At 43.3% G+C, this 141,708-nt stretch overlaps 1 protein-coding gene across 1 annotated transcript; it reads right to left on the bottom strand.

Moving 5' to 3' along the window:
• Positions 1-7,317: 7,317 nt before the first annotated feature.
• On the bottom strand, positions 7,318-77,675 carry ADGRF5 (adhesion G protein-coupled receptor F5). The gene is made up of 22 exons (XM_087817437.1): positions 77,511-77,675; positions 61,481-61,606; positions 55,475-55,529; positions 46,163-46,333; positions 42,612-42,788; positions 42,374-42,480; positions 40,723-40,781; positions 39,782-39,924; positions 35,896-36,117; positions 34,389-34,592; positions 26,013-26,183; positions 24,088-24,207; positions 23,727-23,936; positions 21,266-21,478; positions 19,436-19,594; positions 17,154-17,362; positions 15,033-15,212; positions 11,888-13,279; positions 10,553-10,594; positions 10,393-10,452; positions 9,696-9,780; positions 7,318-7,829 (listed from the first exon to the last, which is right to left on the bottom strand). The coding sequence occupies exons 2-22, from the start codon at positions 61,580-61,582 to the stop codon at positions 7,750-7,752; spliced, it is 4,161 nt and encodes a 1,386-aa protein (XP_087673563.1). The 5' UTR covers positions 61,583-61,606; positions 77,511-77,675; the 3' UTR covers positions 7,318-7,749.
• Between the last annotated feature and the right edge of the window lie 64,033 nt (positions 77,676-141,708).

Below are 141,708 nucleotides of genomic sequence, written 5' to 3' on the forward strand. Positions count from 1 at the left end.
TTGCAGGCCGGGCCCAGGGGGCCAGTTCCAGCCTCAGACTTTGGCCCACAGCCTGACACCTGCAGGGGTGAAGGATAAAGTGATATCAGCCTTCTAAGGGCAGGGTGGGATTTGAACGATGCTGCTGCTGGCTGCCACAGGAAGAAGGGGCGCCTGGAAGTCTGCCACGTGGACCCATTTGGTGCTAGTGGGGCACTGCTCAGAGCAGGCCTCCTCTGGGCACCCATTAATCACAATTGTGGGGTTTTCCTGCTTACCCCACACTTCCATCTCTGGGGCCATCTGGTCTCCAGGCCTGAGCTTGAAGGGCACTGAAGTAGCTGTAGCCAGAAGTTGATCAGCAGGGGCTCCCCACCCTCAAAAAGGTGCTGAAGGCACCTGGGGTGTGGGACAGGCCTGGGCCTCTGATAGTCCTCCCTATACCACTGAGCAACAGAGAGATCTGATAATTCCCTCTGGGCAGGGTTGCTAGAAGCTGAGTCATGGCCCGATGACTCAGCATTCTGAGGCAAAGAAGCGGGGCTGGACTCTTCTGGGAAGCAGGGAAGGTCAGTGTGGAGGCAAGTCTTTGGGTAACATTGTTAAAACTCTGCCAATTTACATATGTGCTTTGGGGCCTTGTAAGAAAAGTCATCTCGCCATATACAGAATTAGCTTGAAGGAAATCTTCAAAGTCAACAGTTTTTCCAGCCCTGTCTCACTCCCTCATGGGTGCCTGCTGAGCTGTGTCCTACCCCACCTAATCCAGTGCCCTTCTGAAGACTCCAAGGCGTCCAGCTTAAAGTGCCCTGGAATCGAGTTAGAGTTAATGCCCCCTCCGCATCACTCCCCTGGGGTCAGTCTCTCTGCTTTCACAGAGCTGTGGAAATAATCTGTTATTTGCACAATACTTGATAGTTTATAAAACATGTTTGTATAAACTATGCTTTTTGAGCCAGACAACAGCCCTGAGGGGTAATTAAAATGATGCTTATTTTTCAGATGAGCAAACCAAGGGCCAGAGGAATTTAGTGAAGGGCCCCAATGAGTGAGGAAAGGCATCCCCCCAGGCCAGGCGCCTAGTCCTTTCTGCCTCACCTTGGGAATGACACAGCCAGCTCCCCTTCAGGACAGAAAGCCGATGGGGACCCCCAGGCACTTCTTCCTTCCTGGAAGATGTGAAGTTGTGATTTTCTGGGGCCAAGGCTCTGTGAGTACCAGCGATCTCCCAGGAGCCTTTCTGTCAGGGTGGCTCTCAGGCCAGCTCAGGGACAGGGGTTCCATGCACAGAGCCTCTGCATATCCGAGCCTGAATCACGTCGTACAGGCCTTGTTTTAATTTTATTTTTCTGCCCTGCTGTCAGGAGTGAGTAGCAGGAAGCCTTTGTCCCTGGTTTGTACTCTAAGGCTGCGTTGCCCAGTGCAGTAGCCTCTGGATACGCATGGCTGCTAAGCAATAGAAACGAGGCTGTTACCACTGATGGGTGCCGTAAGTGTGAGGTACACTCTGGATGTAGGACAAAAAAATGTAAAATATCTCAATCAGTGTACATTAATTACATCTTGGAATAATGATTCGGATATGTTGGGTTGAATAAAATGCATTATTGAAATTAATTTTACCTACTTTTTAAAATGGGGCTACTCAAAAGATTAAAATACACGTGACTCACATAATAATTCTCCCAGATAGTGCAGCTCTCAAGGCCTTAGCGAGTAGTTCAGAGAAAACTGCGTTCACTTTCATGTACAGTGTTTATAGGAGGCATTCTTTTCTCCCTGTTTATATGAGCAAACTACAAACTTCATAAAGCCAGGGAAGTCTTCCAAATACAAAAATACACACCTTCCTTCTAAATAATGTAACGTTAACGTATTAAGAAAAAAAATCAGTTCAGATGAGCTGAAAACTCACGACAAACTGCTGTGACCATCACGCACATGACGGCAGAGGTTGAACCCCGTGAGAGATCCATGGCCTAGTGAGGTATGAACACTTCCCCAGTTGTGGGCATAAGATGCAGGCTGCAGGTGGCAGAATTTCATGGGCAGGTCTGAAGGGTGAGAAGTGCCCAGCGTGAGAGCGGCATTTTGACTTTATTTCTAGGGACTGGGAGGTCAGATGCATAAAAGCTCAGAGGTGTGGTTGGCACCTGTGTGCTTAGGTCTCTGATCTGTTGGCCTAAATGTCAAGGGCACATTAGCTCCTGCTCACTCTATCTGGCCCACCAGACACGCACCACACCAGGAAAGGTTGTCAGCTCCCGAGTGGGTGTGCCTCTCTCATCTGGCTAAATCGAGCTTTTCCAAGTCATACCCTTTCCCTGAATTCCCACACAGCTGGATGCCACCTCCTTAAGAAAGGTGACTCCCTTCACATTTGTGTCTTCTGCAGACAGAATATTTGCAGCATGAGTGCTTCATTACTGGTAATCCCCCAGAGACCCTTTAAAATGTGATGACTGTCATGGATAAAGAAATGTTTACAGGTCACATGTCCACAGCTAATGCCTCATACGGATTCTGCAGAGCAGTGGTGGGTCCTTAACTTTGTTGGCTTGTTTAAACTATCTGATGGCCCGGCTGGGCGTGGCTCAGCGGCTGAGTGTCGGTCGACCTAGGATCCAGGCGATCGGGGTTCAATTCCCGGTCAGGGCACATGCCTGGGTTGTGGGCTCAGTCAATGACTCTCTCATCATTGATGTTTCTATCTCTCTCTCTCCTCCTTTCCTCTCTCTGAAATCAATAAAGATATATTTAAAAAATTAAAAAATTAAAAAAAATAAACTGATGAAATATCCTGTATAATCTTCTCCCCTTGACTGTGAGTAGCACCTGTGAATATATCACTCTCCCTAGTAGATTACATTACATGGAAAAGGTGAAGGGATTTTGCAGATGTTACGGTCCCTAATCACCGGACTTGAGTTCATCACAAAGGAGGTTATCCTGGGTGGGCCTGACCTAATCAGGTGAGTCCTATAAAGGAGAGTCTAGAGATCAGAAACTGAAGAAGTCAGGGAGATTTAAATCAGCACAGAAGCTGTCCTACTGACTTTAAAGAAGCAAACTATCGCCCAGCCGGCGTGGCTCAGTGTTTGAGCATCGACCTAGGATCCAGGGATCAGGGTTCGATTCCCGGTCAGGGCACATGCCTGGGTTGCCGGATGCAGCCGATCAATGACTCTCTCATCATTGATGTTTCTCTCTCTTTCTCTCCCTCTCCTTTCCTCTTTCTGAAATCAATAAAGAGATATTTTAAAAAAAAAAAAAAAGAAGCAAACTGTCATTTTGTGGATCTGTGGATCTGTGGCAGGAGACAGCAGGACACCTCTAGTAGCTGAGGACCTCAGTCCTATAACCACAAGGAATGGAATTCTGCCAAAAAGCAGTGAGCTTGTGGGAGGACCCCTGCAGAGACCCTGAACAGAGGACCCAGTTAAGTGGTACCCAGACTTCTGACCTACAGACACTGCAATAACAAATGAGTGTTGTTTTAAGCCTGTAAGTTTGTGGTAACATGCTACAATAGAAAACTAATAGAAGAAATATGAAGTCGTGTTGCAGAAATATCTGTTGCTAACAAATCCTGGGCCTCAGTTTCAGCTGTCCATGAGGATTCCAACCAAGCTACACACAGGTGTTAGAACAAACATTTGTTTGTTTGTTTCCCAGAAAGTTAGGTCCTAAAAAGCTTTCCTTCGGGGACCTCTGTTTAAACCCTCTGTAAGCTTCTGGGCTCCACATGCTGAGTGGGAAGGAGTGTGGATGGTGTGAGGAAAGGTATCAGCGCTGAGAGTCAACTGAGCTCAGCTGTGAGCTTCTGGCACCTCCCCATCCCCACCCTCTCATGCCTGGAAAACGCAAAGGATCATTCACTGTTTAGACAATGGAGTTAAATTGTGGTTGACACTGGGGAAGCCTGAAATAGCAACAGTAACAGATTGCAAAAGAGAAGACAATTTATATATTTTACCAGCTCTTGTAAAATATTTTATTGTTATAAGCATGGAAAGAAAACATAGTTGTGTACTGGCATCCTAAGACATGATTTTAAATCCTAAATTCTAATTTTAGAAACCTATAGCACCTCATTTCAAAGCTAACATCTTTGAGATGATGAAATACTATTTTCATTGACTTTTAAAAATACATAAGAAAAAAATATCCACTATAAACCCCTTCTCTATTTTGCACACTCAGGGAATCCAGCTCCCGCTGGCCTGAGTCACTGACTTCCTCTTTGGGATGGAGCAGCCCCGTGAGACACCGTGAGATCATCACATGCCACCAATAACACACGTTCCACCACGCATTCCACCTACGTGGCATTTCCACAACCACCCTCATTTCCTCTTCTCCAATGGTTGTGACGTCCTGTTCCAGTCCCCTCAGAATAACTCTGCCCCTGCGTCTGCAAATACTGGTTGCTATAATCTTTCTTAATTCTTTGTAACTTTTTCTTTAACCTTCCAACACAGACCCCTCTGGAATTCTCTACACAAACCGCAAAAGGTTCGGACTTCCCACTGTGTTTCTTCATTTCTGGCCTGAGCAACCTACACTGGAAAATCCATGCGTCTTCATTCACCTTGTCCTCTGGACAAACAAGGAGAAATATAGAAGAGCATGGCAGACACATGACTCACTCAACAGAGGAGATAATGGGGTGGGGGGAGGGGGAGGGGGTTATATGGTGATGGACGGAGGCTTGACTTGGGGAGGTGAACACACAATACAGTGTACAGCTGCTGTGCTGTAGAGTTGTGCACCTGAAACCTGTATAATTTTGTTAACCTGTGTCATCCCAATAAATTTAATGAAAAAAAAAAAAAAAGATGACATGTGCCACTGGACTTACAGTCTTCCCAGAGAATATTTCTATAGTTTATATTAATTTATCGATTGTGGACGCTGCAACCTCACGACCTCTGAAGCATTAGCCCAGATCCCTTTGCAAGAAACTGACACAATGGATGGTCCCTTCGCGCAAGACAGTTTTGGCTGGTGGAACTGACTTTGTGCACTGAGAGATGTCAGGGGCATGGGGGAGCAGGGGGCAGCTGACAAGCCAAGTGAATCACACATCTCACTTTGCACCAACATCAGAGCCAAGGTCCCTCCTTGCCTCAGAAATCTGCTGCTAAAGCTGTGTAACCTTTGCTGATTGAGAACGGGTGACCTCAGGCTCAAGAGGGGCTCCTGCTTTCATAAAAGTGACAGATTCATGGGTGCACTCCCTTACAGTTTTGAATTCTACTGCTCAGTTTAGATATTCTTGGCAAAGAGCAGGGGTTGAACTATGTATCTTGCAGTGGGCAGAAAACCAACAAGTATTTCTCCAATTTTTTAGTTTTCATAGCTTTTCTGGAATTTGCATCCAGTGCTTCAGCTTGTAAGGTGGGAGAGGCACATGCACACCTTGTGTGTGTGTGTGTGTGTGTGTGTGTGTGTGCGCGCACGTGTGTAGTAAGGGGACGTGCCTCTGTTAACGAATGTGGGCAGAGGGCCAGATGCACATTCTGTGGAACTTTGCCAAAGGCTCCTGTCATTACAGAGGTTCCTTTCACAACATCAAACTCAGTGATTCCCAAAGGAGTCCTACAGGAGTGGCTGGAATTCAGTGTTTCTGGTCCCATTGTGTTTTTGAGCATGAGAACCACAGCCTCCTCCCGAGCACCGTGCTTTCCTTGGCTGATCATGTCAATGGCCTGGCTAACACGGTGCTGAAACCCTGCCTCTGTTTTCCCTGATATAACCCAGGAACCAGGTCAGTCAGAGCCAATCTTTCCCTAAGGTCTGATTCTACTCCAATGGGTCCTCCAACTTCTCAGTGTTTAGCTTTGCCCAAAGTGGATCATGTCCTGGAGAATGTTATAGGCTAACAATCATTTTCTTTAAGGACTTTAATGAACTGTTCCGTTGGAATAGTGAAGTGACAATTTTCAAGAAACGTGGGAATCGGTGTCTGTGTCATTCGTGAATATGTAGAAATAAAGAGTTCATTTACTTTAAACATTATTAATATCTTCATCTGTTCTACCTACCCCCCGCCCCCACCCCCATGAAGAAAAGAAAGCCAGGGTAGAATTTAGAATTAAAAATAAAAGGAAGAGACTTTTAAAGAGTTAAAATATTAAAAAAAAGCTCTTTTGAACCTTGATAGATTAATGGTTATTGAATTTCAGCCTCTTTTGCCCTATGTCCCCGGTGGGCAGCTATCTGTCCTATGAGTAGCACCGAGCCCACATTTCCCAGGTAGTCCCACATTGTTATTGTCTAATTATGACTTTGGTTGGAATGTTTGGTTGCTATAGCTGCAGCACATGGTTAACTTTAATATGGATGCAATTTTAATAAATATTCGTATTTGTATGAAAGGCGCACACACACATAAATCACAAAGAATCAAATTCTTGGGAAAATCTCGGCCATCTGTTCATCAGGGGAAAGCATCAGTGAGAGTGTAGACTAGCCAGGTGTAGAACTCCTTTCTGGGAGATCTCCAAGTGGTGGGATAAACACAAATTAGATGGTACAAAACTCTAAACGCATGTTGGTCTGGGAACCTAAAGCCTGAGCACTAATACACAGAGAGCTGTACACCACGCCAAGGCCCACTAGATCCACAGTAACGATGATAGTAATATACAGTGCTGTAGATTATTAAACTCTATTCTATAATGCACAGAAAAGTACCTGGAAGCTATTACACATATTAGATGACAGTTGGGGTCTGTTTTCAGTGCAATATCTCACATTTGGCAATTAATGGATATAAAAATATGTATTTTTTGCTTTCAAAACCTGGAACAAAACAAAACATAAGGCTTTTCTGATAAACTATAAACATGTAATCAGCAGTTGAATTTGCTTAGATTGTATAAAGGATGGTTATCACATTTCCTCTGCATGTTCATTCCGCTTTGCTCAAACCTTAAACGCAAAAATATATGTGTGTGTGTTTAACATCAGTAGAATCATGCCTCCTTCCACGCATTTCTGGTCAACATTATTATCCACTTGAAAGCATCCTGATAATGTAATTTTCTCCCTATTTCCTCCCCCCTACTGCTTCCCCTCCCTGCCCTCTTTGTTAAGAAAATGCCAGGAAGGTAGTGAATTTTCCCCTGGCTTTCTTTCAGTTTTCATTTTTGAGCCACTTTTTAATTCTCAGTGTTGCATTGCCTGAATAATCGTATTGGATCATGAACACGGAAATCTTAAAATGTGGCCCTTAATGTTATTTCTCTCCCCTTCCTTCCTTCCTTCCTTCCTTCCTTCCTTCCTTCCTTCCTTCCTTCCTTCCTTCCTTCCTTCCTTCCTTCCTTCCTTCCTCCCTTCCCTCCCTCCTTCCTTCCTTCCTTCCGTCCTTGAATTCACTGGAGTATTTCCTAGGTACTAGCCTTTTACTTATTATTTTAATCAAAGCTTATCTTGTGCCCAACATGTGAAAAGTGAAAATGTCTCTTTGAAATTCTATTTTACAATATAGACAGAGAAGTTGGGCTTTGGGAAACTTGAGTTTCACTTAAATACTATACACATTTGGTATCACACAAAGGGTGGGGGTGGGCAGCAGACTAAATGGAACAATTACTTTTAGTCTGTCGTTACAAAAGAAAGGCTCTTCCTTAATGAGAAAGTCTCTTTGGCATCTGCTCCCAGAAGCCTGTGGAGGAAATATTTTACCCAGGGCTTTGAAAGGATCTCTTTTACAGAGCACATCCACTGTTCCCCGAGAGTCACATGGGTTGGACTTTCCTGTTCTTAGTTGAGCAATGAATAAGCACTGGATGTGTTTTCCATGGATGAGCTGGTTGTTTCCGGGGTGGAAACATTGTAGGTTCCTGAAAAACAGAACAGCAGCTTAGCCTAAAAGACTAGCCTGTGTGATCACTGGGGTGTGAACCTCTAGTCCAAGAGCCAGCTAGCTCGGCATGCTTGGAATCAAACCCACGCCCACCCTCCTCCCGAGACCCAGAAGTGCCAGACGTGCACGGCAGCCGATAACACAAGCACTAACTACTTCCCGTCCCATCAGCAGCCAGATTTCTACAAAGGACAGAGAGATCTCAACACGGGCAGCCCTCCACATGCCACCACATGCAAGGGCCTGGGGACATCCATACGAGGGAAACTCCCTGGTCCCCTTGGGCTGGGGTGACTACGGGAAGCTCTTGAGAACGGCCTAGAAACTGCTGAAGGTGAACGGGGGAAAGAGAGAGAGGGGAAAACGAGAGAAAACTACAGGGGAAGAAAAGGTAGGGCCAGAAAAGAGGAGAAGTCAGGGGATGCCGACAAAAGTGCTGAGAGCTGGTGCAGCAGGGAGGGCACCCGGAGCTACCACACAGGCTGTGTGAGCAGGAAGCCACGGACTGAGCGCGGGGGGGTAGGGAACACGAATGGAGTAAGGGAAGGGACACAGTGGCCACCCTACCATCAGATTGGTGAACTGCCACTGCTAACAAGGTTTCCATCATTGCCTGGGGGGCCCTTTGGGGCTGCTGACAACATAAACCAAAGGTACAGTGATTATGGACCCCTCAATGAGGCCAACATGGAGCTGTCAACACGGAGCTGCATTAATGACCCCAAAAGCTATCAAGTGGCAATGACTGGGCATCCCAATCCCTGGGACCTGGGGAACAGAGCCCCCAACTTCAACTTTTATCTGAGTGATTCAGAAACAATGAACACCTCTTCTTGACCTCACATAATGGGTAGAATCATTTCATAGAGTTTTCGCTTTAACGCAAATGGTAAACCCATTCCAGTGACAATGATGGTGAATTGCAATAATTCTAACACAACCCGAAGATCTCATTATTTCTCATCAGGTACAATCCATGACTTTCAAGTTCAAAAGTCAACATCCTCCAGTTCCCTGTGTAATGCCTCAAACCGGAACCCAAAACACCAAGCCCTCTGGAGTCCTAACAGCAAAGAGGCATTTTTAAAAGCCTTGGCCCGGAATATGGACACATTTCTAGATTCCACATTTGTGAGATCTGCTTGGTTTCAAGAAACTGAAAGGAACTGGGTTGCTTATTTTTGTGGAGACCACAGTGGCATGGGACAGGGTTTCAACTTGCCAGAACAGCTGAGACTCATTGCCCAAAGCCATTAATATTATCTATTTTGTACCTATTTTGTACAGTTAAAAGTCGACATTTTAACTGCATGTTTCTGGTTCAATAGCTGGTGTGGGTGGTCCTTCATATATGTATATGTAATATTATAAACGTCACCGTGTAAAACAAGCACACTCCAAACAGAGAAAAGAAACCCGGAGCATGGGCTCCTATAATATGCTTTTCTAAACATATTCTTTGCTGCACCACAACCCAGAAACATGGCCTACCTGGTCATATTTCACGTGGAGAAGAGAGCTCTGTGTTTGACTTTGCCAGCACTCTACAGTTCCCATTTTTAAGGCTGATACCGTTTTGACAGACAGCTCTCTGCAGACTTTTCTAGATTCTCCAAATCTTATTTTTCATAAGTTATTAGTTGCCCACTGAAGATAGCTGCCCTCTGTACCAGCCTCCCATTGGTTTGGGAAAATATAAGCAAGTTCCTGTATTTAACCTCTGCCCCCAGTGAGACCACTGGAAATGCCATGAAGTGGGGACTGGGAAAGTAAGGGTTCGAGACTCCCCATTAGGGCAATTTGTTTGGGTTAACCCAGGGAATATCTAGGGGTCATTACATACCTGTTTTACCAAACAAATTGTTAAATCTTCTTGATATCGGAGAACTCATAGAAAATACAGGTGTCGATGAAGCTAAGGATGTTGACTGGGAAAGAGAAAAAAAAAAGACAAAATTAAGTGCAAATGAGTTAGACCAAGGCCGTGCTTTCTCTCTAGTAGGGTTCATTTGCTGCCCTCTAGTGGTCCCTGCCTGAGCATCTCTCAACCCACTTGGTGAGAGCCTGGAGAAGCATGAATTTCCACTTCAAACAAGTCAAGCGGGAGCACCTTGGAACACCGGCATCTCATCATCAGTATTAGGAAAGTTACTTTCAAATACATTTTTTTACTGTTATAGAGTTTAGTATCTTCTGACATGTGAAAACAGTGAAATATATTTGAATGCAATTGTTCTTTTCCAAAACGAACTACAGAAAATTCTATTCGTTATTTCTCAAACTGTGTTCTTTACTGCCTTGAGTTTCATCAGACTCTCCTGGTTTATTTCTCGTTGAAATTTGATTTTAATCTCCCGTTGACATTATCTGTGCTATTTGACCCCTGTTTAAAGATGTGGAAACAGCAGCTTAATGATAGTTCCGAAGCTGTGTTTAATAGGTCAAATCAGGTGAGAAGCAAAAACATTGGGATAATCTATTCCAAAACTGGCCGTGGAGAGAGAGCATTTTTCAAGAGTCTCTGCAAAGGAAAGAGTTACCTTTGAGTGCTGTGAAGACCATCTTGACAGTGAAAATTTTTTCAGCAAAGCTTCCTGTACCTGCATTGTTACCAAAAAAAAAAAAAAAAAGCCATCATAAATGCAACATGCCATGAGCATTTCAGAATTTTCCAGGAGCAGGTGACTGTCACATTCTTACCTTCTGATCCCAGAGGCACCCAAAGAGTAAAATGAATAATCCCTGAAAAAAAGAATTGGGACAAAGTGCATTTTAATCATATTCTATTGTCCAGCAAAATGAAAAGTATTGTGAACCTGGCATTGAATTTGTACTACCTCTTCCCACACCTGTGTTTATGGAGTGAGTCCAGTAGATGATATTGTTAAAGGGATGCAGCAGGTCCACACCAAGGAACTTGAAGCATTTTATTTTATCAAGATATTTTCTATTTCTCTGTCCCACCCCACCCCCACCCCCAGTTGTGAAGGGGAGGTCCTGCCAGTTATGCTATGAGACATCCCTCTTATGCCTGCAGTGGCCTCACATAGTTGTGATGAGGGCCTGCCTGGGCCACGGGGTGGAACAATCAGTTCCTTCTAGTCAAGGCATATTATAAATGTCATTAGACATGAGTCCTATAATTTGGAGCCATGGGTCCAGTAGCAGAAATTAGAATTTTCATGGTCTTGTGAGCATCCAGGTGGCGACGTCTCCACTTCACTCCTAGACCCCCAGTCTCCTTACCAGCTCACAAGGGCCCGTGTTTACTACCCACCCATTGGTTAAACCAGAATTAAGCATTCCCTTCCTTGTGCTCCGAAGGCTTGTTGTCGGTACCTCAGCCGAAGCTTTTCTAATAAATCGGCTTGTATTATAATGAGTTATACGCTACAGGAGAGCAAAGAGGGTGTCTTTCCTATTTTCGTATAATAGAGCAGAATGGCCACCTTACACAGGACATTCATTTTTTCATTCTTTAGAAAATGCTTCCAGAAAGCATACTACGTACATGGTAAATAGCATTCATGTCATTCATCAAATGGTTATTGAGTACCTACTTTGTGCCAAGGTCATTTTTAGGCACTAGGGAGACAGTGATAAGACAGATGCTGTCCCTGATCTCTCAAAAGCAGAGCTAATTTAATGCCTGTGGAAATGAACTGGAGACATTACTTGGTTTAACAGAGGATTTTTTCATTTAGGAGCTAATAGGTGGCCTCAGGATAATGTTGGGTAAATAGCAAAATCCAGTGTAGGGAAGGGACTTTCCTCCTACTTGTATTACCAGGGCAATTAGAAGGGAGTCGCATGTGCAACTAAATTCTAATGCAAGTGATAAGAGGTATGAGGTTCCCTGGGAACAGAGGAATGTGTCCTTTCTACCTCACTGAGTTCTCGTGATGACTGCTCTTTAGGGCTAAGTCCTCCTCTGAACTAAAATCCTTCCCCATTCCCATTCCTGTTTGTGTTTCTGTCATTAATTTGTTCCACCTGCATAGATACTTCCTGCAAGACTGGCACTATAGAACTTACCTGGAAGGCATTCAGGAGGGTAAATACAATATGGAACACGGCATTGCTCCCCTGGAACACAGTGGCAAGACCAAAACCCCAGGTGAGCCCCAAGAGTGGCGTGAGGACCCCGATGCTCTTGGTGATCTGAAACAGGCTGTTCTTCTCTTGCTTGTTGGGCTTGTCTCCAATGGAAGGTCTCAGGATCTTGGTGATGACCACAACTGTGATGGTCACGTTCACCACCACGATGATCAGTGCTGGGATGACGAAGGCCAGCAGGGCCTTGGTATCCTCCCAGTTGAGCCAACAGGCATTCTTCCTCGTGTAGACTTCCTGGGGCTGGGTCGCCCCCACCGTGATGACTGAGATGACAAGAGGGCAGCCGTAGCCAAGAGAAAATGCAATAGCCTTCTGAATGGACTTGCTTGCATCATGCAGGATGAAAACCAGGCGGTAGAAGAGCATGAGGCCCAGAGTCAGCATCCAGAAAAAGACACTGAGGTAGAAGAAGTGGATGAAGAAGGTAGCGGCCACACAGGCTGTCTCATTGAGCACATAGTGATGGTCCCGGATGGTGGAGGCCACAATGAACCAGATGTCAGCAACCAGAAGGGAGGCCGCAATGTTCACGATGCAGATGTGACGCATATAGGAAGTCCGATTCTTGGTCACTGACTTCCACACCACAGCTTCCACAACTAGACAGGCTGCTAAGCTCAGGATGGAAAAGCACAACCCGATGTAGGAAATGATATCCAGCAGTATTTTCAGGAGAGAATCAGGGTCTGGGGAGTCAGGGGACATGAGGATGGAGAATGATGTTAGGTGGTCACAGCTGCAGATGACACGGTCCCCATCGACTTTCGTATAGCACCCGCTGCTATCCCAGCCCCCAGTGTGGTTGGCGAGGCTGAAGTTCCAGAAGACACATTGTGGTTTCCCACCTAAGGAGTTGTTGTTCTTAAAAGTCACTGAAATCCTGAATGGCATGGTTATTTTGTGGCTGACAGTGATTGTCATCACCAAGCTGTCTGCAAAATTCTTCCCCTGGGCATCTTGGGCCAGGACGGTTTTGAGAGTTGGGAAAGCCACGGTGACAATGGATGAATCTGGCTGCAGGTTCTCCAGATGGCACTCGTCAATAGCCACATTGCCCCAGAGGTCAGAGTCTGAGAAAACAAACGTCTGATTGTAGGATTTTGGGGAACCCGATTTTATTACCATGCTCCTCATCTGCACATTAGTGTTGGAGATGGACAAAATGGGGCCGTCTTGTGATCGTAATGCTCTGGAAAATCTTTCCACTGAATCCAGTAGCTGAGAGCTGTGATTGGTCTGTTGCTGTTGTAACACCTTCCACGTACTCAGGATGGGCTTGTTGAGGATGACGTTGACAGTAGAGAGTATGTTCTGTAATTGACATGACATGGGATCAAACCAACCGAATTCTTTCAATCATAAAAGAGAAAAAATAAATCACCCTGGAAACTGGTTGGGTGGGTACAGGTAAGAGGAGAAGTGAAGAGTAAAAGGAGGCATCACAGGCTGTAGGGATCTGGGACCTACCTTGTTATGGCAGCGAGTTAGCAGAGGATGGGTTGGTCCCCAACACAGGGAGATTTCATTGAATATTTAGCAATCGTCAGAGTGAGAACTACCCTCAACCACTCACTAAGGCCAATCCAGCAGGCTGGCAGGAATCTTCATTAATACTTTTATTTTATCTTTAATCTCAAGCTTATAAAGGCTTTCCGGTGGCTGGTATTTCCCCCACAAGGCAGTCATGGAAGACCCTCTCAAATGCTGAACATCAAATGAGCAATGCTGTTGTTGTTAAAAGCATCTTTCTTTTTTGCTAAACATTTTTATTCTCTCATAAACTTGGGCTAGTCATTTTTCCATTTGTGCCATCTCTCGATATAATTTCTCTACCCTTTTTTGCCTTATTTTATTCTCTGAAACTATGAGCCCTGTAGTTAGGTGAATGATGGCCCCCAAAATGACATGTTCTATACACAGACTCTGTGAATGTGACCTTATTTGGAGAAAGGGTCTTTGTAGATGTAATTCAGACAAGGATCTTGAGAGGAAATCATCCTGGGTTACCTAGCTGAGCCTTAAATCCAAGAACAAGTATCCTTATAAGAGATGGGAAAGGCGAAGATAAATGGCTCAGAGAAGGCCTTGAGAAGACAATGTGGGACATTGGAATGAGACAGCCACAGGCCAAAGAATGCCTAGGGATACTAGAATCTAGAAGAGGCAAGGAAAGATTCTCCCCTGGAGCCTTTGGGGGGAACGTGGCCCTGCGGACACCTTGAGTTTGGATTTTTAGCCTTGAGAACTGTGGAAGAATAAATTTCTGTCATTGTAAGCCACCCAGTTTGTGGCCATTTGTTATAGTTGTCACCTGGTTGGGTTTGGCCAATGGGAACATTGGCAGGGGATGGGATGATGGGGGAAGAAAAAAGTCAGAACATATTTTCCTAAGACCCACCATACCCCACTCCCACATCCACATTCTCTAAGCACATCTTTGGCAATAGCTATGTCCCTTCAAGACTATAGTTCCTATTGAGTGATCCCTCTTCCACGGGTTCAGCTCTCACTCAGCTGTGGGTACACTGTTTCTTCTCCTTTCACCTTTAGTCCCAAGGGTAGTAATGGCTCCTAAATGCTGCTGGTCTCTGAATGCCTTACCACTCTTTTTTTTTTTTTTTAAATCCTGGCTTTATGTCTTTAAACATCCTTTCATTAAAGTCTCTTCATCAGCATTCTTGTGGGTGAATTCTCTTTCCTCCCAGAGCCTTGACTGCTTCAAAGTCCATGTTTAGTGCTAGACCACTGAGAACCCTACTCTGAAAACCTTTAATTCCTACTTTTCCTGGAAAGAAGATAAGAATTCATTCTACATTAATGAAGAAACTAAAGCAGAGATTCATGAAAGAAACCTTAAGTTCCCAAAATGAGTATTAGAAACACTCCCTGATATCCTAAAAGCTGTAGGTGGCAAAGCATGTTATGTGACTCTCCCATCTAGGGCATTGCTCTGGATATGAGAGAGAAAAAGCTACAATGGGGAAGTGTTATCTTTCTTGACCACAAGTCCTGAGAGGTGAAAAGATAAGACCCCCAAACTCCTGCAAGTCTTAAACAAACTCACCTTCATCATTTCTGAAGTCACTTGGATTGGAACTGTTGAGAGCAGATCAAGGATGCTAATAATGGCCCCCAGGTTCCCAGGAGATGAACTGACTTCATGGGCCACCTTGTCTGTACTGATAGAAAGATCCTTCAGGTATGCAGGCAGCTTCTTGTCCTGAGAGGGGCTCCTGCTCAAAGCCTAGTAACAGAAAAGCCAACACAAACAAAAAACTTGTCAATCAGTTTCATCCTCAAATCCTGCTGATCCATCCATAGCAAAATCTCTCCTTTCTGTAGTTTCCTTTTTAATCCTTTCCTGTACGTATATCCCATAAAATGACTTACTTTTCTCTTAAACTGCATGGGCCCTTCAGAATGGAATGTTACATAAGATCTTACACATGGAAGAACAGAAAAACGTATACCAATCTGATGACTAATTGGAAAAATAAAGTAGGTGTGATTACTAGAGAGCTAGATTAAAGTTGAGCAAAACTGATACTTGGATGACCTGCAAGGAAACACATTGGCTACTCTTTCCTTTTTATTATCATTTACTGTTGGTCATTAGGGTTACTGTCTATCCCAATTTTCCTGGGACAGTTCTGGCATGTATCTGCTGTCCCATGTAATTATTAGCAGTGCCCTCTTTTATTTTCAAAAAGTGTCCTGGTTTCGATGATAAATGATATTGTCATCTTATCTATAATGATCACATTTGTGTTTTCTAACTATCTAATTCATACTTAAAATTAAAGAATGAACTCAAGTTCCATCTTCTCTATGAAGAACTTTGATGAGTGTTCCAACCCAAGGGAATTTATTCCTCTGAATGCATAGTATTCATCTTATTTAGTATACTTCACATCTGTGATATATCTACCAACGTCATCTTGTGTTCTAATTTCAATGTCTCCAATTAAAGTATAAGCTTCTTAACATGTGAACAATGTGTTATATTTCTTTCTATTCTTCTTATATCCCATAATACCTAATATAGTACAAGTCATCTAACTTGGCACATAGGTTTTCAACAGTATATGTTGAATGGATAAATCAGGTGAAGTCTGATAGGCCAGCATGCCTCTTTTCCATTGAAAATACATCTAGGTATGTAGAATTAGGACTATGGCCCAACATTGAGTTCAAATTATAATTTCTATCTTTCTCAATTAGGATAATTTATATCCCCAATGTTTTATCCATCATGGTCCAACTCAGATGCCAAGTTTTTCAAGCAGAACTTCCTGACTATCCTAGCCAAAATTAATGTGTATTTAATATCTATATTCCCTATCAAATCAGATTTGGCTTCTTTATCCTAATAGCATCTATAATAATGTTTTGCACATAGTAGGGATTTTTAATGAATTTGGTATAAGATAAGAGGAGAGACAGAAGATAAACAGATAAAACATAAATCAATATCACCTCTTTTCCTCAATTCTTCCTCCAAGGGTAAGAGGATTTGGAACCACGTCCAAAGATGTCACCATCTGCTATAACCCCTCTAGTCGCCTCACCAGTATTTATTTATTGTAACTCATGGACTTTTAGGAGTCTCTAACTTTCAATGACTTAAGTATGAGGTGACATTTATCTATTTTGATGGAAAGAAAGGTATTTTCCTTACCACATGGCAGTAACCTCTACTCTAGGTAAGAGAGGTAGGCTAGTCCCTTCTTCTGTAACTATCAGTTACCTCTAAAGATGGAGGAAATCCTTAGAGGTAAAAAAGTCCAACTTTTTTTTTCCACTGACGAACCTTATTTTTTTTTATGTTGCTCCTCTTTCTGAAAAGATTAGAGCTATTTGCTTAATATAAAAATTATTCAAAGGAGAGCAGGTAGAGAGGATAATACTACCTGCCCCTTGCAGGTAACGGATACAAGGTGCTGAGAAGACAGGATAAAGGTTTATAGCTGATTTTAGAGCAAAACGCATATTTTGTCACCTCCAAATTTGTATTTAAGCAAATTTTTAAGCACTTCTAGGGTTGTACCTTTTGGAAATCAAGAAATAAAAGTAGTTTTGAGAGCAACACAAACCAGCCCAAGGCCCACTTTCCTAAGTGCTGGGACACATGATAAGCTAGACAGATGACCCCCCAAGAGCTCAGAGTCAAAGATTTAGGGATCACCTTGGCCAGCTGGAGCAGACTGTTTATTGGGGCGGAGATGCAGTCTCTTCTCGTCACCTCCCATTGGGAGCCCACACATTTGTAAGTCATGATTCCGCCGACGGGACTTGCAGGGCTGCCGGGCAGGTGCAAGAACCGGCAGAGCTTCGGGATCACTTTCCCGGGCTCCCCAACACCTATTATGGGATCTTGACATGTGATGTTCTCTCCTGCATTGGAAACATGGAAATAAAAGGGACAAGTGAAAGGAGGAGACAAGATAGTGGAAATGGTGTCTGGCCCAGGTAGAATTTTGGTGTTTGAATTCATCTTACCCTTTACTTTCAGTGACCTTTTGGAGGTAGCCAATTTCTCTATTTTGCTGTGGTTTTCCAGAGCCTCTTAGTGCTGTCCACACACAGCTGACTTTAATCTGCACTTGCTTTTCCTAACATAATTTATTTCCCACCTCCAATCCCCAGAATCTTCTCTCTGCTGCCTGGAATATCTAAGCCATGGAAAGTAATGAGAACTTAATATGTGCTCACCCAAATAAGAGATATCCAGGTTTCCAGGAGTCTTGGGGACATAATGCCTTCATTCAAGGGATTCTCAACTCTGGCATATTAGAATCACCTGGGGAGCTTGGAAAAATGCCAAAGTCCAGGCTCACTCCAACCCAAGTAAATCAGGACCTCTCAGGCCCGAATTCAGGCATCGGCAGTTTTTTAAAGCTTCCCCAGTGATTCCACTGTGCAACCAAGGTTGGGAAGCACACCCTTAATCCAAAGATATAGTTAGTAATAGGAAATATTCCAGGAACCATGGCTTGAATACTCTAGGCCAGGGGTGGGGAACATCCGAACTGCGGGCCATATATGGCTCTCAAAATCATTTGGTCTGGCCCTGCCAAGGCAACCGCAGGCAGTACTCAAAATGCAATAAATCTGGGAGCTTTTATCATAGCTAATTTTTAAGTTGATAATTTTGTATGGCCCGCAAATGATGGTATAAATATCCAAATGACCCTTGGCAGAAAAAATGTTCCCCGCCCTTGCTCTAGGCAATATTTGTAAGAATTTGTTCCTTCTGGTTTCCCTTAAGAGTGGCTCTGCTTCACTTCTCCTCAAGGCCATACTTGAATGGGAAAATGACATTCATTGCAGAAGCATTCATCTCCAGGGGACCCTGATTCTCTAATGAGCAGATCCCTCTCTCAACAATTTTTAAATTTATCATTAATGGAGTTCTCAGCCATTGTATAAAACCCTGAAATACGTAATGTAAGTAATGTCCTACCAGAGAAAGGAAGGAATATCAGACTGGGTAGGAAGAAAGAGAAAAAGAACCAAGATAGGTGAAATAAAGCATGATGATGCTTGGGCTAAGATGGGGGATAGTGAAGGGACTTTGGCTGCCCCTGGAGGAGGTGCACTTAGAAGGGCCAGGGGACCGGTGACTCACTCTGCATTGCTTCCTGCTTTGGTTCCAGGGCTCAGTTACCAACACGTGTGAGAATAACCACAAATCACTCATTGAACTCAAATAAGCTTGGTCCTAGAGCCATGGATCCTTCTCATGCCAGGGGTCCGATTACAGAGATTTCTGGGGAAGGGGACTGCTTGTGACGGAAGCCCAGGACCATCATTCATCCACTTGTTCTTCTGTTACCACTGAGGAGAGCTCTACCATGAAATGGTTCCACAAATCATGGCCTTTTACATTGAAAATATTAAGCGGGGGGATATTGGCTCAGTGATGACAGAAGATGGGAAAGACAGTTAGCTATTCTTAGCTATTTTCCAGATTGATTCTTTTCATTAGCCCTGTCTCAGGGAGACAGTACTAGTGGGGACACCTCTCCTTTGCTAAAACCTCAAAGGGGTCTTAGCTCCACACAGACTCGGCCCACCCTTATCTGCCCAGTGCAGTGCGTGGCCTCCCAGACTCAGCAGAAATATGACTTCATCTGCAAGACTTTCTTGATCACTTCCTCCCCTCCCCACCTATCTAGCACCAGCAGAGTTAAACCAGGCAGCCTCTTCTGGCTACCCACAAAGCTTCTAGTGTAGCACTTACCCCATGACATGTGATAACATTCGTGGTCACATCTATCTCTCCCCTAGTTCGGGGCCAGGGGAGAAACATGGCTTATTTCTTTTCAAATCCCCCACGCTTAGCCTAAAGCATGCTGCATGAAGGTGCTTAATGTATATTATAGAATGGGTGAATGAGGGAATGAAAGAATAAATAAACTCCTGACCATGGTTACAGCATTTTAAAATAATTGAAAATGCTCTCACCAGGCACCAGGTTCAGCTTCATAGACGGACTCCGAACTGAGCTGTTGGCGGCATTGGTGAAATGGCAGAACACGTCAACATGTTTTGGGCACCAGGAGGTTATTGAGCTCGCCATGAAATTGAATTTGTAGCACACTTGCTTTCCATTAACTTCTTTTTCTAAGGCAGGATGATTGAAAGAATTAAGTCACAACATGAGTATCCGAAGCACACATTTTGTTAAAATGATCCTCTATGGATACACTGGTCCAAACTTTTCCCAGGGATGTGACACATTCACTTTTAATGTGGTTTTAAAAATGCCTCCAGCCTAGAAGTAAGCCCACATTTGCATGCATGCTAACCCAAACCTCACCACTCATGACTCCTAATTTGTGCCCACAGTTATGGAATTTCCAAACGCCTTTCAGAATGCCCTCTGCCTCTCTAAACCCCATCACGTCCTGTGCATTTACCCTGTCCTGCCTTCACCATGTTGGTTGAAGGTCACCCTTTTATGTGTCTGCCTCCTCCACTAGACCATGAGGTCTTGGAGAGAAGGTACCTGGTCTTATTTGTCTTTCTGTCTCCTAGTATCTAACATATCAAAAGCACTGATGTATGCATGCAGAACACAGAACATTGATATGTTTGAATGTTTCAATGTCCAGATTGATTCTAGATTGATATCCTGCAACCTTCTCTAAACTTTCCAGACTTTCTGGGCCCCTACTATTCTGAACTTCTGGCGCTCTTTGGATCTGTATTGCTCATTTGGGTATTTAATGTTATATGCATTGTCTTTTATGATATGAGCCCTTCTACATATTAATATTTGTGCCCTAGTTCCCTTTTCTCCTTTACATTGCCTACTTTGGTGTTTTGCATTGAATAGGTCTTCAAGAATGGTTCTTGAAAGGATGAATGAGCATGTAAATTGCTCATAATTGTGTCTGTGTTTTGACATTTGAGGGCATGAGCTCATATTTGGTTGACCTTCACCTGTTGGGATCCTGGGGGATCTGTAGTGACAGCGCATTCTACAGAGAGGATTTGAATTTTTTTTTCTACCAACTGCCATAGGGTGCTATCAATGGGCCACGTTACTCCTCAGTTTTGAGTTCCTGGACCACATAGGTGGTATAAATTCAAACCCCAAACCTGAGTGAGGGCAGGACAGTTATAATTCTCAGGGAAAATTTTTGCACACCCAGAGACAAAGACAAGCTCTTAACCCTGGCAGGTGAATTTTGCTTTTCTAGTCTTTTTGTTAATGAGCATCTCACCTTAATGAGGGTCCTGACATTGTGCTGGTGTGTGGAGCCTTAGTTACTGCATAGGGAGCAAGACCTTTTCTTCCATGGCCTTCAGAGCCTTAAAACCCAAGGTTCTGGGTCTCTTATATTGGCAGATACCCTCCAAGAAGCCCCAGCATTAGCTAGAACATTATCTTTAGTATTCTTCTCCTCTATGTTTAGTTATTTCTCTTACTTTTTTGCATGCTCAGCTGTGCATTTAAGAGGGTTTTTGTGGTACTTTTATACTATGTTGATTCATAGCTTGGAGGGAGGGCCTATCAGAATCTCTATTCAGCTATGCTGAGAAAGTGGAAGACCTGTGAGGGTATCTTAATACTGTCTTCAACAGCTCCCACCAAAAACGGACTCACCACCCCTAGATTCTCAAGATTTTGCCACAAGCCAAATAAAGCAAAATAGAAGGTAAGGGTGGCTTTGGGGATTCACTATGATTCTGTCTCTAAAGCAATCCCTATGTCTACTTTAAGAGTAAATTTTAGACTCCACATGTAGGAAATACTCTGTCCTAATGACTCAGCAGTTGGCATCTTACCAGCAGGAAAGGATCGGGAATCCACTTGGAAAGTTACTCGGTAGTCTTCGCCCTCCTCGATGCAGCACTTGAAGTGATGGGAACCTGTGCACGGAACTGAAGCCTCCAAGGGATCAACCATGATGTTCTGCTCTAAAGGCAGCGGGTGAATAATGACATCTTTGGTGGCAATGCTGTACGAATTCCTATATCTAAATACACAGTGATAGGTTCCTGGGTGGAAGGAAGCAAAAATGAGATGGGATTAAATCATCACTCCAAAAAGGCATTTGCTGGGAAGGTTAAGAAGAGGCTTAGTTGTCCCTGTCAGGCTTGGACGGTGGCTAATAAAATGCTTGAAAGACTCCCCACCCAGGTGCTCTGTGTATTTGAAGGACTAACCAAGGGCCACCTAAAATATTCACCTACTTTCAAATAAAATTAAGTGGCTTATCCGAAGCCTTACAGTTGTTAGGGTGGACTCAGGTTTCAAAACAGGTTTCCAATACCTGCTCTAAGGCTCTTTCATTAAGCAGGGAATGAATGGGAATTTCGGTGTGTGCTGGGATGGGTTGTTCTTTGAAGGGAGTTGTCACCCAGGTGGAACACTGTGATGTTGTGACACCCCCTCTTTCCATCTCTAAGTGAGTAGGCTCCTCAGTTTCCAGGACCTTATGGCACTTCCAAGGAGTAAGGAGAGAGGGAGGGGTTGAGAGAGGGAAAGAGGGAGAAAGGGAGAGAGAGAATTCTTGGGAGAACTGGACCTGTAGACTCTGGAATTAAATGTCCGATGTCTCACTCTTATCTAGGACAGTCTAAAGAGGCTGGCTGACCTTGCTGGAGTAAGGGAAAGGCAGCAAGAATAGTCTGCATGCCCAGTGCTTGGTGAGGAGAGTGGATTGTGGACAGTACTTGGGTTGAGTTTTTTGAAAGGACCTTTTCCTAGTGAATATTATGTCAGGGCCTATCAGAGGATGAGCCACCACTGGAGCACCTGCCTTGGGGACAGTACAGGAGGGTGAGAAGTGTTCCTACAATTTAGTAAGACCCTGTGATTGTTTTTACATTTCTTCCCTCTGCCCCAACCCTGGAGGAGCCAGATTAGCAACTAGTCGGAGAGACATCAAGTAGAACAAAAACAGAGAAGAGACTCCTTTCAATTCTGTTGAGGGGGAAGGGAAATTTAAATTCAATATAAAATGAAACTGTAGTTGATTTAGATGAGACTAAGTTTTTTTAATACTGGAGTATGAGAATGTTTAATAGATGTAGTGACTGGAAAAGCTATGGCTCCTCCTCCCAGTAGAAGGAAAGAGCAGTTTGGACAGAGTTAGGTGTGAGTTTGGGATGGGAGAAAAATACTCTCATTTTCTGATTTTATACAACCAAGTCCAGCCAAGCAATAACCAGTTATTTCCATAATGTTGCCTAGTCCTCACAGGAAAAAATGAAGAAGACTTGGGACTCACAGAAATTGGACTGATTAACCTAACAGTTAACGAAAGACATCAGAGTGAGGTGGTTCAAAGTTGGCCACTAGAGCCAGACAGTCTCAGTTTCAACCTGGTGTTGCCATTTACAAGATGCATAATCTCGGGCAACTTACTTAACCTCACTGAGATTCAGCTTCCCCATCTGCAAAATGGGAATAATAATAGTATTAGCCTCTCAGTGAACTATTTTAAATGAATTAACACACTTTTAAAACTCAGCAATGTCTATCATATAGTATGGGCTCCATAAATGTCAACTATTATTACAGCAGTTCTATCAATTTCTCTCTTTCCCCCCCCAAAGATTTGCATTTCTTTCCAACATGAATAATGTATAGAAATAGCCCAGCCGGGCGTGGCTCAGCAGTTGAGCGTCGACCTAGGATCCAGGAGATTGGGGTTCGATTCCCAGTCAGGGCACATGCCCGGGTTGTGGGCTGCAGCCGATCAATGACTCTCTCATCATTGATGTTTCTAGCTCTCTCCCTCTCTTTTCCTCTCTCTGAAATCAATAAAGATACATTTTTTTTAAAAAAAGAAAGAAATAGGAAATAACAATGCTTCTTCCTTTGAAACCACCCCTAAGTTTGCAACTAAAGGCATATAAATCCTTTACCTAGATATTTTGATACTGTGATTGGGTGGAACACTCCTAAGAGCCTGATAAAAAGTACCTTTAATAAAAATCCTCTTAACTTCATAGCAAGAGCACAAGCTCTGGAATGAGAGACTAGTTCCAGTCCTACTCTACAACTTAAGATGTAGAAGCTTAGGTGTATTTATTATCTTCTCTGAGCCTCAGTTTCCACATCTGTAAAATGGGTACAATGACATCTTCCCCGAAAGAGCTGTTTCATGAAATGTGATGACATATTTAATATAAAGTGGCTGTCACAGACATGGCCCAGGACAGGCCCTCCGTGGATGGGAACTACTGTAGGTGTTTCCAGGGCTCCGGGCAGGGGAGCGGGTACTGGCCTTTCACTCACCGTTCCACTCCCTTGTCGAGGTCTTCACCGTCAGCACTGACTCCGCTCCATCAGGATACCTCCTCGTGGTGTAAAACCTTTCATATATTTTAATTCCAGCAGAAGTTTTCCAATACACCTCATCATAGTTACTCACATCACTGATGCACTTTATAGAAAAGTTTTGTCCCTCAGAAACAGAAATTGGGTCCGAGGTTATTGTTAGGTTGGCTAAAAGAATGCAAACAAAACAGACAAAAGAAAACCGACAACAAGGTACAATGTTTAGTCTTTCTGGTGCCATCGACACATGAGTGAAATTTAAGACAGAGACAGAAAGTGTGGACAGTCCTGACTACGTGTGTCAACGCGGGACTGGTACCTTGCTGCTCCTGGGCTTTACTTGTGTTTAGGCTGATCCTGGTGGTGCTCTGAACTGTACTCATTTCCATCACATGCCTGAGGAGCTCGTGCACTTCCCCTTTGTGGCTGGATTTATCTCCTGATGGTCGGCAGGGCGAAAGGTTGCAAACTTAGGGATGTCGAATTGACCCAAGCACCCCTCCAACCTCTTCAGCGACACCTCAAGGGACACTAAACAGCTCAGTTCTTAGAACAACCTCATTCTCTAGTCTTTTAAAATACTTTTAAAAATTAAACCACATTGTATTTTAATTTCTTTCTTTCTCTGTGTCTTCTCCATTAAAATGTGAGCCCTGCAAGAGCAGGACTGTCTCCTCTGTGTCTTTGCATCCCCAGCACTTAGCCCCTGGGTCTAGCTCCCAGTCAGTGCTTGCTAAGCTGGAGTGATTTCTGGAGCTACATTTTAAGGAGGGAAATCAGAGCATTTATTGCCTAAAGAATTACACCCGGATTGTCTCAGGTGAACGGGGCCATGTAGGCACCCTAACTATAAGTCTCTCTACATTTACTTCTTTTGAGAATGTCCTCATAGGATCATGAGGATTTATTCACTGAGAATGTTAACAAGAACCTTTACAGCTATTAAAACTTATATGAATGTCCCACTAGTTTTGCCTCTGGCTCTTGGGGCATGTCCTTTACACAGGTGACATTTCCAAATGCCATTCACTCTGTCTTCCATAAGTGACCAAGTTCTTGCCTGGAGTCCACTGAGGCTGCCTGCTCTTCCAGTCAGTGTAAAATCTTTAGTCACAATCAGAAAAAAGTCAAGGGTTTCCATAGTGCCTTTTAGGAGCTGGGATTCAAGTGTGCAGATACAGCCCCAAAGTCACACAAGCATGGGTTAAAGTGGCCCTCGCATTGCCCTTGCTAGCTGTAGGCACCTTGGGATGGCTGTCCGAGGTTCAGTGGGTTCAGTGAGAAAAAAAGGAAATGGCTTCCTGGACGCATGAATCCTCTCCTCTGGGTTCTCAGATGACCTCCAAACTACCAGTGGTTTTCAGCAAAAGCTGAACACATCCCTAAGACAACCAAAGCCCCCTAAGGACACAAGTCCCATTGTGAAAACTTGCTGTGTACAGCTGGGCTCACTACAGACAACGGCAAATTGCTCAAAAGACCCATGAACCTAATTTTGCTCCTTATAAAAATGTCAGGTCATGATCATAGAAAATGTGAACGAGATCAACAAGTACATTATATTAGTCCTTTCTCCAAATTGTTCAGAATTTATCTAAATAGTTCCTTTTTGTAAAATGGATAGAAAAACAAATTTGACTGCCCTATTTTTGCAGCTAAGGCTGAAGCTATAATGCTTTATGGTATGAGGAGAGGAAATGCTATTTTTAAGGGGCCTAAGTAAGCTGAATTAATTGAAAGGTTAAAAAACATTTGTCACAACTGTAAAATAACCACAAAGTATCAGGTTGTTCAGCTTTCTGCAGCTTTCTGCAGCTTTCTTCCTAGAATAGGTGAGATGGGAGAGGAGGGATGACAGGGGGAAGGGGACAGCGGCGGGAATGAGCCAGGCTACTGTAATTCAAGGGAAGGAGATTGAAATTATGGGAGGGAAAGTTAGGGACATTATTCTCATTACAAACTCAAGACTAAATGGACTAATCTCAGTGTGAAACTACTTCCAGCCCATATTCTGCACCTTCCCTGCAGCCAGGTGCCTGCCCCTACCCTTCCCTATTTTAAAGATTTCTCAGGAATTGAAATGACAGAGAGGGAAATCCTCTCCTGTTTCCCATTTTGTGACTCACCCCCAACCCCACTCCCATCACCAGGGGAGGCCCTGCTTTATGGCTCATGGATATTCCCAGTTGATTGGCAGCCCTGGGTTTGAGGTGCAAGGTTGAAAATTCTAGGAAGAGTCCTTACCCATAGACGTGAATGTCACTTCTATGTTCTTACTACCTCGAGCTCCGTGGGCGCTGATGAACTCACACGTGTAGACGACTGTCCTTCCAGCCGACCCACTGGGACACTGACTTCCGTCGGCCTTGAGGGTGTACCGGCTGCAGCTGGAATCTGAGTCTGTGTCAGAGTTTCCTGCAATGACATAAGCAGTTCTTTGGCTGCCACAGTTGACTGACTCTCTGAGTTAGTAGCAGAGAGGCCAAGTCGGTGAGAAAGAGTTATTAATTAAATTCGATTTCTTTTCTTTGAATGGAGAGGTGGTGGGAGAGTCTAGTGGTTAGGTCTGCAGACCCAGGACCTGGGTGGCCTGGCTACAGATCCCAAACTCAGCCAATGACTGGCAGGGCATTGTGGAGAAAGTCACTAAACTGCTCTGTGCCTCGGTTTTTCCAGGTGTAAAATGAGGAGAAATAATAATAGCCACAGCCCAGGATTGTCATCAGGTAAAAGGAGTTAATATATTAAAAAACATTTAGACCAGTGCCTGGCTGGGGTCTGCGCCATGAGTGGTGGTCATTAAAATGTGAAAAATAAACAGAAGCGTGGTCTTCGGACATGATTTCCACCTGATAGAAAAAATTGTCAGACTATTTAGACTATTATTGTTATTGAAAGAAAGAAACAAGACTGAACATCTTCCATTCATCTCATTTGAGGAATGTTTCCATAACTTTCTCCCTCTTACTAGTCTCTATGTTTTGTTGGAAGAGTCAACTTCATGCTTTCTCGGGTTACCAGCTGTTTCCCCTTCAAAATAGCTGCTCTTCAAAACCTTGCTTTTCATTCCCAGATGCCGTGCCCTCCAAGCCATCTTCACTTCTTGCCCATGGCTCTATAACACCCTCCTGGTGAATGTTTTCTGCTCCAGTTCCTCCCTCCTCTAACATTGCCTACTGCCATGAACTAAAGCATCCTTCAAACACTGTTAATCTCCCCAAAATTATAGAAGAATAATAAACCTTTTGATTAGCTCCAACATAAATGCATCCTTTTCAGCCTTGGCTGGATATGCAGTGATATTTGAAGTATTTTGATTGATCTGTAACCAGCTTTTCTCCCCAATCCCCAACATGGTTGTTCAAAACACAAAATTGATTTCCATCTTCACCCGCCTGCTTAAATTACCTCCTACCTCATAGGCACACGTGTCCCTACCTACCTGTATGGCTCACCCCTCCACTTATTTTTTGCAAACTCACTATTTCCAATTCCCCAGGCCCTCGTCCATCCATTATCTTTCCCCTCCTTTGTGTCTTTAATCTTTTGTTGGGCTTCTCCATGCTAACCACCAGGTATACTTGTCTTCCTTTCCTAAAATAATCATCCTAATCTGGAACCTTCTCTGGCCATCAGTGCATTTTCTTCCTCTCTTCGTACCACAGTGCTTTAGTCTTTGACTCCAACTTTTTATCAAACCACTGTAATTTACCTTCTTTCCCCTATATGCCACTTAAAGTGTTGCTTTAAGGCCAATTGTGATTTCCTCCTTCCCAGATCCAGTGGTTTCTTCCCACGCTAGCTGGACTGCAGCATCTCATTCTGCTGACCACCCTGTCTGTGACATGGCTATTCAATTCCACAGGGCTCTTCTGTTTCTCTTCTGTCTTCATCCCTTCTTCTGGGTCTCTTTCCCAGGCTCCTTTGCCCTCCATTCCCTTCCTAAATATTGGCGTTCCCCGGGACATTGGCCTTACCCCAAACACTCTGATGTTGACCCGTATCTTTTTCTCTCCTCTCACTGGGCAATGTCATCTATACCATGGCTCCTATTATATCTTGTATTCGGACAACTCTCCACTCTAGCTCTAAAAGAAACGCTCTTGCTCTGGCCAGTGTGGCTCAGTTGGTTGGGTGTCATCCTGTGCACCGAAGGGTTGTTGGTTTGATTCCTGGTCAGGGCACATGTCTGGGTTGTAGGTTTGATCCCCAGTTGGGGGTGGGCAAGAGGCAGCCAATAGATGTTTCTGCTCTCACATTGATGTTTCTCTCTCTCTCTTACCCTCTCCCTTCCTTTTTCTCTAAAAATCAATTTTTTAAAAAATCTTTAAAAAAAAGAGAAAGACATACTCTTGTTGGAAGCTCTAGAAGCAAATTCCCAAGTGCCAATTTGATATTTGAGGCACTTACAACTCAACAGGTCCAACTGGAACTCATCTTCCTTCTCCCCAGACAAAGCTTGTACATCTTCTCATATTTCTTTCTTTTGCCAGTGGCAGTTCACAAAATTAAAAATCTTAAGGTCATTTTTAGTTATTTGCATTTCCTCACATTCCACTTCCAATCAGTTGTAAAAAATTTTTAGGTTATGCTTCTAAAACATCTCGCACCTAACTTTCTTATTCACTTCAACCCATGGGCACTAGCCTGGGCCCCATTATCTGTTATCTGCTAATTACATACTGTTGTAATAGGGTCTCTATTTTTGGTTATTTGGTCCTTCAATCAATTGGCTACACTACCTCAAAATTTATTTTTAGTTTTTCAAATTTATTTTTCTAAAGTTCAGCCCCAATCATCTGACTTCTCTCCTTTTACCTTTAAATCTTACCATTGCCTATAAAACAAACTAAAATATCCTGAATGTGGTACATGTATTTATTCACAGTATGCTTTCAGTCTCCCTCTACACTTTTTATCTCACTCTATATCACTCTCTTAAAAATTAGGTCAAGTCTTTCAACGTGCCTTGTAGCTTCATACCCTATGCCTGTGTTCACACCTGGAATATTCTCCTTCCCTCCTCCTGTGGACTCATCCTTCAAGCCCAGCTTTCTCACCAAACTAATGTGGAAGAAAATGAGCTAAACACGATGGGGGCATATAAAGACAGGTACAGAAATAATTATAATACACACAGTAGATAGGTTTCATAAGAGAGAGATAAATACAGCATGGAGATTAAAGGAAGGAAGTTTTCGTTGGAAGATTTCAGAGGAGAGGGAAGATTTGCTCTAGGCCTGTGGCTGTGGGAGTGTGGTGTGTGTGTGAATTGGTGCTCCTTGGAGAACGTGGTGTCTGTGAACCTGCTTCAGGAGCTGGGGCTCGGTTGGGGGGTGGGAAAGTCCTGTGGGCTCTAAGCCCCCCTACCTTTTCTCTAATTCAGGCAACTCCACTCTGGTCTGCTTTACACAACAGATATATGTCTCAACCAGGGGCAATTTTGCCCCTTTGGGGAACGTTTGGCAATATTTGGGACATTTTTGGCTGTCACAACTGGGGGTGCTCCTGGCATCTAGTGAGTAAAGACCAGGGATGCTGATAAACACCCTGCAATGCACAGCACAGCCACCCTCGGCTGAGAATGATTTGACCCAAAATGTTCACTAATACCAAGGTGGGGAAGCCCTGCATTAGACAAATACATTTATTTTGCTTGAAGAAAAGATTCTACAGTTAAATCAGAAACCACTGGTAGAAGCCAAAGCACAGAAACAGCAGGGTGCTGGTTATGATCAGTTTGCTGCTCAAGAATGGATCATATCCAATGAAAATTCCCCAGTAACCACACTGAGGAAAAGCGAAGGGCTCGCTTTTAAAGCTACAGCCATTATAGAGAATAGTTATTGTGGCTGATTCAATAGTTATTGTGGCATTCAGGTCTGTTTTAAATATTTACACTTGTCATCTCAGTATTTCCCCCTGCAAAAGTCTTGTCAAGTAGGTACCATTCTCACTATGTAATAGATGAAATCCTGGGAATCAATGAGGGGACCCAACTTGCCCTGCGTCAGGACAGGGGCCCATGGTTGGGCTGGGATCACAGCTTCCCGGGACTAGATACTGTCCTACAGGGTGTAAGGCTAATTTTTCCAGGACTGAAGACTTGGCTCAAGTTCTTTTCTTTTTCTTTTTTTAAAAAAATCCAATTTGGTGGGCATTCCTTGAAATAGAGGAATCACAATTTGAAATTGGATTTGTCTGTGGCATCACCAGAAACGCAGAGAGAGACACAGAGGAGAAAGAAGAAGAGCCGTGGGTGAGGAGGGTGCCCGATGTCGCTGCCGTGAAGGCCTGTCCTCGTGTGTAAATGAGGGGTTGGACCCAATCCATGGCTCTCACTCCCCTCTGCCCAATAAAATCTCCTGTGACATTTAAGAACATAAGCCACTGCCTGGGGCCCAAACCCAGCTTCTGATTTAGCTGCTTTGGAGTGAAGCCCTGACACCCTGTTTTTTCTTAAAAACAATAATAACAAAGAGGGTGGCACTCCCGGGCACCCAGGATGAGAATGCAGCCTCCACCCACGCTGCTCGATGCTGCTCGTTGCTTCTCTACTGGGTCTCGCCTCGGTCCCTGAGGCCGGCCGACTCCCAGTGGCACTTTATAAAGGGCGGCTGAATGGGTAAGAGAGCAAGACCCACGTATGTGCTGCCTACAACAGACCCGCCTCAGGACAAAAGATACACACAGACTAAAAGTACATGAATGGAAGAAGATATTTCATGCAAATGGACAGGAAACAAAAGCTGGGGTAGCAATACTTCTATCTGACAAATAAGACTTTAAAACAAAAGCTATGATAATAGACAAAGGCGGACACTACATAGTGATAAAGGGAGCAGCCCATCAACAGGATATAATCCTTGCAAGCATTTATGGGCCCAACATAGGAGCACCTAAATATGCAAAGCAAATCTAGAGGGACATAAAGGGAGAGACTGACAGTAATACAGTCATAATAGGGGATTTTAACACCCCATTGACATCAGTGGATAGATCTTCCAGACAGAACATCAACAAGGAAACAGCAACCTTAAATGACACACTAGATCAGATGGATTGAATTGATATTTTCAGAGCATTTCGCCCAAAGCAGCAGGATATACATTCTTTTCAAGTGCACATGAAACATTTTCTAGGATAGACCACATGTTAGGACACAAAACAAGTCTCAATAAATTTAAGAAGACTGAAAGCATGTCAAGCATCTTCTCTGACCAAAACGGTATGAAGCTAGAGCTCAATCGCAAGGAAAAACCAGAAAAATGCACAAGAACACGGAGGCTACATAAAGTGACCTGAAAGCCACAGGACTGATTTCTACTCATAAGGGAAAAAACGCAGACTGACTTCTTTATCGCTTCCCTGTGCTCTGTGTGGCTGCAAAAATAACACTTCAGACAGAGCACAAACATACACAATGACCCAAGCTTAAAAACTTAGGGGGGGCAATTGAGAAGAAGAGACGCGGAGAAGGGAACCGTGGAGTCTGGGGCTGTCCTCCCTCACCACTCAGTGTGCGGCTCCTCGCTGTCACACGCCTTGTCACTCAGCCAAGGAGAGGCTGCCACCCCCCTGCAAAGATTCAATTGCTTTATGAATCATCTGCATGACGACGGGCCGAGGAAATAGGGGAGGTGGGGCCGAGAAGGCCTTTATGAACTCATTTGGGAACCATTCTAGATTGTGGGCAAAAAGGAATTAGACTTCATTATGTTTTACTGTCATGCCACATAAGAAGCGCTTAGGTGACACGATCAACTCTGTTGCCCTTAAATTTCCCCAACTTTCAATATGTTCCTATACAGTCAAAGCTAGAGTTAGATACAGAAAAACAAGAAGCTGCACCACTAATAACTACTGGTACCTCTTCTATTACTACTACTAGTAGTGGTAGCATTACTACTCCAATAGTCCCCCTTTATCCGCAGCTTTGTTTTCTGCTATTTCAGTTTCCTGCGGCCAACCGCGGTCTGAAAATATTAAATGGAAAATTCCGGAAATAAACAATTCACAAGTTTTACTGCATGCCATTCTCAACAGTGCGATGAAATCTCGTGCATGCCGTGCGTACAGTACAATTAGATATTCTGAGAGAAAGAACACGTTCACATAACTTTTATTACAATATACAGGGTGTTCCAAAAAAATGCACACACAATTTAACAGTTGATAGCTCAATTTTGAAAATGAAATGTATTTTAATAAACACTGCCTTTATAATTAGTCAAAGTGTATGTATTCGTTTTTTAGGATACCTTATATTACAATTATTCTATTTTATTATTAGCTATTATTGCTAATTTCTTACTGTGTTTAATTTATAAATCAAACTTTATCATAAGTATGTATATATAAGAAAAAATAATATATCTAGGGATCAGTACTATCCACGGTCTCAGGCATCCACAGGGGGTCTTGGAAAGCATACCCCGCGGATAAGGGGGGACTTCCTTATTACTTCTGCTACCATTATCATTAATATCATAGTTGGTACCTGTTGATCTGAAAAACTGCAGAAAGCCCTTCCTATTCAAGAGACACCCCCCCCCCCCACCAAAGCTAGACATCTTACCATTGCTGACAACTTCTTTCTGTCTTATCCCCTGCCAGAGTGTTTTGAACATAAAACGTATCTGTTTCTGAGAGGAGGTAACGCATTCAGTTCCAAATGTTTGGGGTGAGTTATTTAGCTGCTTTGTTTCTCACTGACCTGGGAAAATGAGTGCTGAAGCACCTGTGGAATTTGGACCAAGATCACGGCAGAGAGGGGGCAGTGAGGGAGGGGGAGGAAGGGCAGGGTCCCCCGAGCAGAGGCGAAGTTAATCAGGGCAGTGATTTCTCGGCCCAGGGACAGGAAGCCCATTGTTCTGAGGCTGGTTCAGCCCGCACCGGGCACCGGGACTGTCTGAAGGAGCGGTGGCCGCCGAGAGGTCTCTGAGCATCTGCGCCGCAGGCTTCCTGGTCCCCCTGCCAGAGGGCGGCGTTGTCACCTCTCACAGTGGAAAGCTTGGGAGCTTTCCCAAGAGCTTTGCGAGCTCTTTCCCCCATCTGGCAGTTCCTTCAGGATGCCCACACCTCCTTTTCCTTAAAAACCAAGGAAGTGACTAAACGGACCATGTGTCGACATTTTCAGCAGTTACCAGATGCCTTTCCCATTCTTCTGGGGGCTTTAAAGTTGAATACAAATGCTGCAGCTGAAATGTGCTTTGCAAAGGAGATGTGCTCTGATAAAGGTGCATGCGAGTTATTATTATTTTATTTTTTATAATTTAATGTAGTCTGACAGCAAAGACTTTGTAAAATAAAGTCTCCATCATCGCTAATGTATTTCATAGGTAAAGCCACATTTTACTGTAATATTTTTTTTAGTGTATAGATGGACACTTAATACTGTCAGTTCTAAAGGGGAGGATTGGATCTTGTTATGTGAGGGTTCCAGGCAGAAAAGAGTCTCTGCTTCCATACAAACTCTGCCCGATCAGCTTGCCCCATGGCCGGCTCACCACGTATGGTGATATAGTTTGGCCAAGATAAACACTGGCCTTATGACCCAAGGCTTGAGGTGAGTCTTAAATCTTTTTCTTTTCCTACTGTGACAACCTTCAGTGAGTCATTTAATTTAGACCTCAGTTTCTTTTTGAAAATTGCACTGAAAAAAAACCCACAAAAAACACCAGCTTCAAATTTGTGGTCAAGTTTAAAATGCAATTAGCCCTGCCGGTTGAGCATCGACCTAGGATCCAGGCAATCAGGGTTCGATTCCCAGTTAGGGCACATGCCCCAGTTGTGGGCTTGATCAATCACTCTCTCATCATTGATGATTCTGTTTCTCTCTCTCCCTCTCCTTTCCTCTCTCTGAAATCAATAAAGATATATGTAAAATAAATAAATAAATAAATAAATAAATAAATAAATAAAAATAAAATGATGAAAAGTAATAACATGTTTTTAAAAAATTGATTTATCACAATCTGTTATACCAAACCGAGTTAGCATTGCTATTTTAATTTATCATTATTATCATTCATCAGCATAAACTAGGGGGTGGGGTAATTTCAAGAAAGATCTCAGAACTAAAATGAAAGCAAATGGATCAGAAATGGACATGAGACAACTGAGAAGCAAACAGGTCTACACAGGGAGATAAAACCAAAACAAAACAGATAACATAGAAGAAAGGGTGGATACAAAGGCAGAGAAGTGAGAACGACAGACAGGAAGGGAAGAGACACAGAAATGAGAAGTTCCAAGTCAGACTCGGAAGCAAAGGCAACGATCCTTCGCTCTTTGCTGAAGATGGAAAGGATAGGAAGGTGGGGACCAGCTTTTCTGTAGGCAGGAGACTCAATGGACATAAGTCATCAGGTCACCACCTCTTGGGTCTTCTCTGCCAGGATCTTTACAATCCAAGCATGACACGCATATGCATATATTTTTGGAATTTTGTTCTAGAATGGCTAAGCTGGAGCTGGCATCAACCCTAGTGCTTTTTCACAGTCTGAAGTTGAGAAAAAACCAGCAATCTCACATTTCCTCCTCCCCCAACAGCATCTCCCATATTTACTTGGCCAAGAGGCAAAAACCTGTTTGCAAAAGGGCATCTAACATTCTTACCTGGAATGGTTATCTCCCCCTCCTGTTTCCATTCCACTTTACTCCAGTTAACATCAATCTCACTGCAGCAGTTCAAAGACACAGGACTGTTGTCACATGTCACCTTCATTTCTTGGTTTGCCAAAATTCGGATGGGTATCACTTTAATTTTTTTTCTGGACTCATATTCAAAAATATCTACTGTCAGCTTGCAGATATATTCACCTGTATAGAATACACAAAAGCATATATATGTATCACCTTAGAAGAATGACAACCTCATCTCACATATCATGACAGTGCTTCAAGAAATTTCATTTTCTTTTTTTTCTCCTTTTTTTAAAAATATATCTTTATTGATTTCAGAGAAAGGAAAGGAGAGGGAGAGAGAGAGAGAGAAACGTCAATGATGAGAGAGTCATTGATCGAGCCCACAACCCGGGCATGTGCCCTGACCAGGAATTGAACCCCGATCGCCTGGATCCTAGGTCGAAGCTCAACCGCTGAGCCACACTTGGCCAGGCAAGAAATTTCATTTTCAAAAGCATCTGAGACTTGGTCTAAACAGCCCTAAAGGGACATTCAGAAAGTGTGAAGCTCAATGCAGATATTTCTGTTTTTGTTTTTTTATTTGATTTTAGAGAGAGAGGAAGGGAGAGGAAGAGAGAGATAGAAACATCATGAGAGAGAAACATCAACTGGCTGCCTCCTGCATGATCAACCACTGAGCCACACCGGCTGGCAATGCAGATATTTCTGGCACCACAAAGTAAAGAGCAAACAGATGTTCTAGGAAATAACAGAAATCTCAGAGCCTTTGCTGGTAAGTGACAAGTGTGGAGCTGAGAGGGGCAGAAAGGAAAAATTGAAAGCCTTAGAGAATTAGAAGATTGTGGGTAATTTAGGCAATCCCCTTAACTCTGTGGCAAAATCAGAATCAACAAAGATGATAGAACCCATGTGTCTGCAACCCAACTTCATTCAGAGAAATCCCTGTTGACCTCTGGATTCTAATGGGGTTATTAAATCCTAGAATGTCAGGGTTAAGACTTGTGTTTCTGTGGTTGCTGGGCAGAGGGGCAAGGAGGGACAGGCAGAAGAGATTACAATGGAGTACAAGAAAATTTTAAGGGGAGGTGATGGAAATGTTTACTATCTTGATTAGGGCCATAGTTTCAGACGTATGCATATATCAAAGCTTATTAAATTGTACATTTTAAATACACATAGTTTATTACATGTCTATTCTACCTCAACTAAGCTGTTTTAAGTATTTTAAAAATTAAGAGCATAAGTCTGCTTTTTGTCTCAGGCTCCAACTCATAAGCTTCAGTAAATGCGGAAAACTGTATTTGTCCCCCAAGACTAATTGGCTTGGCTGATATGCCATGGGATTAATTTTCAGTTTGGACAAGTCAAGCCTAGTGACTTCTTTTTGAAGATGAAAACACCACATACACATTCTAGGGTCAGCTTCTCTCTGGGCCCTTCATTCCTTCCTCCCACCAGCTCCGGGGCGGACACCCACCTGCGTCACCCTGAGTGATGTTGTGCACAATGAGGCGGGACACCGAGGTCATGTTGTTGAGCACGGTGGTGTACACCCAGAATCGGCTGCTGTTCTGGATGTCGGAGTGCCTCCCGACGTGGTGCCAGGACACGTTGGAGAACAGGACATCGTTTTCACACACCAGAGTTACCGTATCCCCTTCAAAGATGATTTCAGGTTCGACAGAGAACTTCGTTTCATCTGGAAACCCAGAGAAGAGAATTAGTGGGATTCCCGAGCAAATAAATGCAACCGATGCTACTCACCAGACGCCACCTCACAAGTTTTCTCACGAGGTCTCTGCACACTTAAGAGCCCTCGATGGTAGTAATGGGGATCCCAAAGCTTTTCTTAATATTTCAAATAGTCTGGCAGAAAGGTGAACATTTGTTTGTGAAGAAGCCACGCCAACTAACTCAAACAGCAAGTTTCTGTGCTGTTCACTCAAATCACATCAACCGACTCCTTCTTACTGATACCCAATATCTCATGCTGACTGAAAGCCCCTTTCCATGTCTTTGATGACTTAGAAATGGGAAAACAATTGTTTTAAGTATTAAAGGCAGCTGGGAAATAATTTTTTTAACACTAAATAAGCCCTTAAGTGTGGGAGCTTTTTACACACAGGTCTGGGTTTGAATCCTGGTTCTGTGCTCCATGTAGCTGTGTGGCCCTGGAGAACTTGCTTGGCTGCTCTGAGCCTCAGCTCCCTTGTCTGGAAAGCAGTACAAGCTGCCTTGGGAGGTGACTTAGAGGAATAGTAGCTATTATTATTGTGTTCACAGTGAAACCCTGGAGAACCACTGCATTAAGAAATCTCATGGATAGAAATAAAAACACAATATTTGTTATTTTCGCATGTCCTTTTAAGGAAACTCCCTTGCTTACATAACAGGTAGACACCCACCCCCACCCCCCACCCCCCGCAGCCCCGAGGCTGTATCTTGTGCTATGTCTTTCATGAGGTCCATGTGGTGAGGAAATAGGAGGAGCTGGGTAGGGAGGCTCTATGAGCCTCTTTTGCATGGGGCTTCACGCCCGGCCCAGACCTCTCCATATCGTAAACATGGAACTAAAACCCTATGAAATTAATTGGGGGTGGTATGGCTTTCTGTCAAAATATCAAGGTATCTAAATATTTCTTACCACTGTTTTTAGGTTCCTGATAAACTAAGATTTTAAAAAATCACGTTCAACCATTAGGAAGCAAGGCCACCTGCTAATATTTAATGTAGTGAACTGGCTTTGAAGTCACACAAACTTGTGTTACTATGTGTCCTCGAGCAAATTACTTACCCTCTCTAAGCCTCCATTTCCTCATCTGTAAAATGAGGATAATAATACCGACCTCCAAATATCTGAAGATGAAATATGTGGAACACACTGGGCTTAACACAGAAAAGATGCAATAATAGTGCCCTCTTTTCATCACTATTGTTGCTAATAACTACGACTAGTAAAACTGCCAGTAACGTTGGGTTGTCCAGAACTGATCAATAATTTATTGGCAGAGATTAAAGAAAGGGGTGTCTAGTTACGGGACCCTGCCAATTAGTCAAGCATCACCAGAGGATTAACATATGACAAAACCAATGGACCTGTTCTGAAGGTTGCCGCTTGCTTTTTGTGTTTCAAAAAGACGGATTTAAAAATAAGTTCCTGCTGCCAACTCATTCACTCAGCATTTTCCTTCTGGTTCTCTTCCACTCCCCTGCCATTCAAAGATAATTTTTTTAAAAGCACTCAGCACTTGAACTTTTTGAATATTGGGATTCTGGGTAAACACCAGCGCTATGGAGAGCAGGGCGGTGCCTGAGCTCCCCGGGGAACCGCACAAGACCTAAGTTCACGTTCAGTGGTCTAAGGCGGGGTTCATCGCAGACCCACACTCTGGCCTTTGAAGGCCGGAGATGGATGTAGATCCTCTGCAGAGAGGGGGGTCGAGCACCAGGCCCAGTGGCTTCATTGCTCTTTGGAAGAATAAGCCAGGGACACTAAAGCACTTTCGTGAACTATACCGTCAGCGCCATTATTTTTTAAAATTAATTAATTTTTAAAAATATATCTTTATTGATTTCAGGGAGAAGAAGGGAGAGGGAGAGAGATAGAAACATCAATGATGAGAGAATTGTCATTGATCTGCTGCCTCCTACATGCCCCCTGACCTGGGATGGAGCCTGCAACCCGGGCATGTGCCCTGACCTGGAATCGAACCCCGATCTCCTGGATCCTAGGTCAATGCTCATCCGCTGAGCCACACCTGGCAGGGCTGTCAGCACCATTATTAATGGACTGACGGTCAGCCACCGGTCAGCAAAACTGCTGGGTACTCATTCACTTAAATGTCTGACTGTCCTCAGAGCAACTGAAATTTGGGGGAAAGAGTAACCACAATTGAAGCTTACTTATGCTAGAAACTACTACTCCCCTAATCCCTCAGAATGATAAATAAAAATAATTTTCAGGGCAAAGCGCCCATAGGCTGGTGGGTGGCATTAGGGGTGAAGGTGTGGCATTGCTAAAAGTGCTTCTATGTGAGTCCACACTTTCAGGCCACCTGTTCCCCTTTCTTTCATTTTCCAGTTTTCACCAGTTTGTTATTGTCTTATTTATTCTGAATTTTTATTTTGCTATTTTATCTTGCTTATGGTGTAGCACTTTCTTACCATTGTGTACATCCCTTTCAGTATTTTATTTTTTTAAAAGATCTGCTGTCTAAAAATACCAGCAGAGAATGTAAAGAGGAAGAGCATAAACCCACTGTGAGCACGGCCTAACTGCTGTCTCCCAGTTGTGCGGGAGACAGTCCTCACACTGTCCTCCCCCGTTGTGGACCACGCTGCTCCAAAGAGGAACCGCCTTGCCCTGGCCCATGTGGCTCAGTGGTTAGAGCATCTGCCTGCACACCAAAGGGTCTCAGGTTTGATTCCAGTCAAGGGCACGCACCTCGGCTGCAGGTTCCCGGCGCTGGTTGGGGTGTGTGCAGGAGGCAACAGATTGATGTGTCTCACATTGATGTTTCTCTCTCTCTCTCCTCCTCCTCCCTCCCTTCCACGCTCTTTAAAATCAATGGAAAAAATATCCTCCTGTAAGGATTAACAAATAATAATAATAAAACAAAAACAAAGAGGAATCATCTTTACTTTGGAACCACAGGCCTGAGTTACCCAGGACATCTGCTGACCAAACTCCAGCCCACCAAATCTCTGTCCACCTGGCTCCCCTTCCTACCCCTCAAGCAACAGTAAAGGTCCACCCACCTACTTACACAACAGATCCCAACCCTGTACCCCATTTGTAAAATGTGGGAGAACATCTAAAATCCCAGGATTCTTACCACTGTTAGATGTGATCCAAAGCAGGGGTTCTCAGAGTTTCCCATGCATCAAACCACCTGGAGGGCTTGTTGAAACACAGACTGGGCCTTTTGGTCTGGGTGGCCCCAAGAATTTGCATTTCTAACAAGTTCCCCAGAGGTGCTGATGCTGTTGGTCTGGGGGCCACACTTTGAGAACTACTGCTCTAAAATAACAGTGTCCCTCTAGCTAATATCAGTGCATTTCATGAATGTTCCAACATCTGCCACAATGTTGGTTCTACTTTTGCGAATGTTTTGGGCCTGTTAATTTAAAAAAATTCATAAATCCAGATGGCTCTGCGGTCCCTTCGTAAAATCTCTCCTCTTGCAACTCTTCCCGCAACTGCAGTGATATTAGCCCTGCTGGGAGGCTGTGCACTAGCCTAAGACAGAGAGATGGCATCTAAACCTCTATGCTGGGGACTCGCAGGTTTCGGCATAAATCATCATCATTGTCATATCCAAATGGAATCTATGCACAGGAAAATGCAGCAATGCTCTACTTACTACTAGTAGCTGCTTGGAAGGAAGTATAGTCCATTTTGTAGGTCTGATTGACGTTCTGTGTTACCAGCTCATTCGCTCTGTGCAGTAATCCAGGTGATGGTGTTGTAGTCCTGATCTCATACTTCACAACAACGCTTCCAGGCCTGGACAGAGACCACGCATTCACTAAAGCAGTAACTGACCTAGAAGAGTCTAGATCCTCATGGGTTATTTGGATGGGGGGCAGGGAAAACCAATAGGAAGGGTTCACTGAACTCAACATGTTTTCAAGCTCCAGCTGAAAGCCTGAGGCGGGGTGTGCACACTCAAATGTGTGCAGACCGGTAACATACATGAACAAACTAGCCAGACAGATGAGTGAAAGAATCACAGAAGCTGGCCATAAGGTGGCAGCCACAATGCAGAGACTTGTCACACAGCCATGCTGGCCCAGGGATACCAAAGAAGTTTAAGGTCAAGTGAAGCCAAAATCCTGACTGTTTCTGTGAGCAATCTTAATTTTTAACATTGGCAACTAACTTTACAAAAAACTGGGCAAACCCTCTCAGGTCGGCAGGGGTGCTCAACTCTAGGGGGTGCCATCCACATTGCAGGAGCCTAATTGTGGTCCTGGCTGGCCAACTTTGCTTGAATAAAGGCACCATTGTGCAATGTTACTTCACTTTTATATTTCTGAACTCCCTAAACTACAAACTTATCTCATATCTTTGCAAAATTGTGTCATGTGCATAGAATGAACATGAGTCTTTTTCCACCTTCCTTCTAAATAGGTACCTCTGTAAGGAGTGAGCTATAATTCTCAGTATTTCAGCTAGTTTAGGCCCTGGCAATCTGCCCCTGTTGAGTGTCCCAGATGATGCCTCTTTAATGGAACTTTCCTCCTTCACCGATGTGTTGGTCTGTGCCTTTGCATAGAAAGGACCCAATTACAGTATTCTTACCTGAACCCTGTCACAGTCACCAATTTGAAGCCTGGTAGAATACTGTAACCTTTCCAGAACTGGAAAATAAAGCAAGACATGTATCAAGGTCCAGTGAGATCGATGTTGAAGATTAGAAATAGGGTAAAAAGCACACGTTCCTTGATCACCTTGCATAAAATTTTCTCCTGTATGTTTTGTTAGCACCAGCATCAGCAGAAATTTGAAGAAGTCATACCTATGATCTGCCTATGAAAGTCTGGGTTCTCCAAAAACAAAACACCAGATTAAATGTACAAAAATTTACTCAGGGAAATAACTAGGGAAGACTATTGGGGGAGGCAGCAGAAAGGCAGAGAGAGCCATCTGACCCTAAGTGGAAGACAGGAGGAATGACATCATCCTAGACTGAGCCTGAGAAGGTTCAAGAAGGTCTTCAAGGGAATCCCTCCTATGTCTGCAAGATGCAGACCTGCCGAGCTCATCCATTAGCAGCGAGCAGCAGGCATTGCAGTGGCTGTCGGAGGCAGCAGCTAGGGCCCTCGGTCAGTTACATCCTGGGCAGCTGGAGATCTGCGAGGTGCACTCTTACGGAGGCTGCCATGCCGCCTCCTGCCTCACTTAACACATTGCGGCACTGGTTGAGCCAATGTGGTTTTTGATGATGTTTTTACTCCAGTTCATTTCTCTGAATACCAACCCTACAGGAAATTCAATTTGATTCAAGTCACATTTACAGGCAGATGTGATGTGCAAAGCACTGTGTACCAGGTACCTGAATGAGTGGGATCCAAGGATTAATAGGTAACTCTCTTTCCTCAAAAGCACGTGATTTTGCAGGTCATTGTGTATTATGGGGAGGGTTCTCATGCTGTGCTGAACTACATGCCAGATATGTAAATCAGACATCCAAGAGCTCTACTGTATCAGCACTCTACCACTGCACCAATGGAAAATGGTAATGCTTGTGTGGCACACTCAGGTCAGCTCCTGACCTGCTCCTGGCCTGAGGCAGGAGCTCAGCTGCCCAGGGAGTCAGAAGTCATTATCTCAGTCTACCTGTAATCATTTGTGCCTTACCAATTGGGAAGGTCTATTCCAAATAAGTTAATTCAAGTAAAGCATTTAGGTTTAGATGAATCCATCCAATGTAAAGCATTGACAAAGTGTCTGGCACAGTTAACACTCAGGGAATATTCTCTATTTTCACATGAGTAAATTTAAATTTGTCTTAAGTGTTAATGCCCAGGGATTGCTAGCGAGCACAGAGTGATTTGGAGCCCTCCATGCCAGTCTTGGGTTGGTCTGCCCAAAAGATGGGTTTCATCCATGTGCTGTGCAAAGACAAATAGAAATGTACCATCTGGTGCTTCTAGATCAAGTTCCTGGGCCTCTAAATAGGTTTCAGTGAGTTTATGGCACCAAATCTTACTGGAATCGATTCTGTCCTGGGAAGGAGTCCCACCTATAGGTCAAGATGTTGTCTAATCATCCCCTGAATACTGTTTGATCTGAGCTCTTTTGAATTCATCATCCCATAAGTATAGGAATAATTTTGACATCCACATTCTTAAATTCTGACAGATCCAAGCAACCTATTCACAGTCAATGCATTAGATTTAGTTCAGCCCAAAGAGTGTTTGGTTAAGAGACTCTTGAGGCCAAAACCTACCGCTCTTTCCAAGTCAGTCTTGTAGGACCTGTAGAGGGCAGAGGAAGTGTTCCTGAGGTCTTCTTGAAAGCCCACATTGAGCCTGACTGACATTCTCAGGGTTATGTCTGAAAAAAACGGGGGTGATATTTAAAAATCTCACGTGAGCCTTTAAGTACACATGGGACAGAGAAACATTTGCTTGATTTGATATCAAATACCCACTCAGCTAATGAACATTTAATGAGCAGTTACTTACCTTTCTGGAGCTGGCAAAAAGGTCCCTTGGGAGGCAGTCCTTTAAGGCAATTGCAACGATGCCCTGCAGGGGAGTTGTCATGCTCCTGACAAGTGAGATTGTGAAGGCACTGTTCCTGAGGCCACCTGTAGCCTGTCTCACAGGAGCACCAGATTTCATTTCCAGTAGGTCTGCAGACTGTCGTCAGCCAGAACAGTGAGAAGAGAGAAGGTAGTCACCACTTTTGCATTTATAGACTACAAGTATTATTTATAGACTAACTCGACTCCATGTGGCCCTTTTCTGGGAAGTTCAATAGTACTTCATGACTCCCATATGCGTCACCTTGCTATTAGGCATGGACATCTAAAAGATGACTACTCTGGCTAGCCCAGGGGATACCTCCAATGATAAGGTGATAAACAGATGTCTGCACGTACAGTGTGGGGTAGCCAGCCTCCAAGATGCGCCCTGACCACCCCTGCCTCTGGATATTCACACCCTTATGCGGTTCCCTCTCATATCGTATTCGGGTTGGTCTGTGTGACCAACAGACTGTAACAGCAAGGATGATAACATCATTTCTGAAATTAGATTGTAAAAGACACTGTGGCTTTCATTTTGGTGGCTCTCTCTTTTGTCCTCTTGTTTCCCCTTGCTCTGGGGGAAGCCAGCTGTCATTAGATGAGAACATGTCACAGTGAGGCCCACAGAGTGAGGAACTGAGGTCTCCAGCCAACAGCTAGTGAGGAGCTGAGTCCTGCCACGAATCACATGAGTGAGCTTGGAAGTAAATTGTCCACCTCCAGTTGAGCTTTCAGATGACTGCCCCTCTGGCTGGCGACTTGATGGCAACCTCAGAAGGGCCCCTGAGCCAGAGCCTCCTAAACGTCTCCCATACTTCTGGTCTTCAGAAACTACGTGACATAATAAATGCTTGTTGTTTGAATGCTAAGTTTTGGGGTAATTTGTTATGCAGCAATAGATAACAAATAAAGATTATATGTAAAATTGTGCCTTTTACATTCCATGTCAAATGTGAGCATCCCGAACAGAGTCTGATCCCATGGGGAAGTTGAAAATGCTCTGAAAACAGAGAGCTTTGAATTTGTTTCTAAAACTGGGCCAAAGTCATATCACTGGGAGGTGTTTTTTCTGCAGATGGGCGCCTGGGCAAAGGCTCAACAGAGTGACTACCCAAGGGAAAGCCATCAAATGATCGTTCCTGAAGTAGGAGAAACAACTGAGTTCCAGTGAGTCCTTGGACACTGATGCAGACCTGTGCTCCAGAAGTTGGTGAGAGCTGAGCAGAAGTATAAGGAACAGAGAAATCCAGGCTGCTGGTGAGGGTGGTGCACACTGGTGAGGGAATTTGAAGGGAGCCAACAAGACCTCCTTTGTCAAAATATCTCCTACTGACCTGAAATCCCTCTGCTAAAGCATTTTTTGGTTTTATTTTTGTTTGTTCACTTTTTGAGAGGGACGTGGCTATAGTATTTGAAGAACTTTTGACTCCCATGTAAAATACAAACGTGCTTTAAGAGGGTGACAAAGGCTACCATCACCAGACCACCTATCTCATTCCAGGTATTATTTGGTCCTTTACATACACTGTCTGGCCCTTAGGTTTTTTTGCTATTATTAAAAATGCCTTTCTTAACAACAAGAATGTCTTTCTTGAAAGGATCATATGGTAAGCTGTTGGAAGAATGCGCAGGGGGAGGAATGGGAAGACGTGAATGGAGAAGATTTGGGGGTGCTTAAGTATTAGTATCATGGTCGGTAAATCTAATTTTCATTATTCACCCACCCACTCCTCTCTGATGTCACCTCTCCCCAGCCTTTCCCACTGGTCCTGGGGTCCCTGAGCCTGAGGCTCTCTCAGTTAGCTATTAGGAAGGTTTCAGCCTTTCAACATGTGTGAATAACCAGTCTTGCTGGCAGGACAAATTAAACTTTCCAGGGCATTTGCATCTTAAAAGAGAAACTTGTTCATTGAAGTTGTAAACTTGTTAACCCAATTTGTAAACTTGGGTTAACAAGTTTCTAAAATGGCATAAATAGTGGAGCGCCTGAAATCACACCTCCTCCAATAGAACAAAATAAACCAGGGAGACTGTTAACATGTCTCTATTGAGTGTATATAACATTAGCTCACAACAAAACTCAAGTATTAACAAGCACAACCCGTTCAACATAAACGAATGACTTTTTTGATACTTAGTGGGCTATTTGGATGACTAGATTACCTTTCTAGTACCCACATAGATATCAAAGGTTTCCATATAAAAATGTTGGGGCCGTGGGTGTTGTGGCTCAGTTGACTGAGCGTTGTCCCATGCACTGAAAGTTTGCTGGTTCAGTTTCCGGCAAGGGCACATGCCCAGGCCGCAGGTTCATTCCTCAGTCAGGGTGTGTATGGGAGGCAACCGATCAATGTTTCTCTCTCACATCGATGTTTCCCTCTCTCTCTTTCCCTTCCTCTCTCTCTAAAGTCAATAAAACGTATTTTAAAAAATTTTGGAAAGCAAAACAAAACTGACTAAAAATCTATCAAATTATTAATTTTCCCCCCATAAATAGGGAAAACAGTTTTAGACACAGACCTGTGCTGAGTGGAGACATAGAAAGGTGTTTCCTATGTTGCTCCAGAGTAACTGGTTTTGTGAAATGTTCTACAGAAGAGCATTTCATGTTCGAAAATACATTTGAGAAACATTGTGGATGACTCACCACGCACACTGGCATTTGGTCAGAGAACCTTGTGGCAACTCACGGAAATTAATGCTAATGTAGGATTTGGTGGGAAATGGAATCCAAAGGGAGCTATAAGGCAGCTATTTCAGGTTCAAGCAGCATATATTTTAAGAACTAAAAATTAAGATGCATGAACTGGCATTGTGATAGAATATTTAAAATATGAGAATTCAAAAAGATTTTGAAAAATAAGAATTTTATTCTTGCCACCATTTTAGAACAATAAGGCCCAACATCTCAGTGCTTTGCAATTTACACAGCAGTGACCTTTTATAGGACAAGGAGCAGTCCCATCTCACAGCTGCTATGGCATAGAGGTGATGGTTCCCTGAGACACAGGAGAGCTAGCACAGCCTTGAAAGGGAGTCAGTGACCAGAAAGGCCAATTCCATAGCCTTAGAGGTCCTGCTGAATGCCTTACATGTGTTCCTATTTCCTGACCTATGATGCCAAAAAGAAGGGAACTTGCTATTTATCAAGCTCCTGAACCAGCACTTTCCATATCCACTGACTGCCCAGGGTAAAAGGATCCAGTAGTTTTCATGGCCATCTCTTGGGACCATTTTTGTGACAACCAACGAACAAACAAGTAAACATTTGATCACCATTTAAAATAAGCAAACTGGCAGCAAGTTTACTAACAGGGACATCATCTGGAAGGGACATCATTATGAAGTCATAAAATCACGTATCGGGCCCATTGAGCCATTTCACTTGCCTACTAAGTATAATTTGCTCTAATTGTAAGGAGCTCAGAAAGCCTTCCCCCTGATATGCCCAGTCCTCCATTCTAAAGCAATGGGTCTTTTACTCACCTGTTGTCACCTCTATGCTCAAAATGTTGGCAGCCTGGTCAGTGTCATTGCCCTGAATTGGAAAACTGAGGCTGTTCAAGTAAGCTCTGATCGGCTCCAGGAAGGAGGCATTTTCAAAACTGATCTCAATATCAACAGTGTACTCTTTAGCTGCAGGATGACTCGTGGCAACTGAAATGAAAGCATAGGAAGGCTGTGAGCACCTACCATCGGTGGTGGAGGGAGAACACCGTAGATATTTTCGCCCTTAAAGGTAGTGACAGGAACATGTGGGCGCTGCATACACCCACTTTTAAGAATTCCTAACAGAACTTTTTAGAGGAAAAGATGAGTTTGCATACTAACCACCACCAAGTCGCCCTCATGGGGCTTCTTCTCTACAACTCTACTATTTAAAGGCGTAAGGTAATTGATCTGTCTGGTCTTGGCGCAGTGGTCTCTGGCCATTTGAGAAATTCACAGGCTAAGCCCAGGACTTGTCTTTCCTCTCCATTCCCACACTCTTCTTGATGTCCAAGGCCAAGGACCTCCCTGTGGGGAATGGACTATAATGGACAAGAAAAGAAGCAGAAGGACCTAGCACGAAGGCTTTGGCAACAGTCTAGACAGTAAACGCCAAAAAACATCCTGACTCACCAGGATGACTCAGTATGTTTCAAACACCATTCAATTGACATGCGTGCATTTTGAGAGCTGGACTATGCAACCTTGAGACCTCTGAGAAAAGTCATCCAGTTAATTCCTTTTGCTCCTAGCCCATGCACATGACGTGGCTCTTTGTTTTCAGTCTGTATCTCCAGTGTCCAGAACACGACAGGTACTCAACAAAAGCGAAGTTGGCAAATTGGAAAGTAAAATAAAGGAGATCTTCAGCTCTTCATTGCTTTTCCAAATTGTCTCTAGCCTGATTGACTAACTATCATTTTAGATGCATCTGCCCCCCAACACATGCCCACTGTAGGCGGGGCAGACAGTATATATATATATTTGAATGTTCTTTCACAGTTTCCTGTATTACATCATGTCTGGCCCACTAGCTGTAAGCCTCTCAAGTGCAGGAACTGTTTCATTTCTCATGGCCTTACTCACTCCATCTGGCCTGGAGCTCACCGCATAATAAATGGGTGTCCAATCAAGTCTTGTTTAACCTGTAACTCTCTCATTTGAGTCACAGATCCACCTCTCTGTCACTGCCGGAATCTTTGGCTCATTCTTGGCCAAAATATATACCTGGAACAGAAGCCATGGACTTGGTCAGTAGCTAATGAACAACCTTCAAAAATTAGGAAAAATTTTTACAGATACATTGAGAAGGCAAGTTGTGGCCTATTTTATTTTGTCAGTTAAGTAAAGAAAAGATAAGTGGATACTTATAAAACTATTACCTTAAAATTCAATTACAATATGGACCTAAGATGCATATTTTACCATAGAGTTAAAATTCTATGTCTTTTTTCTGAAAGGGCAAAGAATGCCTCTCATAATAGTGCAAAATTTGTTTTCAATGTTCCAAGGATTATTTATGTGAAACACTAGAACTTACTCCTAAAATAGAGTAAGTTTACTATGGGAAATTCCAAATGATAAATGTTTATGGTAGAAAACTGTAATGTTAGTTCACTTAGAGTTGCAAACTATGTATGTCTTAGAGTGTTGGTTTAACTCATCAACCTTGTTAAGAATTATTTCATTTTTTGGCATTATTCAACTTAATATAATTAACCCAAACTGTAAAAATGTCTGTGTAGATTTTCTTAAAATTAAGCATGCATCTTAAGGTGTATTTTATCCTTATAAAAGTATATTTTCTACAGAACAAGTGACTTTAAAACCCAATGCAGAATTTCAATCTGTCATGATACTATGTTGTCTCAAATTTCCTGGGTGTTCTGTTTTTGGTGTTGTTTTTTTTTTTCTGATTCTCAAATGGTTTTGTGATGAAAGCAAGCTTCCTGGGGGCGGGGGAGGAAGGTGGAAAGCACTTATCTTAATTTATGTGAACCAAACTCTGGACACAGTATGCTGCCCACGGGGAACATTTGCAAGGAGGGTGTGGCAGCTGCCTGATATTTACAAAGCCAGCCTCAGAGCACATCTTTTTCCTGAAAAGCAATGCAGCGATGTTTACACCCTCCAGAGGACTCCTAGCTCCGGGATCCTCTTTGCTGTGGCCAGTCTGCTCTCCTCCCATGAATGTAAACAGGATTTCCTGGACCGGAGCTGCCTTTGAGATGAATGAGGCTCTATAACAATCCCATATCCCCCACTTCATCATCCGCCTGCTGCATCCCAGCGTCTGATCGCAACATAACATTAATGTCTGCCTGAGGGCCACGTCTCTCACCCGCCCCTGGGCCCACCGCTCTGTCCTCTTTGCAGATGTAATTGTAGAACGAGCGTGTGCCTGGAAAGCACACGGTGATTCATGGATGTCATCACTCCCTACTAAAACCAAGGCGGTTAGTTCTTCCGCTGAGATCTTCCAAGGAGTTGAGCCAAAAGCTTAAAATACTAAGAGGAAAGTTCCTGTGACTTTAACGAGTTCCAGTCGATGGTATTTGTGCAACTATTAATAAAACCACCAGCCTCTAAGGCCCTCTTTCCTTTATCCACCTTTTATGTTCTTCAATAACTTCTAAAGGAGTTTCAGAGTAACACTCAGCTGGAGTTCAGTTCTCAGAGACTGATAAGGATGGGAATCTTGAATAGAGACAGAAACGTCATCTCCTTAAAAATGGTCAATTCTTCCAAACAGGCTCAAAAACACACCATAGTCACTCAGAAGGCTATAAGCTTGCCATTGAGAATGCTCTATTCCAGTGGTGTCCTCGCCCGACTGATGATTATACACATCTAAGGAATTCTACACACAGATATTTTGGAGCTTTAGCCCACATGAGCCAAAGTAGAATCTTGATGGGTTAGGCCCAGAAATCTGTATTTTTTTTTCTCTTCAGTTCCCATTGGTGTTTCTGGTGATCAGGCACGTTTGGGATCTAACATTCTAATTCAAATGAGAAAACTGAGAAGGTGATCTTGGAGAACCAATATGAGCATGTAAGCTTGTTTTCAGCTTTTGCTTGGATTTTTGTTTTCAGCACTGTCTGCTGGTGCTCCTATAGGGGCAAAAATTGTGCGGTGCAGTCTCCAAGCATACTCACTTACTCTTATTTTTCCTCTTTTGCCTTGAGGGAGCCGAAACTTGCTCATCTCTTTCTTCAGCAACATCGAATAGATCCCAGGTGGTCATAATGAAAGTAACAATAATAATAGCACTTGCCATTTGAAATTGCACGGTGTGCAATTCCATTACCTGTGAAGTCCCAGGGCCGTGAGGACAGTATGCAGAACCCCATTTTGCAGATGACAAAACTGAGGTCTAAATGGTTGAAACCATGTGGACAATAAACCTTAGAGCTGGGATTTGAAGCCACGTGTCTCAGACTCCAAAGTCCATTTTATTTTAATCATACCCTGCCATGACTCAAACAGATGGGGACAATGAAAGTGACCGTTTTGTAAATCCTAAAGTACCATAAAAATATGAGGCATTATTGTTAAATGTGTTTTTGGAACACGGTGTGCAATTCCCAAAGCACGTTTTGAAATAAAACTCAAAAGCAAAATTATTAATGATAAATGGAAGAATGCTCTAAAATTTTGTTCAGTTTGATTCAACTAATAAATGTCTTAGAAATCCACAGTGAGGAAAAACACAGTGACCCACTGCCATTGACACTCATGGATTTTGACACTAACCCTTGCTCCATTGGTTTGTTCTTTGATTTACTGATTTATAAGTAACTTCACTATTTATTGAGTGCCTACCTCCCAGGCACTGTGCTCAGTGCTAGGGACACAAGGCATACTGTGCTCACAGTCTCAGACAGGCCTATGGTTTGCTATAGAAATGCCAACCCCTGCCCCTTCCCATCCCCCAAACCTGAGGACTTCAGAGTTTGGGAAAGTGATACTCTTATCCTGCCTCAGGTTACAAGGGACCAGGCAGGACAGAGGACTGTTCCCCCACCTCTCTGTGGGTGGCTATTTTATAGGCCCTTCCACACTCCTCTGCTGCCTCTGGACCATCTGACTCCAGACAGTTTAATGTGTTTTCTTTCTCTCGGGCTCCTTTACCCTGGTGCTGTTTGTTTGAATTTTTCTAACTCACTGATGCCCCAGTGGAAGGTAGCACATTCCAGGAATGACCCATGTCACAGATGGAGGCCTATCAGCAGGCCCAGGAGACACAGACCAATCAGGATTTCCCCTCTCCTTCCCCAGAAATCACTGCCCACCACACAGCACTTATCTTAAAGAGACATTTCTGGAAAGTTGGCCACAAACTGCAACAAGCAGTTCTGTTTCAATCACAGCTGCTAAAGCAAACAATGCTTCTTTTGCCTGGCAACTCTAATAGGAATTATGGCTTCTCAAAAGTTGGAGCCTAAGTAGATCCATAAATTAATCTCGCACTTGCAAAAGAACAAAGGTTGCTAACTTCACCCAGGAAAAATGAGGTTGAGTGTGGCTTTATCTGACCAAAGAGGCCAGTGCTTCTTTATCACTGGATTTGGCTCTCCTGTTTCTCCCCCATAGTTCCATAGCAAGTAAATATTAGGAGATAGCTGTGTTTCTGCTTGTTTTTCTGTTTTCTTGGCATGTTCTAGTAGGTAGCAATTTGGCAGCATCATAGTCAGAGGATCCTATTCTCCCTTTAGGTTTTAGAAAGGTTTGTTCACACAGGGCTAAATCACCAGCACCCCGGCTGTGGCTTCCCTGGCAGGAATGGATGGAACAGAGGGGGAAGCACTGTGTCTTAACACTGGGCTGTGAAGTCTGGGGAAATGAATCAGTTCTACTGACTCCTCATATACCCAAAGCATCAAAGTCAGCCCCATATAAAGTTCTTTCCCAAGTACGATGAAGACAGTGGTGCCACTGCTCCTTGCTCTACAAAGCAGTTCCAAGAATCATGGAATGGAATCTCACAGGCCAGAAACATATGTTGAGAGCTATGACTCTTAACGGTGAGAGTGGACTTAGAACCAGCGAGAGCCTTCTTATCTGGGCAGACATTAACTTCTGTGAGCCACACTTTGCTCATCTGTAAATCAGGGGTATATTTCCTCTGCAGAGTTGTTGTTAAGGAATTGGGATACTGTATGCAGACTCCTAGAAAACTTTCTGGCTTATAGCATCCATTTTAAAATAGCAGGTAGAAATAATACTGATCATAAAAAAATGTAATGAGCCCTGGCCAGTATGAATCACTAGGTTGGAGCATGCTGGTAGGTCAAGAAAAATTTGCTCTTTCTATCAGGTCTCACCTTTGAGAGGGTTAAACAAACAAACAAACAACAATAACCAGAAATTAAATGAAAAAAGCACTCCCAATATTAAAGGTCAGCCCTGAAACCAAACTCAAACACCACACCAAGAGCATCCAGCCCTCTCATCTTGCTCTGCCACCACCATGGCCTGCTTGGAGCACTAAATGTCACATGTTATTACAAGAGAGATTAAAGCCATGAAAACCCTCAAATCTGTTTCTCAGCCTGGAAAATGTATAGCATCTCCTGGACCCAGATCAAAAAGGGCCAGCCCACTCTAGCCGCAAGGGCGGCCAAACAGCCAGCAACCCAACTTGGTAGGAGCCTCGCTCTAAGTAGGTGTGGAAACGTAAGCACCTCCAGCACAGGGTTAGGACATCCTGGATCTTCTTTGTTGAAATGGTGTCTCCTATCCATCCTTCCTTTGGAAGCTGAATTAAAACCAATGGGGACTCTTCAGCCCAGGGCCGAAGACACATTCCCAGTCAAGCTTAGAAACCTGGTGGGGACAACTTCACAAGGAGACATATTTGTGTGACTTCTCACCAGTAACTTTGACTTTCAGTTCCCTATGAAGATTACCCTTAAGACTAAATTTCAAGCTTATTGGCAAACCTCCAAAATACGATTTTCATCCCAACTCCGGTTTCTACCTATGGCCTCCACATCCCCCAGCCACCCAGGTTCGTGCTCTCCTGGAATGTCACGTGGACCATCACTGCCCCTCACCCCCACATCAGGTCTGGGTCCAGGTCCCTTTGACGCACTTCTCAAAATGCCATTCGTGTTTCCTTTGTTCCTTTCCTGAGCCTCCTCGCTGGTCTCCAGGCCCTAACCTCCTCACATAATGCACTCAGCCAAACCATCTGGCTAACTTTCACTTCAGATGGCTTCTATCAGTCCCTTCTCTGTGCCGGCCTCTCAGCCAGTCTAGAATCTACTTTCTGGTGTCATCACGACCTAATTCTGGATGCTTCCACTGGCTCTTATTTCCCTCTGCTCCCTACATAGGCAGATCCACACTTATTCCTGCCCCGACCTCTGGGCTTCTGGGCAGGCTTCTCTTCCCCAGCAGAGTTTTGAAACTTTTCTTAAAATGCTCCTTCCTAAATGATGGCACCCACCCTCCTGCCATCAGTGGTTACGTGGAACCTTCTCTGTACTACGGATATTTCAGGCTCTTTTTAATACAGTATTATTTTTACAAATAAATCAATTGACTTTGTTTTTAATTTAAAAATTATTAAAACAAACAGAAACAAATAACCCCCAGACAACCCCATTAACATTTTAAAAACTAATATGTACACAATATTATTTAATTCTCTCTACAACCCTGTAATGTGATAACATGTGTGTGTGAGTGTGATATATATGTGATACATATATGTACTGTATATGTAAACATTATTTGATATATATCTATATGTATATATGTGATTTTGTGTGATAGATATGATATATGTGTGTGTGTGTATCTATATGTACATATATGTAGTATATACACAGATGTAAATATATATCAAGGGCCTAAGAAGCTATATAACTGAGCCAAGTGACTTAGGAAGAAATCCATAGTGGGTTCTGAGAATAAATATGAGCATTGGTCCTACCTTTAAAGACAATTCTACCCCAAACCCTACAGACTTGGTCCAGTGTCTCAAAAGAAAACTCCTTTGAGAATTCTCTTTCTCTCAGAACCACTGCTTGAAATTTTGTCGTTAAGGCTCCAGAAGGGGAGCTGCGGGTATATGTGAAAGAGAAGACCACTCTGCAAATCGGAGCCCAGGGCTATCACCCCCCTTACTTAACACACCAAGCAGAACAGACACCTTCGTGGAGCATGTGCTGCGTGTCACCCTCTGTTGCCGCCTCTCATAGTCTTCCTGGGGACTGACGCTCTTAATTGCAATTCCCGTTCCGAGTACCTGCGGCCTAAGCGCCCGGGCCTCTCCATGGCCATTTCTTACTTCAGTGATTTAGTAAAAGTGCCGGGGCCAATCCATCTTCTGCAGATGGCAGGTTGAGTGATTAACACATCCCAAATGACTGTGGAGGTGCAAGAGCACAGAGGCCCACACACAATAACTGGAAAAGAGGCTTTCACGGCGGTTCACCATCATGATGATTGCTTGCAATGAAAGCGCGCCTGGGAAAATTCTGGAATGCCGAGCCCTTAGCTGTGGAAGTGTTGCCTCCCCGAGGGCTCCCCTCCCACCTGTTGCCCTGGGTCATGAACAGCCTGCCTCGGAAGCTCAGGAAGGCGTTGCCACCTGCCCTGAGGAAGCGGGCAGCCTGAGCCCCAGAAGGAGCTGGCAGAAACCTGGGGCTGCGACTCACCCTCCAAGGCCTTGATTTTAAAAAGAAAAGCCTTTCGAAATGCTGCACAGGGACACCCCTGTCCCTGTTCCTGACACAGGGTGCAGGAAGGGGGGGGGTAGACGTAACGATGCTCTTTTTAAAGAGCAGAAAGGGCCTGATACAGACCACTTTAAGCAAGGAGGGAAGAAAAGGGGCGTGAGGGGCCCTCAGGGACAGAGAACAAGGCTAAGACAGAAGCAGAAAGAGAAGAGAAAGGCAAAGAAAAAGGATAAGAAAAGGAAGGGAAGGAAAAGAAAATAATCAGTGGGATGACCCTCCAATGAGGCTTTTGAGAGCTTAATAAAATGTGGTCAAGTTCTCGTTTCACAGCAGTGGGGTCTGGTTGCTGCCCTGGGAGGGGCTCTACCAGGCCCGTCTCCCCTCACCTCGGGGCAAGCTGCTCCCTTTGGCAGCCCAGCATGTCTTTCAGACCACGGGAGCGAGTAGACCAAGTCACAACACGCCTGGGAAACGATCCAATCACAATGCTGCAGTTAAGTTTTACCTTCTACACAGTTGTTACAGCCACGAGGCCAGCAGACTCTCAATAATAGGAATGCACCCTCTGAACTCACAGAGGGACAGCTATGACAGAGACATGTCCTCTCTTCATTTGTTCACTCATCTATTGAGAGACCGGGCCAGCAGCCAGGCTACAGAGAGGAAGAGTTAAGGGAGCTCATGTCTACTGGGGATGACAAACAGGAAGCAAAAGAATTACAATGCACTGGGACGCTGTCTCGCTATGGAATGCATCAAGGGCAATGGGAACCCAGAAAAGCAGCCCCACCCTGTCTGGGGAGTCTATGGAAGGCCTTACATGGCAGGAGCCCGTGTGAAGTGAGACTTAAGTCAGAGTCCCCTAGACAGGCAAAGGGGGATGGTGGGCAGGGCACCGGCTGTGCGAAAGGGAACAGAAATAGAACATGTGGGAAAAGCATGCAGGGTCCCGTAGGACTCAAGCAGGTGATTGGGTTTTACCCTCAAGGCAATTGGGACCCCATGAAGAATTTTACGCAAGGAAATAAAACCACTGAAAGGTTCCTATGAGAGAAGTAGGAGAATCTGGTCCTGGGAAAAACCAGCCTGCAGACATATGCTGACACCTGCCCGGGTCCTGCATGTGGAACGGGACCCCAAGGATCATTGTCCACATGCGTGTTCACAGCTCTCACCTGCCTTCAACCTTGCAAAGGGCAGAGCCCTCTGTTTTCTGGATCACTTTTTAAAATATAGTGGGGAAATCAGAGTGGGAGACAGGGGAAGGACTTGAGTCTAGTGGCTGAGTTGATACACAAAATAAAGTGATAAGTGAGAACAGAAGAGGTTAAAAAAAAAAAAGGCAAGAGGAAAGGTGCTGATGGAGAATAGAGACACGGGATTTTTGGTGGTGGAAGGCAGCTGAGGAGACCTGTACACATGAAGGGAGAGGAAAGGGGGATTGTAATGTTGCTAAGAGTCATTCAATGCCATCTGATAGAGTAGAGAATGGAGTTCCTTTGTAATTACTTCCAGATATTGAGACTGAATTACGTGGATCACAGTGTTTTGAGCAGTTTGAGCAAATGTCATTTGATCAACTCACTAGAAGTGCCTGACAAGCAAAGAGTTTACATACCCGCTCGTTTCTGCCTTAGTGGCTCCTCCCCTTCTAGTTCATGTTCACGGAGATTCTGAAAGAACAGTTTAGAAAATCGTCAGTTAGTGGTAGAGATGTCTTTCCACTATGGCCTTCTGCTCACATGCCCCAAAATGTTAGAGCTGAGTCTCACGCCCAGTGGGTGCAGGGGAAACAGCAACTCAGTGGTGGGGAAAGTGACTTGATGTCAACTCTGTGACCTGGGAATTCACTTTTTATAAACCAGTCTCTAGATCCTGGAGCGGAAGAAATCACGGTATCTGAGTTTCTCAGAGTTCCTGCAGTTTGAGTCCTGTCAAGAAGTATAAATTATGATGTTCTCAATTCGTGCTCTCTGCCCACAACTGGAACCCTGACTCACTCCAGTGACCTTTTCGACAAGTCTCACGACCTCTTCTTGGCACTCATTTGTCCCCACACCAGTAGTTCTGCAGCATTAAAACCATTTAGATTGTTCACACTTAGAAATTATTTTCTCCTTCCTGGGTCCTTTTTCTTCCAATGGTTGCTTTCTGTGGCAGGGGGCCTGAGAGCCAGTTCTAGAGACAGATGCTTGGGTACAAGACCGTGCCACTTATTAGCTATGTGACCTTGAGGAATTTACTTATCCTCTCTGAGCCTCAGTTTTCTTTTCTGTAAAATGGAATAATAATGGCATTGACCTTATGAAAATGTTATGAGAATTAAGCAAACTGCAATGTGGCACATAATAAGCTTTTAATAAACATTAGTTATATCATATAGTACAATAGTTAATAACAAGGACTCTGCAGACATTGAATTCAAATCTGAGCCCTGTCATAAAATGGCTGCGTGACCTTGGGCAAGTTACTTAACCTCTCTGTGCCTCAGTACTCGCCTATAATATAGGGATAAAAATGGCTTGCCTCAGGAGGTTGTCAAATGCTTAATAAATGTAAAGCACTGAAACTAGTCTTGGTGACATAGTAAATGCTATTCTGAGACAGGGCTTCACATTGTTCTAGGGGCACCATTCATTCACATGGAACCATCTTTCTGCACACTGCCTCTTGCTGCATCTTTATAAAGCTCACCCCCTGTCATCATGTGGCTTCTTGTTTAAGAACTGACATTGATTGGCTTTGCTGTTGGGATCACTGCCAGCTCCATAGCTGGTAACCACACTGTGATCTGAAACAGGCCTCCCAGCTCATGCCTGCCTCCAGGGGAGTTTTTCTGTGATCTACTTCCTAATCCAAACTCCCTTCAGGGTTCAATAGAAAAGCCCTACCTTTATGAAGTCTCCCCAGATAACTCCTGCTCACAGAGTTGGGTCCTTTACCATGAACTCTACACACCTATGAACCTCACCTGAGGCAGAGCTCATCCTGCTATCTGTTGTGTTTACTATTATTTTCTAGTTATCTCACATCACAACAATAACAAAAGTAATAATTCCTAAAATGTATTCAACACCCTGTGCCTGATACTGCTAAGTACTTGATGTGTGCCAACTAATTTAAATCTCAAGACAACCTAAAATACCTGTGTACCTGACAGTTCATAAATGTTCTTGAAGAATGAATAGAGCAGTGATGGGTGAAGACTGGAATTTCAAAAGCTCAGTTGCTATTTGTTTGCAGTGAGGTTATTTCAGCTGTACCGAAATATGCAGGAACCAACCCAGAAGGAGCAAAGTCAACACCCAGGGCTGGTTCCTGCCCAGCTTCCCCCGGAGCCTGCTTTGGCTCTGCGCCCAGGCGGAGGGGAAGGGTCTTCCGCTACATTCCTGCCTCATCCTCGCTGGGGCCTGAGGTGGGGAGCGGGGAGCCATCGGAAGCTTTCTCTGTCTACTCTTCACGGGCTGCGGTTGGGGGACTCAGCCTGGGAGTAGGTGACCACTCACTTTGGTCAGCTCTCCCAGGTCGAGATTTTATTTTCTCCATTTTTCAGTGGGGCTAACGAATTGAGGACTTGCTGCTGGCAGTTGCATGCTAAAATTAAGATACATTTCCATTTTCTCGAGCCAAGTATTTGAAATCTTTGTGAGCATGAGGGTAACTCGCCTGTCCTCCCTGCAATCTGACTTGGCAGGTCTGGGAGGGCGTGAGGAGAAACCTGCCTTTTTAACCAGCACATCCCTTAATGGGAGGCCATCCTTTGAGACACGCTGCTTCTTAACTATTCCCTGAATCTCTATGGTGATTATCTGGAACTTTCAGAGGACATCTTTACAAAGTGCTGCTTCCACAACTCTGTCACCTACTGTCTCTCAACTGTCCAATGAGGACTCACAACTTCTTGTGAGAATAACCTACGTTTAATTTGAGCCCTGCAATCATTGGGGAAAACGGAGGGAAAACAGTAGAAAGCAATAAAACCTCTGAGGAATTCCCCAGTTGTGGTGGTGACTACCCTTGGCCCTCCCAGATCTGAGAAGGAACAGAGAGCTGGCTGCCAAGTCACGGGGCCTGGACTTCAATAAGGCAAATGCTGGAGTCACACCAAGAACTGAATGCCACCGCCTCCGCTCTTCCTTTTTGGAAAAGCCGTGCACCCCCTCTAAGCCTCAGCCTCTCCACTGTGGGAAACGATGCGCTGGGGCACACCGATTGCCTGCGCAGTCCCTGAGTGTGCCCGTGTCCAGCACGCCTGGGGCTTGTGGGGGGCGGGGGGCAGCTTCACCCTCCTGAGTCCTCATGTCACCCTAGTTCTGGGACCTCTGAGACTCCAGAACTCGCCTTTTTTCTTAAACTTTGGGTGCTGAGGAGATCTCATGAGGGAACACAGATCCTGCGAGGGGCTCCCGGTGCTCAGCTAAATATTAACTTCAGACAAGATCACAGAGCCTCCAGCCGGGCCTCCCTCGCTTGCCCATGAAGAAGTACCCAGATGGGTGTCTGAGTGACAATGGCCAGCTCCCCAGAGGGGATTTCCTGATGGCCAAGCTTCAGCCAAAAGACACAAGGTCACTGATTCCAGGAAACACCCCACCTATTGGACATGATGACTTCACAAATAACCATGGTGGTGGGGGCAGTGGCCTGAAGAGGGCATGGACAGTCAGTCAGGAATGAGACATGGTATTTTATGGGTAGAAAAGAAAATTCCCATGGAACCTGATGACAAGGTGGTCCTCAAAGGTCCCAGTTGTCGCCAGATCTCACCCCTCCTCATAAAGGCCCTGTCACTCACTCCTCTTTGCCTTGATCTGGAATCCGAGATTTAAGATCTTTGCCTCCATGTTAAATATTGTCTCAGCCAGAGTCCTGTTGGACCGTCTCCTCACGGAGGCCTATTAACACAGACTTATTTGTGCTAGAATAGTCAAAATGACTACTAGATCTTAAATACTTGCTCTGTGTGAGAACATGTAATCCTCCCGACCAACTGATGGGGAGATACTATTTATTTTCATACATTTTTTAGAGGGAAAGGTTAAGGGAGATATAGAAATGTGAATGTTTCCAAAGCTAGTGAGGGTCAGACTCAGGGCTGAAGCCACAGTTGAGAATCTACAGCTGTACTGCTGAAAGTATGGTCTTTGGAACAGGAATGAGGGCAACTTGTTAGAAATACAACATCCAGGACCCCAGCCCAGACTTCCTGAGTTGAAATCTGCAGTTTAAGAAGCCCCAGGTGGATTCATGCACACATCGAAGTTTGAGAAGATATGTGATCACACTTCAACAGCCCATCACCCCGTATGTGCACACCCATGTTCACAGCAGCTTTATTCACAATAACCAAGAGGTGAGAGCACCCCAAGTGCCCATTGATGGATACATGAGGAAAGAAAACGTAGGATATATATATACAATGGATCATTATTCAGTCCCAAGAAAGGAAGGAAATTCTGACGAATACTACCTCACAGATACATTCTTAGGACAATATGCTAAGTGAAATAAGCCAGTCACCAAAAGACAAATACTGTGCAATTCCACTTACATGAAGTATTTAGAATAGTCAAAATTATACAGACAGGAAGTAGAACAGTGGCTGCCAGGTGCTGGGAGGAGGGGGAAATGGGGAGTTGCTGTTTAATAGGTGTAGATTTTCAGTTTGGCAAGATAAAAAAATTCTGCAGATCGGTTGCATGACAATGTGAATATACTTACAGTACTGAAATACACATTTAAAAATAGTCAAAATGTAAATTTTATTTAAAAAGCTACAATTTAAAAAAAAAAAGGTCATCACCATGTGTTGCATCTAACATGATAGAAAGTCAGCCGTGGAGGCTGGGTGGCAGCTTAGGGCAGTGTAAGCTCATATGCAGGGCTCAAGTGCACCTCTCCAATGGGCGTCTTTGGCCTTTGGGCTGTATGAAGATATTATATCTCGAATGCAGATCAGGGGAGAAAAAGTGGGACTCTTTGGGGTGGGTGACCTTCCAGGAAGATCAAGTTCAAATTCTCCTAACAGCTCTGGGAGGTCTGGGGCTGCTCTCCTGACAGCCTGTGCCACCAGGCAGATGGAGAGGCTTAGTTAGGGCCACTGCGATGAGGGCCAACCTGGCACAGTGGGAGGGCACTGCTGCAGCAGTGAACACTAGGACACGGAGCAGAGGTAAACTAACCCCATTGCTGCGATCCCCTCGCTCTCTGGCTTTCCCCTCTCATGGCTGGGGTAACTAGAGCTCTGCAATGGCCCTGTGAATCCACGGGAAACGTAAGCATCTCCCTCCTCTCTATATGAGCACACTGCTGCACATGATTGCCCAGGTTACACAATGCACACCGGAGTTTGGAAGAAGAGACACACAAAGTTTACTGCCCAAGTCATGAGAGATATAAAGAAAAAGACAAAGAAAACCTAGGTGAAACCATGAAAGACACGAAAACAGAAAATAAGAAGTGCATAAAGTGAAAAAACAAAACCTGAAAGCATTTTAAATATGCCATTAATGTGAATAAATTATACTCCACAAAGTCAAATTTACTCAGATTTGACTTAAAAGAAAAAAAAGTCTTAAACACATGCTGTTTATAATAGGACTATTAAAGCAAAGTGATATATTAAAGACTAAACAAAAAATAAGGGACAAAGATTAGGCAAACAAAAATATGAAAACAGGTTTGACAATTGGAAAGAAGACAATGAATTAGAATTAAAACTAAAAAGTGCAAAACACAGCAAAAAGAGACATTCCTATGCTAAACCAACCAATGAAGCCAGAACAATGGTGACAGACTAAATAAAATATGTACTTAAATAATCAGCGGAACAAAACATTACGGCAGGAGAAATAGCAGTAGCAAACCGTGCTATAGCATTTAATGTGTGCCAGGCCCAGTTCTGGGGCAGCTTAGAACTAATTTAATTCTCACAGAAATCATAGGAAATCAGAACAATTCTTATCATTGTTTTACAGAGGAAGAAACCGAGACACAGAGAGAATTACATCAGTTTCTCAAGATTTCATAACCCCTAATGCTGTCTCTGGCACATGGAGTAGGCTAAGGAAGGAATAATCCAATAATATCCAAAAAATAATAATAATAAGGGAGTACTTATCACCCCTTTAGTTAAGGAGTTAAGGTAAACTCCCATTAACTTCCCAAAGACAAAACGACCTGGATAATTTGTCAACAAAAAGATTAGATGATATTTAAGGCCCCTTCTGCTATATCAATCTGTGATTATCACACACAATTAACACCTTTTGAAATGTGTTCTAGTCTGATGCTTAAGTTAAAATGAATCCTTTGAGAACACCTGTCATTCTCAATCCTCAAAACCAACCTTACTGCCATTGCTGTCAGTTTCACGGAGTAGAGCTTCAGGCCTAGAGGTGGCAGTTTAGTTAAGGAGGGAAGCCTGGGGGTGTTCCTTTGATTTCAGAGCAAGACAAGTTGTAACCCAGTAGACACACTACTACGGGTTTATCACTCCCTACCCCCATTTACAACATTTTCTCAAAGGCCTTTAAAAATTTTTAAAGCAATTTCCGTCTGTGATCTTCCCAGGAAATCGGAAAAATGGGACAAGGTAAAATACAGCAGCCGTGGATTTACTCACCAGAGGATGAACAATAGACTCTAAATCCAAGGTCATTGTAACTCGGGAAGAATACATCACAAGGATCACGAAGCACAACGTGGCTCTCCTTGGATATTTCATTTCTTCAACTTTGAGTTGCTTTGCCTGAAATGGAAATGTGATGGTTTAGAGATAGAGCAAATCATTTATAAAACACAGAGAGCTCGGCTGGCGTGGCTCAGCGGTTGAGCATCGACCTATGAACCAGGAGGTCACAGTTCGATTCCCCATCAGGGCACATGCCCGGGCTGCAGGCTCGACCCCCAGTGGGGGGCATGCAGGAGGCAGCCAGTCCATGACTCTCTCATCATTGATGTTTCTCTCCCTCTCCCTTCCTCTCTCTGAAATCAATAAAAACATATTAAAAAAAGGGACAGAACTCGCAAACCCTATCTCGAAGATAAGACCACAAAAGGACCTTTCGACAGAGAAAGAAGAAGCATAAAGGTATCCACTCTGGAGCACAGTCTCTGCTCCAGACTTTGGGTGAGGAAACGTCAGGAAAGATGAGTGTTGAGAAGTATGGAGGATGGCACCTGTAAATAGGACAAAGGTGGCAGACTTCGGGGTGCATTTCCTATATACAAGAGGAAGGAGAGAGAGAAGGAATGAGAAAAGAGAGAGGGAAGAGAGGGAAAGTAAGAAAAAGGGAAAGACTATTCAGTAAGAAATACTTTAAACATTGGGATCCAGTACACATAATACATGAACAAAAGGATTCCGAGATTAATACTTAACCTTTGCTACATGCAACACTGATATTTTCAATTCTAGTCTATCCTAACTTATTTTTTCTTTTAATTCTGGTAGCAACTCATTAAGTTGATGTCATGACCCATAAGTATGGAAAATCCTAGACATGAGTCATAAAATTATAAGTTGTATTTCCCTGCACTATTGTTTGTCCAGGGGCTATGCCTAAGTATTGATTTTTGATAGCTATCTTTTTATAATGCTGGTAATAAAAACAAAGTTTTTTGGTGAGCAGATTACTCACTGTGGCATTTAAAAAGTATCAGATGGAAGAATCCCAACCTTGTGGGTCTGAGGACCAGAAGAAACTACCTTGTTGAAGCTCCTTTCCTTACTGACTTTTCTATGTCCATGTTTTCGGAAAAGAGCACTAGACTAAGAGACAGGTATGGATTAGGATCCAGGATCGCTATAAGCTAACTGTGTTTCCTTGAAGAAGTCACTTATCTGAGTTCAAATCCCCCCATTTGTGAAATGGGGATAGTTATAACTCCTCTAACTCTCTCGCAGATAACAAAAAGCCGTGAAGAGCTCCAGGGATGCAGTCTGCTGCGGTTTTCACCCTGATGGCTGGAGGAACCCACAGGGCAACCATCAGGAAGGGCAGGCCTTGGCCCAGGCTCTGCAGGGAGCGCTAGGCGACCGCGGCCAGGATAACCCAGAAATGACCACCAAGGCTTCCAAGCTGGGGAGAATTGTGTTTCAATCACCAGCTGCTGGCTGCCTCCTTTTCCTGTACCCCCATTGCCAAGAGGGACATATAAGGCCCTGAAAAACTGACCAAATTGGCAATCCTGGCAGTCAAATGTATTTTTTAAATTCTGCAACTCGATGTTTTCGGGAAAATGCTTTGCAATTTGGGTAAAGGAACAGATATTTGAAACCAGATGCGTCTACTGTGGGGAAATCATAGCAACACATTGCTCAGCTCCCTACTGGAGGCTGTTTCTCCCTGGTTGAAAGGAAGTGGGCTTTTGTGGATATCGGGCAGGCTGATTCAGCCTGGTGACAGCAACTGTGCCTGCCATGAATTGAGCGAGCGTTTAGGAGGCAACTTAATTTTTTTCAGGCCCCAACTTAGTGCACTGTACTGGCTGGTTCCCTACTGAGGCAGTTAATAAGGGGATTTAGTAACTGAATGGTTACTTAGTTTGTGACACCAAGGGAGGGACTCAGGTATAAGACAGACTCAAGCCGGCTCCATATCTCCCACCCTTTCTCAATGGTGGCCTTTCGTCCAGTTGGTAAGAATTATAATGTCCCTAAATGGTTACATTTGGTCCTTTCGTATCAGCCACCAGCCACTACTGTCCATTGTCTTCATCTTCGCCCAGCCTCCCCAGGACAGTTCTTGATTAAGTCAACATTCTTTTCTCAACGAATGTATTTGGTGAAAACAAAATCGCAAGTCAATAGAAATAGAGGTGTAGGAAGAGTTTCACCGTGGGGAGGTGTTCTGGATGCAGGAGACTGATAAGAGCTGCATACGGTCATCAGGTACACAGCAAGGGTGAGGGGTTCCCACCAGAAAGGAGAAGGCCACCACTTTAAGAGAGAGGTCATTTCAAAATATGTAACAATCAGTATGTCATGGGCCTGACTAATCGGAACAGTAGTGCCAGCTGAAGATCAGTTCAGCTTTTGAGGTTGCTACTACATTTTGGGGGGAGACCTAAAGGCACACTTTTCTTACCTAACCCTCCAGCTCATAGCTGTTCTTGTCTGTGAGGAAGCCAGTAAAAGCTGTTTGATTTGGTTAATGGAGGCAAAAATCCAAATTTATCCAATTTAAAGCAGAGCATTATTACACATTCAAGGCGATGTGTCTTCAGTAGGGCTCCCTTAATCATAAATCCCCTAGAAGTTCATGTTTACTACAAATTCCTGGAGTAAAGGACAGATAATTGCTAAGAGATCCAGAGATAAACAGGCAAAGAGAGGGAGAGAGAAAATGATGTGATATCTGTCCCAATTTCGTTCTCTTTTAAAATGATAAGTTCTGAACATTCTGTACCAAAACTCACCAACCTGTGTGAGCCGACTATTTCTTAGAAAAAGCTGGGAAAGATGATCTCACACCCAGTCCTAACCCTGTGGTGATGAACAATTTCCTGGTCTCCTCTGACTCTATTTTCCTGTCCGTGAACTTAGAAGGAAGGGAGAGGGCAGTCAAGCACCCTGACGTCATATGCCAGGAATAGGTCATCGGGATTCTCAGCAGCGTGGCATTTGGAGGACGGGGCCTGGTTTCCTTGGAGCAGTCTACAAGGACATTCTCCTGCAGAGTGATTATGCACCAGGAGCTGTTATTGTGAAACAGTCCTGAAACACGTCAAGAAACCGGTCTCCCAAATCCGAGAAACAGCTAGTGCTGAAGATCAACTGCTCTTTTGAAACCCTTCATCAGCCTTCACCTTCATCAGACTTGCAGTAGGAAGATGCAGAGTAAATGGGCTTGTGTACCTTGCAAGTCCAAAGCATGTTCACAAAATGATCTCATCTACAAGGTCATCATCAAATTGTGATTCCAAGCTCTTTCTAAATAGGATAATAGTGGGATTCTTTCTGGAAATAATTTCTTTTCTACACCCTACACAGCTCTGCCTTCCCATGCTCTCCTGGGATCCTCGGCCCCTCTCCCTGGGGGTGCCCAGCCTTGGTGCTCTCCTTGGCTCTTCTTGGGGAGCCGGTAGGTAAGAGGTGAAAATGAGCCCATGTTGGATCAGCCCCTGCCCGGGGCCCTGCTCCTGGCTCCAGCCCAGCACAGGGCCCCTCCCCAAACATTGAAAGGTACTCCCACCCTGGAAGAAAGTTCCCTGGAGCATTTGTATGTCATCTGCTTCAGTGGTTTTTATCCCTGGCTGTGCATCAGAACCATCACCTGGGGAGTTTCTTTTGTTTGTTGTTTCAATACTATCCCAGGGCAATTAAATCAGAATTTCTAGGGCATGGGAGCTGAGATGATGTATCCATCCCAGCTGCTTCTGTTGCATAGGGAGGTTTCAGGTCTCCAGATCCACAGCTTCAGCATTCCATTGCTCTTTCCATATTCCCCTGTATGCTCCTGGTCCTCCCCATCACCAGCCTGTAGCTCTCTCTCTGCTAAAGAAACTATGTAGAAACAAAATCTCCAGGGGGACGCAGTTAGGAGGCAGTCAATCAATGGTGGATGAATGAATGGATTAATGGGAGTATCACTCAGAGGCGATCTACCCAATAGTTATGAGGCAATTCAATAGCCTATATGAGATATATAACAGAAGCCACTAGTGGCTCATGGGACTGTGAAACACACCCTTTGGGCTGCTTGGATCCCTCTGAAACAGAGACAGCTGCCTCTGCTTATGCTTCGCTTTACCTGAAATCCTTGTGTTTTAATCTCAGATAGTATCCAATGTGTTTTACACTTCTGAACCAACAACAAATGCAGTCTACTCTTTTTGGCCCCAAACTGTGCTATGTGCCCGGCCGGCGTCGCTCAGTGGTTGAACATTGACCTATGTTCCAAGGGTCACAGTCCGATTCTCAGTCAGGGCATATGGCCAGGTTGTGGGCTCGATCCCCAGTGGGGTCGTGCAGGAGGCAGCCGATCAGTGACTCTCATCATTGATGTGTGTGTCTCTCTCCCTCTCCCTTCCTCTCTCTGAAATCAATAAAGACATATTTTTTTTTAAATTATGCTATGCGTTCACGAATTGAAATTAGCCATGGTCCTTGCCCCCAAGAAGCTCTTACTCTTATTGGGAAGGCATGAAACATGCAGTTAAAGAAACAAAGACTAAAAGGAAAACATAAGCTTGAAAGACACACTTTTACTAAATGCCTATTATGTACCAGGCTCAGTACTTAGTGCAATAAATACGTTCATTCACTTATTTACCTCTTACAATAACTCTGTGAGGTGGGTGTTTTAATCCTAATTCACAGATGAGCAAATAAAGGCCTAGAGAGGTTACAGAACCTATCCTGGCCACCCAGCTAGTAGGTAGCAGAGTCAGATCCACCCCCAAGTTGGTTTGTGGCCAAAGTGACTTGTAGTGTGCAAGTGATAAGCATGACAGGAGCTGAGGACAGGGGGAAGTTAGGTGAGCCTTGGAGTGATCATTCACTGGCCGGACCCTTAAGGATGGGCAATGCTTCAATGTCTAATGGAGAAAAAACGTTTCAGGCAGAGAACAGCATAAGCAGAGGCAGCTGTCTCTGTTTCAATGGGAATAAAGCCAACCCAAAGGGTGATGGTTAGCAGTCCCGTGAGCCACTTGTACAAGTTCCCTTGAGCGACTTGTCCAGCCACTGTGACATGGGCTCACCCATAGCCCTCGAGAGGGCATTGTTTTCCTGAACAATCATGGTTACCAAAAAAGGCAGAGCTATTTAAAAGAGTATGGACTTGATGGCCTTAGGCTCAGGTGATTCCCTCTTTCCTGTAGTGGAAAGAGCAGCAGCTTTGAAGCCAAACAGGCTTGTATTCTGATTTCAGCTCCACCACTTAATAACTATGGGCGAGACATTTAACCCCGCTGAGCCTCAGTTTCCTGACATGAATGATGAGAGTCACAGAACCTGTTTTGCAACATTGTCATAAAGATTAGAGATCATGCCCAGGAAGCACAAAAGTGCTTGCTCATAGTTAGGATTTGATATGGGCTGAGTTGGGTCTTCCAAAACTGGTGTGTTGAAATCCTAACCCCCAATACCTCAGAACGTGACCGTACTTAGAGACAGGGTCTTTAAAGAGCTAATTACGTTAAAATCAGGTCATTAGGGTGGACCCTAATCCAATATGATCAGCGACCTTATAAGAAGAGGAGATTAAGACACAGAATTGCACAGAGGAAAGACCATAAGAAGATACCAGAGGCAGATGACCATCCAAAAGCCAAGGAGAGAGGCCTCTGAAGAAATCAACCCTGCAAACACCGTGATTTTAGAATTCTAAGCTCCAGAATGGTGTGAAAATTAATTTCTGCTGTTTAAGCCAACCAGTCTATGGGGCTTGGTTGTGGCATTCTAGAAAGCTCATATAGAATTTAAAATATATTACCTCTTTTAATATTTTATCCTTTTAAAAGACTAAATGTGGCCCTCCGGTCTGTTGCTCAATATTTATTGTTTATTCTGGGTATGTTTTTTGAAAATTGAAAAATGGATTCGTGGTATGTCTAGATAAAGCATAAAAACATACAGTCAGAATTGGAAGACAAGTTAGAATTCATCTCTGGTTCAAGCCCCTCAACCCCTGACACACATACACTCTTTAGTTTTTCAGGTGAAAAGACTAAGGCTTAGTAAGGTCTTGGTGTCTCAGACACAGCTGGGTGTTGAGTCAGGACTCAAGAGATCAACCAAGGATTCTTAAAATTCTAGACAATAATATTATCCTACAGTCAGGCAAGCCATTTATGATAGGATTATGGATAGTAATTGTCAGTGATGATGATGACGACGATGATGATGATGGTCCCTGTCATTTACTGGGATCTCACTCTGCTCTAGGCATGGTGCTAAGCTCCCTCCAAGGTTTATGTTATTTAACCCTCTCAATGATCCTATGGTACCACTAAATTATCACTATTTTTCTGGAAGGTTAGAAGGAAGAATAACTCTTCAGGGCCACACAGCTGATATGTGGTAGTGGCAAAATTATAAAGTAAGCAATTTATTCTACTGAGGGAAAGGTACCATTTGGGTTACGAGATCTTCTTGGTGGGATATCAAAAAGAATACATAGAAAATTTTCTCTATATGGACACTAGGCCAGGCAACTGGAAACATGAGTTCTAGCCTCACCTTGCCAATAATTAGCTGGGTGACTTAGGGCATGTCACTTTATCTCTCTGGGTCTGTTTTCTTATCCACAATGCCAGGGAGTTGACTGCATTCAGGGATTTCAAAATTGGGGTTTAGGAGTTGGCCTCTGAAGGAACCATTACTGTTCAAAGAGTCTAAAATTCTTCCCAATTTTTCAAATCCAGTGTAACCACACTTAGGCAACCCACCTTTGACAACCCATCTCTGACTTACTGCACAGTTCAGGCCTTCACTGCCTGTCATGCACACCATTGCAGTGGCTTCCATTCTTTCCCTCTCTATCTCATCGTCTGTGAATGCAAGGTTCATCTTCCAGAAATACTCTTCTCATGTGTTATCCCCTGTGTAGCTCCCCACTGCTTTCAGAATAAAGGCAATCACTTTCACTGATACTCAAGGCCCTCTGTGACCTGAATTGTATTTTTTAGAGCTGATACATTTAATAAGCATCCATCATATTTTCATTACTGAAGCTGGTTGCTTTTTCATAATTTAAAATAGTGCAAGAGATTTTCCAGTGTTCATGCAAAAGTAAACACACAGAAGCTAATATTTGAGAATTAATTTGAGTCAGAATGTGTGTGTGTGGCCGGGGAGAATAATTATTATTGTCAAAATATTTTTCAGTGTTTGACAAAACCAAAATAATCGGCCATTTTTGTGATTTGTTAATCTCCACCTTTTCCTGCCCCTTAACCCGAGGAAAATCACTGCATATTCAAATTCTATCCGCCCTTCGATGCCTAGGCAAGAGGCTGCCTCCAGGTACCTGATCTGCTCAGCTGTAAACAGTACCCACTTCCTCTAAGCACCCACAATTTATCTAAGCTATTAGCCTTCTTCCTTGCATTATACTTATTGTTGTAACTATTAGATGGAGCAGATCTATTTATCCCCTCACCCAAGTATTCATTCACTAGACAAACATTTATCAAGTCCTGCTAAGTGCCAAGGTGTTCTGCTAAGTGTGTGGGAAATAGCAGAAAACAGGAGAATGGCCCCTGTCCCCATGGAGCTTAGAGTCTAATGGGGTAGGTGAGCTTTATTAAAGACCAGAGAGCCCCACTATCAAGTACTCAATTTATTGTTTAACTAGGACTGTGAAAGTGCTACCAAGGAGAATAATCACAGTACTAATATTTGTTGAGCATTTACTATGTGCCAGGTACTGATCTGAGCACTGGCTGCATTAAAATTTTTAATTCTCACAACAATTCCAATAAAGTGGTTCTAGAATGATATCTAATTAATAGTATGATGTTAAATTAACTGAGCCACAGAGTGGTTAAATGACTTGTCCCAAATCACACAGCTGGTGGCAAAGCCAGAATTTGAACCTTGGAAGTTTAACTCCAGAGGCCATCATTTTAACCACTGTGCTGAACTGTCTAGTAATGTCTATTAAGAGAAGAATGTGACCTAGTCTTGGGAATTTGTGGAAGGTATCCCAGAGGAAGTATTTAATTGAGCTGCAAGCTGAAGCATGAGTTGGTGTTAGCTAAAAATAAAAGAGGAGGTTGGAGGGTGAGGAGGAAGGAGGTTCCAGGCAGAAAGAAAATCATGTGCAAAGGCCTTGAGATGAGAAAACACATGGCACAATCAAGGAGCTGCAAGCAAGCCAGAGTGGCTGGGACACCCAAAGGAAGCAGAACACGGTGTGAGATGGCGGTGGTGAGGTGAGCAGAAACCAGGCAGACAAGCCTTGTAATTGCAATCATGGGAGAGGGTAAGACTGATTAAGAGGATAGTAGAGAGAGTACAGAAGAAGACCTACAACCAAGGCCCACAAAATTTCAACAATCAAATGTCTATTCAAGGAAGATGATTGAGTCAAGATGTTTGGGGATGAGAGACCAGAGAGGCAGGAGGAAAACAAGGCTAGAAGAGAGTCTGGAACCAGGGAAGGTCAAGTTTCAAGGAGCAGAGTGTGGTCAACTATGTCCAACAGTGCCGAGAGGTCTGCTAAGGGGAGGACTGAGGTTGCCCATTGGATTTGGAGACAAGATATGTTCTTAACAAGGGGGATTTCATTGGGGTGGTAAGGCAGGAAATTATACTGGGATGAATTGCAGAGGGTGGGAGGTGAGAATTTGAAGATGGTGGGCGCATAAAACTCAAGAATTTGGTAGCAAGATGAAAGAGAAAGAGTGAGGATTCGTCCCATATGTAAACTGCTTAACTTTGATGTCACACACAGTTATATGCACGGCTTTCCCTTTAAGAGAAGAACTACATGCATCGCACACTAGGGCAGCATCAAAAGGATCCATGCCTCTTACTAAACCTTGGCCTGGGGCTGGCTAACTAGACAAGTTATTGTATCCTTTGAAACAAGCCAACGGCATATTTCCCTATGTCCTGCTCTCCATGTTCTGGGGTGTAGACTATATACTCAAGTGGCTATATTTCAAACTAGTACTTCTGAATCCAAATAGAGATTAGTGGGGAGACTGAAAATAGATATGCACATATATCATCCTACTACTAGAGAGTATTCAAAGCACGGTTTCTCTTGAGGGCAAATAATGGATGGCAATACTGAATTTCAAGAGGACTTGCATTGCAAATTTTAGCGCGATTAGTATCCTTTGCTCATCTCCATGAGGCATGGGATTGCAATAAGAATAGAATGTCATCAACAGTCATCAATTGTGTGAAGTGTAGACGTACAGATGAAAAATCCTCAAGTATAACTTTAAGAGCCCGCCTTCACAGATCTGTATTTTCAACAGTAGAGGCGATAAGACTTATCTTTGCTGGCCTTATTTAATTAGACGATTCATCCCTCACACATGCAGAACTACAAACTAAACATTTATTTAACACAAACACGAAACACAATACCAATTAAAGACCTGCCTTGAAGTGTATTTTTTTTTTTTTCCTATTTCATTTTCCTTTGCATTGAAATAAGGACCTGCAGCAGCATTGTGTCCAGTGGCTCAGTGCTATCAGATTACAGAGGAACGTTTGTTTGTACACAATAGGGTCAGGTTTTCCAAAACACACTGCACATGTGTGCAGCCTTGATAACCTTTTATCCATCTTTCCTTGTTGTAAATCTCTGGAAGATTTTAACCTTTAAGCAAGAGATTGCCATCTCTAATGAAAACACTGAGTTCCTAACTTTGATCTTATCTCATCTATCCTGCTACTTTCATTTACCACACAGAGGGGTCTCCCTGAGCCCTGGTGAGACAATGCTGGGGTGCGTTCCAGTTGGCCTGGAGGGGAGCCCTGTGGTTGGCTGCAGTGCTGTAGAGTGCATCAGAGGGCTTGGCTGTGAGTCCAAGCCTTACAGTTCTGTGGTTCTATCCTTTATTAGGTGAGATTCAAAATAACACTGGAGTAATTTCATAATAGTCATAATGGGTCAATCAGGGCCATCTCTATGGGGGCCGCATTGCTAGACAGTGGGGAGGACTATGAGAGAGTCCAATGTGGCTGAAGCAGAGGTGTGGGAGGCACTCTGGGTACTTCAGGGACTCAGGACAGCAGTCGCCACGTGGTTAAAATATTCCAATATTTCAAAAATTAGCAGGGCCATCTAAGCCCTCTGCTTCTTCTTTCCACAGCCCTCATCCACTCTGCCCCCCTGAGACCTGGCACTGGTGTCCTTGGCCATTGACTTCACTTCTCTGAAATTTTCATTTCCCTCTCTGGGGATTTTGTTTACTTTAAGAATGATCTGTGTGTGCTACTCAAAATGAAAAGAGTGCTACTTCTTTTCCCCCTGAGCAGTCACGGCCTTTCCAGATTCCCTTGACCTGGACAGCCTCACTTCAGTCCTCATATCATCATGAAAGTATTTTATAGAGGCAGGCCCAATCGCCTTCTTCCCTGGTTTCTTGTTGGGCTTGGGCACCATTTAGCGCCTCCTCCTTTCCGGCGCCCCCTTTTCCTCTCCTGGGTCTCTCACTGCTCGCTTTTGGCTCCTTCCCCCTCCTTCTGTGCCTCCATCCCCTTCATTCTACCTCCACCTCACTGTGCGCCTGCCAAGGCCTCTCCTGGACCCTCGGCCTATCTCCCCTAACACCCCTTCCCTTAGGGAGCTTGTCCACATCTGCCGTGTTAATGATCAATGTGTGTGACAATTCCCAAAGCTTTATTTCCACCCTGATCTCTTTGCTAAATATTAGGAGCTTCTCTCCAACTGTGCCCTTTCCACCTGGGTCTAAATTCAGCTCGTCTAACACTGAACACGTCGTCTTCTCTCCCGCTGCTGTCTCCTAACCCACCTCTGCTTGGATTCGCCAACAGCTGGCTTCATTCTCCAGTTTCCTGGCTCACAACCCCCCGGGTGTTCTTGGACACAAGAATCGGGGGCACGAATGGGGCACTAAGGCAGCCAGTCACTAAGTCCTGTCCACAACTCCATCACGGATGTTTTCTTTCCTTGGCCACAGCACTGGCCTGGACAGTATCATCTCACACCTGGATGACTGCAGTAATCTCCTCAATGGGCTCCCTCCTTCCTTTCTTCCCTGCCCAATAACCCAACATACCACAGGCTGGTTAATTTGTCTAGAGCACTATTTTTCATAGATTGCTACTATGCCACATTCAGACACTTTAAACCTTCTAAAATACCCAGAGAATATTTGGGCTGACTCACCTGGCCAGCGTAATCACCACAACCTCAGGCAAACCCAGATGTGCCACGTTTCCTCCCATAACACTTGGATACAGAGCAGACTGACCTGCTCACAAGCTTATATTGCACACTCCTTTGTAAAATATATCATAAGTATTAATAATAAATATTGGTTGAATGGACTGCTACCTCTCAGCTTCTTTTCATACTAGTCTTGACAACTGAAATGCTCTGCTCTTCCTTTTTGGGCCTTACCTTCCTCATCATTTCAGGTCCTGCTTACTCACATGGTAACAACAATTACTATCATATATCAAGCCCTGGCTATGTGTCAGGCACTAGGCTCAGCACTGTGCATATACTAGGCTCATTTAATTCTTAAAATCCTGTATTGTTAGAGCTATCGTTATCCCCACTTTACAGATGAAGAAACTGAGGTTTGGGTAAATTAAAGAATATAAGCAGGTCACACAGTAAGTAGCTAAATCTGTTGCCAGAGTCCAAACTCCTCACCTTTATAACATGCTGCCTCCTTTCTGGTCTTCCCCAGAGATACATCTTTCTCCTGAATATACTGCATTTCCCTCCTCGGATACTCCTCTGGCCCTGCCATGTGCATCTTTCTGCAGCACTATCATGGTTTTCACAGCACATGGTAATCAGGTGCATGGACCCAAGTCAGACTGTCTGAGCTGGAATCCTGACTCCACGACTTGCTAGCTTTGTGTGTCGCAGGCAACTTACTTAGAATTATGTTTCCCCTCATCTATAAAATAGGGATTATAATAGCAGCTGAGGTATAGGATGTTTGGAATAACTAAATAAGTTAATCTCTATAGAGCACCAAGCACTTAGTAAGCACTCAATAATTATCACCTGTTATTAAAATTTTCAATGTCTGTGCCTTGCCTCCTATTAAGAGTATAATCTAAGTAAAGGAAAGGATTCTTTGCCTTTTTAATTCTGCAGCCCTTAGCAAGTCTCTCCAGTGTAGGTGCCTCCAGTAGGCTGTGATTTTAAAGGCAAGATTCTAATTATTTTAACCATCACAGCCAGAGTCCTACAACATGGGCTGAAATGCTGAGCTGGTAAATAATTCGCGAATTCACAATATGCCCACAGCCAACACAGATTTCACTCAACAAGCCTTTCTTGTAGCACCTATTCTGTGTCAAAACGCATAGGCACAGGGGGAAACGCAGAGAAGCTGAGAGAGCCCTCCTTATGCCTTTATGAAAGAGGCAAAGATTTTTACACTGATGAACCATATACTAACTTCAACTATATCAGGAAGCGTCAGGGTGGAAAGGTTCTAGGGGCACATTTTATGATTAAAAAGCAGCCCGGGCTTATTGTCTATCCATATTTAGGCCAATCCAGAAAGTGGCAGCTCAGCAAAGCATAATTAGTATTTCTTTTTCCCCTTTTTCTTGGAATCAGGACAAAACATGCTAAAGCGACATTGAGTAAAATCTATAACCCCTCATGGTCATTTGGCACTGGAAGAGCACATCCTGTTTACCTAGAACATTTCATCTGATTTTGTAAAATCCGCAAGTAACAGGAGCCAAAGTATCTGCAGTGAAGTCGGTGGGGCTGTTCCAATCTATACCCGAAAGGCAGGGCCATGGGCAGGGAGCTGGAAAACTCATTCTCACATGCAGTTGTGAGGCGTGTGGGCTCCTCTCATTAACGGCAGCAGCCAGAATCCTGGTGCAGGATGATCACAGCTGTGGGCACTCTGGCCCCAACTTCTAGCACATGAGCGGAGATGGCCTCTGCTGCTCAGCCATTTTCTCTCCTACAGTTATGACTCAATAGTTCTCAACCCTAGCTGCATAAAAGAATCACTTCAGAGAGTAAAATAATTAATAATTCCATTCCCAGGCCCATGCCCCTTCCCCAGAGATTATGATTCAGTCACTCCAGGGAAGTGTCTGGGCATTGTTTGTGTGGTTTTTGTTTTTTTTGCGGGGGAGGGGGCGGTAAGTTTCTGCAGAGATATGATTAGTTGGCAGGTGGTAAAATCAGCTAAACTTGGACCAGGCAATAGCTTGATCTAACTACAAATTCCCAGCAAAATTGGAGTCCATGTTGCTACAAAGCTGCCAGAACCCAGGCAATCACATTAATTCTCTATTCCACCTGACTTTTATCTTCATGTCACTGGCCAAGAGGCTGGAAAGTCAGAGATGTGGGTTTCTTCTCATCTCAGTGTCCCAGAAAGGTTCCTTGTATGTTACTGGGCAAACAACCACCGAACCTCTCATTTTTTATTCCATAAAATAAGAACAAGATACCTGCTTCGCCTGTGATGTGGTGAAAGAAGAGAAGGTCTCAGTCTGGGGCGAGATCTATGCAGTAAGGTGAAGCGATTAATTGTATGAGCTAGGGATCGGGACAAGCACCGAGGCAGGCAAATTTAACAGGATGGCCAAGAGAGCACCGCCGATTGTCCAAAATCAGCAAGGCCAAGGGACCCTCGAGTTTGGAGAGGAGAAACCTTGAAAAGGACAAGAAGATACCAAACAGCAACTGAAAGTATTTGTAATTATTCTTGGATTTGACATTGCTTATTTGTACTTTCTTTCCATGAGCCACATCAATTTAATAGTGATTTTTTTTTTTATTCACTTGTCTCATAACAATGTACGGGGGAAGGAAAGATAACAGGACACCTTTTTACAGAAGGCTAAAAGAGATTAAAAATAAATGTATCTGTTAAGCACATTTATTATCCATTAAATGAAAAGGGAGTGTCTCCCACCGTCACCTATCTTCCTTAAGCCAACCACTTAATCTAGGGATCTATCTATCATCTATCTATCTATCATCTATCTATCTATCTATCTATCTATCTATCTATCTATCTATCTATCTATCTATCTATTTATCATCTATCTATCTATCTCTCACTCTATCTATCCATCCATCTAGTTAATTTTCTTCTTTTATTTTTTTTCCTTTCAATTCCAGAACGAGGCTGCCTTTGATAGCCTTCAAGAGAAAAGCCTAAACCTCAAGTTAGCAAATCTAGAGTTTAATCCATGGGGAGTTGTTATTAGTGTTTTTAACTGCCAAAGCCAACACAAAAATAATAATAGTAAAAATTAGTAAAACTCTTTCAGACTTCTCTAAGTGTTAAAAGAATTGTTCAAACTCCCCCATGTATCATTTTATCTTTCCAGTGAGAAGAAGGTGTTGATAGGATTAATAGATGAATTTGACAAGAAAATTAATTGTCCTAAGAGCTGGGAAGAGAGAAAGTAAGTCATTTAACTGGTAAGATACACAGCAGACTATTGATGGACTAATTTGGGGGAGGGGGAAAAACAATGCATTTTGGGGGTTCGGGGCTTGAAACACTGTTGGAGATATTCTGTTGCAGTACAAATATTCATGTATTACTTGTATAATTCAAAAATAAATGGTCAAAAACATTAGCCCTTCATGAAAGGAAAAACAGCTGCGGTGAAGTAGCGTGGCCTGGTTTTTCAGAAAACAGGGGTTAAGTTTAAGCAAACCACACATCAGAGAACTTTTCCTCCCTTCTGGAATGCTCACGGCAAGTGAGCACAGCTCTTAATCTCAGCACTTTTCCTGACTTCCTTCCCAGGGCCGCCTGCAAACCCCTGTCCCCTCAGTCAGTGGGTGGGAGGCAGCCACATACATTTTACATTTTAGAGATCACCCCTTGCCCAGCACTCAGCTGACAGAGTATCCCGTGGTCCGGTACACACGGTGCAGGTGTCCCCTTGTCAGCTAACCTCGACATGGCTGCCCGGCCATGGAAAACGCTCAGTACTAATTCATGAATGCCCTGGTCTTCATGGTATTTTCTGGCTCAGAAATGGGAAAATTCATTAACAGAAAAAGGGGGGGGGGAGGGTAGAAAACTCCACTATAGAGAAAACCCTAAAAAGACCCCTGGTAATTGCCTGATATTCAATTTCCCTAAACAAAGTCTCAACTTAACCAACGGGCTGCACAATGCTCTTGACCGCACATGCTTTACACTCCCCACATATATGTCACAGCTGCACATATCCAACATACACACCACAGCTGCACATATCCAACATACACGCCACAGCTGCACATATCCAACATACACGCCACAGCTGCACATATCCAACATACACGCCACGGCTGCACATATCCAACATACACACCACAGCTGCACATATCCAACATACACACCACAGCTGCACATATCCAACATACACGCCACGGCTGCACATATCCAACATACACACCACAGCTGCACATATCCAACATACACGCCACAGCTGCACATATCCAACATACATGCCACAGCTGCACATATCCAACATACACGCCACGGCTGCACATATCCAACATACACGCCACAGCTGCACATATCCAACATACACACCACGGCTGCACATATCCAACATACACGCCACGGCTGCACATATCCAACATACACACCACGGCTGCACATATCCAACATACATGCCACAGCTGCACATATCCAACATACACGCCACGGCTGCACATATCCAACATACACGCCACAGCTGCACATATCCAACATACACACCACGGCTGCACATATCCAACATACACGCCACGGCTGCACATATCCAACATACACACCACGGCTGCACATATCCAACATACATGCCACAGCTGCACATATCCAACATACACGCCGCGGCTGCACATATCCAACATACACGCCGCGGCTGCACATACCCTACAAAGCAGACAATCAGGCAAGAGGTTCATAACTGGAAGATGCCTTAAAAGGAGGGTCAAAATGACTGAGGTGTCGCTGAGGTCTTGCTGCAAAGGGAGACAAACCCCAGGAGGAGAAACGCCAGTTACCTGTCCAGCACTGAAGTCCCCAGACCGGCTCCTGCTACACCGGACGCCTAAAAGCTTCCAGGCTTCCACTAAGAGGCCATCTGCCCCTCGGCTTCCTCCAAGGCCTCAGGCCCGCTGAAGAAAGAGCTGAGCGGGACTCATGGCGGGGCGCAGCAGCTCCCGCGGACCGGCGCCTCCCTGCCCTGTGCTCCGAGCCTCACAGGGCCATTCCGGAGAGCCTGCTGCCGTTTCACAAACAAGAAGTGGCTTCCTGCCCTCTTCCCCGGATGGCGTGCGATTTCCCTCACGCCCATGGGAAGTCCTTCAGGTCCTTCTTATCTGGAAACCTCGCCACTGAGTGGCCGGACTTGTTTGGCCAATGCCCCTGGTTCTTGCTTTCCTTTCTCCAAAGAAAAAATCAGAAAACTGAAACCAAAGCAAACCCAAATGGGTTAGAGCTAATGATGGGTGTAGGATGCCTGGTTTAAACCTCGGAAAGATGTCCACTGTGATTTCAGAGGGGAAAGAAAATTAAAATTATCGATGATTTCCTTTTCCAGCAGCGCCTAAAAGTCAGAGAATAAAAAACTCCCCTATAGTATGGGAAGACTTAAAAAAAATGGTTTAGTCCCAACCCAGGGCTGTAGGGATGGCCGTACTTCTAATATGCCACATAAAGGGACAGCTAGTCCCTTCAGATTTCCGGGGAAGCTCTGTGAAAATTTGTGCATCAAAATACAAATTCTGGGACACTTCAAATAGCATCTTGATAACGCTACCGTATAAAGATCAGGAGATCCATGGAAAAGGGTCTGTTGTCAGGCTGTGGTCAGGTTGATGGGTTTAAAGATGAATTCCAATCAGAGTTTTTGAACTGGAAGTGACCTGCCCATCTTCATTTTATAAGTGAGGAAACTGAGGCCCAAGCAGAAACAAGGACTTGCCCCAGGTCAGAACACAGATGGGAAATAATAGATTATCATTCACTCATTTCTAAACTTTACTATGGAGAAAGCTGTTCAATGGCCTGCCCTTGAGCCGTGTCCACAGGGAGTTTGATGAATGCGGCCTGGCCTGGAGCTGGGAATCTGCTTTGTAAGTAAATGCTCCAGGTGAGTCTCATGCAGGTAACCCCCAGACTGCATTTAGAGAAGCCATCATCTCAAAGCAAGGACACCCAAATCAGACTGCGGGGATTCGAACCATAGCCCCACCGACTTCTCACTGAGATTCGGTTTATTATGTACAAAAGTGGGTAATAACACTGCTGAGCTTATAGGTACCAGTGAAAGCCTGACATAGAGGAAGAATTCGAGAACTGTCCACTACTATCTGGAGACCTGGGCTCTAATCCTCTAAGCTCATAAATCTTCCCTGTTCTCCTTGCCTGTCACCCCTTCTGGCTGAAGCTATCGCCCTTAGGCATGTCAGCCACCACCAAGAGAGCTCAGGCTTGAGGCAAAAGTTAAGTATTTTGATAAAAAGAGGATGAGCCTTCCAAATATTATTCTTTTACTTCTAGGTACTGATTCTCAGTTGTGTTCTCCAGCCTACTCCCTGAAGTCACTGGGAGGAAGACAGTGGTGGTCGTCCAGCCACAGCTGAGCCTCTTTGCTGTGGCCCCAGGTCTGGCTGGGGAACTCCTGTGTAACTAGTCGGTGAGCTCAGGGGGTGAACGGAGATTGGTTTAAAGCAAGCTGACCTCATTCTTCTTGGAGGGCACTGGGGTCAGCGTGGACACGTGGCTGATCTCAGATGCACATTACCTCTGGACTGACTGTTAGTGGCACAATAAAGGCTCTTATTATTACTCTAGTTCCAGTTGTGTTTTCTGTTATTTGTAGCTAAAAGCCACTATAATGAAGTGATGAATCACTGTAAAAAAATAAATGTTTTGATTCTATATAAAATACTACCCTTGGCCTAAAAAAAAAAAAAAAATGGAAAAAAAAAAATCGAAACTCATACACACAGGGCCAAATAGCTTAAATCATATTCTAAAATATTCCAAATTAACTTCTTATGCTAAATATGTGTGGTATTCACTTATTCTCTAGGAAAAGACTAAGATACCCCAGATTCTTTCTTACACTAAAAATCTATAATATTAAACATAAGTACTGGAAAAGGACATGAAAACCCAGAGTAGCCTGGGGGTGAAGAGTAGCCATGGACTCCAGATCTGCCAAATAGTAGCTCATGGAAACTTAGATTATTTCCTTTTTCTGGACCCCCGTTTCCTTATCTGTAAAATAATAATAATACCTAGCTCAGGGTTGTCGTGAAGATTAAACAAGTTAAAAGTGCTTAGAACAATGGTTGGCACATAGGGAGCCTGTATGTTGGTTTTGCAGAGAAGAGGTTTCTTTTGTAATAATAGTCGCATATGGTTTTGGTATTGCCTTTGCCTTTACTTTGTGTTACCTTTGCCTCAGGTGCAGCATGGATTGACTGGCACTCTGCAGATGCTTCTGCAACGTATCTTATTGTCTCTGTTATGAGATTTGGTTTCTTTGGGAGTAAAATGAATGGGTTGGTATAAATGTAGATGAGTGCTGGGGAAGAATGAAGAAAGGACACTAGGCATTAACGTGACGGTAAAGCACACAAAGAACTCTGCAGGCTGACAGCTTTGGGAAATACATGCCTGCTGGCAGAGTTAGCTCACAACTGGAGAAAGGGAAGCTGCAAACCTTGATACTTACAAGATGAACAATGTGGGAGAACTGGACTTGGACACATCTTGCTTTAAGAAACAGCCTGCTGTCAGAGTGAGCTCCTGGGGAAAGGCTTCTTTTACAACTGCTTTTTTCTGCTGGCTTGCTTTGGGTTGCAGTTGGCTCTCTGACACGGAAAGGGGTGTTGTCAACGGCTGTCCCTGTGCTTCCCCGAGGAGCAATTCCTCTCTCACCCACAGTCCCGTGTGTTGCTAGGAACACTCTGTGCTTGTTGCACTCACTTTACAATGAAAACAAAGACAAATAAAAAATGGAACCACCATATGGTCTCGGCTGCAAAACAGAATCAACTGCTGATGGGGGAGACTTTGCCCTGTCGCAGCTACAGATGCATGGTCTGTGACAGGGGCCCTTCTCCTGCATTTTAAGATGTTGAAGTTGGTGGCAAATTGACCCCAACCTTCTTGAACCACACTGCAGTGGTGTAGCCGGAGTAACTAACTTTCCGGCTGTGTTATCTATGTTTGTGTTAGTATGAAGTGTCTCTTAGCACTTGAGGGCATAACCTCATTAGAGACAGAGCTATTTTTATAGGCAGAGATGTCGGCACCAAATCAACGTGTGTTTTTCAGCATGTTCCAGGCCGTTTCACCCTTCTGTCCTTTCTTCTCCTTCACCTAGCTCACTTTTGGTGACTCTATAAGTTGCAGGTGTTATTTCTTCCAAGAACCCTCGTAGCCCTCCCAGCCTGGGCCAAGAGTTCCTTCTCCCTGGTTCCTTGCTACCAGGTGTGTTTCTTTTTGCAGCTACCACACTGCAGTCAAATGATTCTTTTAATGCATTGACTGTGAGCTCCTTGGTGGCAGGGACTGGTCTCATTTATTGTATGCCAGCTCCTAGCCTAGTGCTGGCATGTATGTCGCAGGTCATCAATAAAGGCAGACAAAATGAAATTGATCCATCTCACACCATTGCTGGTTCCTCCTCCCAGCATCAGCACGCCCCAGGGCTCAGTCACTGGAACTCTTCTCTGTTGACACTTATTCCCCAAGTGATCCCCATGAGTTTCATGGCTTAAATCAGTGATCTTCAACCTTTTTCATCTCATGGCACACATAAACTAAAATTCTGTGACACATCAAAAAATACATTTTTTTGCCCATCTGACAAAAACTATAGGTATAATTTTGGTTCTTTCACACCACGTGGCTCTTGTGTTGGCTGTTGGTCATTTTTTTTTTTTTTGGACAATCTAAGAGAAAAAAGGTAAGTGTCCCTGACTAACCAGTCAGGTATTGCATGTTTTAAAAATTCTTGCAATGCCCTGGTCAGTTTGGCTCAGTGGTTAAAGTGTCGGCCCGCAGACGGAAGAATCCCGGGTTTGATTCCAGCCAAGGGCACGTACCTCGGTTGCAGGCTCAATCCCAGGCCCCAGTCAGGGCGTGTGCGAGAGGCAACCAATCGATGTGTCTCTCTCACACCCATGTCTCTCTCTTTCTTCCTTTCACTGGCTCTGAAAAGCAATGGAAAAAATATCCTCAAGTGAGGATTTAAAAAAGTAAATAAGAAATAAAAATTCTTGCAGCACACCAGTTGAAAATCACTGGTTTAAATCCTTGGACCGATGCCCTCCAAATGTGTATCTCTATCATGGACCTTTCACCTGAATTCCTGACTCATATATCCAACTGCCTACTTAGCATCTCCACTTAGATGCTCAATAGGATCTCACAATGAGCATGTCCAAAACTAAAGTCCTGATTTTCCTTCCCAAACTAACTATTCCAACAGTCTCTCTTATCTTGGCAAAGGGTATCTTCCTCCTTCCAGATTACTCAGACCAAAACCCTAAGAGTCATCCTGAGTCTTCCCTTGCCCACATTATGTTTAATTTGCCACCAAGTCCTGTTAGCTCTGCCTTCAAAATACATGCATATTTGGGCATCTCTTACCTCTTCCACTGCTATCATTCTCATTCAAGCCATCATTGTCTCTTGACTGGATTATTATTGCCTTTACTTGGTCTCTGTGCAAGACTGCAGTGAGATGACCCTCATAAAACATATGTTATATAATGTCCACCACCTATGCTCAGTCTTCCGGCACTCCCTTCTCACACGGTCAAGGTGAAAGTCTTTTCAATGGCCTGTAAGCCCCGCACCATCCCATTGGCATCCCTGCTCCTCCCATCATTTCTTCCCTTAATTCCTCTATTACTCCTCTCTCCCTCACTCATGTCACTCCAGAATGCTGACCTCCTTGCAAGCCAGGCACAATTCCAGCTTTGCACTCTACTCTTCTCCCTGCCTGGAATACTCTTTGCCCAGATAGCCTTGTGTCGGACTCCCTATCTCCTGCCCACTTTTGCCCAAACATCATTTTCTTAGTAAGGACTTAGCTGACCCCCATATTTCACATTTCAGCCCTCCCACTCCTGTTTCCTTGATTATTTTTTCCATATTACATACCACCTCTAACATACTATAATGTACTTATTTACTTTGTTTATTGGCCGTCTCCACCGTCTATCCCCGACCAGGATATAAGCTCTCTGAGGTCAGAGATGTCTGTTTGACTCACTAAAGAAGAGCATTTGGAAGTGTAACACACGAGCCAAGTTATGAATGCTACAACATTAGCATATACATAGCAGAAGTACACAGTGGTTCAACTTTCAAAGCACTCTGACCTCCATGTATTGGCAGGTTGAGTCCTGTATTTTTTTTTTTTAATTTGCAACCAGATGTTGGTAACCCTTTTGACTCGGTGTGGCCCAGGGTCACCTCTTGTTTGATATTTCTATTTCAAGGCCAGCAAAATTACCCTCTGGTACTGACCTGTCCTTATGCAAGGAAGGAACCAAAAAATAATTGGGCAGTTTTATAGTATACAAATAGTCTTATTCTTATCTTTTGTGTGTATATCTTGGCAGAGTCTCTGCTAATTGGAGTTGGTCATACTTGTGCTCAGCTGCAGCCTCTCGAGTTTTATTTGAGCTTGCTGAAACTGGACTCATTCCACCCATAGACAGAGTTATTACACCTTCTTTGTGTACGTATCTTTCAGATAATTATATTATTTTGCTATGGAAGATCCCAAAGCTTCCATCTTCTGCACCAGTGGATACAGCTGACAGCTCCATTCTACCCACCTTCTTATGCCTCCAGTGATGGTTCCAGCTTCTGGCAGAAACTGAAAGCACCCTCCTTGGGGAATTCTGCCTGTTTGGGCTCTACTCCCAGCACTACTTGCCCTGCCTTTTCCCAGAAAAGGGGAGCACAGCACATGGATATTGATGATACCCATGGAAGTATCATCAATAGTCCTTTCTTAACTTTTGTTGATCTTCTGTTGAAGAGGATTGACTACCAGTAGTCTGTGAGCCATCCCCAGCCTTTAGGCTCCACCTTTAATTCTTACAGGTGACATGCCATCCAGGTAGCAGAAGTGCCTACCGATGCCCACGGCATGGCATATTTCACCCTCATGCTGAAGCTGTGATGCACATGATGTCAAAGTTATTGATTGACAAAATGTGTCATCGACTGCTCCTTCACTCCCCACCATCAGTATTATGGAGAAGAGCAGACTATTTGAAGACATGGGCATTCCTTCTTGTCCTTGTCTGGGAAGGAATCTGTTTGGAATGAGGCTGAATTTCCTCTAAAGTACACGTGTTCTTTTGTCCATGAACTCTGGATAGTCACTCCTAACCTCTGCTCCCTTATTGTTCACCCTGGGTGCACGTGCTCTGCTCTGGCAGGTATTGAATACCTCAGGTAACAGTGAGCATGATCTGCTAATATCTGGAAGACCCTAGTTCGGGCCAGCTAAGCCCCATCCCCATGAAGGCACCTCTCATTTAGATTCCATGGTTCTCCACTGTTTTCAGGTCTTCAGCATTTTCCTTGACATCAAAAAAAGTCCTCCCTAACCCCACTTTTGCTTCTGATTATAGAGATAATTTCATTAGAATTTATCAAGTCAATTAGTGAACAACCATGATCCCAAAACCATTAGGCAAATATGAGCTGAAGAGTCATCCATGCCAGGAGAAATCAGAATCAAAGAGTTAGAGTCAAGAGGGCCATTCCAGCTACCTTGTATTAGAGGGAAGTTGAAAGGCCTAACCAAGGCCACAAAACACCCATTAGAGTCAGAGCCAGAATTAGAAATTAGATCTTTTGTCTTCCCATGCAGTACTCTTAACATTGCACTCTGGTGCCTGCCCCCCTGCTCTCCCAAGATACTGTTAGGACACTTCTCCTCTTACCTCTAAACTGGGACAACTCCACAGGTACAGATAGGGTGTTTATCTCTGTGCCCAATGTCTAGGAGGGAGTAATGAAAGAGACAATATTAAACTTCTCTTCAACTTGTTTGTTTGTTTTTAATGATGCTTGGCTCACAATTTAATTAGTACCAGAAATGATGCTCTAAATAAATTAGCCCAATTTTTCCAGCACCTAAATGCTTTCATCGAAGAATGTTTAATAATTCTTTGTAACATTTTAGAATATAGCAGAACTAAAATCGTGGTGAACGGCACCAGGGTAGTCTGAAAAATAGGGTGCCAGGTGACATCAGTAGTGAGCATAGGCTGTCACCCCTGCCACAGGATTTGAGAAGCAACAATAAAAACTAAAAACATGTCCACCTGCCACTTATTCCTAAAAATTACACCTTTAGAAACAAATTAAGTGAAGGAACAGCCTCTATTCTGATTCAAATACCTTTGAAAGGTGGACATATTGCCCATTTCCAATGAGTTGTATATACGCATGAATTAGCTAAGCCGTCAAAGGGGCTCTTATGTGGGAGAGAGCAGAGATAACAGGAGGTCAGCGAGGTCAGAGAGAAGTGGGGAGTAACAGAGAGGGGGTAGCATTGCAGAGAGCAGTTCCTAGCTCTGTCCGAGGACAGACCTACAGCTCATTCATTAAAATCATCCTGCTGATTGTTGATGGAATTGCCACAATCACATAGCCTGACAATCCCATTATTTTAGTTTCCTATCTCCTCAAAATGGCCATTTCACAGTCTCTTCTCTCCTCAGTCTTAGCAGCAGCCTTGCCTCATATTCACTGAGCCAGTCAAATGGGAATGTTCGAGCTCCTGCACGTGCATGTCCAGCGCTCTTACCTCCGCACTGCCCTTTCGGCCTTCCCTCGGATTCAGAGGCCCACGTGTCCCTGCTCCTCCCGATGGCTCGCCTCCGCCGCTTGTCTCTGGGCCTTGTTTCCTCTGCCCTGAATCAGTCCCCTCAGCACACAAACATGCTCTAGAAAGTCTCTTTAAAAGCCTTTCTTGGACATACGTCTCTCTCTCACCCCATTGACTGCAACAGTTTTCTGTTCCCCTTTGCAACACGTCTTGAAAAAAGACCTGAACACATTTGTCTCCACGGCCTCAGCCCTCTTCTCTGGCCCCAGAGTGAGTCAAATCAATGTTCCTTCCCTAGGATTGCACAAAGTGGCTCTCACGGTGGGCACCATGGCTTCCAGGTCACCACAGTCAACGGTGCATTTTCTGCTCTCATCTCCCTCAATCCTGCAGCACCACTGGGCAGAGCTGGCCACTCCCTCCTTCCTGAAACCCCATATTCTTCTGGCTTCTGTGGCACCCACTCTTCTGACATCCCTCCCTCCCCACTGGTCCCTCCTCTTAGTCTCCTTGGTGGCTTTCCTTCCTCTACCTCACCCCTAAAAGTTGGTGTGCCCCAGGCTTGGTCCAGGATCCCACTGTCCTTTTCACCTGCTTTATTCCAGGGTAACCTCATCTGGTTCCATTCTTGAAAGAACATTCATGGATGAGAGCAAAAGAAACATATTTTTAGACACATAGAGACTGAGGAGGTTTGTATCTCACTGTCCCTGACTGAAAGGACTACTAAAAAAAGCTTTTGAGCCATGGACTCCTTTGACCATTTGGTGAAGCTTCTCAGAATAGCATTCTTGTTGTTTTTTCTTTCTTTGTTTTGTTTTGTTTTGTTTTATTCTCACCTGAGAATATTTTCCCCATTGCTTTTCAGAGACAGGGTAAGGGGGGGAGAGAGAGAAAGAGAGAGAGAGAAAAACATTGATATGAAAAAGACACAGCGATTGGTTGCCTCCTGCACACGCCCTGACCGGGGATGGAGCCTGCAACCGAGGTCCATGCCCTTCAGTCCACAGGCCAATGCTCTAACCACCGAGCAAACCCAGCCATGGCAGAATAGCATTTTTAAATGCATAACACAAAATACATAGGATTATACTCTTGAAATATAGTTACTGAAATATTAAAACATGATGTGATTTATTATTCACTTCTTTATCAATCTATTCAACTAAAAGATTTAATGAGGCAGGTTTAATAACTATCACAAGTTTTAAGTGGTGATGGGAATAAACTAGATTTTTGAGGATCTGCAACATAACAATGTGATAGAAAAATATCCGTGGTTTCTATTGGTAAAAAAATCATAGGTACTGCTAATACTGCTGTGGTTTATTACCTGTGTTCCTAATTAAAGGAAATTCTAAATTTCATGGACCCCCTGAATTTTATTCATATCATGTCCATTAACTTAGGTTAAAGACATATTTGAGAAAGGCAAAAATTGAACATGAGAACCAATTATTAAAAACTATTCTTTAACTATCAATTTTTTAATTATTAGTTTTTACATTATTAGTTAAAAATGACTAATTTGGAGATAAGATGATAAAAGAAAATATAAACTAAAATACTAAGGAACTGTGAAAAGGAGCATAGTAGATGCTCAATGAATCCTTTTTTAATGAATAAGTGAATCGAGGGAAGATTTTACTTTACCTCTCATCTCTTTTTCAGCTGGCTGGGGAACCATCAGGGGAACCCAGAACTTCCAAAAGTAGAGTCACAGCATGGTTTTGATTGCTAACACACTGTGCACACTAATGTCCCCTGCATTCTTGTTAATAATAGGGTTACAGGAGCCCCCCTACATGTATGGGGAGGTACTCCATGATCTTAGCTAAAGAATGGAAGTAATTTCTGGGGTAGGGTTAGATATCCCCAGGACATAATAGATGCTCAATAAATTTTCTAAGACCTACCATATGAAGGTAATACTAATAAGTCAATATCACTTTCTGGTCAACCAGAGAAGGCCATGCCTGTGGTAAAAATTGCTACCCCCCGAAGTATGCATACCCCCTCCCTGCAGAGCCACTACTCTTTGGTTTCTGCTCTATATCTAACAGTTATGTCCCTGGACTTCTCCCAGTCCTTCAGAGGGATGATGTATTCTTTTCAAAATGCCATTTCAAGAATACATATGTCAGGCACAATGACACTGTTTGCTCGAGAAAGAAATTGGAAAAAGACTGGCTGACACTTGTGTCTATGAGGAACAACAGTGGCTCTGAAATGTAGCTCTGAGGAGGAGCCTAAAACAAGCTCACTAAGGAGAAGCATGAAGCTGGGGGCAGAGGCGGTGAGAATGGAAAGTGAAGCACAAGTGAAAATTAATCAGAATTCCTGAAGTTCAAGTCCTTGGGGAGAAGGAAGAATGTGCCTTTTAAAAGCACAGAGATATGGAATGCTGAAAAACAACAGCGCTCGTGACAGCTTTGGGGAAATTAAATATTTGATAGTTAGCAAGATCTTGCTAGACCACAAACACCACTTTTTAGTTTACCTACAGTAAGTTACCCTTCAAGAAAACGGAGGGCTCAAAAATTCCGGATAATACACATGTTACTTGGTAAACTAGCTCCCGTAAAAACAATGTGCCTGTTTTATCACTGGGGAGAAGCATTGGTTGTTCGCTTCAGGTGCCTTCCCTGCAGATGTACTGAATTCCCCGTCTCCCCAAATCTGAGCCGTGGATAAGCCATTGCTGCAGTGCCCCCTTTATTCACTGGCCTGTTCCATTTCGTACGGTAATGGCCAACTCTGAGAGTCTGTCTGTCCAGCCAGTCAGCCTGGTGACCAAGTTGGTAAACCCAAAGGTTAGTTGCCTGGGGTTGTACTTTTTGAGATTTAAGAAATAGATGGAGTCAGAGAGTCAGGGAAACCTGTTCACAGTGGGTTCTACCACCCTTTGAAATGGCACAGCACGGCGCATTCCGTCGCCTTGGCACATGGAATCGCCCAGCCCTCCACAGCTCCCTCTGATGGGCTATCCCAGGACAATGAGGGATCCAGTTTTCCAAGTTCAAGACTTTTCCAAATGGCATTGCCTTCTATGAGTCAAAGTTTGCCTCTCAGGACCTCAAAACTATTTTTAGACCCAAGACATAGTACACAAAACATGGCAAGGTATCAACAATACATGATTCGTCCAGGCCCACGCCCCTTCAGTTTGCCTCGTCTGACCTGAAACACTGAGAGGAAAAATCGCATATATTTTTAGCCTCTTCCTGAATTCCTCAAATGTCCTTCCATTTTCCGCTTTGTTTAAGGCCATTAAGATCTGGTCTTTGTGTTTTATGTGGTAGTATGTGCTCACTCTTAGTATGTACCTCTGCCTGGGACCCTTCATTTGAACCTGCTGGGCTCTCACTAAATATGGGCACATGTATGAATGACATCTGCCCCTTGGATCACTTACTGGTATAAATTAGAAATGCTCTCATATAGTCGCTTCCTAAGTGCCAGAGTCACCTTACACATCAGGTACCCAGGGCTTATTTTTATGAACTAACAATAGCAATATATAAGTATACTACTATGTCTAAAATCATAGAATTTTCCAGGAATCATGTGATGACTTAAAGAGAGAAAATTGGTTTCTTAAACCCACTAATACACACATACATGCATGTATACACACTCATACTTCTCTCATCACATAATCAGAGGACTAAAGAAGGCAGCAACCAGCACACATAACTCTGGACCATGGAGGCATATCTATAGTTTTTTACATCTAGACCACATCTCATATCAACTTCCCTTTCTTTTAGATGAGAACACTATTTTTAGTAATAATCCTCATTTTTAAATTAATCTTTACATTTAAAACAACTAAAAACCAAATATTTCACTTTGAAATGTTATTAAAATTCAGTAAAGCATTTCATTGTAAGCTAAAATTTGTACTTGCCAAATAAAAAGAGTACATCTTGCAGGTTGCATTGTCCTTCACTGTTTTAAATTTTAAACACAAATAAAATCTCTGCATGGTCCCATAGAATGGCAGAACTGAAGCAACTCCTGTTCTGTTTCTTTGTGTTTATACCACCTGCTAACTTTGCTTATTATTAATCTACTGTTCTAGGTCAAGGACATGCCATCATACCCCAGGGGCTAAAGACACTTAAAGCAAGCTCAAACATTTGCAAGCTCAAACATTTGCAAGCCGTTAGGAACTTATTCCTGAAGTACGCACCCGTAGCTGAGTCCCTCTATGTCAGGGGTCAGTATACAACTGACTTTTCTAATTTAACTTCTATGTAGAGTACAATACCCATGAAAAGATAAGTAGTAAAAGTGTTAATTATGAGCTTATGTTGTATTACTGAAACTCACCAGTGAGGGCAACAATTGTTTAGAACTTAGATCAACAAAACTATTTTTAGGAAGAGTATGTTATCACTGACATTGTTTGGAATGGCCACCATGAAATAATTTTTTTTTAAAGGGACTTTTAATTGATTTTATTATTGATTTTAAGTTCTTTACAAACAAGTACCACTTACTGCCTGCAACCAGCAGGGTCTCCCCCCATTCTACCCTCAGTGCCACAGAGCCCAGAGTGTCTCTACTAAGCTTGTCACTCAGGCACGGGAGACATTTGTGTCGGAGGGTCACCCATGTCTCTTTACATCAGTCTGTCCATTTTAACTCAGAACCATCCTTCAGGGGTACAGACCCAAAGAGTAGGGAGGGAGGACTTGCCCTTGGCAAGCTGAAGTGGAGGCGAGCCCTTGGAAAAGGCGGCCACGAGAATGCCAAGCCTCGCTAATGCGTTTCCCGTCTTAACCACGGGAAGCTGATCTTGCCTTCCCCTTCCCCAAGTCCCCCATCTGCTCCTCATTCCGCTCCTTCTGGAAACATCTTCCTGATGGGAGGAAGGAAGGGCTTCATAGCTCTCTTGCTCTCTCTCAGTGTAGTTCCAGGCCCACCCGGCCACCCGAAAGAACAACGCAAGTGTGGTGTGTGGTGTGTGGTACTGACCGGGGGTCAGAGGGAAACCAGCCTTCCCTCCACTTGACCCTGAAGGAAGGAAGCAGGAAGCCCTGCGTGGGGACTGGCTGTGCTATTACCTCCTGACCCTCTCCCTAATCGAGAACACGGAGCCACTGGCTGGAGGCAGAGCCCCTGCAGCGCTTTCCACACCTCTCTTGAGATTAGAGATCTTGTTTTGTACAAGAAACAGTCCTGATGGCTACTGCTAAGTGTTTATACCCTGCCAGGCAGTGGGTCAGTCCCGACTGAGCCTCCCAGCGGGGTGAGGGAGGAGGCCCTGTCATTCCCCTGCACAGACAGGAAACCGGGTCTCAGAGCAGCTGACGTGGGAGGACGGGACCCAGGCCTGCCTCCCGTCTGCGGCCTTCTGTCCCGCCTGGGGTGGGCTTGGCTGGGGGTCGAGCCCTCCCATGACTGCAGCACCTGTAGCTACCAGAGAGCCAACCACCACCACTGCGGTCATGCTGTTGGATCTACAGCGCTGGGGCCCATCTACTGCTGATCAAGCCCGGCTGCTCACAGAGCAAGAGCTGGAAATGTGCAAAGTGAATGTCCAGATAACTTATTAGCATAACGTGGGTGCAATCAAATGCCAGGTATCGTCTCATGCTTTTCATCCAGGTCTGCCTGCCGTGCCTGCCCTTCAGAATAACCCCTTCTCAAGAAAGCCTTACGAGAAGAGTGAATTTAGTTAAATACGATCATCCGGACAGTGGGTGGGTTTGTGTCATGTCACCTGCCTAACTGCTTAAGTCTTCTTTTCATGTGTCTCGTCTCCCGAGTCACACATCACTCATTTTTTTCAACCAATATTTATGGAAAATCTGTGCACCAGACACTAATCTAGACCCTGGAGATAAGCAGTAACTAAAACTGTCCCCTAGGAGTTTACATTCTAGTTTAGGTCGCCTCCATGTCCAACTCCACCCTTGTCTGCCCTGCTCTGAGGCCAACCACAACCCCACACCCACATGCTTGTCATCTGGGAGGGCAATGGGAAGAACTGGTGGGTGGGAGATCCCAGGGGGAGACTAAAGGATGGAGGAAAGTGGGCCAGGCATTTACTCCCCACCCCTCCTTGCCAAGCTACAGTTTGAGAAGTGGCTGTGTTCCTCCAGCCCCAGATCCTGGGGAACCTCCTCTCTCACCGTCACAGATCTTGCCAGGTTCCTCTAACACCTCACCCAGACTTCTTGCCTTTTTCTGCCCTAGGGAAGGCTATCAAGGGCTTCTCCATGCTGCTGATCTCCTGTTGACTTAACTGCCCACGCTGTTTCAGTGAACTTTTGAGAGGTCATTTCTTTCTTCCAGAGCCTTGACTGATACAGTAATATAGACAATAAACACACCAACAAGTTATACATCAGATGAGCAAAAATGCTATGTGGAAACATAAAGCAGAGTCAAGGCTATAAGGAGTGTGTGCGTGTTTGCGTGCACTCGTGTTAGTGAGGTGGCATCACACACAGCCCTCTTTCTGTCATGTTACTGAAAATCCCCTTTCCGACCCTTACCCCACCCCTACCAGCCTCACTAGCTCAGCTCTCACGTTATTGGGTTTTCCACTGGGTCCTCAGTTTTTCTTATCTGTGTTACACAGAGCAGTTCAGGCCAATCTCAGCTCCTGCTTTCGAATGTGTATCTCAGTCCCGCTGGCAGAGTGCCCTCCAAGCCTTATCTAAATTGCAAGGTGATGTTGGGAGTTATCAACAACCAGAAATATTTTCCATGACACGTCGTTTGTGAAGACACATGAACTACAGTTTGATTTTGTGTGGTTGGCAGGCATGTATACTCTTTAACCTCGGGGAGCCTGCAGAACAATTCCCATGCTTGCTCTGCAAATTCTTCGTGGCAAGAATGACAATGTTCGGGGTGCCATCTGAAGCTTCGTCTCTTCTCATCTTTCCCAGCCTCAGGCTCTGCCACCTGCCATCCCATAGGCAGAGAATCGGAGCTGAGCATGACGGCTTTCCTCCCACGTTCCTCACATAAGCACTTGACTAGCACTGTGGACTGGTGAGTAACTATGCTCGTCGATTTCTGTATTTTTTGTCCTGTCAAGTACCTCGGAGGCCACTGATAATGAGCAGCTTCTGGGGTTGTTGTCAAAAAGCAAAGTGAAGTTCTGGTAGATGAGGCCACTGGAGGTGAATTGTTCTCTGATGGGGTTCAGAACATGCTACCCCAAAATATGGCCCCTTAGCATCTTGGATATTTTCGGCTGATGGAGTTTGAGAATATGACAGAAACAGGAAGGTCTCTCTGATCTTCCCCCACCCCATCCCCTGAAGCAGGTCACAGACCCTCAGGTGAGAGGTGCCCTCCCTACACCGTGGGAGAGGAGCGTCCTTTCTTCCAAGACAGAGAGACGCCAGGGCGAATCTGAACGGGTGGCCTTGCTAACTTCCCCGTTTACTGCACTCACCACATACACTCTGTCCTATCCTAGCTTTTCTCGGCTCTCCACTCTGTCCCATAAAACACTCAGGTTTAACTGTTTCTTCAAGTCCTCACTTCTTCATAAAGGCTGCTGTATCATGCAAAGCTTATATTAAATAAATGTGTATTCTTTTCTCCTGTTAACCTCATTTTATCAACCTAATTTTCAGACCCCGCTGGGGACTCTAAGAAGGTGCAAGAAAACTGTTTCCTTTTTTTTTTTGCCTCCAAGCCGTTGATGAATCCTTGCAGCCCATCTCTCTTCTCACCATAGGAGAGACTAGGCCCCTTCAATTCTCATAGGTAGGGTGCTTAATAGCCCCTGGGGTGTCCACTGACCAGGACTCTCCGGTCCTGCCTGTGTGACCTTCTCACCAGAGTCTCAGGGTGGGGTCCAGAATCTTCATTGATTTCTAAAGCTTTCTAGGTGACTCTTGGGCAAACTGAACTCTAAAACCTACTGTTCTAGAGACTACCACCCACGTTTTGCTACAAAGTGCTTCTCGGGACCTTCACCTCTCCCCAGAATTCTCCTCATGCTTTCATTTTGTTTTCCCTTTTTCTGATTATGTCAAAACAAAAGCCTCAGGGACTCATCGCTCCCTCCTTTATGTGATTCTTTTTTCCCTGTAGGTGTGGGAATCTTGCTCTAACACGGTCAGTTGAGTGGCCAGTTCAAGGTACGGGCAAGGCTGAGCTGGGGTTGGAAGCTAGGGGGCTCAAAGGTGAGGGGCGGGCACTGGCTGCCCCATGAGCTCGTGGAGGCTCATAGTAACTAAACAGACAACCAGCTGGCGTAATGGAGAACCTCAACTAAATCCCTATGTGGAAATGAAACAAATGAGGGGAAAGAGCAAGTTAATAAAAGTTGATTGTTTCTTGGGCTCAATGAAAGTAGTTTTCTGTTTATTTCCTTTTTATACAATCACTGTTAATTCCAATTATTTTTAGTAACTTCCCTTTGAACCCATTGTCTTAAAACTCAAAAGTCACTTTCAGTAAAGGTTGAACTTTATTATGAGGATACGGAATGGGGGGGCTCCACTAATTAATTTTACTGGTAAACTAAAGTGAAAAGTTGTGTGGTATCGAAACATATATGCATTCAGCCCATTTCTATGAAACAGACAGTTAATGGAACCGAATCTACTTGGGATGAAGGAGGATTTCCAGATGCTGCTGGATACTCAGAATGACATTTGCATTTCGATGCTATTGACACAGGAGTTTCAGTTTCCCTCACAGGAACTTGATTTTTTATGACTCTTTATTATTTCTGCTACTGGAAGCCTCCCTTTGATGATTCGCTCACTTTGTTAAAGAATGTGGATTTGCCCATTTGCTGTTTTTCACATGAATCTTTTTCTTCTGAATCCTTGGTGTGAGAAAGGTAGTTCGTGACCATGGTATTAAAAAGGTAGACTTTTAAAATAACTTTTTTTGCTAATCCTCACCTAAGGATATTTTTTCCATTGATTTTAAGAGAGAGTGGAAGGGAGGGATGGGGGGAGAGAGAGAGGAGAGAGAGAGAAACTCAATGTGAGAGAGAAACATTGATTGGCTGCCCCTGGCACGCACCCCCTACTGGGGCCTGGGAATGAACCTGAAACCCAGGCACGTGCCCTTGACCATTACAGAACCTGAGACCCTTCCGTGCACGGCCGACGCTCTACCACTGAGCCACACCGGCCAGGGCAGAGGAAGTATTTTTTGGGTTTTTTTTTAAACAAAGGGAAATATGAAGCACCCAGGATCTTTTCTTTCCACCCATCCTTTCACTTCTCCCTTACTCAAGGTGCCCTTGGACGTCCAGTCTTTTCCTGCCTCATCTATCCAAGAGGAAATAACAGCCCTGGAGTACAGTTTGGCCTTCACACTTGGCCACACTCGGAGACACCAACCTCCTATGCCCACATTCACAGTCCATTCTCTAAAGGTGCAGATTCAAATTGTTCCAAAATGCAGAGAAACTTGCTCAAAAGTCACAGCTCCAAAGCCTCCCCGCAGGGACAAGCCCTCGACTCGAGTGTTTGCTCTGGGTAACAAGTGACTTCCTGCTTCACAAACAAAAGTGTCAAAGAGCTGATTTTTAAAATTCCAAAGAACCTAAGTCGCCATATTTTGACCACTTACAAGCCAAAGTGAAAGGGAGTATCAGGAATATTGGGTTAGATTTCCTTAAACTACATAAATATTTAAAAATCACAGGAGCATGACAGCAAAGGAGGTAAGAGATTTAGTCATTCTTCCTGCCAGGAATTTTCAAATTTAAATGCAGCTCAAGGTTCACCTAAATCATTTTGGTTAAGTTCTGGCTTCTCACTCAACGATCCTGCTCTGTAGAGGGCTGCAGGCCAGCACTAGCACCAACTGGAAACTTGTGAGAAATTCAAATTCTTGAGAAATTCAAATTCCTGACCTCTGGAATCTGAAACTCTGGGGGTTGGACCCAGGATCTGTGTTTAAACAATCTCTCCAGAAGAGATCATGATATGCACAAAAGGTTAATAACCACTGGGATAAGTATAGCGTGACTATCTTTTAACATAGGGGCCTCACTTTGAAAACCCACCAGATGAATCAGAAGCTCTGCATACATTTATAGAAACACTGACAGATAGGTGAGCTGCTGGGTTAGTTCATAGGGGGTCTGTCCTGTCTCCAAAATGGCACAACTCTCTTCAGCTAAAACCCTTAACCATTAGGGCAAACACCTACCCATCCAGCTTCACTTCTCTCTCCCACTTTCTTCTCACCTTACTCTTCCCTCTCTGAACCCCCTGGTGCTCTGCAAACACCGTGCTCTCCAGCCTCTGCCGACATTGTCATGTGTCTAACTCCCATTGTCCTTCAGGGTCCAAGTCAAGGTCATTTCCTTCAAGGAGCTGCCTTTGACTCACTCTAGCTATGTGTACACTTCCACCCCTCACTTTCCTCTGTCAAAGCACTTACTGAACTGTATTATAATGGTCTATTTGTGAGCTCTTCTGCTATCCTATGACCCCCCCACTCTCCACCCTCACCCTTGTTTGTCTACTCTTCTGCACCCGGTACCTAGCTCCATGTCAGGCACAGGCGCTCAATCCATGTTTGTCACAAATAAATTCTCAAGGTGGTACATTAATAGAGAGCTGTAAGAGGTGAAGGTCAAGGGCTATGACACCAGACTGCCTGGGTTCACGGCTTAATTCTACCATTTACTAGTTATGTATGTTTGCACAAGTTACTTAACTTCTCTGTTTCTCAGTTTTCTCCTGTATAAAGTTGAGATAGTGGTACAATTATCTCATATAATTGTTGTTTCAAGTGCTTAGAGCAGGACCTGATGAGCGTTAAAGCCTCGATGCTTCATGCTAACAACGAAAAGGATCAGAGAGTGTCCTAAGATATGTCTGCAGTTAGAAAGGCACTCCCCGCTTCTTTCTCCAAATCTCCTATTTCTTCTCTAGGCTGCCAGGATTTCTTTCTCCTTTCTCCCCTTTCATTGATACAGTGTTCTATAAGTCTACAACAACATCCCTCATTTATAACCATTGGAAGGAAGTGTGTGTGTGTGTGTGTGTGTGTGTGTGTGTGTAGTTTGTTGGTTTAGTTTCTGAAGTCATAAACAAAACTAAGGAAAATCAGGAAATAGGAAATGGGTATTAGCCAATCCCAAAATTAGAGGTCTTATTATTATTATTATTTTAAAATATACCTTTATTGATTTTAGAGGGAAGGAAGGAGAGGAGAGAGAGAGATAGAAACATCAATGATGAGAGTCATTGATTGGCTGCCTCCTGCATACCCCTGACTGGGGATCGAGCCCGCAACCCGGGCATGTGCCCTGACCAGGAATCGAACCACGATCTCCTGGATCCTAACTCGATGCTCAACCACTGAGCCAAGCCTGGCTGGGCTAGAGGCCTTATTTTTGAAGGATAATTCATAACAATAAATAAAACCTACATGCTCTTAAAAGTTGTCATTTATGAAATTATTGACTTAAGGTGGGTCTCAAGTAAAAAGAGGGAGAAAAACAGATTTAGTAATTTAGAGCAGATATGAAATTTAAACATACAAGCAATAGGCAGAATTGCCTGATAAAGTAAGGAGAACTTATAGACAACATGTAGGAAAGCAGATTTTTTAAGCACAAAATTATTCAAATTTTATCAAGAACAGCCCAAGTCCAATCTCCAGTCACATGTTTAGTTACATGAGCAGTTTGCTTATATATTTACATTTTTTAAATCCTATTTTTACCAATAAATTACAACATATTCATTTACTGGACAAATGTTTTTGGTCTTCTTTTATACAGAATACTGTTTTAGGTTCTATAAAAACAAATCACCCATGGGTTTTCCAAACTCACAAAGTTTACTGTCACCATTGCCAGTGTCGATGATACTTTTGATATTATTAATTGCTACCTCTTGCCAAGAACCAACTCCATCACAGGGTCTGTGCCGAGCGCTTTTTAAAAAATTGCTTATGTACAATGTCGTTAGTTTTCACAGTAATCTATGAACTAGTTAGCTATTCCCATTTTAGAGAGGGAGGCTTAGAAAGGTTTAGCAATGTGCCAAGCCTTGATTAAAAACTCCATAGATTGGAGCCCTGACTGGTATGCTCAGTGGTTAGAGTGCCAACTCACATACTAAAGGGTCACGGGCACGTACCTGGGTTTCAGGTTGGTCCCTGCCCCCAATCGAGGCACCTTCAGGAAGCAATTAATCAGGGTGTATCTCTCTCTTTCTTTCCCTCTCTCTCTCACCATCCCTACCTCCCTTCCACTCTTTCTAAAAATCAAAGAAAAAAATATCCTTGGGTGGGGATTAACAACAACAACAAAAAACTCCAGAGACTAAAGGTCAAACAAACCGAAGGTCTGAGTGAGATACTGAACCCCAAACCCAGCCCTCACCACTGCGCTCTATGGCCTAGATAAGGAAGGCAGCCGAGACATAAGCGAACAAAGTCAAGCACATGATGGTATGAGGGATGTCACAAAGCAGCACAGGACTCTTCCAAACTGGTGGCCCGGAGAGGGTTACAAATTCCGCAGGAAAGAATGTCCCTGCAAAGAGGAGCCCAGACGGCAACATCATTAACCTACCCAGAGGAATGCAGGGTGGGGCCCCTTAAGCCACCAGTGTAAACACGTTTCTAAACACACTGGCAGAAACTTCCTAAATATTGTTACTGATACATAATTAAATGTGCATCAGACTTTGGAGGAAACATCTAAAGTGCTGGTTGAAAACTGTGAACTTGGCAGTACAGCTTCCCCTCCCTGCCCCCATCCTCACCTTTGTACAGACGCACTTATTTTATAGAACAAGTAGAGCCTGGCAATCTGCATTCTGACCAGTGCGCCAGCCAATCTGTCCACTGGTGATCTCTAGACCACACTTGGATAAACCATCCTTCGTATCTCCAGTGTTTTATGTGTTATTCTACTGTTCTCTTGTACTAATATTTTATATACATTATTACAAAAACACAAAGTAGAAATTTTACAGGGATGGGGTTTTTCAAACTAAATAGTAGTTCATATATTCCCTCCTCTCGCCCAATGGAAGATGCAGTGTACTATCACCACCCAAGGTTGAGTGAGCCTCTGGCCCTGTGCCTTAAGACCCATCCCTGCCCTGCACACTCCCAGGAGACAGGAGGCTGTGGATTCTGTCCTGACTCCATGTTCAGGCTCATCCTCCTGTGGTCCCCACAGGTGCCCTTCAAACAATTCAGCAAATCTATCCCTGTGGCTTCAGACGAGCTACAGGTGTAGCCTTGAATAGTTTATGCGATTCAAGCTCCACTGTAAAGTGGTGACCTTAACAAAATATTAGCTCTGCTCAACCACGGCAACCCACTTAGGTGCATGAAAATACGGTGTCAATCATGACACATTCAGAAATTCTCCCTGAAGGGAAATTTAAATTCACTGTGAAGTCCAAGTTGTCATATCTTTTGGCTTTTAAACAGGGATTGAAAACTGAAATAGGAAGTGTTAGAACTGTGATTTTGATTTTGAGCGAAAGTATTGTTGATAGTATAAATGTGACTATTTCAACTTAAATTGTGTTAAAATTAAAAAGTACTAATAAATCCATCACAAAACAGTAAGGATGTGATTTATGCTCAGGATAAGTTCAACCAAAATGTCTGTTTGTGAAATGACACTTACATTCCTCACTCTTTATTAAACATTTATTGAAAACTTAATATGCCAGGTACCACGCTAGGGGCTAGAAATAGACAAGAATGAGATGGCATTCTTATACCTTAGGAAAGAAGTTCATGAGAACAATTACTGAGAACCCAAATACAAGAGGCACTGTCTCAGGGGCTGGTGAATGCGCTGCGAGGTCAGCTAGCTGAGAGTTCAGTTCTGCACAGAGATGGGGAGACATGTAAACAGGAAGTCATCTGGTGGCATTTACAATGGGCTTTGGAGCATCAATCGCTTACCTGGCAGAGAAGGGAGAAAAGAGGGCTTTAGACAGAGGAATGACCTGCCCCAGGGATGTGGTATAGATGGAGAAGAGGAGGTGGTCCTGGTCATGGCCACCAGGAAGTTAAGGCAACAGCAGAGGGAAAGGAGCCTGCAAAGAAAACTGAGAAGGTGCATTGAGAGGGTAGGAGAAAACCCTGGAAACTGTGGTGTCCCAGAAGGCAAGGACAAGACTAGAGGAGGTAAGTAGTCAACAATATCAAATGCTGTAGACAACGAAGTGAGATGGCTTGGGGCACATAGAGGTCACCGAGAAATTTGTCGAGAGCATTCACTAAGGTGCACTGGGGGTAGGGCAGACGGGGAGACACAGCAGAGCGGTTTGCGGGGTGAATGGTTGGTGATGACATGAAGACATGAACATCCATAATTCTTTGAAGAGTTTCTCGGTGAGGAGGAAGAGTAGCTGTGGGGTTGGGAAAGAGCTGTTGCTCCTGCTCCTATTGTTGGAGCTGAGAAGGACCAAAGCAGAATGAAATGATCATGGGAAAGAGCCAATCAGAGAGGAGTGGAGTGAGGCCATTGGGAGGGTGGGAGGAGGTGAGAGCTGAGCTCTGGATGCAGGAAAGAGCTGTCTCTTCCCTGGAGACAGGAAAAGAGGGAGAGATGGGTGTTGAAGTAGATGGAGTTAGTGGTGAGAGACCAAGAGAGCTATTTCCAATGAGAAGACAAAGCTGTCTCCTGAGATGAGGTATATGTGCATGTGTGTACACGTATATGTCCACGTGCATGCATGCACTTGGTCACACTAGTGCTTGGACATTTGAGGACAGGGGAGACACCATGGAAATGTCTCTGGGTATAATTAGTCTCTGGCGGGGTGAGGATTTATGCGCATCTTCCGATCTTCCTGGGATAAAATATACCGTTATCTGGCTTCTGTGCACTCTCACTTACAATGCAGAAGTGTGTGTGCGTGTATAAATAGATCATAAGTTCTTCAAGTTTCCTGCAGGCTTTCCCTCGGTGCCTCGCAGACCATATGTAGCATATGCTCAATAAATAACTTCGTTGACTGAAAGATCTTTCAATTCATCGTGCCCCTGCTTAAAAGCAGACTCCAATGGGGGAAAGCAATTATCATTCTAGGTGTGTCCTACCCTGGGGACAGGGAACTGAAACTGATCAGCATTTGTAGTAGGAAAGCAAATTACAGTAAAGAATGCAGAACTTTTACCTAGTCTGAACAGTGACTGATGCAAGTTATGATCTTGAACTTATGTTTTATTACCTATTTCCTCTCCACTCATACACAGGCTCCAACACTCACACGCACACACACTCACAAACACTCACAAACACACTCCTCACACTCTCAAACACTCATACTCTCACTCACTCACACACGTGCACATATACACACACACGTGCTGGTGCACACACACAACCCAAGTCCAAAATGTTTCTACTTCTTAGAAGGCCAGAAGCCTGTTTTTTTCTGTTACGTGGCGACACAGGAGCACTGGACAGGAGAAAGGGTTAACTAAGGATCTCTAGCAAAGCTTCCACTTGTTCTCTGAGGAATAACAAAGAGAGGAAGTGCAGCCTTTGTGGAAGGAAATTCCCAGGCCCCACTTCGGACATTCGCAACCTGCCCTGTGAACCCCTGAGGAGTGTCTGATGATAAACACTTGCAAACAAAACAATCCACAAAAGCATTTTTACTAACATTCTCGCGTTTTCACCAAAGAGCTAGAGCACATTTTCCTGCGTCTGTGGACCTGGAGGGGTCTGGACATCCACCTGCTGGCAGAGTCTAACAGTCTTGTTCCAGCTCAGGGCTGGCATCCGTCCCTGCAGGTCCCCTCGCCTCTTGGGTCTCTGTGCAGGAGCCTCATGCTCCTATGGGGCAGCTGGAATATAGATTAGCTCCAAGCTCATATGGGGCCCCTGGAATGTAGATTGCAGATCCCTTACAGGGTGGGCGTGGACACACACACACACACACACACACACACACACACACACACCTGCAGACCTGAGACCCACCTTTGCATCTTCTGCAATGAGTCCCAGAGACAACCTTGAGCTTTGAAACCTTGAGTAATAATGCAGTGACCGTCCCCAGGAGGGGGAGGGCTTGACAGAGCTGTGAAAAGCTCTGCTACTAAAGTGTGTGATTGAATAAAAAATTAGGTTTCTTTTTCTGTAGTGGCAACACACACACACACACACCAGATCAAGAACAAAAACAGCAAACACAAATAACAACAACAAAGATCTCTGGGGTCTTGGTAAATATTTTTACACTAATTTCCCATAAGGAACGCAAAGCATTTTAGAACCAAAATGCAAAATCTTAAGCAAAAATCTAGTGTGAGTCAATTTATTGGTAGTAATGTACCTTATTTGTGCACAAACTCATAGGATGTGAGGTTTGTTGCAGCCATTCTGTAGATAAATTAATCAAGGATCAGAAACTGGCCAAGGAAATATTAATAGCAAAGACTTGGGTGATTCGGGTGTCCAATAGCTGCTCCTGTGTGTGTGGTGTGTGGTGTGTGGTGTGTGTGTGTGGTGTGTGTGTATGGTGTGGTGTGTGTGTGGGGGGGTGTGGTATGTATGTGTGGTGTGTGTGTGGTTTGTGTGGTGTGTGTGTGTAGTATGCATGTGTGTGGTGTGTATGGAGTGTGTGTGGTATGTATAGTGCGTGTGTGTGTGGTGTGTGTGTGTGTATGTGTGGTATGTGGTGTGTGTATGTAATGTGTGGTGTGTGTCGGGGCTGTATGCATGTACATGTGTGCTTTTATTACTATAATATGCTTAACCACCCTGTACTAATTGCAGTCTAACCCAGGATTTTTAGATGACATTCTTGTTTCTGGGCCAGACCAGAATCCACTTCGCAGCACAGCTGAGGGTTAGATCCTCAACTATCAATAGAAAGCTGAGCCTTTATTTCGGAAATGCCAGCACAGGTCTCTGGGATATTTTTAGGTGAAATAATCATACATGTCTACTCATTTGCATCTGCTCATGGCTGGTAGGTGACCCCCATCTTGACCCCAGACTCAGGAGCATGTAGACTGAGGTAATGACAGGTTCCAGATCTCACTCTGGGCGGGGTCGCCCTGAGCCTTCCACGCAGACCTCCCTCTGCCCTTTGTACTGTAACAATGCTCGGAAACACGGGCTTGTTAGAGGAAATTCCCAGGGCCAGAGTTTGGACGTGAAGCAAGTTGCTTTGCTATGCTGGGCAGGCTGATGCCCCTAAAAATAAACATGCTGGTCTGCATGGGTTTCTCTGACTTTGCCCTGCACAGTGGATTATATTTCTAAGGGAGTTTTTAAGAAAGCAAGCTTAGGTAAAAGTGAAGAATAAAATATATCATAGTTTTGTTTCGATTTGACCAAATGTACCATTTGCTGAGACCCGTTTCTTTGAAAGGGCCATTGCTTTTTTGCCTTAGGATTTCAAAACAGGCTTAAAGAAAGCAAAGGCATGCTGGGATGCTCCCGGAGCAACTGCAGAAAGACGTGAGAGTTCAAAACCACAAGACCAGCCAGTTCTTCCCAGTGCAGGAAGGAAAAATTATTGGCAAAGAACCCTGGGTCAGCCCAGAGCAGTGGGTGACCTGTGTGGGACCCACAGGTCACAAAATTCTCCCTTCCCTAAGTCTCCAGGTCCTTAGCTGGCAGAGAGGCTGTTATTAATGTTATTAATGTGGCTCATTTAGCAGAAAAGGAAAGGTGAGGAAGCAGTGGCTGATGGACTTGACTCAGAGTAGGCAGACAGCTCCAACCAGCTCTCTTCTCTCCCCAAAAGTCAAGTGTCTTACTCACAGTCCCTGGATTTTGGAAGATGGTAAAGCCATTTATTTTGCACTTTTTAAAATTAGATTTTTGAATGGCTAAGAATACATATTTGTATAGTAGTGTTTCCATTTTATAGAGAGAAATCAGGGACGTAGCTCTGAGTCTTGCTGTTACTTGCCTGACCCTGGTTTGGCTGAAAATGGGCCAAATTGTGGCAGTTTTCCATCAAATAGGAATGTGTTTGTAGCACAACAAGTAACCCGCAGTCTAGTTAAAGAGTAACCTAAGACAAGTGGTTTGGAGTGAACTTTTGCTGCCTATTGTTATTTTGCTTTTTCCTGGAAGTCCAACCTAACTCTATTATTGTTGTAAAGACCCTGATTTTCAAGTGGTCAAGGCAGATAGGCAGGGCTAGTTAGCAAAAGGGCAGTTTCAATCACTCTCCAGCCTGGTGATTTTTTTTTGCAGACCTTCATTTGGTAGCATGGAGTGGAAGCCTGACATCACAAGACCCTGGGTGGCTTTGAGCGGGAAGGCCCTTGAGGTCATCACCGGACCCCACCCAGTGTGGCATCCCTTTGGGAACACCCGGCCATGCTCTTCCAGGGTGCTGGCTCACCGCCCAGAACAGGACGTTCGCCACACCACAAGGCAGTTCTAGACAATTCTGATGGGGGGTAAATCCTTCCGCGCATTGAGCTAAAACCTGTTACCTATAATTTCCACTCATCGATCATCTGTTGTCCTCTTTTTCCCACAGGGATCAATCTTTAACTATTTGAAGGTGGCCTTCATGAGCCACAAAACCGAATCCTTACTTCAAAAGACCACTGGTTCCTTCAATTATTCTGCAAATGACAATTTTCTCATTTTCACCATCTTGGCTAGTCTCCTCTTTTAAGATCTGATGTATTTCTTGAGACAACATATTGAGTACTTTAGCTAATTAACCTTCTCTATAACCTTGTGAGATAAATATTATCTGCATTTTCAGAAACAAAACTAAGACTTGGCAAGATACAATTACTTATTCAAAGAAGTGGCAGATGGGGGTTTCAAAACCAGGCCTGCCTCTTCCTAGCCCATCATATGTCTCTGATCAAAAAAATGTCGGTCGAGCTACAGCCAAGGTGGACCTCAGACACATTCTGAGCTCTATGACAGCTAGAAACCTCCCACGCAGGTTAACATTCCTTGTGTTGCTACAATTTATGCTTACTAATAGAGGTTAATGGTATTTTTAATTTTTATTGAAGTATAAATAACATACAACATTTTATTAGTTCCAGGGGCACAATGTAATGATTCAATATTGGCCTACTCTGAGAAGAGCTCATCACATAAGTCTAGTTACCATACAAACTTACAAAATTCTTTTTTTCCCCTTGTGTTGAGAAGTTTTAGGATTTATTCACGGCAACTTTCAACTATGCATTACAATATTATTGACTATATTTACTGTGCTGTACATTACATCCCCATAGCTTCTTTATTTTATAATTGGAAGCTTGTACCTCTTGACCCCTTCACCCTACCTTCCCCCCTCCCCTCTAGCAACCACTGTTCTGTCTACGAGTTTTGTTTTGTTCTATTTGTTTTTATTTAGATTCCACAAACGAGTGAAATCATATGGTATTTATCTATTTCTGTCTGACTTGTTTCACTTAGCATAATTCCTTCAAGGTCCATCTATATTGTCACAAAGGGCAAGATTTCATTCTTTTTTTATGGCAGTGTATTAATCCATTTTATACGTGCACCATCTTCTTTATCCACTCATCTATTGATGGACAACTAGGTTCTTCCATATCTTGACTATTGTAAATAATGCTGCAGTGAACATAAGGGTGCATATATCTTTTCAAAAAAGTTTTTTCCTTTTCTTTAGATAAATACCTAGTAGTAGAATTACTGAGTTACATGGTAGTTTTCTTTTTAGTTTGAGGACCCTCCATACTGTTTTCCACAGTGGCTGCCCCAACCTGCATTCCCACCAACAGTGCACAAAGGTTTCCTTTTCTCCATACCCTCCCCAACACTTATTATTTCTTGTCTTTTTCATAAAAGCCAGAAATTAATGTTAATTTGAGCAGTAAGGAAATGACTGGGGGGGAAACCACTTTAGCTGCTGAAGGGCAACTATAGACAAGGTGGGTATGCAGGACGCATAGAGGTCAAGAGACGCAGGAGCAACAGGAAGCAAGAGGGAATTCAGGAGGTCCAGGAGGCATCTTGTTATGGAAACTTCGGGAAAACAAGAAAACAGTGCTCAAAGGGCGGGAAAGTGGTGGCATGAGAGTGCCTAAACAGTTCACTTCAGCCCGAGCCCCGTGGTTGTGTCTGTAGAATAAATAGAAAATATTTGCTTTCCCCCAGCTGACCATGCACTCCACGGGAGTGCAAAGTTTGGGGACAAAGGATGCTGTGCCCGCCCCAACATCTGATTCTAAGTAAAGTCTTGTTAAGCCGCACATCTTTCAGTGGGGAAAGAAAAAGCCACCGTGTAGTTGGAAAGAGTCCTGGTAGCTCTGCCACAACGAGACTCGGGGGCGGGCTACTGGCTTTGAGATTTTCCCTGCACCACTTAGTAGAGCTACTTCTTTCCCTTCTCCTGGCTGCTTTCCAGAAGCAGAGGTTGCCTGAGGATGGCACTGCCTCAGTCCTCAGCTGCCCCACTTCAAAGCAGCTCTACACCCAACAACTAATGGCAGGTGGATCAGAGTAAGCTGCAGGGTGCTGCTCCCTAGGTGCCACTGCCCACTGTGCTCGATGGGGGGCACCGAAGGACAACATTAATGTCTAGAGCTGAGCACATGGGAGTAATAAAATGACTCCCTTAAGACCTCATTGCCAGTTTGACTCAGACAACTACAGAACAATGCCCCTCAAACAATCATGCAAGATGAGAGAAGGTGAGCTCAGAGGCTGCAGGGTGTCGCCTTCTCTGCGCACCCATGACAGCAGAGGCGCCTTCTCCTTGCAGCTCTCTGCCTGGTTTACCACTTGAGAAATACCAAGGGTTCAGGGAATGGACTCACCCAAGTTCACATGGCAAGTGAGTTACAGGGGCAGGACTAAGTCAGGGCCCCAAAGCCCAGCCCAGCTTGCTTTTTACTATATCACACTTCATCTCAATAAATAAAAATTTTTAAAAATAAAATAAATGCATAAGTGTCTCACTTGGAGGGGTGGAGAATGAGGGGCACAGATAGAAAAACACCTAATGGGAGAGACTATCCACAGAGACATAAAGAAACTGATTCTAAAAGGGTAGGGGGCATGGCAGGAACATAGGGTATCTGGTGAAAAAAATGAATCTAGCGAAGTCTCATAAAGGAGCATGCAGGAGAATGTTATAGGGATTGGCAGTCTCCTTGGCAAGCTTCGATCTATAGTTCTCAGTCTAGTAATAAATTTGGGTTCTTCAGACAATGGGTTCATTCATTTGTTCATTCATTCGTTCATAAATTCAATAAACATTGTTTGAGCAAACGCTGTGCACCTGGCATTGCTTCAAGTGCTATGGATTCAGAAATGAAAGCCTGATAACGCCTCAGGGGTGAAGGTAAACATAGCAACCGTCATGTAAGGTGCTAGGGACTACGGCGGAGCATTTCACTAAGTGCCACTAAGTCACAGACCAGAGGGACACTTGGCATGAGGTAGGCTAGATGAGGGGACGGCAGGGACGAAGTCAGGCTGCAGTGGGGAGTTAGGTGGGGGTGGCTGGCCATGTCCTGGGCAGGGAGAACCGCACACATAGACCGAGGTACTTAGTGCAGCCTGAAGCTCGGGTGCGGAGAGGTGAGCCGGGCAGGCCCATAAGGAGCAGGCCTTGCAGGTCCTGTTGACCTTTCTTAAGTTGGGGCTTCTCTGAGTTTAGAGTTTAACGTGTGGGGAGCTGGCTGAAATGCAGATGTGGGAAGTCTGAGGAGGGGGTGGAGAGTCTGCCCTTCTGACAGCCCCCAAGGGGGGCCTGATGCAGCTGACTCCAGACAGGCCCCTAGGCAGCAGGCTGTAAGCGATGGCCTGCGACGGAACTGTCCACTGAGGAGAGCGACACTGTCAGAACTGCATTTTCCCAAGAACCCCGCTGTAGGACATGGGGACGGAATGGAGGGAGACCGTGCTGAGGTTAGAAACATAAGTGGGAAGAAACATTGAACACCTGAACTAGATAAACTAGGGAGGACTAGTTTATGTTCAACAAGCAGGTGTAAATTGGCTGATAGTCTATGAAGTTGCTATAAAATATGCCTCCTAGAGGAAGACTGACTGTGAGAACAAAAATTAAACAAATAAACATAAGAGGCAAAAAAAGAATTCCAGAGAAATAGGTAGTTATTTGAGTGTCTAGATCCTGTTCCAGGTCTCAGTCGGTGCAATCTCTTGAACCCCAACAGTGACCCTACTGACCCAAAAAAGCAGCCAGCTGAGGGCTGAGCACCATCCCTGCTGACAGTTACCACAGCGGTGTCAATAAAATCATTCTTACCAGATACCACTTGATATATGTTGTTGCTACTTGCATTCAATTTAAGGAAACTTCAGGAAGAGCAATTCTTTCATAGAAAATTCTGGAAAGTAACATGGAAGTCCACTGGATCCTGAGCAACGTGCTTGTTCATTTACTTATAACTCATGGGCACCCTAAATTAGAAACATCTATTTCTATTCCTGTTAGAAAATCCTGCATCAGCTCAAGTACACCTTTAACTGAAAGGAAAAACTCAGAAAGAAGCAAAAAGCAAAAAGCAAAAAAATCAAGAGAAGACGCCACATTGTTGAAAAGAAAAGGTGGGTGGTAAACTTCTTTCCCTTCTGCAGAAGCCAAAAAAAATGCAACTTCTAATGGGATTTGCCCTCCACAGAGAGCAATAATCAGCTTCATGTTCTATGTGCTCGGCTGGTTGGCATTCTTTATCCAAAGATGTACAAATTCAAAACACCCAAATGGCATCTGGCCTCTCACTTCTTTCCCCACAGTCCTATAACCCAGTCCATCTCAGTAAGACACCGACCGAAGACATGCAGCCCACTCAAAAAGCCACGTGGACACACACCTACCGCAGAACAGCTCAAGGTAAAACACAATAATGCAGGGACCTACCTTTCTCCTCTGTGGTGTGCAGGCTCCTGAAACTGAACCCCGTCCCGGAGATCTTCCTAAGACACTCCTATGTGAGATGACACTTAAGGGCCCCCCATTCGATCACACAGCCACAGCAGGGTGGGATTTCACAGAAGCAGACTTCAGGCCCAGGGCTCCCGCAGACCCGAGGGAGCAGAGGTGGATGCCTTCTGCTGTCTGCTGCAGGAAAAGCTGGGAGACACAGCGTGGCTGGAGGTGGGGGCGGAGGCTGGGGGAAGGGAAGTAATATGGGAACCGTAATAAATAGGAGATCCTCTCCACATGACTTCCTGTATTTGGTGCCTGTTGCCTCTCTCCAGGCTCCCTGGAGGAAATAAGAAATTTAAACTTGTCTTTTGGCCACTGGAAAGGAGAGAATAAACATGCTAAGAACCATGAAAATGAGAATGAACCGGGCCGCAGGCAGGGAGCTGACTGGCCAGCCAGCTTTACCTTTTACCAAGTGCTTTCTTCCTGAAGTTTCTCCAAGTGTTTAACTGCAGAAGTCAAGAACACCCTCACCCTCTTTCACTGAACTGAGCGTTGTCTGGCCACCGCCCAGAAGTCCTGCCCAGAGGTGCTCGTGGGAGGCAAGTGGGAGAGGTCGGGAGAAGCCTGTTTGCAGCCTGGGGCAAGGCCCTCTGGGTTCTGTCTTTGGAGCCGCTGATGGACATTCTGTGTTTAATCTTGGAAGAGTTCCTGAAGTCCTCAGGCCATTCTGCCCTAAGGTTTAAAGAATTACCTCTAGGCTACCATCTATAGGTTGCTGGGAGCAGGATCCCTACATCATTTGTGGGGCTCAGGGCAAAATGAACAGTAGGAGGCCACTCATTCAGAAATTAAGGATTCAAGGTGGTGATAGCAGAACATTGAATGGAGAGTGGGGCTTTCTGCCTTCAGGATGGGACTGTATGCCACTGTTCGATTTGTGCATTCATGAAGCCAGTCCCAGCTGGGGGAAGAGGGGTGGAACTAGGGCTGTGTTGGTTTTAACCAGCTGAGTTTTCAAGAAACCTGAACTGTCCCTTTTTATTCTGCTGGGTGACAGTCAGCTCTGGAACAGCAGTGCCTCTGGAGCTGGTGCAAGAGGGGGATGCTGGCTTGGGATGTGAGCAGGCACAGACCACAACCACTGACTTAAAATCACACCAGTGGTCTCCTTGTTGATTTTCCACTTACCTCCAATTCATTTTCCTCCCCATAGTCAGGGCAATTGCTATCAAATGCAACCATCATATGATTTGCATGCTTAAAATCTTCCTTTACATAAGAATAAAGGCCAAACACTTTGATGTGGCTTCCAGCCCCTTCAGGACCCCGCACTGGCTTACCTCTCCCACCTTACCTCAAAGCCCACCTCCACCTGATCACTCCTCACCCCCTTCTCATTCCCTCCTTCCACACCTTTCTCATTCCTGGGAATCTCTCAGTGAACAATCCCCTCCCTCAACCCCCCATCCTTCAAATCTGACGTCCTTCAGAAAATAGTTTTCAGATTCCTGGCCCCTTTGGTGTATCTCCTTAGCAAACCATGCTTAGCTCCCTCTTAACACTCATTAACTCAAAGCAGTGGCAACCAGTCCAGTTGCCCTATCTCCTGAGGGGCTGTAGATTTGGAGAAGGCAAGAACTGTGTCTGTTTTAGCAAGACATCCCTGGTCTAAGAGCAGGAGGGTGTGTTGTTTGCAAGGTTAGTGTTAGTAGCGGGAAAATTAATTACAGTTGTCCCCTTTTTGATAAAGGGAAAACATATGACACAGAGGAAAACATAAGATGGTTGTTATGGTTCTACGGTTTAAACTCTAGCAGACAGAGTAAGCAAGTACACAGGCAATATTGCAAACAATTCTTATCCATAGAAATACAAATTAATTTTCCCCAGTGGAGATACATCATTGATTTCCACCCTGTAGAAATGATTATCCCAAACATTACATTTTAGTGCCCCACGTGATGTCAAGCTCTATATATTTGCATATTAACAAATTAACAAATTCAGTTCAGCATTCCTGATTGCCTATATAAATATCTACTCTTGAGATTGTCCTTTGAACTAGTTTTAACATCTTACTATCCCTTCATTAATTAATGAGTTAAATAAAATTTCCATCCCATGTTCATTTGATATTTGTATGAGAGTGATGATCTCACCTTTTTGCAAATGATTTTTAAGCAGAAGGCAGGTGAGAAACAGTGACTGTAGGAAACTGTAGTGGGAATTCGCAGGGGCAGAACTCTGTTTTCTTCAGTATTTTGCTTAGTTTTTTAAATTCCCCGAATATGTAAAATAAAAACAGAAAATAAATGAAGCATGGTGATTATTAAAGTAAATGACAAAACTACCTCCACTGTACAATTAGGAAGGTACAAGTTTCAGTTCTGCAGAAGTACAGGCAAAGCCCGAAGTGTGCAAAACTGCAACTGGACAGAGTTACCAGGCAGGCAAAAGTGCCGAGGCTCAAACTCATTGAAACTAGTACCTTGGAGGTGAGAGAGCTTGATAAGCAAAAGGCCCATATTTCGGGTGTTCAATGGTTCTTTAAAACAGTATTTTCGGGAATCCTAGCTGTATAGACATCCATCTGGAAATATCTTACAATCAACTGGTATTAGCAAACCCTTCAACAAAGGGGACAGTGGCACTGTGTCAGGAAGAACCCAGATTACATCAATATATCTGTGTGGTTTGGTCTCTCTTTAATGTTGATAGTTTTCTATTGTTGATTGCTGTGACTTGCAGTATTTTTTTTTTAATATCAAGAACATAAAATGATTTATCTTTAAGGAATGGTCCGGCCAACCAGTACCATCTGTTCCCTAAAGCTCTTAGTACCAGACATGCAGGCAAACAAAAAGTCTTTTTTTGTTTTGTTTAGTTTTGTTTTGTTTTTGCTTTAGAAATGAAATTTGTAATTAATTCCATTTGAAGGGGAGAAAGTAGCACACCTAACAGTTCAAAATCGAAGTTTGGGTGCTTTTCTGAGAAGAATGATTCCTGATTTTGGAGGAATAGTGAAAACTATAAACAGTCATGGAATAAAAGAGAATTTCCCATTTTATTCTATGTGTGTGGTATAAAAGAAGAAACAAAAATGGAAAAATATCAGTACTTTAATTTTGTATGGCACATCACACAGATGCTTGTTTATCTCTATAGTTTGTCTTTTTTTAAAAAAAAAAAAGCAAAGTCACTAAAATAATATTTTAAAAAATAGAGACATTTCTAGTCATAGATTAAATACATCCTTTTCCCATTCTCCACCTGCAACTGCGGTAGAAAAAAAAAGTTATCAGGAAAAGAACTCTGGGGAAAATCATAATTATCTTCAATCCTTGATAAAAGAGCAGCACTGTCCTTGGCACACCCTCAGATTTGCTCGCTTCCTCCCTGTGAGGTGAAACCTGTGTCCTCAGGCCCGTTGAGGGGCAGCATTTTCACCAGGTCCTGCATATGTCCTGACCGGTCACCATCCTCTGCTCCACACACTTTTCATACACCTCACAAGAGAACCCGTGAAACCCTACTGCACGTAGCTGAGCATTTCCCCAAGGCAACTTGCTTTAAAAATGTGTATCTTTTCGGAAGTTTGAAAAAGAAATTATTTAGATGATGTAAAGAGGAACTTGCTTTTAAAAATTAAACTTAGGCATCTGAGTGTTAATCCTGTTTTGTTTGGTTGGTGGAGTTTTAGAGACAAAGGAGTGTAGGTGGGGAATACGCTGAAGGAAATTTGGGGTTGTTTGCTTTTGTTATAGTAGAGATAGAGGAGGAAGCTGTGGCTTTGAGAGAAATGTCCTAAATTTCTCTAACCTCTGGCTTTTCTATTAGCTCAGACTCACTCCCAGCCTGGCCACTCAACACCTCAGCTGAAAAAGTGAACAAACAAACAAGAGACCATCCAGCATCCACAACGCAGGCCTGGGTTAGAGGCCACCTCCCTTCTCAGGAGCCTCTGTCCCACATCCCCTTCTGTCTCCCTGAGTGTCCCATCCTAGTCACCACACCTGCCCCTGAGGCACAAATCCTTCCCTCTCCCTGTTATCCCTCCATTACCCCCCCTTTTCTCCCATACTTACCCATCACCCAGGTTAATTAACTGCCAGGTTAATTTCCTTAAAGCACGGCTAGGATTGTGATTCTCCCTTCTCAAGAATCCTTCCATGACACTTGTGCAGCAGACACACTGCCTATCAAGAGGCTTAACTCTTTAGATTGTCACTCAAAGCCCTCCCAGTCTATATACCCCATCCATCTTTCCAGGGCAACTTCTACTCTTCTGTACTTAGCTCTGGCTCCAGACCCAGATGAGCCTCCTTCGTCCCCTCCAACAAGCCCTGTCTTATGCTTTCTGCAGAGAGCTGGGCTTCTAGCTGGAGTCACCCATCAGAGTCTCAAATAGGTTGGATGCCCAGCATGAAGTCTGTTCTCTGCCCAAACCTTTCTCTGATAAATGATGCCAGAATTAATCACTGTTATATTGTTTGTATCACTTTAGAAGCTCTTTCATGTCTTATGTATTATCTATTTATAATTTCATAATCCAACAGTCACATAATAATACAAATAATACCAAAAACTCGAGTGTTTAGTATATGCCAAGCCCTTAACATATTAATTTTCCCAACAAGCGATCCCATGGGATGATTTCAACTTCTTCTATATGATAGCAAAAGGAATGGCTGGGGTTTTCATCCCATGTATTATGGGAAATCCATCAAAGCCCAGGCCTCCCACTTCCTCTGGGATCCTCAAAGAAGGTGATGTTCACCAGAGTGGTCTTCTTCTGAACCATCCTCACTGGGTGCTGCGCTGGAACCAGCATCAGGTGGCTTCTGCCAAGTTCTTACTCTTGGTTCCTGCCTGTGAACCCCACCCTTCATTTTCCCAAAGCCCTATTAGCATAATTTTGTTGAGTGGAATAGATGTGTGTGGTTTTTTTTGAGGTCTGAGAAAAGTGAGAGGGTAATTGCATCAAAGCTCAAAAAACAATTTATATTGATCACTGAAATCATTGTCTTGAAGTCCCTCTGCCACCACTCCTCAGGGAATTTTCCCAGCCAGTGTACTCTGGAAGCTTCCACCTATATCATATGCTTGGGTTCTGCTTCCTTTCCAGAGCATGACATCTCCCCCCTCCCTCTCTCCTGGGTCCCACCTTCTCACTGCTGTGTAAATTCCTAATTCCCCTCACTTCATGATGCAGAGAAATTCATCTCTCTTCTTGATTTGTACCCACTCATTCATATGGCCAGGAGGTTTCAGCTTTCACCTCTAACATGACCCAAGTATCTTTTAAATAAACATCCATCTTTATGCCATTCCCTTCGAAGGCTACAGTACTTTCATCCATTTAAATAACAATATTTTATTTTTCTCCCTCATCTGTGTATATCTTATCTTTCTGACATATGCATGTTTTATTTTTATACTACTATATGCTCAGCATCTTGACTGTATCTTTTATATCTCAGCTTTGTATCCCTCTGAGTGTCACATACTATTGAATAAATAAATTAATAAGGAAGTGTTAGAAGACATGAGGACAAAGACTTTTAAGATGGATAAAGAGACGGGAAGGCTGATTTCTATGAATGACTGGGAAAACTTAGAAGGCCTCTTTTTCATAGTTGCAAATGGCCCAAAGCTGGGAGATAGAAGAGTGCACAGAAGTGAAATTCCCAAGGTCTTGAAAGCTCTGTACCAGTGTTTCCACAGTGCACTGCCTCTTTACTTGGCCCTAGATTACAAAATGTATTCTGTAAATATTGACATCTTAGGAAATGACGTGAGGTATTCTCCCCCAATTCCTTTTCTCTACAATGAGAAATGTAGGAAAAATAAGCTGCCATCGAGGTCTCCGGAGGCCGAATCCTCGGGCCAGGGCGTGGGCAGCACTCAGCTGAACCCACTTCCTCTGGTTTAGCTTTGTTCATTCCCAGGGGATGACTTCCATTCTCTCCGTCTCAATAAGCTGTCATTTCTTCTCACAGAAAAAGTCTTTTCCCAGCTATTAATTCTTCAAATCAACTGGAACTTATAAAAACATGGTTTTAGTCCTCTCTGACCATCACAATGAATCTTTTTTATTTAACATGCTTTGTTCCTAACCCTCCCCAGCTACCTCAGGGAGAAAATCTGCCAACACCACCAAAGATGCAACAGTCCTGTTCAGCCTGTGTCTCAGGTTTTGTGCCCAGTACTAGAGAACCAAGCAGCTCACAGGTTAAGCACTTCATAATTTCGTAACTACTTAAATTTAGAAACACTCAGAATGTTGACCTCATTGAGAGTTTGAAGACAACTTCAACGTAATTTGAAAAGAATTACTATCTACTATTATCTCAACTGTCATTCCCATAATCCCATATCTTATAGAAACAGGACAGAAATGAGGATCAGGTAATTTAGAAATCACAAAAAGACTCTATTCCAAAACATAGTCATTTATTTGGGAATGCGGCAGTTTTAGGGTTTTTTTCTTTACTGTTGAATATATTAAAGATGTCCCCCCCCAATTGATTCCCTCCACCTGGCATCCATCCCTGTCCCCCCACCAGGTCTTCTCCACACTATTGTCTATGTCCATAGTCATGTATATAAGCATCTAAGTTCTCTGATTAATCTCTTCCCCCAACACTCCCCACCCCTGCCTTCCGTCTGAAATTCATCTGATTGTTCTGTGGTTCTGTGTCTCTGTATCTATTCTGTTCATCAGTTTATTTTTTCATTAGATTCCACATGAGTGAGATCATGTAGTACTTGTCTTTCTCTGACCGGCTTGTTTCACTTAGCATAATACTTTCTAGTTCCCTCCATGCTGTGCCAAAGGGGAAGAGATCCTTCTTTTTTACAGCTGCATAGTATTCCATGGTGTAAATGTACCATAGCTATTTTATCCACTAACATCTCAAACATCCCTTGTAGCCATATGTTTGAGACACATCTCCTAGGGCAAGGGAAACAAAGGAGAAAATAAACAAGTGAGACCACAGCAAAATAAAAAGCTTCTGCACAGAGAAAGAAACCATCAACAAAATGAAAAGGGAGCCCACTGTATGGGAAAACTTATTTGCCAATGATACCTCTGATAAAAGGCTTAATTTCCAAAAATATATAAGGAACTCATACAACTTAACAAAAGATGACAAGCAATTCAATAAAAATTGGTCAAAAGGAATGCAGTATTTTTCAGAAAGACAAAATTTCTAAAATAATAACAATTGCTGTCATTTACTGAGTACTTATGTACTAGATACAATGCTAGGTTGAATGATATCTCATTTAACTCTTTTTAAAAATTTCTTATTGAATTTATTGGGGTGACATTGATTAATAAAGTTGTATAGGTTTCAGGGGTACAATTCTATAATACATCATCTGTATATTGTATTGTGTGTTCACCACCCCAAGTCAAGTCTCCTTCCATCAATTCTGATAACAACTCGGAAAAGTGTGCATGAGGATTTCCATCTTTCATAGGAAACAAAAGCTCAGAGCAGTTATGTATCTTTGCCATGGTCACTTAGCTGTGCTTTAAAAATAGAGAGTAACTTTTGGTTCTCATAGTAAAAACTGAAAAAAATGAATGAAGAAAACAATGACTAACTATGTGAACCAGTGGCTTGCTGAAACAATCCACACTGACTATGTGATTCTCCATATGTGAAGAAAAATAAGCACAAAAATAATTACAACCTTAGTAATAATATTACGCAGAAAATCAATAATTTTAGGTTAAAAATATTTTTTGCATTGAAGCCTGATGTTTGAAAGGAACTGGTTGAGAGGCAGAGTATAAACATTTTTGGGAGATAATTCTAGTCACTTTAGAATTTCACTTGAAAAGTTTTTGCTTCACTGTTGCTTGATACTAGTATTTCTCTTCACTACTTTTATTTTATTTTATTTTATTTTATTTTATTTTATTTTATTTTATTTTATTTTATTTTATTTTATTTTAAATATATCTTTATTGATTTCAGAGAGGAAGGGAGAGGGGGAGAGAGAGATAGAAACATCAATGATGAGAGAGTCATTTATCAGCTGCCTCCTGCGAGCTCCCAACTGGGGATCGAGCCCACAGCCCGGGCATGTGCCCTGACCTGGAATCGAACCACAATCTGCTGGATCCTAGGTTGGTGCTCAGCTGGTGAACCACACCTGGCTGGGTACTATTTTTATTTTTACCATCATGACAAAATGGCTTAAAGTAATTATTATTGCCCTTTTCTGGGTGTTCTCTTGACCAGTCAGTGAAGTTGGGATAATAAAATAAAGAAATATGTAATTTGTAAATTTTATATTTCATAAAATATCTTTTTCTTGCCTTAATTTCAACACAATTACTAGTTATGTTGTTATAATCAAGATTTGTTCTGCCAATGTAATGTCAACTTAGACAACCTTTCTTGAGTCATTAGAGTTTCTAGATAGTTTTATAAATTGATTTAAATTAGAAGAAATGTTGCTCTGTAGTGGAAGTAGCAACTAGAATTAACAATAAATGTCTTAAAGAAATATTTAGACTGAGAAGTAGGCACGAATTTTACACTTCTTGTTCAAATACAATATAATCACAATTGATAAATTAGATTTATCACAGAAAGTGCTATAAGATATTTTAATCCTGTCTATAAGTTATCATATATCGTGATTTTAACCATCACTTAAAGCAAAATTTAGATCCACATAATATTTTTCAATTTTTTTTTAAGGTTTTCAAAGCTGAGATATATAAAGAAAACTGAAAATAGCACTATGTTGCTGCATTTGTTCAAATGTCTCTTTAATAGAGAGCATACTGTGACTCATAAAGACCAGAAAATCATCCTTACAAAAGTTTCTTCCGGAATTATTTGTACATGAATCTTATTTATATTCATGTACACATTTTTGTTTCCTTCTAATTAACCTATATTTTATTGGAATGTCAAATAACAAAATAACTTGGGCAGCTCATATTCAAAATTAATTTCTCTGCCGAACACCAGAGCTTGCTGTTTATTTAAAGATCTTTTCTCATTTCATTGAACTCTCCTGTACATCTGATATCTTGACTAAATCAAATCTTACTGCTTTAAAGAACACTCAGTCAGCATTGCCATGACATGTCTAAGAATAGTCAAATTTGACACTGGTTTCTTCAATTTTCCACCTTTTGATAGATACAGACTATAACGTATGTACTCCTTCAATTATTCCATAGAATGCCATTGTTATCCACAAGTTGTCTCCTGGTGACACATTCAAACTATGTTGAATATTCTTGCTTACGTGCCTTTCCTTTACCTGAGCATAATTCTCAAACAAATTCTAAATCAATGCCTAAAATTGAAGGTTGTTCTTCAGCTCTTCATAAAAGTCAAAACGCTCACTCTTTGCCAGAGATGTTAAAAATAACAAAACATTTATAAATTTTGACTTATTTCTTCATCTAGCAGTTTTTAATAATCTGTATGATAAATGCAGGCTTGCAAGAAGATTTTTATCACTATTATAATCCAGTTGACCTGAGATATGCAGACTTAAAAATTTTATGCATTAAATATTCCTATTTTGTGACTCATGATTAAAATTCCCTTTAAAATTTTTCCATTCTTGATAGTGATCATTTGTTTCATTATTATTTATCTGTGTTTTTTATCTGTGTTTGGCCATTTTAGCGTCAAATTTCAAAACCCTTTCTTCTTAACCTAGAAATTTTCCATTGTTTCCTGTAAATATTATTCTGTTATTGCCACATACAACATCATTATGCTCAGATAACTAATGGGCACAATATTATTCTTTTAATAATATCACCCAGTCCCAGTGTTCTATTTCAGTGATTAAATACTATCAATTGTGTTTCATTTACCCAACCTTTTTCCCCAGTTCTAATAACTGCTATTTATGATTTACTTATTTTGATGCATCGTTTATGCTTTTTTTATTGAGAGTCTAAGAGTTTTCAGTCACAAATACCTTCCTTGGTCAAAGCTGATCCTGAAAATGGATTGTAAAACATGCACCAGCAGTATCAAAACACTTTACCTTTGAACTTATCATATAAAAACCAATTAAATAGAAGGCAAAGGTTTTATTTGTGTGTTTTTTAAATACCCAGAAACTTTCGTGCCAAGTTGGTTGTAAATAAAAGTTTAAAGGACATTCCTAATTGGGTGCATTAAGATCCAGCCCAAAGTTTAGATATGCCAATAAGCATATTTGGAAGATAAAGCCACTTTATTACACCATTCAAATTAACAAGGACTAAGGCCAAAGTTATACGTGTTTGTCGTGGTAGTCTTGTTTATTTACAAAAATCAGAGGTCCTTCTTAAAACTTCTTTCGCCTATGATGCTGTGATTCGGGCCTACTCCAAAAGTGTTCATGAACCAACCTCCCCTGGGTGTAGCCCTTTGCTAATGTGTGGCCGCTCCTCCCAGCCTCTTGGGGCCTTTAGGTCATTTTCTCCTTCACCTCTCAGTAGGTGGGTGGGTGGATGGGTGTTAGCTGCCAAGTCCTGGCAGTTTTGCCCCATCGGTGTCCCCTGGTTGTCCCCTAGGCTTGCAAACTGAGCGCCCTCCGGTCGGGCTCCCCCCTGCTGAGTCAAACCATCCCCTGGGACCAGGTTCGTTCTCCAAAGTCTCACCTGAGTTTCTGCTGTGGCCACCCTACACATCTCCGCAGGCAAGCCCAGTGGCTTCCCCTCCCGTGAGGCTTTACCCGCCCCCGGCCAGAAGATACCTGCCTCTTGGAATCTCCCAGTCGCCTCTGGGAAGAACATTCTTCTTGCTTTGCTGTTGTCCCATTGCCTGTCTCCCTCCCCTTGTAAACTGTGAGCTTCCTTAGGCCCCTTTCACTCTCTGTGCTTCACCTCCCCGTTGTCCCTAACATGCTACCATATGCACAGGCGCTATCCCGAAAATTTTGCTGAACTATATTAAACAAAAATATAGGATGGGTGCCTCCTTTCTAGACAAGCCAACTTTAATATCTATTCAGACTGAGCTTTTCATTAAAAGTATTTCTTTGTCTTGAATATCCAGAAATTTATGGCTCTAATAGAACTTCCTCTGGGAAATTAAAGGCAATCTTTCCTTACAGCTCCCCATTGTGTAATGATTCGAATTCTAAGTCTGTTGACAAATGCTTCTTAGCCTAAGGTAGTTGTAAGGGTTAGGAAGCATCAGACAGCAGAAATGACCTGGAATTGTCTTTCCTTCAGCATTGCAAAAAAGGAATAGAAATAAATAACTGATTTGCCCTAACAGGGTTTCTCAGTCTTCCATATCTAAGGGCATTGGCAAGATAACAGTAATACCTTATAATTCTATCGCATGTAATAGCTCCTAAAGTATTTCCATATACACATGATGCTCAGAACATCTGTATGTTAATCAAGTCAGGTATTATTAAGCTAATTTTCAGAGAACAAAGTAGATCAGTAAAGTGAGGGCTCCACCCACCCATCTATTGAATTAACATTTTTTGATTGCCTACACTTTGTGTACAATTCCTTAAATTTAAGGAATACACTAAAAATCCCATAGAATACACTAAAAATTTTCCAAAGATTTCTCCTATTAACAACAACAATGGGAAAGAGATTCCTGAACTGGAGGCCCTGGCTGGGTAGCTCAGTTGGTTAGACCGTGATCCCAGTATGCCAAGGTTTGGGGTTTGATCTCCAGCCAGGGCACATACAAGAAGCAACCAATGCCTTTCTCTCAAAAAAAAAAAAATCAATAAAAAAAGAATCCTGGACCGTTAAGCCCCTTAGATAATATCTATCCTTGAAGTAGTAAACAGGTTAAATCTTAAGCATGGCAAGTCTACTCAGTTACTCGATCGGTAGCAGCTGCCTAAACCATTTAATTGAGAAAGATTGTAATAACAATTCAATGGTGAGAGAGAGATGGGTGATGGATTAGCCATATCTGCCAAGAATATGGGAGGAGAAGGGACAGCATGTGTACAGTACACTTGTGGAGCTTAATCCAGCTCAACTCCTCTTATCCCATAGGTGGGGACACCAGACCTCAGAAAATGGGAACGACTGGTTTTAAGACACATAGCTCGCTGAGGATGGAAAATGGACAGGAACCCAGAATTTTGGATGTACAGACAAGTTCTGTGTCTACTTCAGGGAGCTCGTATTGATATGCACAGTCATGCCTGCTGCCACTGACAGTTAGACTCCGGTCTAAGGAAACAGTGACCCTAAGGAACACACACAAGGATAGCAATCTGACTGCTGATTCTGGAAAAGATCCTTCCCTTTTCATGAGTGAAAAACACCTGTAGAAAAAGGAATGGTTACTGCTTTTCAGGGGTGGGAGATTGTGGAATACATCTGTTTTCAAAACTTCTGTTTGAAAAATCTCTCTTTTTTTTTTAATATACCTTTACTGATTTCAGAGAGAGGAAGGAAGAGGGAGAGAGAGAGACAGAAATATCAATGATGAGAGAGTCACTGATCGGCAGCCTCCTGTATGTCCCTGTCTGGGGATCGAGCCTGCAACTCAGGCATGTGCCCTGACCGGGAATCGAACCCCGATCGCCTGGATCCTAGGTCTATGTTCAACCGCTGAACCACACCCGGCCTGGCTGTTTAAAAAATCTTAACTGGAACCACAGCACCAAACAGGAGAAACTCTCTCTAAACATGTTTATTCCTGTTTGTTTAAATGAGAATGTTCTAAGATATTTTGGCTACCTGGTCTGCTTGTTTCCATGCTGAGGGACATTCTGTCCTCTGGAGGGAGAAAGGAAAGAACAAAGCTTGAGCCTGGGAAAAGTGGAAGTATGTTTTTCCCTTAAAGCTAATCTTCTCAAGCCACAAATGTGACATGTTGCTAATGAAAGAAAATGAATTTATTCTTCATAATATCATTCCTTTTTAAAAAAGATATCTTTATTGATTTCAGAGAGAGGAAGGAAGAGGGGAAGAGAGATATAGAAACATAAATGATGACAGAGTCATTGATTGGCTGCCTCCTGCACATCCCCGACTGGGGATCGAGCCCACAACCTGAGCATGTGCCCTGACCAGGAATCGAACTAGGCCAATGCCCAACCACTGAGCCACTCCCAGCCAGGCCATAATATCATTCTTATTTCACCAACTTGGCTATTTTCTCCAAAGCTCTTATTTGCCCCAAAAGTACGGACACCTCCTGATAAGATGTGGATCGCCTGACATAACTGAGAAGTCCCTGACTCAAGAAAGCAAACATTTTGAGATTTACTAGGGCAATTCATGTTGGAGGTAAAGAATACATTTATTCCAACACTTTGCTCCTATCCTTCTGAAACGTTAAAGCAGATGTTTACCCAGGCTGTCAGGAAATACGAGTGTGACCAACATAAAACTGATTTTTCGCATACATACCAGTCCCAGAAAGGAAAGCTGTAAATGAGGAGATTCATGGATACACTGGTGACTCTAAAAATTTGGAAAGGAAAGCTATTTTTTTTTACACAACATTCTTAGTTTGATGGAAGGAGGTTTTCAAACAACATGGTGTATAATTTTAAATACAGAGGGAAAAACTTAAATATCTACAGTCAATTATTATCTTGAATGATTTATACTTGACTCCATCACACACAGTTCTGACATAATACAAAATATTTGCAGAAACAACAGTATAACACACCTGTAAAAAACAATGGAACAAAGCAAGAATGTTATAACCTTGAACCCATCTTCAATCCTTGACCTCCTTGGGAACTACTGGAACCACTAGCCCTCAGTTTGAGTACCTTGAACTTAAACTGTACAGGCTTTATACCATTAATCTCCAGTGTCCTTCTCTAAAATGGGAATAAGGAGGAGGGACCAGATGTGAGAAATATTTAGGAGGTAAAAAGGATTAGCTGCTAGACTGGTTGGAAGAAAATATGGTGTAGAAGGAGTTGAAGACAATGCCCCAGTTGTCTAGAGGGACTGAAAAGATCAATGATAGGGACATTTCCTGAAACAGGAAATATAAAAGGAGATCCTGTTTGGTGTTTAAGATCAGAAAAGAATCACAGATGCTTCCACTCACTACCAAAGGCTTCCTCCATAGGGGGTGAGGGTGGAAGACATTAACCCAGAATCTGGAAATAAGGTGAGCTCTCCACCCCTCCCTACACCTCAGACTCCACCTGTATCTTCTTGTGCCCTCAGCCTAGCCAGATGAGAAGTCACAACACATTTAACTGCAGAAGTTAAGCTGATTCAACTATACACTATCCAGCGAGAAATAAAGAGAAATAATTTAAACAGTTGAGGGGACTCTATTTGCCACCTCAATCTACATAGGCCTCCTACTAAGTCAGAGACGGTCAGGACCTGGATCTGAGCAGGAGGAGCCTTGAGCAACCTCTCACATTAGATGTATCCACTCCTGGCCCCCTCCTGCACCATAAGGGTTCTTATGCATAGGGGTATAGACATCCCGATGGGTAGCATCAGCACATCTAAGCTCTACCCACAAGGCCTACAAACAACTAGCCTTGGGTCATCCCTTGGGGTTAGAGGTATTCACACCAGTGGTACAGTCCATTCCAAGGAAAAAGCCTACAGAGTCCCAGGAAACAAGATTGGAATCTTTGGGGGAGAGTTGCTAGGTGAAGTCTAGAGGGTGGGGGGCATGGGCTGTGAATGGGCCTGTCCCTTTGGCCCTAGGAGAAGTATAGCTGGAGGGTGACCTGTCTTGGCACTGCCATATTCTGGTACAAAACTTCAAGGAACCTGAAAAATTCATAATTTGAAACTGCCCTTCCAGGCCACTATGAAAGTCTATTTGGCAAGAAAAAAAAGATGAAATTTATTTCATTTAAGAGTTTGTTTGCTTGGTTTATAACTTCAAAATATGTAGACTATGTGAGCTTCATTTGTATTTTTATCCCAGTTTCCACAAATACTTAGGACAGGGTCTGGAGAAGGGAGATTTGAGTCAGTTATTTCCTCAGGTGGGCTTAGTGCCCATGCTCCTCTCACACTGAGAGAAACTCTTGCCACCCTGGGTATTCCTAGGATTGAGGTGTACATTGCTCGTATCGCACGGCCCCCAAATGCAAGTCAGCTTCATCTTCTGATACCAACTAGGACTCTCCCAACCCTGAGAAAGCACTGGTCACATTGGACTTATTAAGAGACATATGTCATGTCTGTCTCCAATCTGAACTGTTAATATGGGTATTTACATAGCTACCTATACATTACGAAGGGATTTTTCAAGGTTAATTTTGACTATATGTTATTTTCACTCTACTCACATGTACATGCTGATAAAAAGGATGACCAGACCTCCTGGTGAAGGGAGTCCTTAATGCTGCCCATTGAACTGTGAAGGGGGAAAATATAAGTGAGATGATTGGGTATGATCTCAATGGGAAGAAAAATCAAAGACGTGGAGTGATTTAGACATTTTATTCCTTTGTCAGCCTAAAGACAAATGGGATGGTAACACACTCTTTTGAGAATGACAAGGGCATCCAATATCAGCTCTCTCATTTACCTGATTTCAAATTGATTGATTAGAGCAGACAAGCCAGTGCTTTGAGCATAGGATAAATTCTCTTTATAGAGAAGGGGAAGAAAATACAACAGAGGGTCAAGTCCTAAAACCCCATTATGAAAACTGGGTCTCCTGTTGTTTGATTAAAAAGTCACAAAAAAACCTTCGTACTCAGCCTCAACCCCAGCAATGCAGCCCCTGTGCCCCAAATCGAAGCTTCAGTAGAAGGCCATGCCACTGCTGATGAAAGTGGACTATTCTTGAGGCCTCATAGCCAGTCTCCCGGGACCTAGCTGTTGGAGAGGAAGATAGTGTTGCCGACTCTACAATGGCTAATTTTCAAGGACTAGGGAAAGCAAAGTTGCTTTAAGAAGGACACTGCCAGTAACTGAGATTTTCTGGGGGAAGATTTGAAAAAATAGGGCAGCAAACACTCAAAGAGAACTAGGTCTTCATTTTAAGACTAGTCACATGCAATTGAAAACATAAGAACTGTCTTTTCTGTCTGAAGGACGGATTCGGATGCTTTTATTTCAGAAGAAATGTCAGCTGTTGTTTGGGTGCTGCTGATTATCTGGTTCAACTGACGTAGAAAAGCCAAAGTTAACAGGAAATGAGACCTTGAAAAAAATCAATGAAAAAGTGAGGAATGTGCATCATGATGGTGAGTAACTTTCAAGGGTGGAAAAAACTAGAATTATAATAGAGTGAGGTCATGGAAAATACATGGATAAAGTGGGGGGGGGTGCTTAAAGTTTTTCAAACTTCAGCTAGATAATCATTTATTGGGGCTACTAAATATATTTCTTTAAAAATCAAATTTTCTCCTAAACTAAAATCTAAACATAGCATCAAGATAAAGTCAATTATTCAAGAACAAATATCGTCCACTGCACCTTCGATCTCAGAAAGTTTTTTCTACCAAGTAAAACCAAGACTGTGGACTGAATTGTGTAGACAGAAACAAAGAAGGTGGCCTATCAGGGGAACCCCACCTCTTCATGTGATATAGTGGGCAAGTTTCTCAACCTCTCCATGCCTCAGTTTCTCATCTATAAAATGGGGATAAGCATTGTATATCTCTCTACGGAGCTACTGTGAGTATTAAATGAATTGATATATGTAAAGTACTTAGGTCAGTTTTTAGCACATAGTAAGTGCTCTATATATTTTTAATATTGTTATTATATTTATTATTTACTTTTAAAATAGACTTGGAGACATAATAGTTTGTGTAAAACATACTAAGAATAGGTTTCCTGCAGGGTGGAATAGCATGTTTTTGAACAAAAATTGAAAACTTATGCTCCATGTATTCTTTTAATATTAATTATTACAATTATAATGGTTATATATATGTATATATGTGTATATATATATAACCATTATATATATATTGTGTACCAGACACTGTGATAAGTACTTCTCATATATTTTCTTATTTCAAGTTCATTATGACTTTTCAAGATGGGAGTGAATATGCACATTTTATTGAGGCTTAGAGAAGTTAAATACTTGCCCAAAGTCAGTCACACAGTTAGTAAGTGACAGAACCGGTATTTGAACCATGCTGTCACTCTTATGGAAATTGGGAACATGAGGCTATGTCACTTTCTTATATGAGGCAGTTGTATTCTGCACACATCCCTCATGTAGCTATCACTTCTTAAACCTTTGAAATATATTCAAGTGGGAAAGAGTAGATCATGAAAACCAGAAAGGAGGCACAGTGTCCCATTGAGACCGAGATCTTGGTTAAGGGACACACATGCTTGAGAAGAAGATGTGTTTCTCCATGGTTACTTAGGAGCACAGAGCAGAAGCACATTCAACTTGACCTGGGTTCCAAATGTGCTTCCAGCTATGTCAGGGTTGCAACGTCCAGGAAGAGTATAGTTGCTGATGACATTTTCATTCTGTCTCATCAAGTGGGGAAGTATTTAGTAAATCACTGTTCAAGGAAACTCAATTGAATGAGTTTTTTCCCCCCATAATGCTAACAATGAAAAAAAAAAAAATCTATTCATCCAAATAATACAATGTGATAAAATACATTTTCTCCTAGTAAGTTTTGCTCAAAACATTTCTTTTGCTGAAACTAGTGTTTCTCACACTTGTTAGTCTCAGGAACTCTTTATTCTTTGTATTTATATTATGTTATTATACTGTGAAAATTTATAAGTATTAGCCATATTATGAATTAAGTTAGAATATTTAAAACTATATTTAGTAATTTATTTTAAATGGCAACAATAAATCTATTACATGTTAATAAAAATAACATTTTTGTAAAGAATAATCATGCTTTCCAAAATAAAAATAAATTGAGTGACAAGGGTGGCACTGTTTTACATTTTTGCAAACTTTTTTTTATTACTCATTTTTAATCCTTACCAGAGGACATGTTTTTATTGATTTGAGAGAGAGAGGAAGGGAGAGAGAAGAAATCAATGTGTGTGAGAGAGAAACCATGGTCAGTTGCTTCCTATATACTCCCCAACCAGGTATCAAACCTGAAACCAAGGTATGTGCCTTGACTGGGAATCGAACCCGAAACCTTTTGGTGTATGGAACAATGTTCCAACCAATTAAGCCAGCTGGCCAGGGCACAAGCCTCTTTCTTATGTGTAATAGAAGGCAGCTGGATTCTCATAGTTGTTTCTGTATTATATCTGTGCTGCTTTCCCATGCCACGCAGCCGTTGGAAGGCCTCATTATGAAGCTGTTGCAATTAACTAGCTATTAATAACAGGAAAGAACCAAAGAGAAGTCCATACGTTATAGGCATGTTTCCTGCAAAATACTGAGGGAAGGGGATTGGACAAAGGAAAGATGGACCCATGCCCAGCAAAGTTGGGATGACTAGGGAAGGTACTTGACTGTCAGTCACGCCTGGGGACGGAGATGGTTGGCCAGAATGGGCGTGGCCACTGTCAGCTGGTGAAGATTTGGGATACTTAATTTCCTGAACAAACTCCCTCTCTTGTGCTCTTGGTGTTCTTATGCTCTTGGCTCCTCTTGGCATGGCTGGCTGGTGGTTCATGCTTGGCTTCCTGGCATCTGCCCACGTGGTGCACAGCCACGTGGACCTCCCACACAATGGACTAATGGAATTGCAGCTGGCCTGATGCTCTATGGACCCTGCTCCACCATGGAATGGAAACCCTGGACACTGGCTCTGATTTTATCTCTACTGAAACCCCAGCTACTCTTCTATGACTGGACTAAGGGAAATAGGACTTTGGAAACCCAGGGATACAATTCCACGGAAATAAAGCTTTCTACTCTAACTCAGCCTCCCATGGGGGCCTCCAGGTATGCTTATTCCAAGCTTGATGTCCAGGCCTTTTAACCCATTAATCCTACTTTTATTAATTTAGTAAGAGGAAATGATCAAAGATACATATAGATGTGCATACTACATGTTACTATAGTATTTACATTATAAAAATTGAAACAATTTGCGTTATATTTTTAATATTAAGATCCATTCTTTAACACATTTGAACTTTTTAATGCATGTTACAAATAATGTACACTTAACGCAATTTTTTGTTTATTCTAGAAAATGGTTTTTTAAAATTTTTATTGTTGAAATTATTACAGATGTCTCCATTTCCCACACACACTCTTTGCTGCCCTCCACCGATCACCCACCCTTCCTCAAGCCCCCGCCTGTCCATTGTCTGTGTCCATCTGTTGTTCATATATGACTGGACTAAGGGAAGTTCTTTGGTTAATCTCTTCCCACCCTCCTTTCCGCCTTCCCTCTGAGATCTGTCAGTCTGTTCCATACCATGTCTGTGGTCCTATCTTGTTCGTGAATCTATTCTGTTCCTTAAATTCCACATATGTGTGAGATCATGTGGTACTTGTCTTTCTCTGCCTGGCTTATTTCACTTAGCATAATACGCTCCAGGTCCATCCATGCTGTCCCAAAGGGTGAGAGATCCTTCTCTGTTACAGCTGCATAGTCGTTCTTTCATTCATTGAATAAACCTGATAGAATTTGTGCCAGAAATAGTAGATATGGGGCCATATAGATGAGTGAGCCATGTGGTCTTATACTCAAAGCGCTGGGAATCTGGTGACAGAAAGAAACATATAAAGGGTAAGCTACCATAAATGGCAAAGGTGTCCTCTCACCCCGTGAAAACCCAAGTGCTCCAGCATGTTTCTATCTAGAAACTTAGAAAATCAATGAGAGTTCTACTCTAGTTGGAGCCATAGGGGTAGGGCATTTACTATAGAACTCTCCTCCCTCCATAGGTCCTTCCAGGCCACAGACAGATCCCAGGGTGCGGGACTAGGATGGGGACCCAGGCATTGGCCACCTTATGGACTCAGAATCCCAATTATCTTTTTTTCTTCTATTTCCTTTGCACAGTGACCTCTTGCTCCCCTTTCAGCTCTCATACTCAAAAGACACATTACATTGCTATTCAAGACATTAGAAAGGCAGCACAGACATCTAAAGGAAACACCTCAAGTGATCCCAAGGTTTCTACACTTAATCTCTAGTGATTTCACAGTAATTTACCTGGAACTCTTTCTGGCTTTGCCATTTGTTGTAGAGCAAAACAACCAAGGGCAAAATAAAACATGAGTTATTTCCCATCAAAATAAGTGATTGGTTAAATAAAAGAATAAATTATAAATATTGTTAAATATATACAGGTATACACACATACACACAAAGTGGAAAACACCCTAACATCATTAAAAAAAAAAAAAAAGACAGTAGAAATACAGGCACAAAATCAGCATATCTCACTTAGGGAAATAAAATGTCACTCTCATCCCCTCGCCCTCTGAATCTGCCTCAACCCCCAATTTTATTTGGTCCTAGGATCCATGAAAACAGACTTTGTCTCCATTTTAATGACACAGCTGCTATGTACAACATCTAAGTCAGCTGTTTTTTTGATGCAGCTTTAGGTATTTTCTCAAGAGTTCCATAAGTCAGCATTGTTATTATGAAGTCAAAAAACAAGCTCCTCCTTTTTGCTCCATTCAAAGCCCAGGGGCATGGGGAAAATCTGTCTACTTTCAAGTCAGGCAGTGCACACTCAAGCGCACGCCCACAGGTCCACAGACCAAACAACCACTGAAAAGACAACACATTTCTTTTTGGCTTGTCCTGAAGGGCTTGGTAAACAATGGAAAGAACTGAGATGGGGAAATACCAAAAAGCTAATTGACGTGTTTAATTAGTCTGTTAAAGAAAAACAAAGACATGTGAGTGACTCTGAATCATGGTGTGATGAGGTCAATATACAGAGTCATCTTAAATGAATGGGCCTTACAGTCCTCTTCTCTCCAACCACATTTCCTGTCACATCCAGAGCTACTTTTTTCTTACACAAGATTTACAAATGAATTATATAGAAGGCAAGATTGTTCTAACCATAGCCATGCCCATGTTTCAAATTGCATGAAGAAGAAATGTCTGTTAACAACTGATGACTTTGAACTAGTTCACAAATTAATTGGTAATTGTTGAGAAAATACAGGTAAATCTTCTGGTGGTTTCTTCTCTACATTTTCAACATCTGGATGATAAACTGAATCTTTTTTAGCTTTTATTCAATCATCTAGTCTCCTGTGGACAATTTTAGCATAAGCTCAAAGTTCTCTAAAATACTGCAAAGCTTACCTTTCCTCTTACAAACCAAATGTCATAGGCACCGCACACACTCATGAATGCACACTCACACACATACATGCACACAGCAATTTATAGTAACTGAAGCCAGGAATTACAACATGATGTTATTTTTAATTTCAAAATTGTTGAATGGTTTCTTGGCCTTTCTTGGTTCATTTAGGACATCATGAGCCCCTCAAGGGCATATATTGTGTTTTCAACTTCCTTTCTGTCCCCCACAGCACCGCATTGTTTTGGACATAATAGGAACTCAGAATGTGTTAAATGAATATATATAGAAAGAGAACAGTATATATATACACATATATATATATGAATGACTCAGAATATAACTCAATGATTAAAATCGTTTAAAGTAACATGAAAGGCTGTATTTCAAATGTATACAATTCATATTCAAGTTTAATGCCAATTAGCTAGCTACCATCAAGGTGAAAGACAGTTGATGGAGAGGAAACACAGAAAACAATAGAGAAAGCATGCAGTAATTAGCTCCCTGTAACATCTTGGTGACTACTTAAGTACTACAAGGCTCAGAGGAGGCGGGAGTTGGAATGTCTTCAATGCAGGACAGAGGATGCTACTTGAACCTTTAATAATCAGGGAGATTTGCAAAGCTGGAAGAGAGAGTGGTGGGCTTTCAAAGTGAGTGAAACAACATGGTGAGTGCTTTCTTTCTTTCTTTTTTTTTTTAGTAGATGAATACCAAGTTATTTATTGACAGGACCTACGTACTCCAAAGAAATAAAAATTCCACCTTGCACAATAGCAGAGGTCAGGAGAGAGGAAGAAACGGAGCAGGCAAGCTGGAAAGCTGTAGACTTGTGATGGGTTGGTAACCACATGGAAATGCACGGCGGGCGAGAATCACATAGATTCCACATGGATCTCCCCTGCCTCGCTCCCCACCGTGTCCCCGATACCTAGAACCTGCCTGGATTTTCGTTGCATTTTGCTGAGTAAATGAATGAATCTTGGAAAGGCTCCCAGTGGTACCCAGGCCCGCACACTCCCCAGCAGAACCCTGTCAGAGCTGCGCAGAGCTAATGCTATGTTTGTTTTCCTGAATGAGTTTGGGGTGTTTGCTGGAAACACAAGCCCATTTCCCCATTCGAGTAAAGGCGAAAGAACTCCAGGAATGTTCTGTCCCCTTCAGAAGTGCGCGAGGCTCGCGTTCTTTCCCAAGCCCAGCTGCTCCCTGCCTAGAAACGTGAACCGTGATTGCTCCTTCCCCAGTTTGCCTGACCGCCGGGGTTAAAGGTCACGAACGTGTTCGGCCCTGTGCAAACAAGCCCGGTATTTATTTTGCCTCTCCTCTGTGCACGCTGAACATCGGCTGGGGGAGGGGAGTTTATTGAGCGTGATGGCTTCGAGTCTAGTCCAGCCCCCTGGCTTGGTTTCAGCTACACACAGAGAGAGGAATTGTTGCAGGATTTGTAGTATATATTCAGGAGGAGAAAATGCTCCAACCAAGAAAAAAACGGAATGAGTTGCGATGTCATTTCATAAATATGATGAAAATAGAAAGGAGAGTATGTTTTATTCTTTATCCTATAAATTAGGGTCACTGTGATATTTCAGCCTTGTCTGAAAATGGCACTTTGCTCCCATGCTTTCTTCCGCTTCCACCTTGACCTTTTACTTCAGACAGACAGAAGAAATTTAAAAGCTCCTCCTCGGTACTCATCTCTTTTCCCCTGGTGTGTTCTCATAAGCCCTTCAGGAAAAAAGGAAGGTCGGGGTCCCTCAGAGAGTAACCCTGACTGTCTGCACTTTGTTTGCCTTCTAGGAATAGAAAGCCCTTTGTAATTTCTCCACAACACCCTCTCGGTAGCAGTAGAAATGTAAAATATTTCTTTTTCTCTCCCTTTTCACTTTTTTTCTCCCTCACATGCCCTCATACTTTCCAACATCCAATACAGGTTTTTTTGTTTGTTTTTGTTAATCCACAAGCAAGGATATTTTTTCCATTGATTTTTTTTTTTTTTTTTTACAGAGAGTAGAAAGGAAGGAAGGAGGGAGAAAGAGACAGAAAGAAAGAGAGAGAGAGAAACACCTATGTGAGAGAAACACATAGATCGGTTCCCTCTTGTACAAGCCCCAACCACGGCTGGGGATCGAACCTGCAACCCAGGTACATGCCCTTGACTGGGAATCGAACCCATGACCCTTGGGTGCACGGGCCGATGCTCTAACCACTGCACCATACCGGCCAGGGCCAATAAAGGTCTTTGTTGTTGTTGTTATTTTATTTAATTGTTTGGGGGTTTTTGCTTGTTTGCTGGACAGGTCTTCCCTGCCCCTGTTTCCCCTGAAGATGGGCTGAGAATGGAAATGGAGGATTACTCAGGGGCTTCTCATGTGACGTGACTTTTGACTTCCACACTGTGGGAGAAAGAACAGCAATTCTCTTCCCATTCAAGAAATTCAGCCTGGAAGCCAGGCTTCCTGACAGTGTATCTCTCACTCCTAGGAAGTCTCCTGGGAGGCCTTGTGACATTCCTGACATTCCCATCTGTCCATAGATTGTGGGAGTTACGGTTGGGGAAGCAAAGACTAGAGCCTCTGGTGCCTGAAATAGCTACACCACCCGCCAAGGAGGTAGGTAGACCCGGAGGAGGCCTGTCAACCATGAACTCCATAACCTGTGTTTGAGTAGCTAAGTGATGACATTTCCTGGTAGGGTTAAACTGACAGGTAGATAGGAAGAAATTAAAGTAGAAAAATGTCATAGATACCAGGAGGCATCGTGGTAATGCCCCCTTCACCAGCCCTTCAGTGATTCTTGGCTCTTGAGTAGTTTATGGAGCAGAAATAACATGAGCTTTGCAGTGAGAGACACCTGGGTTTACTCACTTTTGTCACTTTCTAGGTGAACTTGGTCTCTATTTCCACCTCAGTAGAACTGAGAGGGGAATTATAAAGATTAAGTGACATTCTCTGTGTCAAGAATCTAGTACTGAGACGTAGCTGGGACACCAAAGATTAGCAATAGGTTTATTGAGCTTAAAAGGCTTTGATTTTCTACAAGATGTACCTTGAGTGGACTCTTTCTGAACAAGGTGGAGATGAAAAGCATGAATATTTAGTCACTGGTGGCACCAGGAAAATGTACCTGTACTTAAGCCAACGTTCAACCAAGAGCCAGGCCATATCTTAAAGTGATATGTATGGATGCTAACTCCCAGACTCCTCACTCCCATTCCTCCTCCTGGGAAGGTTTTAAGATAACTGAGCTTGTGTAGGGACCACATGTTACAATGTTCCTCTGTTTAGCACAAAGAGGCACTTGCGAAGGCCAAGCTGGAATTCCACAGTGAAGGCTCACCTCTTGGCAGTAGAAGTTGCTGGTCCCTATCAGATAATGTCGGATCTGAGCAGAGTTGTCCCTTGCCCATATCTGTGTCTACTGTGTATTTTTGCACATGAGGCTGGGTTGGTGGGCTGCGGGGAGAATCTCAGAGTTAACACCGAGATTTGAGATATTTCAGCGCTACTGAGCTGGCAGGGAGAGTGGGGAAGAGGGTGCGTGTGCTCAGACTTAACACTCCCCTTCCAGTTACCTTCAGGGCCAGCATCGGAGTCTTCTGAATATTGGCTATGATGACACAATCAGCAGCTTTGAGAGGGTTGTGAATTTTCTGAGAAAATAAAATTCGTCCAGACCCATTTTTGCATGTGTATGTGGACAGGAGTAGCCATGTGGAACAAGGTGGTTTTTATTTCGAAAATTAGGTATAAGTGCTCTAAATTTTTGAGATCTCTTCCCTCTGTATTTCATACCTGGTCCAGTTTCAGAGAAAGTTCCCAAATTTCTTTTGTGAATTTTTGAAATAAAAGCAAATGTAAGTTTACAAGGGAGAATACATACATGTATAAAGGGGATCCCATTTATGTGGCAGGATGAAACCTTGAAAGGTATATTTCAAATGTTTAATGATGATTATTTGTTGGTGAGGGGAAAGGAATTTTTATTTTCTATCTTATATACCTCTATATCACAAAATAAGAGTGAAAAAGTAATAATAGCTAAGATATATTGAGCACATACTGTGTTCTAGGAATTTTGCTCCACGCACTATGTCATTTACTTTTCATAACGACCCCGTGGGCAGGCACTGTCACTGTGTCAATTTTACTGTTGAGGAAACTGGGGCCTTGGCGGGCCTCCATCACTTGCCAGAAGGCATTAGGCTATAATGCAGTGTGGAGTCCAGATTCTATACTTCTGGCCACCATACCACACATCCTCAAATGAATAAAAAATTAAAACTTAAAATTCCTTTTCAGGAGACAGAGAGTCAGTCTCACCACCTCTTAGTCACACCTCCTATATATCTTGTGCTTATACCTGGCACGTCAACTTTGGTTCATTTAAACACTCAATGAAATGTATTACTGCACCCACAGCCCCCCCCAGCCCAGCAGCTGCCCGGCCAGGGTGAGACAAGGCCCCCACACGGGTGGCAGGGCTGGGAGGAAGGCAGAGGGCCTGAAAGGACATCTCTGGCTGGTCGCTGGCTTTCCTTAAAGTAAACGACAGTAGGCAGAGGAAGAGGGGCCAGAATGGGGTTGGAATTAGGAATCTGGGGGTGCTGTGCCTTTGGAAATGTCCTCGTTAGAAGTTACAGCAATGCTCTTGGACATACCTTAAAGTTTATTTTATAAGAAAAAAATAATCAGAAATTTCTTTCGGTTAGTCACTCTTCAGTATCCTTCCTTCTACAAACTTCTTTTGCCTGGGCTAATTTTCTTTCTACTTGTCAGGGGTCATTACATTTTTCTATAGGATAATGAACACTAAAGAGAAGCATGCCGAGGGGTTCCTGCCCCCCCCCCACATCCCCCTCCAGTCCTTCCTCTCACCTTTTAACAGGTACTTTCTAAGCCATCTGGATAGAAAGCCCCAAGATGTTCTGCTTGATTAAAGCCCTGGCACACTGACCTTCACACTCCTGAACATTCGGGTATATTTTCCCACTGAAAAAGAGGAAGAGAAAAGTATCGAACTCCTATAGTATTTGGCACTAAACAAGCTTTACTTCTTTTTCCATGGAAGCCTCCCAATGACCTGCAAGGTGGCTGTCATCTGTCCCATTTTACAAACTGAGGGAGATCAGGCAGCCCATTGTGGTGGTCAGTGGCAGAGCTGAGATTTAAGCCCTTGCCTCTGGTCCCTGAAGATTGGATTTTTCCTCTACACTCACTGCTTTGAAACAGTAACAATGGCCTATAAATCTCATGCTTCGTTATCAACATTATGAATATTATTATTGGCCACCATCTGTTGGATGGTTACCAAATACCAGGCAGTATGCTAGGAATTTTCGAGCTTTTCTCATCTCCTCCCAACAATGACTTTGCAAGGAGTTATTACCTTTGCTGACAGATCGAGTGACTAAGGTTTGGTAATGTAACCAACTTAATACAGTTAGTAAGTGTTAGAGCCAGGCCTCAAACCCTTTCCTTCTTAACAGTTATATTGCATCGCCCTGAATACTACCATCCAGCTCTAAACACTTCTCTGCTCACACCATTACATGGACTTTCTTGATTCCTGAGGCTCACAGAAGTGTTGACAATAGAAAATGAAACTGAAAAAGGTCCTCACTCCCACCCCTCTCTATCCTCCTGAGTAAGGGGAGGCTCCTGAGCCTTCCATCTGAATTGCCAGCCCTCCATCTGCAGTGTTTCCTTCTGAGTTCTCTAGGTCAGTGTTTCCCAAATTTGAGCAGTGATCCTCAACCTTTCTCATCTCAGGGTACATAAACTAATTACTGAAATTCTGCAGCACACCAAAAAATATATTTTTTGCTGATCTGACAAAAAAAATAGGTATCATTTTTATTCATTCACATTGGATGGCTATTGTGTTGGCTGTGGTCATTTTATTTGACAGTCTAAGGGAAAAGAGGTCGGTGCCTCTGACTAGATAGTCAGATATTGCATGTTTTAAAATCTCATGCAGCTCACCAGTTGCAAATCGCTGCCTTAGAGTTACCTGGGAGGCTTGTTAAGACAGGTGTCCCATGCCTTGCCTGGGTGGCTCAGTTGGCTGGAACATCTTCCCGTACATCGAAAGGTTGTGAGTTTGATTCCTGGCCAGGGCACATACCTAGGTTGCGGGTTCCATTCCCAAGAGGGCATATGGGTTTTGTTTCTCTCTCACATCATGTTTTTCTCTGTCTCCCTTCCTCACCTGAGGATTAAAAAACAAAACAACACAACAACAACAAATGGTGTCCCTGGGCCTCACTCCTGTGTTTCTGATTTAGGAGGTCTGGGGTGGGGCCCAAAAATGGGCATTTCTAACAAGTTCCAGGTCACGCTGATGCTGCTGGTTGAGGGGGGTGAGGGGTTACACTTAGAGAGTCACTGCTTTAGACTATGAGAAAGCAGGACATGAGCACTTCATGTGGTGCACAGTTTATATGTAAACAATTGTCAACATAAATTCTGGGAGTGATTCCATAAATACAACTTCTTTATTTCTTTTTAAGTTGATGGGAAGGGGAGCTGTATAATATTTTCCACAAACAGGTGAAATAGAGGACAGGTGGGGCTGGCTTCCCCGCCCAGCCAACTTCAGGAAAACAAAATCACATTATCACCAGCGCCAGGCGAAGCTTTCAGGCCACAGAGCGTTGTCCTTGGCAGTGCCCAGCTCGTGTGGTCATGGAATCCACAGCTGCCTGGCCCGTGCCCTGTTGGGGGACATGGCTGAGATCTAAGAGCCAGGAAACCTTATCCGCAACAGCAATGTGTCCCTTGGCAACACATCACACTGGGGCGCTCCTTGGCTCTGGTTTTAAGCATCAGGTCAGAATTCCAAAGGGGTGTTGCCTCCCATCTGGTTGGCATAAATGTAACTGTTGGCAATGCTTTATCTATGATTCCTACCCAGCAAGATAAGGTCTTGCCAAACCTACTTGGGCTGGTACTCTTGGGTGATAAATTTCTCTTCTCCCAGGGTGTTACCTATGAAGAGACACAGAATTGGAGAAAAGTCAGGACTGGAAGGGATCTCTGAGCTTATCTAATGAAGGCAGGTCTGTGGTTTTACTGATGGGAAACTCAAAAGCAGAGAAATGACTGAGAAAGGTGGAGGAAGGACTTCCCAAGGACACCACCCTGAGAGAGCCCGCCCCAGGGGCCCCTCAGGAGGCCATTCAGGCCCATTGGGTTAGGAGGAAGCCAGGCGACGCGCAGACCATGAGCCCTGGTCCCTGCTGACCACCCTGGAGGACACACTGCGTCTCTGCTCGGAATGCAGTCGCTGATTTATGTTGGGGTGTTCTGTTTCGTTTACTCCATGCTTAAGACCTTGGGTACAAAACGGAATCTCTAAAGAGTTCGGGTAGCTCTGTCACTGAAGTGTGGCTCGTGTCCGACAAAACTGTAAACAATGTGCCAAACTATGTCCTCTCAAAGGAAGAGATAAATAAAAAATAAATAAAATTTTTAAAATCCTAGAAGGCTCCCAACCTATTTTGTACCGTGTACTTGAATTAACTGGTTTCCTAGCAGGTGAAAATTCCACACCAACCACGGCTAATTCCTGCTTTGCTTAGAAACAGCCCTCAGGGCTCACCAGCACCCTTGGGCATAAACCCAGGAAACAGAGGTATTGTTTGCTGTTCCAAAACAAAGCTATTATGCTCTAAACTCCCTAATTTATTTTACTCTACAAAACACAGCAGGAACACTGTAAATTGTTCCTCATTAGAGAAGCTGGATTAAAATGTGTTTCAAACCCTCAAATTCCAGAGTGGATCTCAGGTGTGTTTAGCGACCAACAATTGTTCAGGATTTATTTCTTGGTCCGAGTCCGCCCCCTGAAGTTTGCTAAAGGTAAGTACAGCACAGCCCTGCTGCCTCCTTAACAAAGGCAAATTGTCTTTCCATTTAAGGATCTTTCAGAAGGAAATAGATTTGGGGCTTTTAGTGAAATCTGCATCAGTCTCAAAAACATTCTAGGTGCTACCAAATGGCGATTCTTCAGCCACTTTATTTGTTCTAGAAGCATGAGAAAAACTTGAAAATAATCTTTTTAAAATAGCGAGTTACAGCTCTGGAAGAGCTTATCTGATAAAAGGCCATAACTGAGGGTCCATTTTCATTTGTCATCCCCTTGACTATAGCCAGGACCTGTACTTCTAATAATAGGAGATGGCAAAAGTTATGAGATATGACTCCCCTGATCACCTTCTATTATACAAGACTCTATCTTAAAAACGTGCTAGAGTAGGAGACTCTTGCAGGCTTAATGACATAAATGGCCATCATTATGCCATTAATGTGACAGGAAAGTGTAGGTGGCTTTGAGGGTCTCAGGTAGCCTCTAGCAAATAGTCAGCAAAAATCCACAGTTCTCATTCCCATGACTGCAAGGAACTGAATTCTGCCAACATCCTGAATGAGCTGGAATTGGATTCTTCCCCAGTCGAGCTTCCAGATCAAAATGCAACCTGGATAGTATATTAATTATGGTTGTATGAGACCCTGAGCAAAGGACCCAGTTAGCTGTGTCTGTACTTCTGATCCATAAAGACTGGGAGATAATAAATGTATGTTGTTTTAAGTCACTGAGTTTGTGGTAATTTTTAAACACAGTAGAAACTAGTAAATATCTTTATTTTTAATTATTTTCTTGTTTTTTATTAGCACTTTGAGAGAAAACCGGTGAATATGCATGTAATCAGTGGGTTAGAAAACACAGCATATTGTGTACGGCAAACACACTTTTTTTTTGTCTCTCATCATTCTTATAACATTTATTCAAAGTGAAGAGCCAGATCTAGTCCAGCTATGGGTCCAACTTGCTCAGGTAACAGCAGTATTTTGGTCACTTTAAATACTAACATGCTCTCAGTTTGGTAATTACAATGCCCAGTTTCGAGTAAAAATAAAAACTATAAATGATTCGGCATTAAATTTCTCCTCTCCCCCAAATGAGTCCTGCTTTGGGTTGGCCACTCACAATATCACATCTTCTTTTGCTGTTGACATTTTTTTGTTTAGCTTTCTTCACTCTCCTTCCACTCCATCTCAGGTACTGAGGTTTTTTACCTTTCTTTCCCCAAGGAGGTTTGTCTTATGAGATGTAGTCATCATCTTATGGTGTCAGGACTCTCTCGATAACAAGGGAGGGTGCATCCAAGAACTCCTCAGAAACTCCCATATCCCTGTCCTCTCTCACCTGCAATTCCTTTAGCCCATGTAAATTCACCTGTATTCCACGTGGTCACTTGTGACCTCTCCCGTATCTCCTAATCTCATTTCACCTATAGTTCCTTGCTGCTAAGATCTTTCCATTACTTTGGATGGCCCTATTAAACAGTACCCAAAACAACACCATATTGTCTCTCTCTCTCTCTTGTTTGTCTCACCGTGGTCTATGGGAAACACATACACACATTTGACCTGACAAACTCTAAGCATGTAGGTAGATCTCAACACAGAGCCCATTCAGGGCTCCACTACCACACCTGTGGCCACAGTTCCAAGAAAAATCGGACCCAGTCAGCCATATACCCTAACTGCTGTGATTCAATAGAAGGCTGAGACGTCTTCTCTTATTAAGTTTGAGGTCAGGGGACAAGCATCCCTCCTTATCTCACCTTTGGGGTAGATGGAGCGAGGAGGCTCACAGATCAGCTTTCTGCAAGGAAATTCTTCTCAAAATATTCCCTTTTGACTTGTATATCTTTGTGGAGTTTGGAACCAATTGGTCCCTACTCATTTCCTTCAAACATTTCTCTTTGGCACTTCTTGTATGCTGCTTCTTGGTGCCTCATGAACCTTATATTTTCCAATGTTGTTTGCATGTTCATTCAATCCACCATCATTACCTAGAAATTCTCCCTTGCTCTCTTTATTTGCATATTATGAAGGCTGTTAATGTCAGGAGATTATCAGACACTCTTAAGACTCTGTAACAGCTCATTCAGAAATGTGTTTTATGTCCTACTTGAACATGTCTGCTGAATGTCCAATGTTTCCAGGGAATTGAACCTAGGGACACTGCCCTGAGTAGGACATGTTTTGGCTGAAAGTGTAGCCTGATCAGCAAATGGTTGGCACAGATCCACATGCTCCACTCCCTTCCTCTTGTATTGGCATCATGTAAATGCATCTACATCCCTTCTCTCTTGTCAGGAGGAGAATGGTGAAAGCATGTGGAGCAGGGACTGTCCAACCTCCATGGACTTACTCTTCACTAAGTGCTGGCACTCACGTATGCCTTCTCTAGCCCGAGAGACAGAACTGCTGACTGTGGGTTCATCCAGATGAAGAGACGGGAAGGGAGCTGCTCAGAACCACTCTGATGCCACGAGAACTGGAAGCTTTAGCAACATCTGGGATCATAGTTCTTGGCATGGGCATTGGCATTTCCATGCTAGGTAGGCATGGGAGTGAAAATTCACCAAGGTTATTCTGTAAGCAGCAACTGTGGATGTGTGAGAGCCAGAACAAGAGAGGGAGGCTAAGGTGGGTGGGCCCAGTCAAGGTTGCCACAATGACTGTGCAGATTATGGCCTGGACTGGCTTAGGTGGCACCATTTATAGTGCAGTGTAAAAATGGCACCCTCTTGAGTGCACGGCCTGTGTGGCCATATGCAGTACCCTTAGAAAACTGGCCACTGTACCTGTGAAATTGCCCTTCTCCATTCCCTTGGAGACTTCAAGAAATAACTGAGGACATGTTGAAAGACCCTAATTTTAATTAAACAGGCACATATGCATTCTAGCTACTTGTTATGGGCTGAATTATGTCCCTGCAAAATTCCTGTGTTGAAGCCCTAACCTCCAATGTGACTGTATTTGGAGATAATGCTATTAGGAAGGCACTTAAGGCTAAATGAAGTCATAAGGGTGAGGCCCTAATCTTATAGAATTGGTGTCCTTATAAAAAGAGGAAGAAATACCAGAAAGCTCTATTTGAATGTGAACAGAGAAAAGAACATAGAGAAAAGGTGGCTGTCTATGAGACTGGGTGAATTGTCTCACAGAAAACTATCCTAACAGCACCTTGATCTTGGCCTTCTAGCCTCCAGAACTGTGGTAAGATAAATTTCTGTTTAAACTGCTCAGTCTGTGGTATTCTGTTATGGCAGTCCAAGATGACTAATGTCCTCCTACTGAGAACCTTTAAAAGTGGACATGACTTCATTTTGTAATCACAGGCTGCTGAGATTTAGGACATCATGACTACATGTAAAAATAGTGACTAGGTGATGCCTGAGATCCCTTACAGACCGGAGAGTCTGGGATTCTAATTACAATTAAATGAACAATGCCATTTCCTTCTAGCCTGACTTATATTACCCTCTTCTTATTGTAACTCCACATCCATAACTATTACCCCAGCACAGCCACTTCCCATCCATCTTGCTCTCCTCACATTATTTAACCTCTCTGAGTTTAGTTCTTCCGCTGTAAAATAACATTACTCACCACACAAGCCTATTGTGAAGATTAAATAAGTTAATATATACAAACCATTTAGAATAGTGCCTAGAACATAGTGAACACTCTATAAATGTTGACTTCTTACCATTTTCATCATCACCACCATCATCATTATCACAAATATTGTTGAGAAAAATCAGCTCTTGCCTTAAAAACCACCAGTGCAAATATTTAGGGAACTCAGGAAATAAGCAAGAATCAAAGGCTTTGGCTGTTCCAGGCACTGTAGTCGGGGCTGAGACTCAGGTAAGGCAGAAGAGATGGAAATATGGAAGCAAAATGTCACTTCACACAGTGCCTATTCGTCTGCTCTCTGTATCTCACCCAAAGTGACACTGGCTATATGTGTAAATGACTCAGAAAGTACCTACAATGCATCATGAAAGAAATCTAGGATGTTTCAGGGGATCTCCCTGGACGCTGACAACCAAGCTCTCCCTCACTTTGCGCTTACATAGCAGCATTCTGGGAGTAATGAAGCATGTGTATAACTTCATAAAGCTTTCTTAGGATCGCAGGTAATTTTCAAGGCTATTATAGGGCTGTAGAAATGGAGTAGGAACCAAAAGTCCTAAAAGTCCCCAATAACATTGTATTGGCTTTCCAATCTCGGCCAGTCACTTCACCACCCGTCCATGTCCTCACCCTGTGCCAGGCCTGCAGCACACCTCACTTCACTGAATTGGGGACTGGATGAAAGTGCCTTGTACACTGAAAAATACTGCTTTAGATAGGAAATGGAAGTTTTCACTTTATTTCTGATTAACTTTCAAAGTTACATAACTGAGCCTAAAAAGCAAAAATAAGCATAAGATCCAACTGGAAGATTTGGAAGGGAAATGACTTTTCTTAGGAAATTTATACCAGTAACTTTTTGGTAAGTGAACATAGTCCATCAATTCACCTAAGGCAATTTCA

Source organism: Miniopterus natalensis, chromosome 5 (assembly GCF_054644295.1).
Source record: "Miniopterus natalensis isolate mMinNat1 chromosome 5, mMinNat1.hap1, whole genome shotgun sequence".
NCBI classification, from domain to species: Eukaryota; Metazoa; Chordata; class Mammalia; order Chiroptera; family Miniopteridae; genus Miniopterus; species Miniopterus natalensis.

What these genes read in the sequence shown, in the direction of transcription:
- ADGRF5 (XM_087817437.1), bottom strand. Translation starts at nt 61,582, where the DNA reads ATGAAATATCCAAGGAGAGCCACGTTGTGCTTCGTGATCCTTGTGATG. An exon ending in TTCCCGATCCTTTCCTGCTG is followed by an intron (nt 19,595 to 21,265) that starts GTAAGATGCCAA and finishes ATCCTGCCTTAG; the next exon opens with AAAAAGAAGTTAATGGAAAG. An exon ending in TGACTTCAGAAATGATGAAG is followed by an intron (nt 13,280 to 15,032) that starts GTGAGTTTGTTT and finishes TGTCAATTACAG; the next exon opens with AACATACTCTCTACTGTCAA.